The 144,179-nt window shown below is 38.7% G+C and overlaps 1 long non-coding RNA gene, 1 pseudogene and 1 gene segment (V, D, J or C); 1 reads left to right on the top strand and 2 right to left on the bottom strand.

The window, feature by feature from the left end:
* Positions 1-19,157: 19,157 nt before the first annotated feature.
* On the bottom strand, positions 19,158-20,473 carry LOC116150896 (immunoglobulin gamma-1 heavy chain-like). The segment is given in 4 exon segments: positions 19,158-19,486; positions 19,570-19,899; positions 20,029-20,099; positions 20,340-20,473. Coding segments are annotated over 4 exon segments (864 nt in total).
* A 46,329-nt stretch (positions 20,474-66,802) lies between these two features.
* LOC135319292 (uncharacterized) lies at positions 66,803-67,804 on the bottom strand. Its single transcript, XR_010377750.1, has 2 exons — positions 67,709-67,804; positions 66,803-67,261 (listed from the first exon to the last, which is right to left on the bottom strand). It is a non-coding gene; the product is annotated as an uncharacterized LOC135319292 (long non-coding RNA).
* A 256-nt stretch (positions 67,805-68,060) lies between these two features.
* On the top strand, positions 68,061-132,358 carry LOC135319332 (early endosome antigen 1-like; annotated as a pseudogene).
* Positions 132,359-144,179: the final 11,821 nt, after the last annotated feature.

The following is a 144,179-nucleotide window of genomic DNA, read 5'->3' as shown; positions in this document are numbered from 1 at the left end:
AACGACAAGATTTAGATGCTTCTTTCAGAATAAAAATGTTTTGTTAGGTCCTATGTCCCCATTATTGTGCTACACATTCTAGGTGCTTGAAGATACAGTAAATGGCAAGATAAAGCAAGAGGTGATGACTGCCAAGAACGAACAGGCATTGGCTAATGTGATAGGGAGGGACTGGGTGACATGGTGGAGAGGAGACACTAACTTTGATAGGAAAGGTCTTTCAGAGGAGATGATATTTGAATAGAGACCTGAAGGAAGTGCCAGGAGGAGGGTATGGCATGCTCATTGTGCAGCAAACACAAAGGCTCTGAGACGTGAGTGAACTTGGCAATTTTGAGGACAAGAAAGAAGGCCAGTATTGACATGAAGAGGGTAATTAAATTAAGTTGGAGCGTGGCGTGAGATGCAATTAGAAAGGAAAGAAGTAGGCAGGGACAGAACGATTTCATTCTGAGTGTAGTGGGAAGCCATTGGAGAATTCAAGTTAGGCAGTGACAAGGTTTGATTTAGGCTTTATTAATAAAAATTTGCTCCGGTGCCAGTGTGGAGAATGGATTGGAGGGGGTGATGGCGGAAGCAGGGAGGTTATTATGGCAGCTGTCCTGGTGAGAGTTGATTCTGGCTTGGATCAGAGTCAGGGAATTACAGATGGAGAGAAAAGAAGATATTTTGGAGATAAACAGATGGAACTTACTCAAGGGACTGAGTGAGCATGAGGAATCAACGATGACTTGAGTGTGGCTGTTGAGGCCATATAGTGAGTGGAGGAAGAAGGAGACAGGCAGTGTAGAGGCACAGTTAGGAGCTCCGACTTTGGAATGGAGCTGTACTGTTTTTGATCCTTGGGCAGTTACTTCGCTTTTCTCTGCCTCACTTTCCTCATTTGTAAAAGGTGGATAATAGTAGCTAGTTCATAGATTTTTCTTATTGTAGAATAGTCAGTATACAATGTCGTGTCAATTTCTGGTGTATGATGTTAATATTTTTGTCATACCTATAAATACATATATTCTTTTTCCTATACTTTTTCATTATAGGTTACTGCAAGATTTTGAATATAGTTCCCTGTGCTACACAGAAGAAACTTGTTGTTTACCTGTTTTATATATAGTAGATAATATTTGCAAATCTCAAACCATAGATTTTTTTAAACTGGAATCTGTAAGAACTAATGCTGGTAAGTGCTTGGCACAGTGCATTGTAAATAATAAATACATGGAGGATACTTTAGAACCAAGTGTGTAAGTTTTATTAAGTAAATGATGCCCACCCACCCACCATGTGAAACTTCTGACTGGACACATTAAAAAGTCAAGTCAGAAATTGCAGTTAGCTGACGGCAAATGTCAGTAGCATAGCTGGCTCTCTGAAGGTATTTTTCCCACAAACCATGAGAAATAACAAAATAAGAAAAGTAAATTCTACCCCAAACTGAATGCTCAGCATAACGTGAAGACAGAGAATGGCAAAAGTGTGGAATAACTGTGAGTAAAAAGGGAAAAATGACCAAATCACAGTGCATGATCTCATGCTTCTGCCCCGCCCCTGCTCTGATACAAGGATTTGCAGTGATCAAAGGGAGACTGAGGAAAACGTCAAAAAGAGCTGACGAGTGCAGAATTCCCTGGGTTCATGTATGTTGAGACTTATTTTTTCCCCTTATATGTAGCCTTGATATAACAGACTTGAATAACAGACTGGCTAGATACAAAACCTAGCAACTTCATTTCACTGGATTTTGTTTTCTTTTAAAGGCTGCTCCACTGTTGGCTTGCCTTTGTAAACTCTGACGCCAGTCTCATTCTCTTGCCTTTGTTAAGTCATGTGGTGGTTTTGTCTAGAGACCTTGAAAGTCTGCTGTCTTTCAAATCTGATAATTTTACTACCATATCTTTCTAGCTGATCATTCTGGGTAATTTTCCCAGGTATGCAGTGAGCTCATTCAATGAAATTGATTTAGGTCTTTTTCTACTTTAGAAACATTTTCTTGTGTTACAGTTTTAAACATTATCTGTTTTAGCATTTTATTTTTCTTTGCCAGAGGCTCCAGTAATATCAATATGATTTTTTTCTTTGCTTTCCTTCCATTTCGACTACTTTCTCTCTAACTCCTTTTACTTTCTTTTCTATGTCATTTTAATTCTCTTGGTTGTTTTCCTACCTTTCTTCAATATCTATTGTTACATTTTTATTTGAATCTATTCTTCCCTCTGCACCTTTATTTTTCGGTTAATTTTGTCTTTTCTATTTCTTTCCTGTATTTCATCAACTTACTTTTCATTCTTTTCTGTTTTTCTTGTACACTTAAAATTTTAGTTCCTGGAATCCTTATTCATGGTGGTTTTTCATATCTTCAGATGCCTTTTTGAGAATTTTCTTTTTGCATATATTTAATTCTTTTACAGCATTGGCTTACAGTTTTCTTGTGCTTTGTAACTGTTTCTTGGAAGGGAGGGCTTCCTCAATTGATAAGTATAAAATTTCACTTCCTATGCAATGATGCATTCACAAAAATTCATCATGTATTAGGTCACAAAGCAAACAACCATCATTTTCATAAAGTAGAAATAGTATAAATGATACTCTCCCATCACAATATAATAAAACTAGAAATCACTAACAAAATAAAAACTAGAATGTCACTTTTATCCAGAAAGTTTTAAAGCTCCAACTAAACTCCTGCATGGACAAGGAAATACAGACTGAGATTATAGATTTAAAAATTGCGATTAAAAAAACTACACATATAAATCTATGGGATGCACATAAAACAGTGATCAGAGGAAAATTTATTGCATTGAATACTTTTACCAATAAAAATGAAAGACTGGAAATAAGTGGGAAAATACCCATATCAAAAAAACTAGAAAAAGAACAATAAAATACATCCAAAGAAAGCACAGGAAGGGATTAATAAAGATTAAAATGGAACATAATGAGACAGAGAACAGAAAAAAAAGAGATCTAATCACTAAATCAAGATCCTGTATTTAAAAAAAATTATGCAAGTAGAGAAACCACTGCCTAGCTTATTAAAGAAGAAGCAAAACTACTAAATGAGAGATGAGAAAGAAGAAATATCCATTTGAGAAAATAATTTAAAAATTGCAAAAGACTACTACTTTTCTGACATCTACGCAAAATTGAAAACTTAGGTAAAATTGATAATTTCCTAGAAAAATATGGATCGCCAAAATTTAGATCATTTGATTTAGGAAGTCTAAACAGATCAATATCCATAAAAGGAATAGAGAAGTTTGTTAATGAACTACCTCACAAAAACGTGCCAGGCCCAGATACTTGCATAGTTCTGAAACTATGTGTGTATTAGGGTTGATCAAACATATGAATATATTGTAGCTGATGAGTATAGTTTTCTCACTGTTGGAAAAGGGAGTTCAAATAAGCAAAGAGAAAGCTAGAATGAAACTTGCAATTGGAGGTATCAATATGAACGCATATACTTCGATAGATAGAAATATAGATGATAGATAGATATGTGTGTGCATACATACACATATTTGCTAGTTTGATCTGCTGTGAGAGCCTAAGAGTAAGTGACATTCTTATTAGTGATGAGCACAGCTAGCAGCCAGATCTTGGTTTCTAAATACCGTGCTTTAATAAGCAAACCAGGAACACTTGGTAAAGTGATTGATTTCAGCTGGGCAAGAAAAGTATAAAGTAAGTCTGAAGATCTTACAGGGCTAGAAGTTACGAAGTCTAAAAAAGATTAAGGCATGTGAAAGTTCACAGGAGCCAGCATGAAAGAGTACATGAAGGCCAAATCTTCGACAATTTAAACAATAAATAGTATTATTAATGGGGTATAACTCATACAACAAAATAAATATCCATGAATTCATACTGCCATGAATTGAGTAAATGAATGAAATACAAAGTCACCATTTGAGAGGACCATGGTATAATCGTGGCAGGCAGTATCCACCAATGGATACTAAAACCCGTGGATGAATGTTTGAAGAGAAACAAGATGTTAACGTAGTCTCCAAGTATCTCCTCCAAATTTTGATCAGTTACGATGGAAAAAAAATAGTAACTTTAGCAACCTAGCAGACTCACCTTAGCTAAGTGATGAAGGCTCACATTACCAGTAATAAGATATATTGACATCACAAAGTCCCTGTGGTGATGCACTGAGTAGAGTTAAGATAACTTCAATGTCACTTCTGTGGTATTCTTTTCTAAAAGCATAACCTCCATGTAATCATGATAAAATACCTGACAGACCCAAATGGAGAGACCTTTTGCAAAATAATTGACCAGTATTCATCAAAAGTGTCAAGGTCATGAAAGACAAGGAAAACTGGGGGAATTGTCACAGATTGGAGGAGACCAAGGAGACACAAGTAGATGCAGTTAGGAATCCCGAATGGGATCCTGTAACAGGAAAATGGGCATTAGGGAAAAACCTGGTGAAATTTAGTTGTGTTGATTCCCCATTCTTTTGATAGTTGTATTGCAGTTCTGGAAGTTGTTAACATTATGGAAAGCTGGGCAGAGGATGTACATCAAGTCTCTGTACTATGCTTGCAACTTCTCTATAACGTCTAACATTCTTTCAAAATAATAAAAGAGATTAAGTCAGCTTTGCAGATAGATTTATTATGCTTTCTGAAGCCAGCCCACTTTCTAGCAGCCTTCATATTTTACATTGTATTCCCAAGCCTGGTAACTGCCATGGCATGTTGTCAGGAACAGAATGTTTATATCCCTCTAAAACTTGTGTATTGAAACCCTAATTCCCAATATGATGGTATTTTGAGGTGAAGCCTTTGGGAGATAGCTGGGATTAGACGAGGTCATGAGAGTGGAGCCTCATGAATGGGATTAGTGCCCTTATAAAAGTCAGGAGAGAGCTTGCCTCCCCTCTTTGCTCTCTTCCATGTAAGGTCACAGCAGGAAGGCGGTAGTCGGCAGCCCTGAAGAGGGCTCTCACCAGAACCCGACCATGCTGGCACCCTGACCTTGAACTTCCAGCCTCCAGAACTGTGAGAAATCAATGTCTGTTTTAAGCCACCCAGTCTATGGTGTATTTTTGGTTTAGCAGCCCAAGCTAGCTAAGACACATACGAAGGGTCTACAGAAGATTTTTCACAGTTTCTGATCCATGCAAAGATCACCAATTTTCCATCACTCAATGCTAAAACGAGACTGTATATAATTGAATCTTTGAAGATTCAGGTGACACTTCCAGATTTTGCAGTACCTTCAGGTCATGATTATGGGCACCAGCTGTCACTGTACAGCATGAGAGATACACACAGAAGTGCCAATTAACAGAGATTTCTGGTTGACACCATGCCACAGAAATGAGTTTTTTCCTGATTTAGGCTCAAGTTAATGAGAGTGAAATAAATAACTTGTTCCCCTTTTTTACGAAAGCATAACTCCTAGAGCATCTGATCTTGCTTCTGGGCCTTACACACCTCTGTTGTTCTAAGGCCATGACAAGAATTTGGCTTCATTTGCTAAAGACCTTTTAAGGGTCATTAGCATCAGGATGTGGAGAAGGACACTGAGGTCTTACTATGAGCTGAGTAATCCAAGAGGAGGAAACAGAATCTCAGAGAGAGTGACTGGCCCCCATCCACGCTCAGCTAGTAAATGGACCTTTCACCCAAATCTTCCAGATCCCCAAATCCAAGTTCTTTGCATTATCCCAAGTTGTCTCTAGAATGGGGCACAGAATCATTTGAGGACTTCTCCTGTCTAGACTAGAGGGTGACATTAAAGCAACAGACACCACTCTATACAAATCCTTGAGGAATGCTCTGTACATCGCAGATATGTGACCTACTGCAAACTGTTTCTTTTATCATCTGAAGATTCATATCAATGAGTTTATGACTTGGAAACTGTATTTTGAATTTCATTATAAAGGACCAAATCTCTTTGAAAGGGTTCTAAAATTCTGTGTGTTTTCCTTCCCCTTAGATAAGTTCTGTACTGGCAGTGTGCCCGTAGGCCTTCACTGTCTGATCAGATCTAGAAGATGGTTTGGGCTGAAACCGTCTGCCAAGTGCCCTTTTCCAGTAAGAATAAGATGACTTCTTGTAAGTAGTTGGTGATGCCTTGTCATCTTTAGAATTCCTGCTAAAAGGGAATATTTAATGCACCCTGTAAAGAGGCAGTTGTATCATGCCTGACACATACAGCTGTAGTCTAGCCTTGTTGCCTTTACGGAGGCCCAGTAGAGACTATGAGCCATGAGACCAGGGTCCTCTGTCAGCACTGACCTCTCTCTCTAGCTGGTATTTGATTAGAAAGGTTAACAGCAAAGCCGTAGTTAGTTATTGGATTATACAGTCTGGTGAGGCTTACTTTGGAATCATCAGCCCTGATTTTGACATGCCCCAATGTGTCAGTGGATTTGTCCAGATGGTGTGATAAAGCTATCAAAAGGTTCTCAGAGCAAAATTATTTTATTTTTTAATTGAATTATAGTTGGTTTACAGTATGTTCATCTCTGATGCACAGCATAGTGATTCACTTATACATATATATATATATATTCTTTTTCATTTTAGGTTATTAAAAGATATTGAATGTAGTTCCCTGTGCTATACGGTAAGACCTCGTTGTTTATCTATTTTATATATAGTACTTTGTATCTGCTAATCCTAAGCTCCTAATTTATTCCTCTCCCCTTCCCCCTCTGGTAACCACAAGTTTGTTTTCTATGTCTATGCATCTCTTTTTGTTTTGGAAATAAGTTCATTTCTATCATTTTTTCAGATTCCACATGTAAGTGATATCATATAATATTTGTCTTTGTCTGATGTACTTCACTTAGTATGATAATCTCTAGGTCCATCCATGTTGCTGCAAATGGCATTTTATTCTCTTTTATGGCTGAGTAGTATTCCATTCTGTGTATATAACACACCTTCTTTATCCAGTCATCTGTCAGTGGACATTTGGATTGCTTCCACACCTTGGCTATTGTAAATAGTGCTGTTATGAACACTGAGGTGCATGTATCTTTCCTAATTAGAGTTCCCTCCAGATATATGCCCAGGAGTGGGACTGCTGGATCATAGCAGTTTTTTTGGTTTTTAAAAAAATCTCCATACTGTTTTCCACAGTGGCTGCACCAAACTACATTCCCACAAACAGTGTAGGGTTCCCTTTTTCCCACATCCTCTCCAGCATTTATCATTTGTGGACTTTTGAATGATGGCCATTCTGACTGGTGTGAGATGATACCTCATTGTAGTTTTGATTTGCATTTCTCTGATAATTAGTGATATTGAGCATCTTTTTATGTGCCAGTTGGCCATCTGTATGTTTGGAGAAATGTCTATTAAGTTGTCTGCCCATTTTTTGATTGGGTTGTTTTGCTATGAAGCAAAATTAATTTTAATTAGTTTTTTAAACAAAATATAAACCATGAAGTATGACTCTAAAGGAATGGGAAGGATGCCTGTGGAATGTGAGAAACAGAGAATTGCATCTTCAGAATCACTGAGAAATTCTGGCTGCCTGGTGACTTTGGGGAAGTTGCCTAATTCTGGAGGAGGCGAAGGTTGTGTTTGTTTTCGGTGAAGGAGCTGGAGGAATATTTTAAATGGTTCGGCAGACATCTCCAAAGTCTACATTTTACATCTTGTCCTGAAATTCAGGCTTAGTTTGTAATGGCATATATGTTTGAAGGTGCTTTTAACAACAGGAATGTTGATGGAATGTAGAAAGTCTTTGAGCCAAATCCTGCCTTCAGCGTGCACTTAAGTTTCTATAAAAGGAGAGTGGCAACCGTATTTATAGAGCTGAGTGTAAAATTTGAAACCTGCCATAGGAAATCAGAGTATTAAAAGCTGGGATATTGAATTTCACTTTTCCGCATGCTGACGTTGACTTTCCTGTGAAGCATCACCAGCTAGTGAGATCTCATTCAGTTGCGTGATTTTTTATTTTTCTCAACTAACCCAAATCCAGAGATACAAATCTGGAGCTTAGGGGGGGTCTCATGTAGATTTGTAATATTCCTAAGGGTCTGTGGGATCTTAATCGCTTTCATATTTTATTTATAAAGCAAATGTTCCATGACATTGAAACATTAAATGGATTATACTCAGCCATGTGCAATGTATAATTTTCTAAAATCTCTGATTAATTTAATATGGGTGATTTTCATCCTTTGATATGTGACCTTGGTGTAATTTATAACAAGCTATAAATATTTGAAATACCGTGCAAATGTGGTTTGGGGAATAATATTAACACCTGCCTTATGTGCTAGTTAGGTTGTATTGAGCTCTGAGTGTACATGGGTATGTTTCTGGGATACTATTTGATCTGTGTTCCATCTGAATCGATGTATGTAACGATTGGCTGGATCTAAGGGGTTCTCACTATTTTCTTAGCTTTTCATTCAAAACCAAGTTGAAATTTGGGAATTTTATAGTGGCGTTCCTTCTTTTTTGTACTTTTTAAAAACTGAAGTATACTCAGTTACAATGTGTCAATTTCTGCTGTGCAGCACAATGTTCCAGTCATGCATATACATGCATATATTTGTTTTCATATTCTTTTTCATTAAAGGTCGTTACAAGATACTGAACATAGTTCCCTGTGCTATGTAGAAGAAAATTTTAAAATCTATTTTTATGTATAGCAGCTAACATTTGTAAATCTCAAACTCCCAAATTTATCCCTTCCCACTCCCTTTCTCTGGTAACCATAAGATTGTTTACTATGTGTGCAAGTCTATTTCTGTTTTGTAGATGAGTTCATAGTGTCCTTTTTTTTCCCTTTTTCTTTTTAGATTCTACATGTTAATGATATCTTGTGGTATTTTTCTTTCTCTTTCTGGCTTACTTCACTTAGAATGACATTCTCCAGGGACATCCATGTTGCTGCAAATGTCGTTATGTTGTCGGTTTTTATGGCTGAGTAGTATTCCATTGTATAAATATACCACCTCTTCTTTATCCAGTTATCCGTTGATGGGCATTTAGGCTGTTTCCATGTCTTGGCTATTGTAAATAGTGCTGCTTTGAACATTGGGGTGCAGGTGTCATCCTGAAGTAGGATTCCTTCTGGATATATGCCCAGGAGCGGGATTCCTGGGTCACATGGTAAGTCTATTCCTAGTCTTTTCAGGAATCTCCATACTGTTTTCCACAGCGGCTGCACCAAGCTGCACTCCCGCCAGCCGTGTGGGAGGCCCCCTTCTCTGTGCGTTTTAATTCTCGTCGAAGCAGTACCGCCAGTACTTCCCTTGCTGACTCTCCCCCCGTCTTCCCCGCGCTTTCCCAGCTCAACCTGTGCGTTTTAACCAAGACACAGATAACATAACCCCTGTCAAAGCCTGCACCTGGAGACACAGACATAGGATACGGCCCTGCCGACCCACCCTGGGAACAACCATGAGGATTGTTACCCGATCTGAGCCTTCCCAGCTTCTATGGAAAGGCGGCCTCCAGCCCAGGAGAGACTTTTCTCTGAGCTCAGGGGCCCCTCCCACGTGCAGCTCGTCCTTCCAAAGCCAAAGTCATGGAGGGAGTGTAAAGCAGAACACATGAGAGCTTTTGGCTTTTCCCTGAGCTCTTTGCTGGCTCAGGTGCTGAGTAACCTGAACCTCACTTCCCTCATCTGTAAGCTAGGATGGACTGGTCTAAGAATGAGAGTCTGTGCACGTGGGGCGTGAGTGCTTGGTACACAGTATGGGTGTGTTACTGTCATCACGGATGCTCGTTTCCTCATTGGAAATGCCTTGGTATTGAGTCACGGGTGGTAAAAATGGTCTGTGTTGTGCTGACTTGGTGACTCGTGTTAATGGCCAGTCCACTGAGAGGAACCAGGGTGCCGGACTCCTAGCTCAGGGTTTATTCTACCTGGTCGGGTGCCCTCTGCCCTGTCAGTATTCAGCGTCAGATGATGGCTATGTTTTTATGTATTTCCTCTCCAAACAATGAAGAAACAAAACAGAAAACAACAATCCTGGCAAATGATTCACATCTAGCTGTACTTCCCTTTTCTGTTTTTCCTCTTATTTTGAGGGAACCATAAAAGGTGTGCAGCTGCTGCGCTGGGAGTCTATAAGCGTAGTGATTTATGGAGTCAGCTGGGGGTCGACTTCGCCAAGGGAACGTCTGCCTCGTCAATGGCACATCTAGTGGGTCACGTGCCTGGAGAGGCTGGGGCGTCGATGCGGTCGATTCACCAGGTTTTCCTGCAACTTGGCAGTTGGAGAATGGCATGGGGTTATCTCCACCCCCAGGGAACTGGCCTCAACTGGTCAGATCAGCGTTTGCAAAGTCCTCTGTGTTAAGAGTTAGAATAAGATCTATTTTTATGTATTTTTAGTCTCCATATAGACAATACACTCCCCTTAAAAGGTAATTCAGGGAGCTTGTTAAATGGGAAATAAAGCTAAGGAGGCAACAACACTTTGAATAAACTGGATTAGTAACACCAAAAGCAGTAACTTATTAAAATAATGTTCTGTAATTCTCATGATTCAGACCCGTGTTTTTCAAATATTATTTTGTCTTCCTAGTGTTTCCAGTGGGAAATAGGAATCAGGCCCATTTATGGACTATATAGCATGACTTTGGTTAGACAGCTGAAGCTTGGACCTTCAGGGTCAAATGTACTGGCGGGTAGGGAAGGCCCTGGCTAAGTACTTGTGTGTTAGGCACCGGAGGATTCTCCATGGTGCATTCCTGAGATACAGCTTTCTAATTTATTAAAACTGACAGCAGCTGATGCTCTGAGAGTGTTGTGATTGTGAGAATGTTATTCCTTGGAAGGCGACACTTCCAGGAAAGTATTTGAATTTTGGAAGGTTGCTCTCTTGGGAGATGCTGGCTTGTTACCTGCTGCTTCTGGATCATTCTCCATGTCTTCCTGTCTCATCTGCAATTTGTCGAAATTAAAAAAAAAAACAAAACAGGTACTGTGGTCTCGTGGTTAGCATAATAAGTCTGTGAAAATGAGAACTCTTATTTATATATCCATTGGCAGCAGCATCAGTTTCCGATGGCTCCTGTGACATCACTGCACTGTTCATGGCTTAAAACAACACACATTTATTTTCTTACGGTTCTGGAGGTCAGAGGTCTAAAGTGGTTTGGCAGGGCCGTGTTCCTTCTGAGGCTCTAGGGGAGAATCCCTTTTCTCGCCTTTCTTTCCCAGTTCCTAGAGGCTGCCTGTGTCTCTTGGCTGTTGGCCCTGCATCACTCTGACCTCTGCTTCCCTTTTCCCCTTTCTCCTTCCTGACTCTGCCTCCCTCTTAGAAGTACCCCAGTGATAACACTGGGCCACCTGCCTAATCCAGGACCATTTCCCTACATCAGGATCCAACCTTCGTTACCTCTACGAAGTCCATTTTGCCACAGAAGGTGACATAATGACAGAGTCCAGGGATTAGGGTGTGGACATTTTTGGGGGGATGTTATCCAGCCAGCCACACAGTGGACTAACCTTTGTGTGCCTCAGATGCCCATCCATCCTCGCATTCCCTTGAGGTTGAGTGAAAGATTTTCCACAAAGTTCTAGAAGCACCCTGGGGGCTAGTTTCTATATGAATAAAAAGTGGTTAACACAATGATATGCTAGTTGAAATCTGAAACATGGGTAACCCGGAAGTCTCTTGTTTCGCCTTATTTTCTTACTTGCCCTTCCATTTGTTATCTGGTGTCTCCCACCACTGTCTCCCACTGACCAAACAATGCAGCAGTTTTGTCCTGTTTATGGTCTCTTCCCCTTTAAGCCATTTTACATCTGACTCCAAGTTCAGCTCAGAGCCCTCCTTGGCACAGATCACTTCTTCCCTAAGCCATCTGATAAAGTCTGAACTGTTCAGCCTGCGTCGCATACCTTCCACGATCCCCCCCTACCAAAAAAACCTCGGCTTTCCCGAGCTTGCCTTCCTCCTAAACTGGCTCTGTCTTCACACAGGCTCGGGCACTCACTGTGCCCTGAGTGGGCTGGGTGCCATCCTAGCCCTGGGTCTCACGTCGTCTCCATTCCCTGGGCCTCCTTCAGCATCCTTCCATCTTGCAAGGCTCCAGTTTCAACCCCTCCATGAAGCCTTGCTTGCCCACTCCAGCCTTCAAGGATTTTCCCTGCTCTGAGCCCTCCAGTGGTTATAATCTATAGCACTCATTTGACAGTTGTTGGGGGCGTCTAATTTGCTTAATCATCTTTATGTGTCAATCAATAGGTCTTATTTCTCCAGGTAACTATAACCTTGCGATCGGGGCCATCCCTTCCACATTGGCAAGCTCTGCACTCAGCATTTAGCACCCAGTAAGCCTTAAATACATATTCCTTGATAACAGTGTGTGTGAATAGGGATTAGTTTTGCAGGCCTTTTGTTCTGGGATTTATCTTCCTGTGCTATTAATCAGGCACTTTATGCCATTTAAATATGTTGACATTTAATTTCTTAGCTTGCGCGTGGAGGTCCCCTCTGTCTCCTATAGAAAACTATGCACTGGCTCATTTTTAGGACTGCAAAACTATACGAAAGTTCATGTGAGTTCTGTGGTCAGTTAGACAGACACCTCTTATAGTTCTGAGAATAGAGACTTCTAAGCTCCAGTCCGTGTATCCTAGCAGGCTTGTCTAAAGAGATTTCGGATCTTTGGAGATTTTTTCCCCTGCTGCAAGTGTCTGAAACCTCTATGAGCAAAACCCTCTCTTCTTGAGCACTGTTTCTGTAAGGCATAGTCTCTGTAATTTCCTCCAAGGATGCCCCCAGTATGAGGAGGTCAGCTCTCTACTAAAGGTATGGAAAACTCCACACCACTCTCCACCTGTTGCCGCTCTGTTGCTGCCAAACTGAAAAGTCTATGCAGCCGTATTAGCAAACGAGGTGACTTCTTTTTTAAAAAATATTTCTATTGCAGTGTAGTCAGTTTACAATGTGTCAGGTTCTGGTGTACAGCACAGTGAATACATACATGTATTCATTTTCATATTCTTTTTCACAAATTACTACAAGATATTGAATATAGTTCCCTGTGCTATATAGTATAAACTTGTTGTTTATCTATTTTATGTATATTAATTAGTATCTGAGACTTCTCAAGACAGACGCTGCCTGTGGAGGAAAGACATTTCTGGAGGCTTTCACAGTAAAAAAAACGGCGAGCTGGCCATCAGACCTGTCCCAGTTTTGTGGCCTCTTTAAGAGCTGGATTTGTGACTTGGTAATTCACCTTGTGGGAACAGGAAGAAGCTAGGACTGAACATTTAGTACAAGGCAGTTTTCTGTTTAGTAAGAAGACATAACTGTTGTGCACCTATTTAGGATCCTGTTGGTGAAAATTCCCGAGTCATTTGAGGCCCTGGAAAATGTGGCCCTCGTGATATGCTTTTTTTTTCCTCTAGAATTGGCCCTTGAGAAGGAGAGGGAGGGAAAGGGGACATGGTTGCTCTTCCACAAAAGTTACAAAATAATTGCTGTGCTTGTGTCGAAGCCGCCTTTTGAGGCTATAATAATGATCACATCAGCAGTTTTAAGACGGTCTTTCACACCAGTTTCTGAATTGCAGAGGCTCTTTGCCGGACACTCAATGGTGACCAGAAGGACCGTTTGTAGACTTCATTATGGCCTGCCTCCATTTTGCACCCCCTAATATGTGAGGCCATAGAAATCAGAAGCATGAATTCAGCCTTTCATTTATCTTTGCAATTCCCCACTTAACGTTAAATCCTTAATTTTGAAGGCTCAAGTGGCCCATTGTGCTGGCAATCAGCCAATTGCAGTTGCAAAATCTTGAAGGCATCCATAGGGAGGTCTTGGTGGAAATCATCTTAAGAAATGGATCGCTCGTTACGCACTGGGATGCAGGGCTTGGGCGGGGATGGGTGCAAAGAGAATTAAATGGATACAGATGCTGTCCCAGGCAAGAATTGCTGAAGTGATGAAAATGAACATGAAATGGCTTGTCTGAGGATTGACCTTATTCAACTAAGTAAAAGAGACCACTCACCCTAAGCTCTTTACAATAAAAACAGCCAGGGCGCAGTGGGAATGGGGATGTTTAGAGGTGTGCTGCAGCCTTGCCAGCTGTTTGTAAGAGGTCAGCAATGGGGTAGCCTTCCACCCCTCTCTGTCCCACTCAAAACCAAGGCCAGATGTTTGGGCTTGGGTTAAAACCCCAGCACAATTTGGCTCCCAGCTTTGTCTCCCATTACACACCCTCGGGAACCCTGTGCTCTAGTCTCCTGTCTTTACCCAGACTATTCCCTCTCTCTGAAGTGCCTTTCCCTGCATTATGCACGTTAACTCACCTGTCAAGATCTGCCTCACATCCTCATTTCTTCTGAGAAAGTTTTCCAGATCTTTGTAGCCTAAGGTAAAATCTTGGGCTGCCACGTTCCCGCAGCACTTTCTTGGTACTTTGGGCCTGAATTAGAGTGGTTTATGTCTCCTTCATTTGCATATTCTGTAAAACAAAGCCCAGTGCTTTGGTATCAATTCACTGAGTTAATAACAACAACCATATATCCAGTTTAGGGAAAAAATGGCAGAAGAAAATCTGAGCACATTTCTTTAAATAAGATATATAAAGCGTTGGCAGCTCATTAACAACTTAATGGCGAGGCTGGGGACCATCAGAGACAGGGAGCTGAATTGTCAGGATAAACTATCAGTTGGTGATCAATTGGAAATGAAGACAAACCATTCTTAAAACAATAGTCAATGAGAAAGTGGAAATTGACAGATGATAGTTTAATTTACAAACAACTTTGCAAGAGCCCAGTGTCCTACACACCTATGACACTGACAACTACGTTTTGTTTGTTTTTAGCCTGCTATGCTTTTCTGAAACCCTAGGCCTTGTAGAATCAAATGGAAAGCCGAATTGTCCTTTTGACGGAGAATAGAGTCTGTTAATGCCGTGTGTGGATCTGATGCTAGGGGCCAGATTAAACAAATGAGATACAGCAGTCCAGTTTGCAACCCCTCTGAGGACTGATCCTTGCTTGGTAGGGTGAATGGTTTCACCTCATCCTAGCCAGCAGGAGTTGTGGAAGCTGACCTTCGAGTCAGCAGAATCCAGATTTCTCTAGCAGCCCACTTCCTGCACGTTGTCCCTTTGAGTTTATTGAAGTTTCCTCTTATCCTTCCTTCTGGGCAAAGAACTAATCAGTTTTCTTGAATGAATGATTCTATGCAAGAGATCCTAGACATCATTTTCCCCTACTTGCTTTCTTTTTTTAAACAAATTTTTACTGAAGTGTAGTTGACTTACAATGTTAGTTTCAAGTGGACAGCAAAGAGATTCAGTTATACATATACATATGTATATGTATTTTCTTTTGGATCCTTTTCAATTGCATGTTATTACAAGAAATTGAATGTAGTTCTCTGTGCTATACAGTAGGTCCTTGTTATCTATTTTATATATAGTAATGTGTATCTGTTAATCCTCAACCTCTACACTCGCTTTTTTTTATTCCCCCAATGAACGTTCATTTCTGTTAACTAGAGTCATTTTTTTGCTCAGCTCTGAATATTTTGTTGTTAATTCCTGAGTGCCTGCAGCGAGTTTATATGGCCTTTGTCACCCAGCCCAATTCGTGCCTGCCTTTTCCTCCTGTCCTTTCCCTGCTGAGGGAATTCCAGCCCATTTTTGATTAAGGGAGTAAATCCACAGTCCACAGAATCGTGAAATACAAGACACTCTCAGAAGCCAAGGAGAGACCCTCACGAGCTCATACATTGTTGAGTCTCCTTGTCAATGGCTGCCTTGCACATAGGAGGTGTGTGATACATTGGGAAGTCACACTTGATGTCGACAGTGTCATTCTGGACATTTTAAAGTTCAGACAGTTGTCACCCCATTATTGTGGCTCTGCATCATAATCCCAGACAGAAAATTACTGTATGTGAAATTAAAATGGATCGTTTCCGATTTTCCCATCTCTTTTCTTTGTGTGCCTTTAGGGGGCCTTTAAGGACTAGAAGGCAGAATATTATGAAAGCAGATATATTTATTCTACTCATGAGAAGGCTGGATACTCTTGGCATCGCAGCCTGTGAATCATCATGTCGTTCCTCCCTTGAAGGATAAATATGGCATTCATTCCATCCCATTTAGCCCATTATTCTTTTGTATATAAAATAGGCCCAATTAAGATATTCTTGTGTTAATTTCTGCATGCTATGTATGGCTGGAAAGAGTTTAAAAATATCCATTGAAGCAAACATCTCAAAATGCTTCACGCATATTGAACATACCACCCTGGCCCCCCTCACCAAGCGAAGGCAATCACGGAGATTTGTGATTTTTCTCTTTTCCACTTACCTACATTAAGGCTCTGTCTATGCACAATCCAATATTTAGATGAAAACACGTATTTGTAAATATCTGGGGTTTCAACTAAAAATTCCAATTTTCATCCAGATGTCTTTCATTGGAGAGGCCTAGAGTAGGAGTCGAGTCTCTGCACGTGGTAACTCATTCGTGGTTACCCAAGTGCACAAACGGCAAGCGGCAGGCCTGCCTCCTTCGTCTCTTTACGAGGTGTCTAGCTGAAATTGCATGCTGTATCTCCCCCTGGTTGTGTGGCTTCTTTAGACAAAGCGCACTGGGCAAGTGTGGAAGCCGGGCCTCTAACCGTCCTCCCAGCGCTGACTAGCTGTGTGATCTTCGGAGACTCATTTAACTTCTCTAGGGGAACCAAAGGAGCCCAGGGAAGAGTTGAGAGTTGGGACCCCGTTGCATCCCAAAGTTCTGTGAATCCCCTTTGCTCTATGCTGTATATGAAAATGAAGTGTTAATGAGTACTGCTGTGCCAGTGTGCCTTTTGGTAGCCCTTAGCCCACTTTGAGGTTGTTTTGGCACCTTACAGGTAAGTTGGTAGAGGATACAATAACTAAGAACATGGTTTTCAACATTTGAGGATAAAAGGACGTTTTAAAAGACATTTCCATTTCTTTATGTTGATGCGATCCACAGTCGCCTTACATTTGCTCCTTGTAAAATCTTTCTTGTGTGTACCTTTTTGATAAACTCAGCATGCAAGAACCTCACACAAAATATCTATCCCCAAGATGCCATAATATTTGGTTACTAGAAAGATTAGCTGCCAGTAGAGATTCAATGAAGTTCCTCTGAATTATGATATAAAGCTTTGAATTGCAAAATGTTGCCTTCCATTGAAAGGTTTCTTATGTCGGGGAGAACACAATAAACCTTTAAAGAGAAGTGACATTTCGTGAGAGTATACTGAGTGTATGATACAATGAACACATCTCTCTCTCTCTCTACATATATATATCTATCTCTGTATCTTCAGGTTATAAATAACTCCCAGCTCCAAAAAATATGAAATATATATATATATACACACACACACACATATATATATATGTATATATTTGGGTTACAACTAATTCTTAGCTTCTAACATATTATATATAGTTTATAGTATTAGAAGAAGCTGAAAAATATTTATAACCTGAATTCTATTTCTCCCATAACTAACTCTTATAAAAAATTCTAAATATTAAACAAAGCTTATTTTCTTAAAGGGCAATTGTAGCTTATAACCTTTGAAATTGAATAAATCTAACTTTCAAAAACTTGTACCTTTTAACTTCTTTATGAACCTTTCCCCACATGACGGTATCAACAGAAATTGGTAAAAGGTAGATTTTAAAAGAGGGCCTCATTTTAGCTGGCAGGGTTTATTTCACATGCTTATAATTTTATTAATGAAGAAAACAAATGGACCAAACCAGTGGATTATGCTATTGGAAGACTGGGGCCAGTCATATACAGGAAGGGCAGGGTCAGTGGCGCCTGGGGGTGGGTCCCTCTGTGACAGGGCGGGTGGGGCACTAGGATCACCTTGGGGGGCTGGATCAATGGTTCCCGGAGGTCAATCCCTGGGCACCTACCTCGTGTCCCCCATTCCTCCAGCTTGGGCCTCAGTCGTGGCTGGACTCCTTGGGCCCAGATCTCGGCCTGGCCAGTGGATGTCCCTCGTCCTCTACTCTGCGGTGCCTTTCATGGGGTCCTCTGGGGAGAGGGTGCCCTGACCCCTGCCTTCCCTCCCACCGGAGGCCAGGCCTAGACGGCAGGGGTCTGCAGAGCAGGTCTGTGGTGGGCCCTACTGCAGGGAAGGGCGGAGGCAACCTTGGGGTGTCCCTGTGTGCCCGAGGGGTGGGGTGGGCGTGCTAGGGACCAGTGGGGTGTTGGGTCTCTGTCTGTTGAGCAGGGGGTGTGGGTGTCCTGGGGGGAGGAGGGGAGGGGGTCTGAGCTGGCCAGTGTGGTCAGAGTGTGGTCAGTGCTGCTGGGGCTTTGACGAGTGGGGACCAAGCTGGTGTCCACAGAGGGTTCATGAGACCCAGTTCCAGGCTCTGGTCTGGCCACGGGCGGGTACCCCGTTGAGGACCCAGTGAGCAAGGCTGGCTTGTGTGCACTTGTGTGGTTGTGCCCTTGTGTGCAGTTGCACAGGCACATGCGTGTGCGTGAATTTGCAGGTGGATGAGGGGTGTGCAGGCTGGTGTGCTCCATGAGAGGGCTTGTTTCCTGTGGGCCTGGGTGAGTGTCCCCTCGAGGTTACAGGTCTGGCCCCGAGCACCTCGCCTGCGGGAAGGTGGGGCCTGATCTCCGTGTGTCCTGGGAGCAGGAGGCCTGTGCCCCCATCGCCAGCCAGGCGTGGCTCCCATGTTGACAGGGTGTCAGCACGTGGACCCTCGAGGCCCCGGGGATGGGAACTGCGGGGACAAGGACCTGCCACTGTCCCACAGTTGGGCTTGGACAGAGGTGGGAAGAACCGTGCACTCATTTCCATGAGTGTCCCTGGGAGGCTCTACCAGTCCCCTCTACGCACTCCAGCCTGAGTAGGTGCTGGCCGGACCCTGGACCCTGGGGAGCGGCTGCCTCTAGCAGAGCCCCCTCTCTGGCCTTGGGCTGCTGCCTGCCTCTGTTGGCACCAAGTTTGTCCTCAGAGCCTGGCCTGCCCCCGCCTCCCGCAGGCCCGGCGGGCGCCGGAGCTCTGCATGGAAAGAACCATGACAGTGTTGCAGGGCCCCAGGGAGGTACTGGGTGTTTTATTTCATGCTGGCCTGGGAGGTATGTACACAGGGGTGGGGCTCAGGCGTCCACGTGGGACCCTGAGAGCCTCGGGGAGGGGGGATCGCTTGGGTGCCTGGGTGAGGCTCATTTACCCGGAGACTGGGAGATGGATTTCTGGGTGGAGTGATTGTGTAGAGCCTCGTGCATCGCCACACAGGTGAAGACTTCTCCCCGCTGCCACGTGTTCTTTCCCACCGAGAGCTTGCTGTGGAGGAAGCAGGTCCCGGCGTTGTCCGGCTGGGGCAGCGTGGTGGCGTAGGCGCCCTCTGCCTCCGGCCGCCCGTTCCTCTGCCACTCAGCGTTGATGTCAGGTGGGTAGAAGCCTTTGATCAGGCAGGTTACGCTCACAGTGTCCTTGGCCAGGTCTTCCTGGTGTGGGGCCAGGGTGTACACCTGCGGCTCCCGGGCCTGCCCTGTGGGGACAGGTGTGTCTGCGAGCATGACGGTCACTCTGAGCAGCCCCAAAGGACCCTCCCGTGCCCGTTGGCCATCCCACCTTTGGCCTTGGAGATGGTCCTCTCGATGGGGGCCGGGAGAGCTTTGTTGTTGACCTTGCACTTGAACTCCTTCCCCGTCAGCCAGTCCTGGTGCTGGATGGGCAGGACGCTGACCACGCGGTACGTGCTGTTGAACTGTTCCTCCTTTGGCTTTGTCTCAGCCGTGTGTACCTCTGTGTCATCCACGGACAAGCTGAACTCAATCTCAGGGTCTTCCTTACCCACGTCCACCACAAGGCACGTGACCTCAGGTGTTCGGGTGCTGGAGAGGACGTCCTTGGGTTTCGGGGGGAAGATGAAGACCGTGGGCCCTCCAAGGAGCTCAGGGGCTGGTGGGGGAAACAAGATGTGGGTCAGCACCTGGACGGGCCTCCTGTAGGGCACATGTTGCCCTCATCAGGCGGGGCCTGGTGTCTGGTCACTTCCTTGCGATGGAGGGTGTAGCCTGGCTCCCTTACCTGGGCATTTGGGACACTGGGAGCTGTGGTCTTCGCTGTGGAGCGCTGCAGAGAGAGCAGATGGGGGGTTACTGTGGGCGGGAGATGGCCCTGGGTGGAGTTTAGGTCAGGGACAGGTTGTGGAAGGTGCAGATCGGCACCAGTTCTGTGGGTTAGAGTTGTCCAGCCTGTGACCACCTTGAACCTGGTGGAAATACCCAGAGGACCCCTCACATAGCCTGGGAGGCCTTCAGGTGAGGAGACCGCATCTCTGATACCCTGGGCAGAGGTCGCCATCCTGGCATGTGGTTCGAGCCGGGAGGAGGGCTGACCTCGGTCCTGTCTGGGAGTGGACGCCCTCCCTGAGGCCTGTCCTCTTGCCCACACGCTTGTCCGCCTTGGTGCTGCTGGCCGGGTGGGCTACGTTGCAGATGAAGGTCTTGCCGGCCGAGCTGCTGGCGGGCATCGTCGCCAAGCTGCTGAGGGAGTAGAGCCCCGAGGACATGAGAATGGACCGGAAGTGTGGATGCCGCTGGACAGGGCGCCCGAGTTCCAGGTCACCGTCACCAGCTCAGGGATGTAGCCCCAGACCAGGCAGCCGAAGGGCACCGTGGAGCCAGGTGTGTCCCCACATCCAGCAGTCGGAGGATAAACCGAAGTGGCCTTGCTGGAGGCTGCAAGAAAGCAGGCCATGTGACCATCGGGGCTTCACCCCTGGGAGGGTCCGGGCAGGGTGTCACGTGCCCAGGTCTGGGCACCCCTGAGCCCAGCACCCACGTGCTTCCAGAATGTCTGCAAACCAGCTGGCCGGCAGGGCCCTCACCACCTGGGGCCTCGTGCCTCTGCAGCTGTGGGTCAGAGCTGGGTGATCACCTGGGTGAGAGCTCCCCAGGTCCCTAAACTCCTGCAAGTGCCTGGCCTGACAGAGCCCTGTGTCTGAGTCCTGACCAGTGCTGCCTGCTCCCGGCCAGCGTCCGCTGGTCCCCTGAGCTCACCGTCCTGCTGCCCCAGCCCGGCCCTGCCCTGGGTGAGCGGGTCTGTCCTTGGCGTGGTGGGCCTCCACCACCCAGAAGCCTGCTCGTGGCCCCTTGCCTGGCCTGCTGTTTGCCCTCCGGGCCCGTGTCTTCTGGGTCAGCTCTGCAGCCAGAGCACCTGGGCCCTGGCCCCCCCAGACTCTGTCCCTGCAGGCCTCCTCCTTGGCCCCTCCCCTTTCATCCCTGTGGCCTCAGCCCGGCTGCGAGTCTGTGCCTTGGGGAGCTCCGGTCCCTCTTCTGGACCTCCAGCTGCAGCCCCTCGGCTCACTTCCCCCTCCCACCAGGGCCTCTGACCCCACCCCAGCTCGTGGCTCTCAGGTCCCTGCTTTCCTTCTGCCCTTTTCCTTCCTCAGTCCAGCTCATCCCTCAGCACAGTTTGGGGCCCCACACTGCCCCCACCTTCCTCGCCTGTTCGGTGCCAGCAGCCCGGGCACATCGCTGGCTGGGCCTGTCTCCTCTCACCCTGACCCATCTGCTCTGCTCCGGCTGGCAGCCCAGCTCAGGCCCTGAACGAGCCCCACGCTTTCCTTCCCTCTGCGGGGTCCAGGGTCTGTTTCACCCCACCAGGCTATGGCACGTCCACCCCTCCTTTCCCAGCCTGCCACGGGCCCTTGAGCCCAAGGACTGGGGCCCATTGGGTCCCCTCAGGGGTGACCCCTCTCCTTCATTCCCACAGAAGTCCCTCTCTCCACCCCAGGACGCCATCCGGCCAGCCCCTCAGGGGCTCAAGGGTTCTGCTGTCCCAGGAGCCCTCAGCTGGGCCTGCTCAGCTACTCAGACCTTAGCTCAAACTCTCTGCCATGTCCCTGGGCTCCTGCGGCAGCCCCCTGCTCACCTCCACAAGGTCTACGTGCTTTCTCTGAGCCCCTGCGGCAGCCCCCTGCCCTCCTGGTGCAGCCCCCTGCTCACCTACACCCTCTCTGACCCTTGTCCCTGGAGCCACAGCCCCTCTGGCCAGCCCCAGACCCTCAGCCTAGTTCAGATCCAGTCCGGGAATTTCTTTCCCAGGACTGGCTTTGCTCTTTGGATTTCCTGGGTCAGCTGCTTGCCCTCCCAGCCCCTTGTCCACCTGCACAAGCCCTACCTGCTTCCTGGAGATGCTGGAGCGGCCGCCCTGCCCTCCCGGCCCCTGCTCACCCGCACATGCTCTACTTGCTTTCTCCATGTTCCTGAGAAGCCCCCTGCCTTCCTGGTCTTCAGTCGCCTGCTCACCTGTGGCCTCCCTGAGCCTTGTCCCTGGGGTGCTGGCCCTTAGCAGCCTGTGCCTTCTGACCTGCCGCAGGTCACCCCCCTCGTTCCGCTCTGCTCCTGGGCCCTTCTCCCTGGAGCTGCTAGGTGCCCCTCCCTTTCTGGGCAGCTGTCCCCTGGCAGAGTCTCTGTCCCACCCTGGTCCCCTCCCAGCAGAGCTCCTGGCCCTTGGGTACCTTAAGCCTCTTCTTTGCTCCCTGAGCCCCCAGAAGTCTCCCCTGTTCCTTAGTTCCCTCCAGGTGCTGGTCTGCATCTCTGCACCCACCTGCTCCCAGCTCCTAGTCCTGACCTGCGCCCTGGCTCCCATCGCCCCTTCTGTAGCCAGTGGAGCTGGTGTGCAGCCCCTGTACTGCCAGCTCCGAGCTCTCGGGAACCCAGGCCAGCCCTGTGTCTCTGGCACAACTAGCCCAGTGCAGCCCGGGGCAGGCTTCTGCCCACTGATCGGGACACACTCCCTGAAGGCCTGGCAGCCCAGCTCAGCTCAGTTGGCCTCTGATGCACCAGCTCTGTTGGAGAGGGCGAGCCCCTGCCAGGGCTCCCTCATCCTTGTGCTGGGTGGGCAGCACGACCCCTGGGCAGCTTGCCTTCCCCCGTGCTGGCTCAGGTGCTCCTGGACCCTCTGTGGGGTCCTGTCCCTGAGGTGGGGTCTCCCCTACATTTCCCCCCTGCACTATGTCTGTCCCTGTCCCTCCTAGACTCTCTGTGGTGTCCCTGAGGAGGGGTCTCCCCTTCATTGCCACCCTGCACTCTGTCCCTGTCCTCCAGGACCATCTGTGGGGTCCCGACCCTGAGGTGGTTCTCGACATCATTGCCCCCTGCACTCTGTCTGTCCCTGTCCTCCTGGAACCTCTGTGGGGTCCCGTCCCTTAGGTGGGGGTCTCCCTTTCATTTCCGCCCTGCAGTGTATGTCCCTGTCCATCCTGGACATTCTTTGGGGTCTCTGAGTCCTGGAACCTGGGTCAGAACACACCAGACCCCACCTCAGGAATGGGACCCGACAAAGGTTCCAGGAGGGACAGGGACAGACAGAGTGCAGGGGGGCAATGAAAGGGAGTCCCCAACTCAGGGACAGGACTCCACAGAGTGTACAGGAGGTGCAGGGACTTAGTGCAGGGGGTAATCAAAGGGAGACACCCACCTCAGGGATGGGACTCCAAGAGGGTCCAGGAGGGACAGGGACAGACAGAGTGCAGGGGGGTAATGAAGGGGAGACCCCCAACTCAGGGACAGGACCCCAGAGATGTTTGTACATCTTTAAGCAGAGGAAAGATAATGGCCACGTATGATTTCAGGCAAGACTACTGATTTGCAGTCTCTTCAGGAAATTGTAGTGTTTCCGAGGACAATATTCCTAGTCAAAATAGATTAAGCCTGAAGCCAAAGTGATGACCACAGTCAAAGCTAATGATACTGTATGTTTAGTTGGAAACAACTGGAGGAAAAATAAGTTATCATAGCAGACAGTTGACCCTATAATCCCTCTTTATTCTCTGGACCTTATCAGCAGTGGGATGGAAAAAAATAAAGTTTTCTGAGTCCATTGTATCTGTAGATAGGGCAGAAAAGCACTTCACTATGGTGAAATGGAGTTTAGGGTAGGAGGAGATGTGTTTTAGTGGAATACTTGCTCTTACCCACCCAGTTTCAGATTTTTAAAGACTGCAAGGCAATCCTACACCATTGTCCTAGATACAGAAAGAGGATGGTGTCTGCTCACTGGTAGCCACAGACATAGCAGCTGGACAGAGGAGCCAGGAGAGAAAGGCTTCTCTAATAAATATGAGGAACTGTTAAGATTATTAGACCACCAGCAGTTCCACTTCTGGGTATATACCCACAAGAACTGTAAGAAGAAACATAAAGAGGTATTTGAACACCCATGTTCATAGCATTTATTCTCCACAATGTCCCCATGAGTGTGAGCACTACGGGTATACTCTTTTGAGATTTAGCCAAATTAACCACTGGGTTTAGCCATGGAACCTGTGAGTGCCAAAAGAGCTAGAATTTGAACTCAGGATGTCTGATGAGCCCACTGGTTCTCAAACACTGGTGTACATGAGAATCACCTGGAGGGCTCATTAAGCCATAGATTGCTGGGTTCCACCTTCAGAGTTTCACTGGCTCTGGGGTGGGGCCCAAAGATTTGCATTTCTAACAAGTTCACAGATAATACTCATGTTGATGATCGGGTACCCACTTTGAGAATCAGTGTAGTAGCCTCCCTGTCTTCTTATGCACTACAAGATAACAGTAGAAGGAATTGCTCTGTCCAAAAGGAATCCAGGGGAATGACACAGGGTAAGTGATGTGTTGGAAGAAGCAGGTTGGGGAGGGGGATAAGGAGCAGAGTTCACTACCCTTTTTCAGCTGTATTGCCCTCTCTGCTATAATACAGGGGCAGCTGCTAATGTCCATGAGTAAGGTGTGAGTTTTGAGGTGTGTTTCCCTGGAAGGAAGGGACAAAGACTGAGAGTCATGTGTTCTCATGAGTCTCCTCCCTCCAGTCTATCTAAATATTCTATATCCTTCAAGCTTAAGATGAAATCCCATCTAAGGTTGATCTCTTGGTTTTCACAACCCGGATTGTTCTTAGACTCAGTGTTACACAGGTTAGAAATGACTAATCTCTAATTGATTTATGTGTTTTTTATTTCTTCTCTGGTTAGTTTAAAAGTTTTTTGAGGTCAACGATAGTGGCTTATGGTTTTAGCCACGAGGACTTCCAGTGTAGCTAAAACAGTCTTGGACTAGCTGTATAATCGATGATTATTGAAAAAATTGGTTCAGTTAGTTAGAGATTACCATTACATCAAAACTAATAAAAATTAGAATAAGTATATATGAATATAATGAAGATATTGCAGAATGCTAAATGTTGGTTAGATGCTGGCCATCCTGCTGTTAGTCCCAGTGATGACTTTGGAGGAAACAGAGGCACCCCTGTTCAAGACACCTAACTGGCATCCATCCAAATCTAAGAAGCATACATGGGAATGGTGAACCCTGGAGTTGTGCAGTATACACCTTTGCACAGTTCTAAGACATGGCCCTACGTATTGGGTGGATCATATAGGTTCACTGCTCCATTCCAAGGCAGGTGGTGGTCTTAATAAATGTTAGTCCTAACAGCTCTCCCATATGTGGTACATATATGTATACCTGGATACACAACTCTATAATTTTCTAATCCTTGGTCTTTATCCTCCATTGCATTTATTAATCAGTGCCCCAAGGGTAAAGACCATGTCTTATCTTTGTACCCCTCGTGTCTAGGGAAGTCTACTGCATGTCATAGGCCCTGACAATAACTGTTTGTTGAATAAAGTAATAAGTGAACAAACATAAATGGTCATTGTCAGGTGATTTGAAGTTCTAGATATGATTATATAGTAAAATGCTTTGAAATTGCTTGAAGATATAGAAAGGCAATAGGCAAGTTCGAGGGATAAAAGGTTAATGGTGCCATCTGAGTTTTGGTAGTCTTCCTTTGCAGAGTCCTACAGTTTTCTTAGCATTCTCATCAGTGATCCAGACAGCAGACGAATGGTGTTTCCTCCTCTTCCACTTGAGAAAATTGCCCTTATCCCAGTTACATAAATTTCACAATTTTGAGTTTTTTCCTTGATGATTTTCCCAGATTGGGACACCTGTTCTTCAAACAATTGTGATGTTCATGTTGAAGGTCTTTATGGGATTATTCCATCTGAGAAATTACTATGAAAATGTAATAACAAAGCTCCTAAGTGCCTTATTCTCTTGACCATACTCCTTCATTTGACTTCCTAAAAATTCCTACTTTCCCTTGGCCTTTGTGGTAGCCATCAGTGCTGGCACCAGGTTTTGTCAGTATCTATCCCCCCATACCAGCATATGGCCCTGGAAGTTAGGCGGGCCATGTGGCTTGCTCTGGCCAATGAAATGTGAGTAGGAGGGACCTGAGTCACTTCTAGGTGGAAGCTTTAAGAGCCAGTGTGTGTTTCCCTACTGTATCCTCCCCATTGTGCCGATGATGGGTCAGACTGAAGCCTCGATCTGCTCAAGATCTCCAAGTAATTTCTGTGAGTAATATATCCACATTTATTATTAATGAGAAGTCAAAATGATCAGAGGAAATGTTTCTTCAAAGTGCCTTGGCGAAATAACTGGCTTAGAGTGTATGTTTCAACTTCCCCCCTATTCTCTGAAGACGTTACTTCATAGTGCATTATGATCTGTGGGAGCAAGGGCAGCTTCAAAGGCCTGTGCAGGGTCAGCAGTCCTTCCCTAGAGTAAACATAAGTCTACTATGTCTTTGATTCGTGCCCTTCACAGCCATCAGTCCCTGTCATTGTTAGAGACCCTAGACTCACAGTCAGAATTACAAGCTTTGCTCAGATGAAAGGCTCTTATTCCTCAATCCAAACAGTTATCTGAGAGTTGTCTCTGTTCCCTAGTCCTTCTTAGCTAGGTTATCCTTTGTCTCTCTTTTATTCTTGATTTTTCCGCATTAGCTCCCTGCACAGAGGCCCATTGTTATCTTTTATTTACCCATATCCAGAGCTGGGCTGTGGTGGATACCCCAAAAGTACGGTGACTGGCTAACCATTGGACTTTGTGGCTACTGATCTTGCCTTGTCCCCTTGGCTTTGGAGCCAGGACTAAGCTTGGACAAAGTATAAGTTGGTTAACTTTGTTCTCAGATCCACACACCCCTCTTCATGCTTGGGTGACAACGCTGCATTAGGCTACTGGGGATTGAATCTTGCGTTATATTTACTAGCTGTATGACCTTGGGTAGATGGCCTAAAATCTCTGAACTTCAGTTTCCTGAAGCACGCTGGTCACAACAGAGCATGCACACCTCGGCATGGCTCTGTCTTCTCTACGTGCTGATGTGTGTAGAACAGCTCTTCTGAAATAATAAACACTTCATTTCTTTGTGAAAACAAAGTTTTTAAAAGGATATCAGCGGGTGCCGGTGATACGAATAAAGGAAAAGTAATGAGCTCTAAGATGGTGATGGTTCTTAGAAAATCGTCTGAAATTTGGAATAAGTGGAAAGTGGAACATTCACCTGGGCCATGCCCAATACCGATGAAGGAACTAGTCCACTACACACACTCTGTGGAGAAAGGAAAACGTGATTTGTGAAATTGTTTTAGTAAAGATTCCAGCTAGCACAAAAATTGCTTACCAAGTGAGACATCAAACTGTAGTGAAAGCTGGAAACGCAAAAGTGCTGTGAGACTGCGCAGGGAGTGTGAGTCTCGATGGAACGGGGATGTGGGAGAGAGCGAGGGGCCTGTCTGAACGTTTATATTCACAGACTGAGGGATTTGTGTAAGGTGTCAGGAATGCGCCTGTCCAAAGACAAGGGTCAGTTTTGCTCTGCTGGCTTGTGTTGGCCTCTGCATTTGTCGATGGCCTGCTTGAGGGAAGGATTCTGTATTCATTACTGCTCTCTCTCCAAACGAGCCCAGTGCCTGGCACGTGGTAGGTGTTGAGTGTTGAGTGAGTATTCAGGGAGTGAGTCACTGAGTGGATCCATCTCAGAAAACAGGTTCTGAGAACCAAACAGACAGCAGATAGGAAGTTTGTGGTCAATTATAACCACAGAGTTTCTTCCTAGGAACAGGGTGGGTGGGGGCATCTGGACTAAGGAAGCCCTCCCTGAGGCATTCCAGCTGGGAAGTTTGGAGTTCTGCAGGGACCCTGAATCCAGCATTGCAAAGGCTTACTTGTTCCATTGGTGAAGATGCGGGAGAAGGTAGATTAGAGACCCCTGGCTGAGCCAACCAGAAGGTTGGAGGACAGCCACAGCTTTGTGGGAAGCATGGAGGCAAACTGGTGCCCAACCCTCTGAGGCCTCAGAGGGGAACTCCCCCTGCCTTGGGGACTAAGTTCTCTGCATTTAGAACACATTGAAAAATCCTTGGGTCCGGTACACAAGCCTCTTACCTAGATATGACGGTGATGACTTATTGAGCACTTCCATTATGCTAAGTGTTTTATTTACCTCACCAATTTAATTCTCACAATAACCCCAAAGGTGGGTACCCTTATTCTCATATTAAAGATGAGAACTGAGGGTTAGTAAGATTAAGCAACCACTATACCATAGATCAGAGATTCAAATCCATGCTGTATGACTGCAAAGTCACATGCCATCAACCACTAAGAAAAATTCCTAACTTTATTTTTAGGTTAGGGTGTGTGAGTGTGTGTGTAAATACAAAACATCCTCCTTCATTTTATGGTTCTCCTACAAATATTTGCTTCTATAACTCCTTAGGCATAACTGTAAATTTTTAGGGCTAGGAAGTTAGTTCCCAGAGCAGAGAGGCTTTATCATGGCTCCCATGATTTCTGCCTCCTGCTGTTCATATAATCCCTCCCCCTTGAGTGTAGGTAGGACCTGAGACTTGCTTCTAACCAATGGACCATGGCAAAGAGGATGGAGTGTCACTCGTGACTGTGTTGGGTTATTAAGTCCATCTTCCCAGTAGACTCACACCAAGGTCTCTTACTCTCCCTCTTGCTGACTTTGAAGAAGCAAATTGCCATGAATCCTACAGTAGCAAGGAGATAAACTCAACAGCCTGAGGGAATTTGGAAGCAGATCTGTTTTCAGGCAAGCCTCTGATGAGAACTCAGCCTTGGCCAATATCTTGACTGCAGCCTCATGAGATCCTGAGCAGAGGACCCAGCTCAGCTGTGTCCAGACTCCTGACTCACAGGAACTATGAAATAATAAATGTGTGTTGTTTTAAGTCACTAAGTTTGTGTTAATTTGATACACAGCACAGAACACTAACACAGAGGTCCTTGCTTGGGGGGAAAAAAAAACCCTGCTATTGGATGAGTAGGCAGACATGTACATAGGGTTCAAAGGATGATGCAAGCCATTCTTGGGCTTTTTCCATTGAAGGAAATCAATCCATAAGAATCCTTTTCAGTGGGCAACAGGGACCTTTGTCTCTCTTCTGCCTCCTTTTGTTCTCTGCTGGCCCTCTCCTTCTCAGCAGGCCCTCTGGAGACCTACCTCTCAAACTCACAGTAGAGCTGGGCAGTGGAGGGAGGGTTCAAGTCTCTTCCATTCTGCCCACTGGAGGGTCATAAAAGAAAATGGCTTACCTGGTGCGGCCTCAGGTGGAGCAGCTACAGGAGGAACATCTTTCTCTCACAGATATTAATCACTTCTAACCATGCATTTCTCTGCATTTTTATACCAGGAGATTCTCTTTCCCTCTTCCCTGTTACCAAAGACCCCTTTCTATTATTTTAGTATAAACCAGAGTCCAAAAGAGTTGTGAGTTAATTCCCTCACCACCAGGGGAAAGAAGAAAATTCCATCAGGCCTCCCCTCTTATCTGAAAGGAAAAAAAAAAGGTTTATATTACTGAGAACAGGCAAATTGTAGGTTAAAGGCTAAATTCTTTTAGCTATAATGTAATAATAAAGCTTCTTTTTTTTTTTAAAGATCAAACAAAGCCTGTGCTTAAACCAGTTGCAGGTGCAAACACAATCACCATCCCTCTTGCTGTGGCATGTTTGTGCTGGCTGAAGTCTGAGGGATTCTAAGACTGAACCGTGCAGGGGTTTGGGTGGAGGGATGATCATGAGCAGAGAGGCCAGTTGACCTATTTGACCTATTGACTGCCTACAAATTCCCTCCCTGCAAGTGAAACAATGGTGCCACCGACATTCCTCCCTCTGCTCAGTGAAGGGGCGAGGGGAAGAGTATGTATTTTGCCTGCTTTGTTGCAAGGAGGAAAGGGAGGGTTACTCTGTCCTAGATAAGGAGGCAAAGGTGGCATTCCTATATTTTTGTTGGATCTCTTTGCATGGACAACCTCACCTGTCAAAACATGATGAAAAATGCAATTGGAACAAAGAAGAAAGAGGCAGGAACCAATGAGAAGATGGGTTGAACCAATCCAGGCCTTAAAACACCATCTGTAATTTTGTTTTATAGCTGCTGACCTTACCATGTTGGGCTAAATTGTGTTTGTGAGTGTGGGTGTGTGTTCATATATCTATTTTTATGGCTAACTAAGGAATCATTATATCTAGGCCAATAGATACTCTAACATACTGTCCTGTGTTCTAAATAAGTAACTTCTAGACAGTGAGGATCAGACATATTAACTTGCTTTCTGTAATATTTTTTGCCTCCTGACTATGTATCTAATATTTCTCAGCTTTTTTTTTTAAGCTGTTGTTTTGTAAACAAAGTGCTTTCACAGAGTTACCTCATTTGGTGATGTGAACATTTGCTCATCCTCGTCTTCTCTAAGGATCCCTCAGAACTACTTCTCTTAAATTCCAGGTTCAGTCCAACACCATTGGGTCCCTCAGAATTGCATGATGTCCAAGCCTGTCCATCCCTCGGGCTTTGCTCTCTGATTGGATTCCAAGTTCTCCCCACTCCCAGCACTTCTGGGATTCTGCAGCTGCCCTCCTGCCCATCACTCTGTGATCAGCTAATGCAACATTTTCTCCAAGTATTTCCTTACCCTGCTTGCCTTAACAGAGACCCAGAAGTCTCCTGAAGACATTTCTTCCCCTGCGGCCTCTTGGAGGGATAGCATAGTTTTCTGTGTCATTTATTTTCTTTTTTCTTTCTCATGTCCACTTGTACCTTAAGTTTGAGAAGTAGAAAAAGCATCCCCCTGGCTCCTTATTGGTGACTGCAAAGCATTTCTCTCCCTCCTTCCTGAAACTGCTCTCTCTTGCCCCTTCCTCCCACCTTGGACCTGTCATTTCCTTGACTTATTCTTATTACTGTTCATTGAAAGGAATTTACTTGAGCCCCTGACCTATGCACTTCCTCTCCACCCACTCCCACTGTCTTCCTGTGACCTCAGCTCTCACAGGTGACTTTCTCTATACCCAGGTCGTTAACTCCCTCATCCCCCTCCACTCAGCTCAGCTACCCACCCTCTTGGCATCCCCTGAACCTTTTATTCACATCACCGGGAACTGCTTCCTTTCTGTAATCTCCAACCACTACCTCCTTTTTAGTAATCAGCTGACTTGCTTTGTAGCTACACTTATTTTACCTTAGCAGTAAAATCTACCATTTAGAAAGAATTATCCATAAGCTTCCCCTCATCTCCATTTTCTTCCTCATCCATCACAGAGTTCATATTCATCGACATTCATCACATTCATCCCTTAAAAATAGTCTTGGCTCATTGGCCATTCATGGTCAAAAGTAAACCTTCACCTAAACCTCATACCTTATACAAAAATTAACTCAAAATGGACCATGGATTTAAATGTAAAATGTAAGCCTGTGAAACCTTTAGAAGATGACATAGAAGAGAGTCTTTGGGACATAGGACTTGATGAAGAGTTCTTCAATACATTACCAAAAGCACAATCCATAAAAGAAGAAATAGAAAAACCAGACTTCATCAGAATTTAAACGTTTTGCTCTGCAAAAGGCCATGTTGAGGATGAAAAGACAAATTAAAGCCTGGGAGAAATGCTTGCAAATCACATAATCTAACAAAGGACTAATATTTAGAATATATATGTAACTCTCAAGCTCAATATTAAAAAAATTCCAACTTGAAAATTCGCAAAAAAAAAAAAATGATTTTTTACCAGAGAGGATATATGGATGGTAAATACGCATTTGAAAATATGTTCAACATTGTAAGCCAGTAAGGGAAATGTAAATTAAGACCATCACTTATCTAATACACGTATTAAAACAGCTAAAATAAAAAATAGTGACAACTGGGGGAGCATATAGCTCAGGGGGAGGGTGCATGTCTAGCATGCACAAGGTCCTGGGTTCAATCCCCAGTACCTTAAAAATAAATAAGTAAATAAACCTAATTACCTCCTCTCCAAAAAAAATTAAAATTAAATTTAAAAAATAGTGACAACATACTGATATAAATAGTTGAATAAATAAATAAATGGAAGAGAATAAATGAATCTCCTATCCAGAAATCCAAATAATTTCTGTAGGTACTCCACCCTGTAGAAGGTGGTACACGTAAGTGTGGGCTGCACGTGGTGACTTCCTCCCAAACAGCACATTGTGGAAAGGAGGGGCTGTGGGACAATCATCTTGCAACAGGGAAAATAACAAACACAACCTCAGCCAGATGATTAAGGTTGATGTTTACAGGGATAAAGTTATGTTGATAGTATGTACCCTTGATAGGATGTGTGGTCTTTACCTGTATGGTCTTCTTGCCCAAATACTATAACACCAGTCTAAGCATGAGAAAATATCAAGAAATCAAGTAAATGTTTAACAGAGCGTTGAGGCTAGCATTTCTATCCCTAAAACCAGTGCTTTTTCTCCATTGCTTAGCTTACAAATGGAAAGGTGCTTTATGGTGGATGTGAACTCAACCTACAACCACACTTACCCTCAGGATGCTTTGGACCACGTGACATTCAGAGATTCAAAGACTAAATAACCCACAGCAGTGGTACCCAACACTGGTCAGGCACAGAGTTTTTACTTGCCTTTAGAACCCCAAGTGTAGAAATGTCTAGCTTCCCTCTGTAAGGTAGGGAGGGCTGTAACAGTTTTGTCTGAAGAGTAGGAGCAGCGACTGGGGAGTGCTCTTGGCTTACTTCCTATGGCCCAGGCACTCAACTAGTCTTCCTACCTGCCCATTGTGGGCAAGGTGAAAGAAAGGGCTTAGGAACGTGGGAGCTGTTGTTCCTTAGCATCTTGGTTTGCCTGGACTATTTCAAACTAATTGAAATAGTTTTAAGACTGTTGATTTCATTTTTGCTCATATCAAAGTGAAATGGAATTTTTGACAGTGGTAGTGATAAAAATGATACACCAAAACAAGTTGTACATTACAGCTCTTCCTCATGAGCAAAATCAAATACAAATGTATCAGATACATATAGTGCTACCATATTAAAAGAAAACTTATACCAAGGACACTTAACATACATTGTATTATAAAATAAATGTTAATGTTGTAAATATTTCTGTATTTATATAAAACTATAAATATATCCTTTAAAATAATCTCTGGTTAACAAACAGTGTTTCCTGGGAAGAGCTTTCTTTTGTTCTGAAATTACGAATTTCCTACATTTTTGGTGTTGAAATTTCCTTTCCTTTCTGAAATGATGGAAATGGTAGCTTTTTGTTACTGTTGTTGTTGGCAAAATGAGCAGTTTGGCAACTCTGTGTTAGCTCTCAACCGCTCTGGGAAGTTTGTCCTGAGATAGTTAAGTCTGGGAACCACTAACCTAAAAATGCTCTCATTGTAAAATACAGGAGAATTAAAAAGACAAAAATAAAAATAATTCTATGTAAATTAAGAATTTAGAAAATGTGGTTTCGTAAGTTTCTGTTTCACATGATCCATTGTGTAAAATTTCATTCTTCTAACATTTCTCTACTAGGTTGTATTATAGACACGAAGTCTTAAAAGGACTTAAATGGTAGAACTGGAATATAGTATAGCTACATAGTATATCACAATTTTTTAGGATATACATTTTTCACTGATTAATATGTTATAAAGTTTTTACTGTGGTTTTCATTTGTCGTTGGTGTGTGTGCTTGCTTTAATACCTCTGTTCTTGCTGTCACCCGAGTCCTATGCAATAGTGAAGGTTGCAAAATGTTCTCTATAACAGTTGGAGTGGTTTCTTATGTTTATATAAAAAAAAAAGCTCAGGTGATGAAAAATACGGAAATTTGCTTCTGAGGTTAGTCATTTTCCCCTTTACATTGTATAATATAAGCAATATGGCCATTTCACAAATGTTGAAAATATTTCCTTATGAATTTTGCATCCTACTTGGGACATTTTTTAAAGTATAGTTGATTTTACAATATTGTGTTAGGTTCAGGTGTACAACAAAGTGATTTGGTTACACATATATATGTACATGACTATATTCTTTTTTTCAATTCTTTTCCATTATAGTTTATTACAAGATATTAAATATAATTTCCTGTGCTACTTGGGACATTCTGAGTATGGGTGTACTTTTGCTCTGCTCAGCTGCTTAAAGACCTTGTAAGGATGTAAAAACAGGGCACTGATTGGATTTTCCCTTCATTTCAGTCCATGCTCCAGTTCAAATGAATCTCATTTTGCCTCATTAGAAAGCAGATTCCTTTCCTCCATTCTATCCCATCTCCATTTCAATGAGCTATACAGGGAAACGCAATTTCCATGACACCTATGGTTTCAGAATGAGACCGTTTGCAGAGGCTGAGTGTTTCACCCACAGCAGGTAGTTTTACATTAACCTGTGTTAATAGCAAAATTGGAAAAGGTAACTTGTGAGCAGTTCCCTGCTGAAGCTAGAGACTGAAATGTGCAGCACTGTGCCCTCTATTTTTTTTAAAATTCATTCCCCTTTGGATTACTTGGGTGTTCCAAAATTTACCTGGACTATAGTTTTTACTGTTAGTATTTAGAAACAATTTAATAGTGACTACTTAGATATAATATGTTGCAGTTATCACAACAAGTATAATTGGATTTTTGTTAGAAATAAGTAGATAAAAAATGGAAGGTCTTAATTTGGGTAGATCCTTATATTTAAGTAAACAGAGAGTAAATTCTTTATTGGTGTCAACCACTTTCAAATACTGAAATATCTGAGGGAACTTTCTTTGTAGAAAAAAAGTGATCTAGGACATATGGAAATATTGGTGAGGCTGAGCACAGTAAATGAAGGAGCCAAAGATCTCAATGATGATGAATACATGAAAATATAACGTCGAGAACATTTGGAGACGATCCAGTTGGGAGATGGAAAATAAATTCATAGAAAATCACTGTAAGACACAAAAATTCACAAACATTTTAATCTAACACCTATATATGTGTATTAAGTTCTTGCTAAAGAGTAGAAGAGGTTAATATTTTTATCAAGAAAGAACCCTTAGCAGATTCACAAGTAATAATTTCATTTATTCTTCCATTGTGAAGGATACACATTTTTTGGCTTAAGGAAGATCTCCTGCCTTACACAGTTTCACTGTGGAAAAAATAATATTGACCAAGCCTCTGATCCTGCCTGACATGAAATTGATACAAATGTAAAATCATGGAATTTTTCAGCTGGAAAGTACCTTTGGATGACATTTAAAGGCATTAAATAACTTGTGACCTTCTCCACAGTTATCATTTACAAGAAGTAACAATAAATGTCCTAAAGATAGAAAGTTTAAATAATTATAACGGACAATAGCAATATGGGGTCCTAGTTAATAAACTTGTGAGTTCTCTTTTCTAATACTGGGTAAAGCCCTTAAGGAATTCTAAACTTTTTGAAGGGAACAACACTTTGGAGACAACAGTCTGGCTGCAGTGTTATGCCTAGAGGAGGAAACCTAGAAAGGAGACTTGACAACACGAAATCCCAGAGCCACTTAGTGATACAGCCAAGTTCAACAGGAGGAAAGACCATAGACTTCCTGACAGTAGAGAGTGAGGGCCCCTATACAGGGAAGCAGCCTTGTGCCATAGCACAGGATAGTCTCTGAGGAGGGTGGGACACACTGAAGACCTCGAATAAACCAAGAGATGAGGAACCCAGCCCAGACTCAACCATCCTTTGAAAGGCTCTTTGTTTGTTGATCATCTTCTTGGTGAGAAAGACTGTTAACTTATATCGGAAACTGCTGGAGTACAATTTATAATTGCAGTATATAAAGGAACTTAAATAGCTGCTTGGAAACCTGGAGACTGTATACTAAAGTGTCCAGGACCTCCAGCCCTGGACGCCAGCTGTCTGAGTTTGTTTGTAAGGTGAGAGAGAGACAGGGCAGGGAATCACCATGCTAGTCTTTGTATGTCATGCCGAAGATACTTGGTTTTAATCATAACAGCACTGAGACATCAAACCAAGGGTTTGAAATGGAGAAGGGTGTGTTTGAATTTGTACTTGAAAAACCTGTGTGACTCCTACCACTGTCCATAACTAGTTGTGTGAACCAGGGAGAGTTATTGATCCTGTCTGTGCCTTGGACTCTCCATCTGTGAACCGGCACTCACCTTTGACTGTCGATATGAGGAGTCAACGCGATCATGCTTTAAAGTGCCCAAAGCAATGCCTGGGACACGGCAGACACTCAGTGGATGAAAATGGCATTCAGCTGTGCATTCTCCACATTAGGACCAAGCGGTCATCATAAGTGGGAAAAAGAAAAAGACTCAAGGTGAACTGAAAGGTTGATGATAGAGAAAAAGAGGAAGTGAAGAGTGTTCTCTGGACCTGTTTTGAGTTAGTGATAAGTGGGAGACACAGAGGAGGAGACACTCTGGGCTTTGAAATTAGACTCCAGAGAATGCCCACCTTTCATACACAGCCCTTTGAAATACTGTGTCATCCTGTTCTTTTAGGTGCTGATAAATTTTCAGCAGCTCTACTTTGAGTTGGGCTGTTTTCTTGGAATGTCTAGTGCCCAGTTTATTCTCTGAACTACAAGAATGGTGATCAGAGAAAACTCACATGGAGGAAAGACTCTCAGTTTGGCATATGAAGCTCGTTGAAAGCTGGGCCCAACCTAAATGGAATTCCTACAGCCCCTCAACCTGAAGGATGCTTGACATACTTCCTTCAGTGGTTGAACATCAAGTCCAGGCTCCCTAATGTGGCCACCTGGACCCTTCCAATTCAGCCTCCACCTGTGTCTTCGAGGTCATTCCACATGCTCTCACAGCAATAGTGAATGACCTGTAGGTTCTGTTCTTTCTCCCTACACTCCAAGTGCACCTTCTAACCTGTGCTTTTGCTCAGAAGGGTCCTGCCAATGCTGCTTGACCATTATGGCCCATGTGACCTACTTTCCTCCACCAGGAAGCCTTCTCTGATGCTGCTGACTAGGAAAAGTAGCCCCTCTTCATATCCTGCCCTCACAAATCACATTTCTGTTTCTTCCAGTTGCCTCTACACTCCTTGTATCAATTGTATTCACTGCCTGACTTACAGAGAACTATCATTACAACAAGTGAGCCCTTTGCTCCGTGCCTAATGGCTCACTCTCTGTCCCTGTGCTTATCTCTGTTGCTAGGATAAGTTCCTTTCATTTTCAGAATTACTGCAACTCTTGATCCATGTATTATGTGCCTCTTCGTATTGCTACTTATTTCACTATCTCTAAATTGGGCCTTTCCATAATCCAACTATTTGAGAGAAAGACAGTAGCTTATACATCTCTTTATCCCAATAACTTTAATTTAATATCCAACCCATGTGGTGCTTGCTAAATAATGGTCAGTGATGAAGACACTGATTTGTGTCTTCACTCTGATATCTGTCCTCCAGGCACCTAATTCCACTCAACCTTAAAGTTTTCCTCTTCCATGGATTCCTGTGGTGTTTACTGCTTTTGTTTTTCTTTAGAATATGTAATCATTCACTGTTGTTTACTTTTATTTAGTTACTTTGTATCTTGTACATCTGTATCTCATGCAAGTGGGTGTTTTTTTTTTAACCAAAATTGGGTCTATGCCTCATATTCTTGTTGTAATGCTTTCCTCCCCTAATATGTAAACTCTTCCTTGTTAGCTTCATTAAATTGAGATAAGCAGGAATGAAATGAATTTTTAAATGTAGATGAATGCCTTGTGTATATGATGTGTGGGTTTGGTTGATTTGGGAGTGATAATGTACAACTAAAAGGGCTTCCTGTAAAACTGTATCTAAGGGTTAGTTGCTTAACTAATTGTTGTATTCATTAATGAAAATGCTGAGAACACTTCAGAAAAGTAGGACAAAGTAGGTCAAAGGTAAGAATCACAAAACCACTTATCTGACCAGAGAAAGCAGTGACACGTAGAGTGAGTAGAGTGTGGGCTGTGGCATCGAACAGTCTGGGTTCCACTCCTTGCTCCCCCCATTCACTGTGGGACTCAGGCCAGTAATGCAGTTATTCCAAACCTTGGTTCCATCCCTGTACCTACCACACAGGATTATGGTAACAATTAAATGAGCTAATGCATACAGAACACTTAATTCAAGGCCTGGGGTAAACTGGCTATTGATAATGAAAATAAGGATGCAAGAGATTGAAGGGTAGAATTACTGATGGTCAGTAATTAAGGAGGCAGGAAGCTTTCCATGGGGGCTGAGAAAGGGTATGAATGAAACTGGAGGCTATAGGGAAAAAGATGAATGAAATAGTGAAGAGCTGCCCACTGAAGGAGCAGTGACTAATGGGAGAAAAATTAAGGGAAGGAATTTCAAGATGTGGAAAAGTTCAAGGTGGGGCTTATTAGAAAGGAGTATAAAAAGAAAGGGAAGGAGCACTGAACAGGGGTGGGAGAAACTACCTAAACTCCCCAGTGCCACATTGCTGCTCATTCAGAAAATACTGAGGGTGCTCTGCCCTTTGTCAGCAGCATGAAAACCAGCTGATCCACCAGGAGGTAATCCAACACCACCAGTGAGTCACGTTGCTATGGAGATGGTGGTCAGGGAGGCACAGAGACAGAAGAGATCTCAAGGGTTATCTGATGAATCATCTGGCTCTGCTCTCTTACCTTCAAATCTATGTTCAGTGTCTATATAAATAAATGTCTAGTCCAACGATTTACTTATCAATGCCCAACAAAATACCATGTGGACAACACCTCAAATTCTTCACATTCACAACGAAGCCCATTATCTCTCCCAAACTCTTTGGCAACACCTCCTTCTCTGTCTTGGTTAATGGTACCGATTCTCCTAAATTCTAGGTTAGAAAAGTTACCTCCATCTCTGTCTCTCCTTTTCTTGCATCTTTTGGCATCCAGTCAGTTGTCCCTGCAGTAACTCTTGTAGTCATCTTCTTTTCCTCTCCCCCTGCAACTGCTTTAGTCTAGGACTTTGTTTGCCTGGAATTTCAGAACGGAAGAGATTTCATTTACCAGAGGTTCAGAGTGGTTAAGTGACTTGCCCAAAGTCATACAGGGAGCTAGTGGGCCAGTCAAACCAGTAAGACGAGCCTATGGGTTAATCAGTTTTTCTTCCAATTTCTGATGTTTGAGGTGCCTAAAAATATCTGCACAGCAAAATTGACTTGGTAGACCTCAGAGTCTCCAGGGGCAAGCTCATGACTTTAACTTGTACCTCTCAGCAAATGACTGCCAAATCTATCCTCCAGCCTAATTTTTTCCCTAAACCTAGTTTCACATTTCCTGTAGCCTATTGAACATCTTCAATCAAATGCCCACTTATGCTTAAAAAATACTATGTCTAAATGGAAATGCCTCACTTTCCTTCTATCCACCCGGGAAGGCAGAGTGTAGTGATAAATTGAGAACTGGGATCTATTAGCAATCCCACTCCTGGTCATATATCCAGAGGGAACTCTAATTTGAAATGATACATGTACCCCAATGATCATAGCAGCACTATTTACAATAGCCAAGACATGGAAACAACCTAAATGTCCATTGACAGATGACTGGATAAAAAAGTTATGGTACACACACACACACACACACACACACACACACACACACACATTGGAATGCTACTCAGCCATTAAACAGAATAAAATAATGCCATTTGTAGCAACATGGCTGGACCTGGAGATTGTCATTCTAAGTGAAGTAAGCCAGAGAGAAAAATACTGTATGATACCACTTATATGTGGAATCTAAAATAAAATGAACTTATTTACAAAACAGAAACAAACTCACAGACATAGAAAACAAACTTATGGTTACCCAGGGGGGAAGGTGGTGGGAAGGGATAAATTAGGAGTTTGAGATTTCCAGATACTAATTACTATATATAAAATAGATAAATAACAAATTTCTACTGGATAGCACAGAGAACTTTATTCAATATCTTGTAGTAATCTATAATGAAAAAAGAATATGAAAGGGAATACATTTATGTATATGTATGACAGAAACATTACAGTGTATACCAGGAATTGATATAACATTGTAAACCAACTATACTTCAATTAAAAAATAGGACTAAGTTTAAAAAAAAAAAACAAACTCCCTCTATGTAGGAAAAAAAAAAGAATTGGGATCTAGATTTTAATCTCATATCTATCATTTACTAAGAGAATCCCTTGCAGCCTCAGTTCCTTTGGTTATAAAATGGAAATAGCAATAGTACTGACTTAACAGAGCTATGGGGAGAAGTGAGACACGTAAAAATTATGTTACCCACTTTAGCATAGTGTCCATCATGCAGTAATTTTTTCAACAACATTACTAAACCTCTCATTTGGAAAGCTCAACATTATCGTCAAGTCTTTCTTGCTCCCCAGATCCAATCATTGGCTGGGTCCAATGATGCTACTACCCCTGCAGTATCACTTACATTTAGCTACTTCTCTCTAGTCTTACTGCCAGAGAAGCAAGAACCTTGGCTGATAATTTATGGATCTGCAACTAATCATACCTTGACTGCCACAAAAATAGCCTTCTTCTTCATCCAGTTTTCCCCTTCATTCCTCTAGTTTTCTCTAGAAGGACTTGGGTTGCTGAGGTGGAAGTCACATGGAATGTATGTCATTTGAATAGCTCACCATGTAGCATGGTCATGTCTCTGCACATGATTAAATGAGTCAGGTCAACTTGCTGCAAGTTTTCTCTCATAGCACTCACATCCACATTTAATTTGTTGCCTTATAAAACACAATTTCCTGCTTTCAGCCCAAACTAAATAAAATGGAACATTGCCAGTGAAAAGCTACTTAGCCCAACTTGCTTTGCTTTGCCCAAACGCATATTCTATGTCAATTGTTTCATTACAGTTTGTCTGTTTACAGGGAAGCTGCCAGTGTCTAAGATATAAGGCATTCAGAAAATTGATCAGACAATGGATTCACAGTACCTAGAATCCCTGTGACTCAGTTTTCCACAAATGTGCTATTAGGGGAAATGTTCACAGATCAGCAACTGTGCACTTTTGCTGGCAGCACAGACATTGCTGATGTGCACAATTCCAAATTGCAAGCAGTTTCCCCAGTGGAAACAATGAGAACAGAATCACTGCATTAAACAGTTGGCAGAGAATTTTAGAGATAACTTAATCTACCCCTTTGTTTTGGACACAATCCTGCTTTCAACTATTTTGAACAGATAAAAATCCATGCTATTTTAATGGGTCTTCTTCAGTAACTGTCTTCAAATATCCTTGCCCTCCAAGTTAGGGAGTAATTCCTTTGTCTGGAATAGACAGTGTGGTTGCCTAGCCAAGAGCCTTTGCCTGCTTTCTCCTGTCTGATAAAAAGCCAAGTTGAAGGGGTGCCCATCCTTTCCCTGTGTGTCTCAGTATTAAACTCTGATCAGTCTGAGCTTGTCTGTGATTGGTTTGGAAGGGGCGGGTGACCCAGTTCTGCGCAATAAAACGTAATGAGAGGCCAGTGAGAGCAAGCCTTTGGGAGAGGTTTCCTTGCTCCTAAAAGAGCACTTCACAAGGAAAACAGTCCTTATTTTTGGCTGGGCATGATACTCAGAGCTGTGGGAGCTCCCTTGCATCCATGGAGGGAGCCAGGCAAGGGCAAGGCCAAATAGTGATAATGACAGAGCAGAGATATGGAAAGACTCTGGGCTGCTGAGAATATCATTAAGCTGCTAAATCAACCAACCTGGCACCGACCTACTCTAGGATTTTTTGTTATATGAGATAGTAAATTTTTCTTATTGTCTATACTTTGGTGATTATAAATTGATGGCTTTGTTGTCCAGAACTTTGTGGGAGATGGACATTCAAATCTCCTACCCAGATAAAAGTCATCCCAGAGAATGGAACACTATTTCATATGCAAGCATTTAGAGAAATGAATGGTAAACAGTAGAATCTACTCTGACCAAGTGTGCTAAGCTAAAATTATTTCTTTTTTGATAAAACTAGTGGATAGTAAATTACATATCAGAGAAAGTCACGGAAATATTTGATTTCAGCAAATGTCAGATAAAACTGCTTATAGTGTCTTGGTCCACAAAATGGGAAAATATTGGGGAAAGATGCAGATGTTGAATAAAGACAGGATGCTAGAGGAAAACAAGGCTGGTCGATTGGCAGGTCATGGCATTTTAACAGTACTGTGACAAATAGCAAATAGATGATGGTATAGGCAAGCAATCAGCATGGGGAGGGCTGACAAGTGTTTAATACAAACAGTGGGACATACTAAAAGATGGAAAGTGTGCTGGGAATAGGGTGCAAATGATCATTAGAAACCTAGGGAGGCAAGAGTTGGCACCACAGGAAAATTGACAGGTTGCAGGTTTCCAGTTCTTGTGCTGGATTTCAGGTGGAAAAAATTCTTGTGTGGAGACGTAGGGGAAGTAAATGAAAAGAACTCAAGTTTAACTATTTTTAAAAAATGGAAATGTGCTAATCATAGGATAATAGGGATTAAAAAGCAACTCATCAAAACAGTAACTTAAGAATAGGCCACATGGTAGAAGCCTAGTTGTTACACTTTGGATGAAAGCCAATACTATACTAAGAGGAAACATGATCCAACTTTGAGCTCTAGAGTTTTAGTTTAGAGACCTTCAAATTCCGAGGATTGTTCCTAGACACTAAAGGAGGCCAAGCCCATAGCTGGAATTCTCTATGGCTGAGGCTATAGAAAGAGTAGATATACAAAGGGAGGGAATCAGGAAGGGCCTTACCCAAACACTGTTGATTAGTTAATGGATCCATATCAGCTTTGTGGAAACTCTTAATTATTTGAGAACTTTGTCCATGGCCCTGGCCTATTCAAATATTTTTATTATGAACCTGAATGAAAACAAAGAAGATATGAAAATCATATTTGTGTACAATATAAAGTTGGAAAAAACTGCTAATATGTTGAACTCAATAATCAAAAAGTCGAGTGTAGTTGAACCTGCATCTGGCTAGTAGCTGTTAATGTGGCTCTTATCAATTTTACAATAAAATATGAAGATAAAAAATTCTTGAAAACTCACAATGCAATATATTGGGACCATGTCCAAGGACTGGCTCATTGTGAGAAACTTGGAGGAATTTCCATGAAGTACAAGACTCAGAGAAAATAACTGAAGGGGATAAGTGGTAGATCCCACGTGCTCATGTGGGGAAACATCCTGCTGGAAAGTAAGGTTAGTCTCTCCTCTGCTTCTGTCTTGGAATCAGAAGCCTAAGTCAGTTCCATCCAGAAACATAGTCCATTGCAGGTTTTTGCTCCCTGTGTGTGTGTGTACGTGTGTGCGTGTTAGAGTATAACTTTTAACCTGTCCCTATGGTGAGTCAGTTTTCTCCACACCATCTACCAAACAGTTTATCTTTTCTCTACTAATTTCTGATGCCACCTCTTTCATGAATGAAGATCTTGGGGTCTGTTTCTGGACTCTATGTTCTATTGTCCTATTGTTCTACTGTCTGTTCCTATTGCCACTACCAAATTGTGTTTTTTAATTACCTTAGTTTTGTAATATGTTTTAATATATGGTAGGGGAATATCCTTTCCCCCCACTTGGCTCTTTTTTTCTGGAAAAAAAGGAACTTTAATTTTTTTCATATAAATTAAGCAAACACCCCCAAACCCCCAAATTTTACTGAAATTTTGCTGTGAATGATATTAAAATTGTAGAATAGTTTGGAGAGAATTAGAATCATTATCATGGTTAGATTTCTCCACGTGAGCATGTCTTATATTTCCACTTATTCTTAACTGCTTCAGTGCTATGATATCAAAGTGTGGTCCATGGACCAGCTGCATGAGCCTCACCTGGGAGGTTTTGAAATGCCAACTCTTAGACACCCCCCCCCAAAAAAACTACTGGATCAGAATCTGCTAATTAAACAAGATCCCCAGGTGATTTGTATGTAATTAAAGTTAGAAAAATACTAGGTTAGTAAAATTTTAAAGATTTCTCCGAGAGATTTTGTGCATACCTGTTAGGTTGATTCCTAGGTTAATACATCGACAGTTCTAGTTTTTCTGTTGAATCTCTTCTGAGTTTTCTGCAAATATTTATATCATCTGAAAATAACCATAGCTGAGCCTCTTGGCTCTCTTTTCCTTCCCATCTTTATACTTATTTCCTTCTCTTGATTTATTTTAGTGGCCAAAGCTTCCAATATCACGTGGAAATTAAGGGTGAGAAAAGGCACCTGAGTTTTATTCTCAACCTTAAAAGAAATACTTCTAATATTTCTTCAGTAAATATTAAATTTGCTGCTGAGTTTTAGAAAATGCCCTTATCAAGTTATGGGACTTCTTCTCTACTCTTTGTTTTCTAAACATCTTTTTCAAAAGTTCAGAATAGATTTAAACTTTATTTTTGGCAGATATAGGAGAAAATCATATGATTTTTGTCCTTTGGTCCATTAATATGAATTACACTGCCATAATTTCTGTCTTTGAACCATCCTTACATTCCTGGGATAAATCATATACTGTTATAATTTACCCTCAACACTCTCTTGTATTAGATAATATAGAATAAAGCATGTAGCTCTTCATATTAATTAAATTAAAGGGGTTAAAGTGCAACTGTAGCTAATTTTGCTGAAAAAATAATTTGTTCTTATTCTCTGCCTCTTTAATCAAAAGAACTTGGGCCAAGGCAGACACATAAAACTTCCCAGGGAGATAAATTACGCTTGCTGTGACCTCAATAAAATTTGGAAGAAAAGAATGAATATAATTGTTCTCTTTTCCCCATGGTTTTTAGTTCAATAACCTAGATAAACTTGGAAATTGATTCATAGAGATGAATGTCCCCACATGTAGCTATTTTCACGGTATGACAGGGCAGTTGCCTTGTGGTCAAGCTCCTCCTTTGCTCTTGTATCAAAAGATGGTGCTCTTAACTTTAATTGCCATCTCTGTGTAGGTGTGCCACAGAAGACTCAAGACACAACCATTTCATGTACCATTCCTACCAGATCTCTCTATGGCTAAAGCTTCTCATTAATAAAGCCCAGTGTGGCTTACAGTTAAGCATAGAGTGAATTGAGGCCTCCACACCAAAAGCCACCCCATTGCTGATGTGTAAATACTAAGCCAGGATTGTCCATTCTCTTGATGCAAAACAGCTGAGCGAGGCCCTTGACAGTCCAGCATCGGTAGGGTCTTCGCTGTTGGCTGATTATAACAGTGCTGCTCCTCTCTTCCCAGTTGATAAGTGTCTGCTTTGAGCAGGGGTTCCTAATCTTTCAAGAATCTACTGAAAGCTCTTTCCAGAAAAATGAAAAAATAAATGAAGCACATTATTTCCAAAAGTTCATAACCATGGTTTCAAAGCCATAATCTGAGTAGAGGTCTGTGGGCTATAATTTAAAACCCTTCAGGTAGACTTAGGATAGAAAAAAAGCTGGAAGCACCAGAGTGGGGTTGACTTTTGGTTTCAGAAGAGCCACTCAAATGATATGCTCATTTTCTTAACAGTTTCAGTTTTATAGGTGAATAGTTCAGCTAAACTGAACAGCAGCTTGCCACAGCTTGTGTATTTGTGACTTGGTAGGGTGTGAGGACTGCAGAGTTGTACAGAATCTGACCAGGCATCAAAACAGCAAAATTTAAATAAAACATTCTTACTGATGGAAAAAAGAGTCTTACCAGTTCTTCAGGCACTTTGAAGAACAGTGCTAACAACCAAAAAAACCCATCACTTTTTGCAGATTTACTTTTGTACAAGCTTCTAGATAAGAGTCATCATGGATTACTTCTGGAAGATGGAACAAAGACTGTGGATGACACTCAGAGCCTTCCCAGAACTGATTCTAGCACCAGTTTTCTAGTCATTTGTCATATCCTGGGTTATGGCCATCTTCACTCATCTAGTGACTCACAGAGTCATTCATTTATTACATATTTAATTAGTATCACCAGAGAGCCAACCAAGCCATAGATCCAAGCTATTGATGGTGAATTTTTAACTTCTTCTTTGCCAGAGAGTATACAATGAAAAAAATACCCTTTGGGGTAAAAATAGGCTAAAGAGAAAGGAAGATTATTTTCATTGAACTGCCACAGCATGAGTCTTCATTCAGAAAAGTAGGCAAGTACTGCAGCAGAGCAGGGCATGGAAGAAAAGTAGGATGAAAGATCTGCAATTCATTTTTTATGTCTGGCATGTGTTGTGGTAGGAAGAACAAAATAACAGTATTGTAGTGATTTTACACCTAATCCTAATCTTAGATTTTAGATATTGAACACTTGTGTCAATCTTAAATAAAGCCAAAAAATATACCAAGGGAGAAACGCACATCCTTAAGTTCTTGGAGAAATATTAGAAGTGCTAAAACATATGCCCTCAATTAGATTTTTATAAATCAGATTGCACTTTAATCAAATCCATTTGTTCCAAAGATCTGAAATAATTAAAGCCACGGAATAAGATATCCTACTATTTATAACTGAATGATTTATACTTCTAATTAACTTCAGAACATGTAGCTGTTTTATTTGGGATCTGAAGAGTTTCCCCACCCTGGATCCAGAATAAAAGCACTGCTAGAAGCCACCATTGATTACATAATAGAAAATGCATCAAGGTACAAATCTGACTTTTACTTTGATTTAGTCTTGGTTTGTATGTCTTTTTTTAAATAAAAATCACATATAATTTTTGAATTCAGTGTTTTTTTTTTAATTTTGGAAAACTATTAGTAAAACCTTTTTCAAGACCAAAGTATGAAGGAATTTTGGAAAGGAATGACTTTTTCTCCTGCTCTGGAACCTTCAAGAATCTAAAATTGAGATACTATAGCCTCAATTAAGCTATTAATTCTACCAGTTGCTAAAATTTAATACTATTTTTGTTGAATTTCTGCAGTACCATGGAAAATACTGACAAAAATAGTTTTTATATAAGAAAGAAGGGGGGGAGATTAGAAATGAAGTTTACATTAGAACAATACCACGTGTCATTCTCTTAGACCTGCCCTGTTCAATACTGTAGCCACTAGCCATATGTGGCTATTGAGCACTTGAAAGGTAGTATCAGGAAGGAAAAACATTCTCTACCCTTTTAAATTCAGGACCTGGGGACCTGTAAAATAAACTGACAGAAGAGAGATTAACAGGAGAAAAGGCACACAAGTTTTATAGCTATTGATATGCATAGGAGTTCACAGAAAGGAAGTGAAGTTCAAAGAAGTGGTTAGATTTGGGGGCTTAAATACCATTTAAACAAAGGAAAGGGAGTTAGGATTTCAAGGAATTATAAATCATGGGGAAATGCCTAGGGAATATATTGGGGAACTAATGGAAGATAAGAGTTATCTAGTAAGGCTTGCAGATGCAAATTCATCTCCACGTCTCCAGCGATAAAATTTGCTCTTCCCTTCCTGGTGCAAGGAGTGGGGCACCTTCACAAAGGGAAGTGTATGCTCTGCTTTTAGGCAGATAATGGGAGGGCAGAGAATTCTTTCTGCATCAGTTGATACTCAGTTGCTTTCATCCTTACGCCAGAGTGGCATATTTGGGGTGGCATATCTCGACCCCCTTCAGTAAGATTAGGAAGTCAGTAGGAAGTCTGGATTGAGATGTGCCCAAAGAGTAAAATACATTCCAGATTTTGAAGACTTAGTATAAAGAAAAAAATGTAAAATAACTCATTAATAATTTTTATATTGATTACCAGCTTAAATGATAATATTTTTGATATACTGGGCTAAATTAAACATATTGTTAAATTAATTTCATCTGTTTCATTCTCTCTTTTTTAATGTGTCTACTGCAACATTTACAGTGGCATGTGGCTTGCATTATATTACTGTGAGACAGTGAGTGCTGTCCTGAACATTAAATGAATGACTCAAGTTGAGGGTGTATTTGGTTTTTAATAGAGTGGCCTTCATTGCCAGATGCACAGCAGATGTTAGCTAATTTACTAGAATGACAACAATTTAAACTCAAAAGTGACTTAAACAATGGGAAGACCTCCTGGGATGCTCAAAACAGTGGAAGCATTTGTGTTGTTCTGTTTGTTGTTTTAAACTTTCAATGATATGTGGGTAGTCTATTTGGGGTGACACATTTCATGTCCACTTCAAAAGCAGCCCTCAGTTCTTTAGACTGTAAGACAAAGGCAATAAATCTGAGTTGAATGGTGGGGATGAGATCAAGTTAAACAGAAAGGAGGATCTGATGAAATGAAACGTTAACTGAAGGGCATTCCCCGGTGGCCTGCATCCCTACAGAGAATGTGATCATCTATACAAATGTAATGTGGCAAGTATCACCTCCCAGGTTACATCACCCTGAGATACAGTGAGGGTCCAAGATAATAGTAATCAAAAGAAAAAATATTATTTCACACAAGCCGCCATCAACTGATTCCTGGAACTTTTCTGAGTCTTTTTCTTATGTTTTTTTCCTACTAATGTCCTTTTTTTTTTTTTTTTTTTTTTTTTTTTGAGTCTTTCCTGATGGCTCATGATGGCTGTGGGGATGGCTATGAGTAAAATCCAAGGGGTCTTCTGGTCCTGCATGTTCTATTGGCTCCCCAATCCTGAAATGGCTCCCAATTTTTTTTAAGGATATTTTGGGGCCCACATCTGTGACCTACCAGGTCTGCACCTGCTCCCTTGGTGTTGGTGGAACTGATGATACTCCTTCCAGTGGCTACCTTCAGCCAACCAGGCCGGCCTCTGTGTGCCCAGAGCCAGCAGGCCTGAGCCCCTATGACAGCTCGCCCTTCTCCACTGGAAACCAGGAACTTCCTAGCTTTTCTCTGTCCCTCCTTCCTGTGAGGAGAGTCGACCTTGGACTTAAGTAGCTTGGGCCTTGGCGACAGGCCTGATCTCATTCTCATCCTTTGTCCACCTTGTACTTGTGTTTGGACAATGTTGAATTTTACCTGAAGGTTGAGAAAGACCCTTGCCATTTCGTGTTCTGGAAAATGGCTTACTGCAGGAAACCACACCTCCCCGTATGACTTAGATAAGACTCAAAAGGCCCCCTTGCCTATGACAAGGCAAGATACAGACACCAAATTCCCAGTGTCTGCCACAGAAGTGATTAGTTGAACAGCCTGTCTGTATGTTAATCTTGTATCCTGCTATCTCTACCTATAAAAGTTTAATTACATTTTGATACAGTAGCTACAGTTAGAAAATGCAAAAACTGTATATAGGAATCATTTTAATCAAAATGTGTTAAGACCATTTTGTAGTAACGTGTAAAACATTACTGAATGGTATTAAAGAAGATCTAAATACATGGAGAGACAAAACATACTCATGGATTAGAGGACTCAATAATTGAAGATATAGTTCTTCCAAAATTGATGAAATTGATTCAAGTCAATTTCAATTAAAATCTCAAGAGAATTTATTTTGAGTGGCATTTGTCAACATGTTTCTAAAAATTATGTACAAAGCAAAGGGCCAAGACTAGAAAAGTTAAGTATAAAAGAACAAGCTGATATCAAGACTTAGCTACAACAAATTAAGGTAATGAAAAACTGGCAAGAGACAGACAAACAGATCAATAGAATGGAATAGAAAACTACCTACCCAAATTACATATCTGTTTATTGAAAAACCTGATATCTGACAGAGCTGGAAATGAATAGCAGTGAGAGATAGTGGGCACAGCTGGTTATTCATATGGGGAAAAAAATTGGATTTCTAGTTTATACCATGTATAAAATCAATTTCAGATGCACTAAAGAATTAAATGTGAAAGAGTATACTTTTTTCCCCCCTATACCTGCTGTTTCTTAATTGTCTTCAGCTCAAAATAATCCTTATGCTAAAGCAACATATTTTGATTCTCTCAGTAACAAGTGGCTTCTTGAGGTGGAATTTATTTTGTTGAATTTTACAATCTGGTTCTTGCTCCCTCCCCCTCCCCCACCCCAGCTCTCTTCAGAGAGCACACGATTGTTTCCTCTCTACTTTCACCTTGAGAATGAGAGGCTAACAGATTTTCTACAGGTGCTGCTTGATTTTCCATCTCATCATATGTCATCTCCATTAATCTCTCTCTCTGCAGAAAGTTGGGCTGGAAACTTCCTCTATTCAAGCACCAGTATGAGGTCTTGGCTATCCTTCGGGCAATTTGGTTTACTTTTTAATTTACTTTGGGCTTGGTTACTTTACATTTTTTGTCCTAAAATGGCTTATGTTTTTAAAGTCAAAGTGAACCGTGTCTTTCTTTGTTTTCACTAATTTGTTCATTCAGCACATATTTTGAGTACATACTATGGGACAGGGCACTATTTTAGGTATTGGGGATATCACAATGCACAAAGGGGGGGTTCTGCCTTTATATTCTAATGGAGGGAACAGACAATAAACAAGGTAAATACATAAAATGTAGTACGATGGTGATAAATGGTAAAAAATGACTTTGTAAGAGTAGATGTTAAATTGTAGAAAACCAGACCAGTAATTGATGCAGATAATCCTTATGTTTTAGCAATGCAATTATCTTTGTCTCATAGAGATGGAAATGATTTGTGTCTGGTAGAAAAGACTGGGTTGTAACCCAAAGGTTAGTTTTATTGCCCTATGGGGCATTAACCAATTTTTATGTAATTGAGTAATCTTATTCTAGCACTTTTTTCTTAATGACTATAAATAACTTTTGTCTTTCTATGCCCCATTTGAACCAGGTATATTATCCTGCTGGTTCTCTCATTAATGAGGTCAACAACTCTGAGAGTCATGTTTTTAACTTTTTGAAAATTACATATTAACATATAAAGTATGCTTTATATAATTCTGATTTGCTAAGCATCTTTAATGAGAAAACAAATAAAAACTAATACAAATATATAATACAATATTTTTTTTAAAAAACCTTCATGAGTTGATTTTTAACATTCTAATATTGATTAATACGAGGCATTAGAAGTGAAAATTATGAACACCATACAGTTAAGAGATGAAAGATTATGAAAATGTTTTTAAAATATACAGATGGTGTTAAAAGATAAACTGAGACATACTAACATTTTTAAGAGTTTATTTGAGCATAAATCTGTTCTAGTCAGGCAATACCAAACTAGAAGTGGTTAGGAGCACTCTAGCAAAAGGGGCAAAGCAAAAGACTTTTATAGGGAAGAAGTGGAAGCCAAGCAAATAAATTATTTGATTGGCTATAGCTTAAGCATTTGTCTTATTTGGAAAATGCTAGTTGGATGTTTGTGTTAGGTTGTCCTTAGATTTTGATTTCTTAACTTTGAGGCATTTCAGGCTTTGGTTTTGATTTGCTTAGATAGGCTGCTAAGGTATTAGAACCAACTCAGTCTAATGGATATCTTATATAACTAATTTTACAATAGATAAGTAAATTAAACAACTAAACTCCTAGAATGATATTGCCTATTTTACTGATGTTTTCCACCAGTCCACTAGCTATTCAAGTGTTTGAAATCATTAACAGAACAGGCTTTGGACTACCTGGCTTCATATCTTGACTCAACCACTTCTTGGTCTGGGCAAGTTATTTAATCTAAGCCTTAGCACTCTCTCTCTTTTTTGTTTTTAATTGAAGTATAGTTCATTTACAATGTTGTGTTAGTTTCTGGGGTACAGTGCAGTGATTCAGTTTTATATATATATATGTCATGTTTTTTTCATTATAGATTATTTCAAACTATTGAATATAGTTCCTTGTGCTAAACAGCAAGGAAGTCATTAGCAAAAGAAAATAGTCATTTTGGGCTGGGTTATCCTCTTTTGAGGGGCAGAGGAATATCAAGGGTTTTATTATGCAGATTGGTTCTTCTTCCTCTGGGGGCTGGGGAGGGGCCATGTCTCCAGATTACCTCATTGGTGCTGACCAGAACATTACAAACTAGTTGATTAAGGTTACATTTGAGAGCCCAGAAATAAACCCACACATATACAAGCAACTAATTTATGACAAAGGAGGCAAGAACATACAATGAAGAAAGGAATGTCTCTTTAATAAATAGTGTTGGTAAAACTAGGCAGCTATGTGCAAAAGATTGAAAGTTGACCCCTATCTTGTACCATATACAAAAAGTAACTCAAAATGGATTAAAGACTTTAATGTAAGACCTGAAACCATAAATTCCTAGAAGAAAACATAGGCAGTACACTTTCTGACATCAGTCTTAGCAATATTTTTTTTAGATAGGTCTCCCTAGGCAAGGGAAACAAAACCAAAAATAAACAAATAGGATTACATCAAACTAAAAAAGCCTTGCACAGCAAAGGAAAACATCAACAAAATGAAAAGAAAACTGCCGAATGGGAGAAAATATTTGCAAATCACACCTCTGATAAGGGGTTAATATCCAAAATATATGAAGAACTCATATTACACTGAAACTGAGTCCTTCTAAAAGAAAGTTCCTCTGCCAAGTTTATGATTAACCTCTCTATCCAAAACATTATTCCCTTTCTTGTCCTGTACTGGTTCCCCTCAGGATAGAGGAGTATCAAAGCAAAAGAGGGTATTGAAAATGAGCAGAACCCTGTGAGGCCCTCCTGGGTGCAAAAGCCTTTCCGGGTCCCCCATTTCTTGCTTGTAGAAAAGGGCTTTGGTCTCCTAGGCCTTCCCTGAGTTCTTCCAAAGAGCAGATTCAAGCAGTTACTAATTAACAAAGTGAGAAACTGCAGAAACAAAGGAAAATCAGTTGAGAGAAACAATAGTTTGCTGATAAAACAGAGTCTGAGCTCCTCCTGGAGGGATATACATAAGAATCTGATACATATCTTTGAGTTGTTCTGCAGGAGCTAAGGCCCCTCCATCCAGATGGAGGATGGTAACTATAGGCTGAGACCCCATACTGGTTAGGACCAGAAGTTTGATGATTGAGATTCCTAGAAGACTGCTGTACCTCACCACCAACCAATCAGAAGAAAGTCATGCTCCCTGCACCCCTCACCCCAAATATTTCCTTTAAAAACTCTTCCCTAAAAGCCATCAGGGAGTTTGGGTCTTTTGAGCATCTCCCACTCTCCTGGCTTGGCCCTGCAATAAACCTTTCTCTGCTTCAGACCCTGATGTTTTGGTTTGGTTGGCCTCACTGTGCACAGAGAACAGGAACTTGGGTTCAACAACAACACAACAATAACAAAAAAACAAACAACCTAATTTAAAATGAGGCAGAGGATCTGAATAAACATTTTTCCAAAGAAGACACAAAGATGGTCAGCAAACACTTGAAAAGATGTTCAACATCACTAATTACTGAGGAAATGCAAATCACATCCACAATGAGCTATCACCTCTGTTAGAATGGCTGTTATCAAAAAGACAAGAAATAACAAATTGTTGCTGAGAAGGTGGAGAAAAGGGAGCCCTCCTGTACTATTGGTGGGAATGTAAATTGTTGAAACCACTATGGAGGTCTCCCAAAAAATTAAGAATAGAACTATCAACTAAAATGAAATGTACAACATGAAAGCTGCGGGTCAAGTTTATTCAGTATCTTACTGAGGACTGTAGCCCCAGAGACATCCTCTCACATAGCTCTAAGAAACTGTTCAGAGAGGTAAGGGGCGAGGTCAGTAAATATGTTATATACTTGTCCCTTTGTATCCATGGAGGTTTGGTTCCAGGACCCCCCACAAATACACACATGCTCGAGTCCCTTATACAAAATAGAATAGTACAGTGAATACAGTCGGTCCTCCAATATCTGTGGGTTTTGCATCTTCAGATTCAACCAACAGTGGATGGAAATTTCAACTGGTGATTGGTTGAATCTGCAGGTGTGCAACACAAGATCAGGGAGGGTCAACTGTACATTTATTGGAAAAAAATCTGCAGATAAGTGGACCCTCACAGTTCAAACCCGTGTTCAAGGCTCAACTGTATAAAGTTTACACCAATACTATGCTACTTCAAAAAAAAAATTACATTCCTGAGGAAGATGGAAACTGCAGTTTGGTATTAAATCTGGGTTTGATATTTATCTTAAGCACAGCTGACATGGTTTGGGGCTGTAGTTTTTCTTGTTAACATATGATATCTCAGAATTTTTCTTCAGTATATAAAAGGATTTGAAATTGATTTTGGCATTTATTTCTCATCGTAAGACTAAATTATTTATTATTAGCTTTAAATTTCACCCCAAGATCTACTAATTAGTTTCTTGAGTGAACTGTAGGGAGGAAAAATCATTTTCCCTCTACCCTTCTGAGTTACTGACTGAGACACCCTGTAATAAAAGGCAGATTAACAAGAGAAAAACAAACGGAAGTGTATTAACATGCATACCTCATGTATAAATGGGATATACCGAGGGAAAAATGAGTAACTCCCTAACTAGCCTAAGCTATCAGTTTAAAGACCATCTTCAGCTAAAGATAAAAGAAAGGAAGGCATGTGTGTATTGTGTGTGTGTGTGTGTGTGTCTGTGTCTGTGTGTTGGTGGGAGGAAGCCAGTTACAGGAGGTTACCAGGAAAAACCTACTAATGAAGGATAGCATTTCTTATGCACATTTAGGTGGGTGCCCATTGATAAGATTCTCTTGTATTTTAGTTATTCAGTTTGTTAATATGGTGTATCACATTAATTGATTTGTGGATACTGAACCATCCTTGCATCCCTGGGATAAAGCCCACTTGATCGTGGTGTATGATCCTTTCAGTGTGTTGTTAAATTTGATTTGCTAGTATTTTGTTGATGATTTTTGCATCTATGTTCATATTGGTGATACTGGCCTGCAATTTTCTTTTTTGGTGATATCTTTGTCCGGTTTTGGTATCAGGGCAACGATACCAAACCCTCATAGGAGTTTGGTATGTTGCAAATTTAAGTTTTTTGGAACACTCTAGAATTTCTTTTTTTGAATGTTTTCAATCCATGGTTGGTTGGATCTGCAGGTGCGGAACCCATGAATACAGAGGGCCCATTGAATATTCATTCAGCCAAACCCCAAATGCCAAGCCATCTCTGGGCTTTTTCACCCAAACAAGTTTGACTATGCGGTCCTGGGCCATCAGATATTTTTTATTTGTCTCTTCCTTATTCTTTATTCTTATATTGTATAAAAACTTCTTGTCTTCCACCTCATTTTGCAGTTTTCTGAAAGGAGACCATGAATACCATGATATGTTTGTTTGTATCACCTAAATTGTCTTCTTTGATCATTTTTCGAAAATAGTAGTTTACCATCCTTCTTTCTGCTTAAAAGCAGGGCATATATTTCTCCCTTCTCCTGTACCAGGTAAAGGAGAGCTATCTTTATTATTTGTTAAAAGATAAACTAAAGTATATTAAAATTTTTTAAGGGTATATTTGAGCAAAAATTGATTTGAATTGTGCAGTGCCTGACTGGAAGTGTTTAGGAACAGTCTACCAACAGGAGCTAGGGGAAGGACTTTGACAGAGAACAGGTGGAAGCTAAGCAAGGAAATTATTTGCTTGGCTATAGTTTAAGCAATTGCATTAACTGGGAAAGCCTAGTTGGCCGTTTGTGATTGGTTGTCCTTAGGTTTTCAATTCTCAATTCTGAGGCATTTTGGACTTAGGTTTTGGTTTGTTTCTGTAGGCTGCTAAGGTGTTGCCTTCTATTTAATTAATTTATCAATGGCCTCCTTTTTGATTAATTTATGACACTGGAGATGGAGAGCTGGCACTGAGATGAGTCTGCATAAACAAACCGTACTAAAATAACCCTTATCCTCCTTTCCTTCTACCCATATATTTTCTTGTCACTTTCCCACAATTTATCTGCTCTAGAAGCCCAAACCCCTCTGTCTAGTCACTTCTGTACAGTGTATCACCGTTTGTTAGAAATGACATATAAGTCCCTGAGTCTAAACACTTCTTTGGATTTTCACTTCTTTTTGTGTGAAATTGTCCTACACATGCAAATATTAACATCAATTAAATTCATATGCTGTCTCTCCTGTTAATCTGTCTTTCGTTAGTTTAACTTGCATTTCCCCAGGTACTTGAGCTGAGAGGGTAGAGGAAGCCTTTCTTCCCCTACAAGGTAAATGGGAGAAGAAGGACACTGTGTTTTCCAAAAGTGGTTCTTTAATTTTCTTCGCAGATTAATTTGTCTTCTTGGTTTTTTGTCAGCCAAGTATCTGTTTTATATATTAACCAAAATCTGTCAAATAAATTGTATTTTTGGATCTCATTTTTAGCCAACTAATCCATAACAAGCATTATTCTTAAAACATTTTTAAAAAGGGTACTGTGTTATTTTTATATGTAATCTTGCAAAGCTGGCATCAAGTATACTATTGCAGTATCATTTAGAAATGATACCATGAATGAGCTGATTGCCCTGAGTTATCAGGTGGATTTTTTCTCCCTTAACAAAGAAAACACATTTCTTAATACAGACAGATATAGATAGAGGGGAGAGAGACAGAGACAGAGATACAGAGACAAAGAGAGTCTCTTCCATCCAGAATATTTTTTATATGATAATAATTGAACTACTACTAATAGTTATGTTAAGTAAAGTACTGTATCATCTCTCATTCCTCACTTATGCTACCTGTAGTAACAAGACATTTTCAGATTAATATTTTACAAAAGACCATTTGTTTGAGCCCTGACCACAATGCTGTAGATTTTCAGACCATTCTAAGCAGTCTATGGGCTTAAGCAACATACTGTTTGAATTATATGGCCTCTGAAATCTTCTGTCACTGAGTTTCTATCAAATCTTAAGGGGAGATGGAAGTGCAGTAAGTCTAAATTCTATACAACTCCTCAGTCTAATTATGCTGCCTGGGGAGGCCAGCTGGCTAGCTGTCAAGAGATCTCAGGAAATTCATTTACATTGGTAAACTCACTGTAGTACAAGGTCTGAATCTTGGCTTTGCAGGCTCAAAACTTGAATTTTTGTCAGCACATTGAAAGTAAAGTCTTCTCTTGGCAAACTCTTATTATTCAAGCTTACAGAGACTGGAATGTCATTTTATTAATTTACAATGGGCAATAAAATATTCATGTGGATTGTTCTGCTTGCATCAACAGGACAAGTGCATTTGCTCTTTAAAGACAAAACTACCTGGGAAGCCAATTATAATTGAAAATTGGGGGTGGTGTCTGTATTCAGAATAAGAGGAGATAGTTGAATGATGTACCTTAGGGGCAGGCTTGTAGCCTAGAGCATTTTGAATCTACAGTGTTTCCTTCTCACCCATAATAGGGTTCAGTACAAAGTGGAGGCACACATAGGCCATATAGCTTACTTTGGGGTGGGGTGAGAGTTGGGGATGAGTAGGAATTAGAGAGACAAAGGGAGGATGAATGTAGGAAACATTCCAGGCATATGGAATAGCATATGTCAAGGCCCAAAAGTCAAGGAGAGACTGCGATGAGCCAGGAAACTGCAATAGTTCAGCATGCCTGAAGCGTACAGTGCCAAGAAAATACTGTCAAGTGATAAGGGGGAGGGGTAGCTGCAGCAAGACTATGGAAGGCTTTGCAAGCCACAGTAAGGAGTTTGGGTTTTTGTCCTGAAAATCATAGGGACTACTGAGGAATTTTAAGTAGGGGAGTAATGACAATCAGGTTTGTGCTTTAGAGAGATCACTCTGGCTGCAGGGTAGAGAATGAGCTAGTTGGATGCAAGACCAAGACCAGAGATGAGTTCTAGGTCAGAAAGGAGTGACTTGAAAACTGGGACGATGTGAGAGAGAATTTACAGGATTGGGTGATTAGTTAAGCATGGGCAGAAGTAAAAAGGGAACAGACAAAGATGGCAGGTTTCTACCTTGGGCACGGCGGTCCAGCAACGATATAGGAAGCCAGGAGGTCATAGAGAAGTGAGTGCGGAGTGGGCGGAAGAGGCAGATGATGTTGCAGTTTAGAGCCCAGACGTTTTGAATTGAACCTGAGCATTCTGGGGGACATTGAAGTGAATTTGTTCAGTAGGCTGTTAAATACTTGGGTTTCATATGTAGGAGATAGAGCCAGACTGCAGATTTGGGAATCAACAGCAACTAAATAACATGTAATAGAAACCCTAAAAGTGTCTGGTCACCTTTTGAGAATGTATGGGAGGTGGATAGAAATGGCCCAGTAGCTGTAAACCTAGGTGTGGTCCACCTTGTTTAGCCAAATTCCTAAAATCAACATAATAATACCAGTCATTCTTCCATGTACATTTTGGCAGTGTCCTTCCAAAGTTGACTAGTTCTAGCACATGACTGGAAGCTTAAAGTTTAAGTTCATGATATGATTTTTCCAAACTAGGCAACTTCTTGGAAGGCATATTGAGCTAACTATCACATAATAAAATATTGTGTTTGTTAAACAGCTTTATGTTAGCCTCAGAAGTCACACAGCAACTATTCATTTGAAGCAAGTTACTAGGTCCAGCCTACCTTCAAGGGAAGGAGAATTAGACTCTACCTTTTGGTGGGAGGGTGTCAAAGAATTTGCAGATATGTTTTAAAATCACCAGAGTTGGGGGGGGAAAGAGGCTATACTTACATGTTTTGGAGGGTTTTCCCAGTAAGTTTATTACCAATAACTAGCCTGAAATTTAATTTTTCCTTTCTCCCTTCCCTCTCTCCCTTCCTTCCTTTTATCTTTCAGAACTCGTTTACAGATATGGACCATACACTGTGTCATAATCAATACACTCTGAATTCAATGCTATATTGCTCATTGAAAAGTCTGTTTGTTTGTTTTTCAAAAACAGTACAAATTTATTTCCTTACAGCTCTGGAGGCCAGAAGGCTGCAATCAGTTTCACTGAGCAGAAGTCAAGGTGTCCTCAGTGGCTGGTTCCCTCTGGAGACTCATGAGGAGAATGTTTCTAGCCTCTGGAGGCCACCTGCATGCCTTGGCTCTTGGCCCCTTCCTTGCCTCATTCCAACATCTTGCTTCTGTTGTCACATCTTGCACTCCCTGCCTTGTGTCCAATCTCTATCGCCTTTTAAAAATAGTGGTGAAATATACATAACATAAAATTTACCATTTTAATCACTTTTAAGTGTACCCTTCAGTGGCATTAAGTACATTCAAATCATTGTGGAACTATTCTCTGCCATCCATTTCCAGAACTTTTTAATTGAAAAGAGTTTTAAAATGCTGACCATTATTTTTGTATTTCCTTTTAATGTAGTAGATGGAAAGCATCACAGCTTTGTAGGCCTGGACAAATTCCAAACTTCTGATCCTCAGCAAACTTGTCTATGATATTTAACATAGAGCTGTAGACAGCAGATATGACACGTCTAGCACTGGGCAGGCTCCTTGCTCTTAATAGCTTAGACCTAATATATATGAACATACAGAAACTAGTTTATTTTCCAACATTTCACCGGAGGGAGGATAGCTTGACTCCTATTTAACATGAGGTCTTAACTGCTCTCCCTCTGGAGGCTGAACTTGATCCATTCACTGCGGCCACAGGCTCCCTTGCCCTTCGGCTCCTTGTTGAGTTGGGCCAGTGGAAAGCACCAGCAGGAAATTGAGAAGTTGAGAAGGGAATGAGGACAGAACATAGAGTCCTTGGTACCCTCCCTTTCATGTCTAAGTGTTTCCTAAACACCCCTCTCCTGAAGGTCACAGTTTCTGTCCTGCAGCTCTCTCTCCTAGTTCTCTCTGGATTCTGGTAACCACTCCTTCTCCCTGCCCCTTTGGGCACTAGTCCAACTAGATTTATGGTAATTCCTGCTCTTGCTAACCTAGGTGTGCCTCACCATTTTTAACTGGCTTTCTGAACCTTTGACCGTACCTATTTCAATAGTTTCCTCCTTTAAAATATTTTCAATTACATATTCCTTCTGGATCCCTGGCTGATACTTTACTTTTTATTGGAAGCAAATCTTACTCAGAACCCCATTATGTATAACAGGTAAAAGTGAAACTACACCAGCTGATGCAAGGGTGGTTAATGTAGGGTCTCAATTGCTTGCTTCTTCCCATCCACTGATGTGGCCTCTGAGGGACCACTTAGGGCTTAGAGAGACAAACTCAGAAGAACACTGTACTGAGCAAATCCAAGGGAATGCTAGCCCTGACCAACACTCAGGTGACATCTCTCTACCAAACTCATTAAATAACTTCATCTGACTTCATAAACACACTTTAGAAACATGTGAGAACACAGCTTCAGATATTAATTGCATTTCCACAATTAACTCACACCACCTTTTGTAGTAGTCCATGTATTTTATTCCATTTAGTTAGCTATTCAGGTAGGAGGTCCACAGGTTGGTCTCAGAAGACTGATAAAAATGATGACTTGGATTTGATTTAACATCAATTTCACTTTGCTTTACCGCTGATATTTTTAAAATAGGCAATGTAAGGAATAGTCACCAGATCAAAAAGATGAGTTAGCCCAGCTCCCCATTGTTTTCCCGGTTCCCAAAATGTGTAGTTTTAGAAAACCCCTGCAGAATGAGATGTCTACCAGGTTCAGAAGTCCCAACCATGAACTTTCTGTGTAAGACTGAAGGAGCTACACTGGCATCAAGATTCCACCCTGTTATCATAGATGGGAATTTCTGTTGTGTCACGTCTACATGATTCCATGGTCTATTTTGTATTCCACCAACTCAATTTGTGGTTTAAATGCAATAGGCTTGGCCATAGCCATATATATAATTTATAATTTTGAATAGATCTTAAAACATAGTTATCACTTTGGACCTTCCCTAAACCTGCCTTTGAAGAAACTTAATAGGGACCTGATACTTTTCTTGGGGTTAATCATGTCAACGAGAATATGAAGAAAATCAGTAGGGACTTCTGGAGAATTCCTATGTCTCCTCACTCCTTTGAAGTTCTTGCCTTTGTCTCCCTTTTCATCCTTCCCTCAAGGGCGGAAAGAAGCACAAATTGGTACTAGGCTTCAATTAGTTGGCTCAATGATACTAACATAATTTGTTAAAAGTGAACAATTCAACTACTCAGCCACAAAAAATAATAAAATAATGCCATTTGCAGCAACATGGATGGACCTGGAGAATGTTATCCTAAGTGAATTAAGCCAGGAAGAGAGAGAAAAATACCATATGATATTAATGATATGTGGAATCTAAAAAAAAAGACGAATGTATTTACGAAACAGAAACAGACTCACAGACATAGAAAACAAACTTAAGGTTACCAGTAGGGGGAAGAGGGTGGGAAGGGATAAATTGGGAGTTGGAGATTTGCAGATACTAACTACTATATATAAAATAGATAAACAACAAGTTTATATTGTATATAGCTTAGGAAACTATATTGAATATCTTGTAGTAACCTATAATGAAAAAGAATATGAAAACAAATATATATATATATGACTGAATTATTATGCTGTTCACCAGAAATTGACACAACATTGTAAACTAACCATACTTCAATTTTTTAAAAAGTGAACAATTCAGTTAAGTTGAGAAAATTAAAAATTGCTTGATGCTAAATAGCTCATTAGTAGTCCTATGTGTATTCCTTAGAATCTCTAAACTATCTTTCATGGATCTGCTTCTAGTTGCAAATGAAATTAATAAGAAGAAAAATGTTCTAATTTACAGAAGGTGGGGGATAGGCTATTTCCAATAAATATTGGGAAATTCTGAAGAGTCAGGAAGCATACATACATACATATATCTTTTGATATTATATCAAAAGTAGGATCAAAAGATGATGAATTGCTCTCAAGATTGTAGGATTTGGACCATTTCTTCACAAGCAGGAAGATATTAGTTTGAGGAACCCTGCAAGGCAACTGTTAAAGGAATAATTATGTGTCCTTCTATCTTATTTCAGGCTGCTATAGCAAAATTCCACAAACTGGGTAGCAGAAATTTATTGCTCACAGTTCTGTAGGCTGGAAGTCCAAGATCAAGGTGCCGGCATGGCCGAGTGAGGGCCCTCTTCTGGATCACAGACTCCTTGTACCCTCATATGGAGGAAGAGACTAGAGAACTCTTTGTGGTTTCTTTTATAAGAACACTGATCTCATTCTTGAAGTCTCCGCCCTCATGACCTAATCACCTCCCACAGATGTCACTATCACTGTCACCTTTAGGGGTTAGGATTTCAACATGTTAATTTGAGGGGGGTGGGCACAAACATTTAAACCATAGTACCTTCCTTCCTTTCTTCATTCATCAACAGATATTCATTTTTGCTAACTATGGGTTGAACACTATTTTAATTATTGGGAATGCAGCAGTGGACAAGAGACAAGGTCCTAAACTCATATTCTTGTTGGGGAGACACAAATAGAGAAACAAGAAAAGTCAGAAATGGTGTTTTCGCAGCTATGCAGAGAATTAAAATGGATGCTATGGTAGATTGAAGACTGCTCTAGTGCTTTTGATGAGGTGATCCTTGAAGATATCTCTGAGGAGATGAATTTTAAGGTACAATATGCATGCAAAGATATTAACCACAAGATTGCAGGGAAAAGCATTTCTTAAGTGCTTTTCTGGTTGGTGCAAAGGCAGGAATAAACTTTGTGCAACTGAGGAATAAAAGCTCAAGGAGGCTGGGGCATATAATTAGCTAAGTGTTATAAATAGAAGGCAGAGCAGGCAGGGCCAGCTTGACAGGGTGTGTGAGCCAGGATAAGGTATTTGGATTTTATTGTGATTATGATGAAAGGCTACAATCAAGGAGGACAGTGACACTATTTGATATGCATTTTAAAAAGTTGTCCCTAGCTGCTGTGTAGTGGCTGGATTATAGGGAGGCCAAAGTAAAAGCAGGGAGACCAACTAGCAAATAAAGTAGTCTGGACAGATGATGAAGGTGCTATGGACTGGGTGATGATGGAAAGAAGTGGCAGGTTTGGGATATGTTTTGGAGGGACACCTGTCAGTTTTTTCTGATGGATTGGTTGGAGGCAGAGATAGTGATGAGATAAAGAGAGAAATGAAAGATAACTCCAAGATTTTTGGTTTGATCCAACTAAGTAGCTGGTGGTAGTACAGACTAAGACAGATGAAGACTGGTGAAGAAGCAGTTTTGAAGATAAAAATGAAACAGTTTTGTTTGGGCCATGTTAAGTTTGAATTAGACATCCAAGACAAAATATTGGAAGTAGACTGTTTGTTATACAAGTCTGGAAACCTGAGAAGAGTCAGTCCTGGAGAAATAGACTTGGAAGTCCTGGGCAAACAGATGAAATTTAAAGCCAAGAGACATATACATATATGTGTATATTTTTTTTTCATATTCTTTTCCACTATGGTTTATTATAGGATTTTGAACATAGTTCCCTGTGCTAAACAGTAGGTCCTTGTTGTTTATCCATTTTATACATAGTAGTTTGTATCTGCTAATCTCAAACTCCTAGTTTATCTGTTCCCTACCCCTTTTCCCCTTTGGTAACCATAAGTTTGTTTTCTATGTCTGTGAGTCTGTTTCTGCTTTGTAAATAAGTTCATTTGTATCATATTTCAGATTCCACATGTAAGTATTATATGGTATTTGTTTTTCTCCTTCTGACTTACTTCACCTAGGATGATAATCTCTAAGTTAATCTATATTGCTGCAAATGGCATTATTTCATTCTTTTTTATGGCTTAGTAGTATTCCATTATCTATCTATCTATCTATCTATCTATCTATCTATCTATCTATCTATCTCACATCTTCTTTATCCATTCATCTGTTGATGGACATTTAGGTTGCTTTCATGTCTTGGCTATTGTATATAGTGCTGCTATGAACATTGGGGTGCATATATCTTGAATTAGAGTGTCCTCAGTTATATGCCCACGAGTGGGGATGCTGGATCACATGGTAACTGTATTTTTAGCTTTTTAAGGAAACTCCATATTGTTCTCCAGTGGCAACACCAGTTTACATTCCCACCAACAGTGTAAATGGGTTCCCTTTTCTCCACACCCTCTCCAGCATTTGTTATTTGTAGACTTTTTAATGATGGACATTCTGACAGGTGGGAGGTGATACCTCATGGTAGTTTTGATTTACATTTCTTTTTTTTTAACATTTTTTATTGATTTATAATCATTTTACAATGTTGTGTCAAATTCCAGTGTAGAGCACAATTTTTCAATTATATATGAACATATATATATTCATTGTCACATTTTTTTCTCTGTGAGCTACCATAAGATCTTGTATAGGAGACTGACTTAAGAAAACATTGCTATGATTTATGTCAGAGAATGTTTTGTCTCTATTCCCTTCTAGGAGTTTTATGGTGTCATGTCTTATATTTAAGCCTTTAAGCCATTTTGAATTTGTTTTTATGTAGGGTATGAGGGAGTGTTCTAACTTTATTGATTTACATGTGGCTGTCCAGCTTTACCAACACCACTTGTTATAGTGACTGTCTTTTCTTCATTGCATATTATTGCCTCCTTTGTCAAAGATTAATTGATCATAGGTGTGTGGGTTTATTTCTGGGGTCTCTATACTGTTCCATTGTTCCATTTTTGTCTGTTTTTGTGCTAATACCATGCTATTTTGATTACTGAAGCTTTGTAATACTGTCTGAAGTCTGGGAGGGTTAAGCTTCCAGCTTTGTCTTTTTTCCTCAGGATTGCTTTGGCAATTCTGGGTCTTTCATGGTTTCATATAAATTTTAGGGTTATTTGTTCTAGTTCTATGAAAAATGTCCTGGGTAATTTGATAGGGATTGCATTAAATCTGTAGATTGCTTTGGGAAGTATGGCCATTTTAACAATATTAATTCTTCTAATCCAAGACATGGGCTATCTTTCTATTTCTTTGAATTATCTTCAACTTCATTTAACAGATTTACAGTTCTCAGCATTTAAGTCTTTCACTTCCTTGGTCAGATTTATTTCTAAGGTTTGTTGTTGTTTTGTTTTGTTTTGTTTTGTTTTTTGAAGAAAATGCAAGGTAAGAGAGTGAAACAACTGTAGATGTAAAAGCCATTTTGGAGATCTAGAGAAAGATGACAGGAAGAAAGTATAACAGGACTGCTGGTGGAGAGTGTTGAGTGCCTGTCTGAGATCTGTAACTATTAATATAAAGTAAGCCCAATAGCCCCAGTTGCATATGTGTATCTCTAGTGATATTCAGCTACCCCTGTGCAGCACAGAGTAGGTGGGAAGTTGAGCTTGGGTTCTGCTAGATGAAAACAATGGAGGAAGAGAGAGCTGAAGAAGTTAAGCATATTTGTATAGTATGTGTGGGGGTGCTATAAAGTTGGATGATAGGTTTTAAGCTGGGTTTTGATGGAAATGAGGATGCCAGGGAAATGACTGATCATAAGAAAGAAGGGCCAATGGACTGGAGGTCTTGATGGAGTCAAATAATTGATGGAATATTAATGTAAGAGAGGTAAATGGTTAGGAATTAGTGGCCAGACAGGGTAAGCAGGACTGTTTTGTATGGGAAGCTGGTAGATTAGTGGAGGATATTCTTACATGATTATGTCTCACCCACTTGTTTTCTTTTGGGGTAATTAAGTTCTCCATTATATTATTTTAGTGATGGGATTATCATAAACTGCAGGGGAACACACAGATTTTGAATAACCCATCTAGCTAAGCAGTAGATGAGGGTCTATTATATTAGTCAAAAGATTCCACTGGAGAATTCCAGTAGAGAAGGCCTTAGCATGTGACATTAATAAGCAGATTTAAACTAAATTAATTTTTGAAAAACAAAAAAGTAGAAGCAAATGTCAGTTTAAATGGAAAAACTGTTTCATTTCTCTACTTAGAACACTCATGGCACCAAATGTGTGTAGTTTTTTTCTCCATACTAAGCAATTCTCCAATTCTCTGGACACCAAATGGGCATCCTACAATTTAATTCAATTCTGGCAATAACTTCACAGAGTTAGCACAGATCCCACCAAGAATGGCTCAGGTTAAGGACTTGGTCCCACCAAGAATGCCCTCTACTTCAGACACCAGTTGAAAGTCCCAGGTTGTTGCCTATACTTTGGACCTACTGGCTAATAAATTGGGGGTTCCAACAACATCCTCCCCGGGTTTGATAATTTGCTATAATGTCTCACAGAACTCACAGAAATACTTTACTTTCTATTACTGGTTTATTACAAAGGGTACAACTCAGGAACAGCCAAACGGAAGATGCGTAGGGCAAGGTATGGGAGAAGGGGTGCAGAGCTTCCCTCTTTTCTCTGGACATATTACTCTCCTAGCATCTTTACGTTCATCAATCTGGAAGCTCTCTAAATCTCATTATGTAGGGTTTTTATGGAGGTTCCATTACAGGCATGATTGATTATATCTTCAGCCATTGGTGATTAACTTTTTCAGCCTGTCTTCTCTCCTTGAGGTGGGGTGGTGGGGGGTGGGACTGAAAATTCCAACCTTCTAATCTTGCCTTAGTCTTTCTAGAGATCAGCCTAAAGCTAATGACTCTAACCACTCATCATTTCATTAGCATACAAAAAGACACGCAGTACTGTGGGATTCCAAGGGTCTTAGATGCTCTGGTGTCAGGAAACAGGGTCAAAGATTAAATACTAGAACAAAAGATGTTCTTAACATCCTGTCTGGATATCACTCAGGGGTAGAGACTAAATATATGTTTATTGTGTCATACAGTTTTATCACCCTGTGTTCTTAAAAATATTTCTCAGTGTCTGAAAATAAAGCACCTGTGTCTGGAAAGATCAAAGAGTATGTGATTTTCTATGTTTCTCTAGAAGTATTTAAGTGCACTATTATCAATAGTGATTAATAATGTATTAGTTACAGGCATGACTTTTGCTGCACTATAGACAGACACGGATACAGACACACATAGTAAAAAAAACATGTTTGGGATAGAAACAACATATTACATCATAAAATACACTTTACAAAATACTTTTACATGGACTCATTTGAAAATATTTGTTGCATCTTTTCAAAAGATCAAAATTATATCCTAATAAGCATTCCATTAGACATTCCAGTAGGCATTCCACTCATTGTTTGATAGACTTCAAATTCCCCCACCCCAGCAAGGTTAGTTACCTTATTTCCCCTGCCTCCTTCCCCGTTTAAACAATATTAAAGGCTTTTCTCCGCTCCCCAACCCTCACCGGGGGTAAAAGTCGAACTTCTTAGCTTGTGATTACTGGCAGAATGATACGATTCTGGAGCTGTGGTTTTTGAACTTAAATGATGACATCGTGCTTGGAAGTCAGTTCCAAGTCCACTTCCGAGTCCACGTCCTTGTTTTGGCACACTGTTTCTCTGTGACCTCATTTTTCTTAATCTACGAAACAGACGCATTAATGTCGATTCACTTCACACATCTATTATCAGAAGAGGATTTAAAATTCCTTGGACAAGCATGGGCTTTAGATAGTGCAACACGTTAGCGGTATCAGTGCATTAAACATTGTCGCTATAGTCCAAAAAGGACGACCCCAAACTTCTTTTACCAACTCAAATTCCAATATCTTCCTACCCTTTTTTCTGATTCTTTACTTTTCTTTTGGCTGAAATTAGAAGCAGGAAGGGAGTAGGAAAAGGAACGAGGGGTTGGACCAGGAGAGGGAAGCCCAACAGTCTGGTTAATAGTGTCTGCGATTCTCTCCTTTCCTTCCACCCAGGGGCTAAGCGCTTCCAGCAGAAATGACGGTGTAGTCCGAACAGTCAAGGCCAGGATCACATTGACAAATTTTACAGAGCAATGTGAGGTGCCGTCGCAGGTACCCACCCCGAGACCCTCTTTCCGTCGCGGTCAGGGTCCCCCAAGCCCCCCTTTCGGGTACGCGGTCTGCGCGCGGTCGCGTCCTCTGACGGAGCGCAGGCGTGCGCCCGGCGGCCGCGGCGTTCCCCAGCCCGCCGGAAGGAGCGGCGGGGCCAGCGTCCCGCCGCCTGTCCGTCACGCAACCGCCCACGCCGCCGCCGCTTCCGATTGGCTACAGGCGCGGGCCAGGCCACTTGCAGCCCCGCCCACCGAGGATGGACAGGCCTAGGGGGCGGGGCGGCGGAGGCGGGCGGGTCCGCCCAGCTGTCAGTTACAGGGGCGGCCCGGCGGGCGGGCGCTCGCTGGCTATCTCGTCGCTCGCTCGCGCGCTCTCCCTCTCGCCGCCTGTGGGGAAGTCTGGGCCGCCTGAGCGACCTCCTCCCCGGGCCCCTTCTGGCTCAGTCCCTCCCGCCCGCGCACCCGCAAGTAGTGGGTGGCCCCGCGGGGGGTCCGGAGAGTCACCGCGGCGGCACCGGGTGGTGTTTAAACCATGTTAAGGAGGATTTTACAGAGGGTAAGAGAGTGAAACCGTCTTTCCAGGAGCACGTGAGCGGGAGAGCCCGAGCCCAGAGGCCGAAGAAGCCGCCGCGCCGCCGCGCTGAGGAGCCGAGGTGGTGGCGCGGACGCCCCCTCCTCAGCGCATTTCCTTTCTCTAGGCCCCGCAGCCCAGGCGGCGATTAGGCCTCGGTCGTCTGCTCCGGGGCCGGCCGCGGGGGCGGGGGCAGGGGCGGGCGGGCCGGGGCCGGGGCCGGCGCCCGGTTCCCCGCCGCCCTGCGCGTCCAGGCCCGGGACCCGCTCCCTCGCGGGCTGTCAGTGAGAGCGGGCGGCGGGGCGGGAGGGTGGAGCCAGCGCGTTCCTTCTAGATCCTGGAACGGTGGTGAAAATGGAGTTAGTGCCCTGGGGACTGGCCGACCAGCCGCCCTCCGGTCTGGAGAACGCCCCGTGGGAGATCGCGGGAGGCTAGCTGGGCTCTTTCCCCAGCCTCCCCGCCCAGCTTGCCCCCCAACTTTACACGACACACACCTGCCACACACGGCTTGGTTTTTTCGTCTAGACAACCCTGCAGGGTAATGTGGTGAAACCCGGCCTAGCGTCGGTCCAATCGTGGTACGGACACTTACTGGCAAAGTTAGCTGCAAAGGAAGGTATTACTGTTGGAAACTTTTTTCCCCCGATTGAAAGTGCGTTTCCCCCTCCCAGCCCAGTATGTTTTTTGAGCCATCCAAGAATAAATCCGCTGTAAGCTTTGTCTAGCGGCATACACTTACTCCTTTACTTTCTGCCAGTGCTATCTGTTTGAAACCTGGAAAAACCTTAAGACGTAAAGATTAGAGCATTGGAAAGCTGTAGGTGTACTGTTTAGGAATCAGTTCCTAGAATAACAAAATCCTTGTAAGAGTTACTGTACGCAAGTTTTTGTTTTGGATCGCCCCCCCCAACTTATTTTTGATACTGATAGGGTGCAACAAAATAGAAATGATTGAAAAGTTGGCGGCCAACCTAATAATTGGTTACTGAGGGAGTAGGATAAGTAGTTCAAAGGACAGAAGGAATTAGTGATTTTGTAGTATTCAGTCAAAGAATGTACCAAAGAGAGTTGAGTGATCCACTATATAGAAAGGGAGTGTCCTTGCGCCTGCATAGCTTCATGAAATGTTCGTCATGTGAAACTTGGTCATCTATCAAGGGGAAAAATAGTTAACTTCTGAATCTGCTACCCTGTATTGACATTTGATGATTTATTTTTTTACAGTGTTTTGTCAGAGGTTTTTGAAACCTCGATAAATGGTGATTTTGGCAGCAGTAAAGTCATGCATACCCTTTACTGTGGCCATCAGTTCCTGTGTTCAACAGTAGACATCTGTGCATGATTTACTTGCAGTACTTAAGAGATTTTTCTTTTATCAGACCTAAAGGAACTGATTAATTACCTCATGCCTCAGATTGTGTTTCTTTCACACAGTTCACAGCTGAAAATTAGTTTGCTTGTGGTTTGCTTTAAAGTGTATACATAAAACAAAGTGTTTTCTGACTTAGGAGTAGCTTCCAGTAGTTATAGATTAGCCTTCAGAAAGATGCTTTCCAGTGCTCTTGGTTTAATGTTGTTAAGCATTACGATGATTAAAGATAACTTTTAGTGTTGGGGCATACACAGTAACAGCTACCGAAGTTTCAGTTGAAACTACAAAATTGGAATTCATGCTGGTCATTGCTGAGATGTGAAAAGGAATCATATATGAATAAGTGAGTTGACAACTGAGTTTTTTTTTAAGATTTTTTTATTTACCTACTTTTTGGGGGGGTGGTAATTAGGTTTATTTATTTATTTAATGAATGTATTGGGGATTGAACCCACAACCTCGTGCATGCTAAGCGCGCGCTCTACCACTGAGCTACACGTGCCCCGCCCCCACTTGACAACTGAGTTTCTTAATCAAGGCGCTATTGACATTTGTGACTGGATAGTTCTTTGTTGTAGGGGGCTGTCCTTTGCATTGTAAGTTGTTTAGCAGCATCCCTGTCTTCTATTCAGTAGATGCCAGTAGCACCCCCAAAATCTCCACCCTCCTATTGTGACAACCAAAAAAAAAAAATCTAAACACTTTACCAGCTGTCACCTAGTAGCAGAATTGCCCTGGTTGAGAACCAATGTGTTAAATTTATATACGCCTTTATGGGAAAGTTTCAGCTGTTTCTCATAGTTAATTACTTAACTTTCTTTTTTTAGTGTCCTTATATTAAGGATCAGTAAATGCAAGGCACCTGCTAGGAGTTGAGGTTAAATACTATCTGGGCTCTCCCTTTAGTATTCACAGCTGGTTGGTGAAGTGAACATTTAAAAGTAATGACAGTGCTTTGTAATACAGGAATGAATAGTGTCTGGGAGGGTTTTGGGGCAATCAGGAAAACTTCAGGGAGGAGGTTATATTTGCAACTCAAAAGAAGGGAGGGCCTGTCAGTCAGAGGAAACTGCAAATGCCAGGGCAATAAGTTAGAAAAGGGGGAGGTAATGTAAAGAGGAATGTGAACAATTAAGTATAGAAGGTGAAATGATGTGCAGAAATTAATGGGAAATGAGGCTGCAGAGGTAGCTCAGACCAGTTCCTGAGACAACCTAGAGTCCCTTGACAGGCGTTCCGCTTTTGCCTTACAGGTGGGTCAGTGTTAACTCTCAGCATTTGGATAAAGCCTTGAAGAAATCTTGTAAATGGAATTAACTAGTGTTAACTCCACAGGTGGTATTTACTAACAAAGATAACTTGAATCTTTGAATTATGTAACATGGCAACCATTTTATTTTACCCCACCCTGATAATCTTACTTCTCAGCAGAGATAATAAGATATAAGATTAAAACTAAAACTGCTGATTTACAGGTTTATCTGAAATGGTCTCCATGCTTTGAAATTAAGTCGCATACCTTTAATATTCTGTTTTTATGTGGCCTTTTCATTTTAACTGCTATAATTTTCTTCTCAATAGTGTCCTTTAAATAGCATTTTTGAAAGAAGAGACAGATGATGTGCTTAGAATCAATTATAACAGTCTTTGAACATCACCAATAAGGTCCCAGGGTACTGTATAGAAAATTTAGTTTCTGGTTTTTCTTTTTTTCCCATTAGCTACTAAAAGGTGTTTCTTTGAGGCTTGAGTGAAAAAAAAAAATTGAGGTATGTATTGACTATTTTGCTTAATAGGCCTTGAAGAGAAATGTGAATTTAAAGTGCTTCATGGTTGGAAAGACTATCAGCATTTAGTACTTTAGGCAGTTTATAAACTTTATTGCTGTTTCTTTCTTAAGGATCTTACTGTGATTTAACATTAGTGTATTAGATTGCCTTTTACTAGTGTATGTCAATAATGTTAAAGAAAAAGATGGATTTAATTTTAGAATTGTGAAAATAGAACATTTCTCTTTTGGTTAACAGGTCTCTCTGATTTTAAAAATGAGGAAGTAGGAACTGAGAGATTAAGTGATTTATCTAAGGCAACACAGTATATTGTAGTAGTAGTAGTCAAAACTGAGACTACTACTGTCAAACCATTTCCCTGTTTCTGGCACCTTGTTACCCTTTCTTTCACTACTCAACTGATTTGGTTAGCACTATGCCACTCACCCTGGAAAATATGGGACCTAAATTCTCCCTCAGGGAACTTACATAAGTTAGTGCCAAAGTAAATGATACAGACAGCGAAGGCTGTAGTAGTACAGAGGAGGAATGATCAGAATGAACTTGTGTGAGTGGGGAGTCTCCTTGATGAAAATGGGCATGAGATTTGAAGAATGTGATTAGAAGAGGAAGAGAATTACTTTGATTCTAGGAAAGAGTTACAGTATAAACAAAAACTCAGAGATGGGAATTAGTTCATTCTTCCTGCTCTCCTTCCTTCCTTTGCATATTGCTTTTCAATAAACAGATGTTTATAACACTGGATATGTGCTCCATGGATACTGGAGATACCACAGTGAATAAAATACAGTATCTGTAAGTAGCTTAAAACCAAGTGACTTAGAGATAGAGGTCTGTTTAGAGCAGAAAGAAATTGAGAGAAACTTTCAAAGATAGTCTTGACACCTTATTGTGGAGATTCTTGATTGTCTAGCTCAGCCCTGTCCAATGCAAACGAGTCACATATGTAATTTAAAGCTTCTAGTAGCCACATTTAAAAAAATAAAAAGTGAAATTAATTTTTGAAATGTATTTCATTTGACCCAATATATCTAAAATATTTCAACATACAATCAATATAAAAGTGATATAGTGAGTTGTCTTAAAAATTATTAATGAGTTTTTTTTTTTTAATCGTATTACGTCTTTGAAATCTGGTTTGTATTTTGTACTAACAGCACACCTGACTTTGGACTAACTGTATTTGAACTGTTCAATAACCTCTTGTAGGTAGTGGCTACTGTATTGGACAGTGCAGGTCTGCTTGAATACATGTATTATATAATTTTTAGCTTTTTATTTGGAACTAATTTCAAACTTACAATAAGTTACAAGAATAATACAAGAAACAGCTGTATACTCTATCTAGATTTACTTATTGTTACTATTTTATCCTATTTACTTTATTATTTGCCCACTTTCTTCTCTTCTATCCTTTTCTCTCCTATTTTCTCTCTCTCTGTGTGTAATTTTCTTTTTCCCCTGAATCAGTTAAGGATCAGTTATGGTTCTTTACCTCTGAATGCTTCAATGAAGAGTAGGGATATTCTGTTACATAGACACAGTATAGTTGTCAACTTCATGAAGTTATGTTGATTCAGTTTACTATTCATAATTGCATTTTTTTTCAATTGATCTGATGTCTTTGTAGCATTTCCCCCTCACCAGTATAGGGTCCAATTTGGGTTAATGTAGTTGTTCTGTTGCTTTAGCTTCTTTTAGTCTGGAAAATTTCCACAGTATTTCTTGGTAATTTATGACATTTTTGAAGAATACAGATACTGTCCTGCTTTTTTTTTTTTCCTGCAGTGTTCCTCATGTTGTGTTTGTCTGACATTTTCTTCTGATTAGGTTGAGATTATGCATTCTTGATCAGAAGTTGGCCAAGAAGTTGTGTCCTTCTCTGGTTATGACACCTGGAGGTCCATGAAGTCTTTTGGTCCTTCATAGGTGATGTTAATATTGATTACCTTGTCAAAGATCAAGGTGTAGCCCAATTTTTTGACAGTATGATAATGATTATTTTTCTTCCTTTGCAGTTAATAGGCAGATACTTATGAGAACATGCAAATATCTTGCTCTTTATCAAGAATTTTCCCTATATTTACCATTCATTGTTGATTCTTGCTAGATCTAATTTTTATTATAGTGACTGCAAACTGATGATTTTCCCACTCCAGCACTCCTTATGTATTTACCAATTGGTCCTTGGCCTCCCCTGCCTCCTCTGTCTCCCTCCCTCCCTCCCTCCCTTCCTACACCTACCTACCTACCTTCCTTTCCTCTTTCCTTCCTGTTGGTATGGACTCATAATTTCATTTTTAAAAAGTGGTTCATAACTCATCACTGTACTTAATTATTTTGGTGCTCAAATTGTCCCAAATGTGAACAGTGGGAGCCCCTTCAGGTGGCTCCTGTGTTCTTTGATGTGCCCCTGACAGTTTTTTGAATTGTTCCTTACTTTCTGGTGTAAATTTCTAGGTATTCCAAGCTTATCCATTATCTACCCTTTCCCAGCCCTGAAATTAGCTGTTTCTCTGAGGAACCCTGTTCCTTTTAATGGGGAATAGCATTAAAGACTAAGGTCTGGGGTGGCTTTCTTATTTATTTTTTTCAGGAGACAAGTCTGACATTTTGAACTTCATCCTATAGGCATTAGGAAATTAAAAGGATTTATTTATTAAGCAGTGAAATTGGTATGTAGGAGAGGAACAATTCTCCTCTACCCTTTTTGGGTCTCTGGCTGGGCCTAATAATCAGACTCATCTAAGGCAGATTAACAGGAGAAAAAGCATACACATTTCATTAAATTTTTACATGTACATGGGAGCCTTCACATGAGAATGAAGACCTGAAGACGTGACCAGAGCAGGAAACACTTACACCTTTTAGACAAAGAAACAAGATTTGTGAAGAACTGACAAGACAAAGGGTTTTGGGTTGAGAAACTAAATGGTGAAGAATTAACTAGGAAGATAAGTGTTAGTTTAACAAGGTTTGTTTGTACAGATTTCTCAGCCCCCACATCCTCTGCCCCTAGTGATGAGAACGTCTTTCCTCCTGGTACAGTTAGAGTGACTTTCACATGGGAGTTTTATCTCCTGCCTTCAGGAAGAAATGAGGGTCAGAGTGTTCTTGCACCTGCTCTTTCTTAAATGCCTTTAATTAAAAATAATCAGTATGCCAAAGTGGCATATTTTGGGGTGACATATTCTGGTTTCCTTCAGGCACACAATAGGAGGTAATATTTATTGAATGAGTATTGAAGGTTTTAGGAAGATTAATTTATTGGTGTTGCATGTGATATATTAAAACCATAGGAGGGTATAAGCAGAGATCAGATGAAATTGATTTTAATATTTTAGGCACTAAGTAATTATGACTTGCATAAGGTTGATGTCAATGTGAGCAGGAAAAAAAGTGATGAATAGGGAAGACCGTTTGAAAAATATCTACTTCTCATACATCTATTTTGGGCCTACTCTGTGCTGTGGATGCACTGATGAGTAAAACAGACCTGAACCCCATGGAGCTTCATATCCAGGGGAGGACAGAGGAACTTTTAAAAGAATCACATTAAGTATATGGTCACATCCTCGGGTGAGTGTTAGGAAGGAAAAGCACAGGGAGCCCCAAAAGCTTACAGCAAGAGGGCCTTGATCTAAAGTAAGATATTAGGGAAGGTGTCCCAGATTAGTTACATAATTATTTGATGAAATTATTACTTATTTATTTTTGCAGATACTAACTACTACACATACATAAAATAGATTAACAGCAAGGTTCTATTGTATGGCACAGGGAACTATATCCAATACCTTGTAACAGCCTATGATGAAAAAGAATAAGATAGGAAAGAAAAGATATATATAACTGAATCACCGTGCTGTACACCAGAAATTAACACAGCATTGCAACCCGACTATACTTCAATTAAAAAAAATACTAAACTATAAAAAGTGGAATTTTTTTTCTCACTGTGTAGAATTTATCTTTAGTGTGTTAAGAGTGAAAAAGAGATTAAGATATAAAAGAACTAGGGCTAGAACTGTTTTCATATACTGATGGTCTTTCACTTGAGCTAAAGGGATAGTATAATTAGTGGTTAAGAACCTGAACTCTGGAGCCAGACTGCTTGGGGTGGCATCTGTACTCACTTACTAGCAGGGTAGCTCTGGGCAAGTTACTTCTCAGTTTCTCTTAAAATGGTAATAACAATAGTATCCTTCTCATAGAGTTGTGAGAATTAAATGAATTAATACATGTGAAGATCTTCAAATAGTAACTGGCACATAGTAAGTTTTCTATAAATGTTAGCTGTCACTAATGTTGATTTTTTGTTATTACATATTCCAGATTTCTTCAGGGAACAGCTTTCTTATCACTCCCTTGTTATTATCATTTATTTTTTAAAAATTCATGTTTATGTGTGTATGTGAAGTTAGTCATTCATTATACTGTTGAACATTTATTCTGTGCTAATTACTATGCTGGGCTGGGAGATTAAAAAGAACTTTTGAGTTTTAATGGGGAAGACATAAATAATTACAAAGCAATGTGATAAGTGTTAATAGATACACAGAGGAAGAGTGTGAACACAAAGAAAAAGCAACTAATTCCGTGGTGAAAGGTGGGGAGACAGGGAATGGAGATTGTTGAAGGTTTGCAGAAGCCAGAGGGACTCAGGCAAGGTGGAGCAAGGGAGAGAAGGCATTTTTAGAGATAAGGACCAGGCAGATGCCAAAGCACAAAACAGCCTAGCACAGCATATGGGAATTTGTGGGTATTTCTGCATGTGGATGGGGACAGTTGTGAGATGAGATTGGACAGAATTTTGGACTTTATACAATAGATAATATGGAGCCATGGAAAGTTTCCAAATGATCTAATTTGTAATAAGGAAAACCCTTTAAAATATTTTTCCTAGGTAATCCTTATAAAAAGCAAATCAGATGAATCAGTTTTCTGTCTAAAATCTATTGGTGACTACTCCGTGCCCACAGAAGATGTCCAGACTCTTTACCGATGACCCATGCAAGTCCCATACTGCTCTGGTTCCTTTACACTTTACAGGCTCGTCTCCAACTACCTCTCTACGTGCACTGACCTTGCCGTCTTCACTAATTGTGTGTCACACAACTTTCCTGTTCTCTCATCCCCTCATCTCTATAGAACTCTTTATTCTGCTCAGAGTACCCTACCATCACTTGTCTACGTTGCTCAGTTTAGGTGATACTAGGAGTTATTTGCTTGCTTTTTTTCCCTTCTCCCAAAGCACCCCAGACTAATTAAGAGAATGGGCTTTTGAAATTAGACCGTCATTTAAGCCGTGGGCTCTTCCACTCATGAAGGTGAGATCTTGTGCAAAATTTCAAGCTCTCTGAGACGCAGTTGCTTTATCTGTAAATTGAGTGTAATATGTACCTTACAGTATTGGGGAAGGATTGAATGAAATAATGTTCACAGATCACTCACCACAGTTCCAGCATTCAGTAAACACTTAGTATGCAGTAGCTGTTACATTACAGAGTTCTGCAAAATTTATTACATTGTTTTTGTGATTTGTTTACCTGACTTCTTCCTTACTAGTTTGAGCTCCTTTAGGGTGGGAATTTTTGTTTTCTTTCTTGGTTTCTTTGTTTTCTTTCTTTCTTTCTCCATTAGTGTATTGTATTTTCAGTACTATATGTTGACTGCTTGGTGGCTGTGTAAAGAGGATGGCTCCATAAAGGGAGAGACCAACAACAGAAAGCAATAGTTATGTATTAGAATCCTTTGGAATCCCCCCAAAAAATGTTCTCAGGTACCTTCATTGAATCAGAATTTCTGGATCTCTGGTTGTCAGTCCAAGGGATGATGAAGACTTGAATTCAGGCAGCGGCTTTGGGGATAGGGAAAGAACAGATTGATTTTCAAGAAATTAAGAGAGAGAATTAATAGGACTTGTTGACTTGTGAATAGTTTTGGTGGAATGGACCAAGGTAAAGAATAGAAGAGGAGGAAGAACAGGTTTGGGGAGGAAAATGAGCGTGAACTAGAGGTGTGGACATCCCTATGGAGTGTTCACCAGGCAGGTGGAAATATAGGTCCAGCACTCAGGAGACAGGTGGAGTCAAGTATTAGATATGTGTGAATGTTGAAAGGTCAAGTCAAATAAGGACTAAGAAGTCCACTGAATGGAACAGTTTGGGCATGTCTAGTTTGGTTTCAGGAGAGTCATAGGGAAAAATGGTTGGCTGGGAAGTAAGGAAATAGAAACAGGGAGCACACACTATTATTCTTCCAAGATATATGGAGAAGAGAAAACTAAAATATTTAATATATAAATGTAATCTGTCATCCTTGGACAGCATCTAACAAATGCTTTTTATTTTTAAGGATTATAAACTTCATTTAATCAGTTTAAGTTGAAAGGATTTATTGTAAGGTTTCAAAGTGATCTAAGAACAAGAACTGCTGTACAGTTGAGTCTCTGGACAGTAGGACCTAGAATGGTGTCAGGGACAGAGGCGGCACTCTTTGTCTCTACAGTCTCATAGACCACTGGCCTTTTGTCTTTGCATCTCCGTGTCCATCCTCCTCACTGCTGCTTACTCAGTGTGCCCAAGACCCCAAATGGCCATCTGACCACATGATTCTACTTGCTTTTCACCTTAGCTTTGCATAGTCTGCTGGCCCAGTGTCTCAATTCCCAAATCCCAAGAGAAGAATCTGAAATGCCCTCCTCATCTTTTCTTTTTAGATCATGTGTAGGTCTCCGGTTGGCCAATAAAAAGTTGTTTTCTCTGGGTCATATGTCCACTGCTGGTTTGATCAACTGAGATTGGGAGTGGAGTGGGGTCATTTGATACTTAGGATTCCTTCTTTTAGGAATTGTGATACATGAAAGACATCTTTTACAGATCATTCTTCTAGAAATAAGCTTTACGGTGGCTCTGAAATAGTGATAATAGCTCTGATTAGGTTCATTTGATTCTAGCTAATTTTCTTACACTGTAGTGTTTTCTTCATACCTTCTGCATGCTCAGAGTCTATAGTCTTTTGAAAGTTCTGCTGGGTTGTAATTTTGATTTGCTCAAGCCCCTCCTGTACTCTTACTTTACCTCATGACTGCACTGTGTTTCTATTTAGTACCAGTTTGTGTGGCTAGTTAGTCACTTCTTTTCATAGTTTGCAATTCAGAGGCCTAAGCATGGAGCTCAGCAGTAGTTCATTCTTCACATTGGGGTTTGTTTTGCTACTGAACCATTTTATTGGTTGCTAGCTAGCTTGTAAATGGCTACTTTTGGGTCCAGGTGATCACATATGGTCAGTTGTCGATAGACATAGGGTCATACAACCTGGCTGTTTTGGATGAGGGGTCTCAACATGGGCTATGGTAGGGTATCTTACTTTAGGATGGATCCATGGCCATTGCATGCACTATGATTGATTGACATATTTCATACAATAACATGAATAACTTAGTTACATAGATATCTGGTTAAGTGTTCCATGGGCCATAGCGGTAGCTGAAATTGAATAAAAACCACATTTTCTTCATCTCAATTTTTAATATCATGCTATGGCTAAGTTTTACGTAAGTAAAAAAGTTTTTCCAAAGTCTCAGTGATACTTTATTTGGACTTTATTAGCTAATTATCTAAATAATACTTGGAAAATGTTTTAAGAATTCCTGTCTTTATATAGTTCTATGCCAAAATAGACTGTAGTGAGGAATGGATTAAGAGGTAAATCATATAAGTTAGATCTCTGATAAGGAAGTATGGATTTATTTTGTTTGGCAAGACATTTTTCTGATATAACTTTATTGTATCTGTTTTCAACTTCTAAATATTTTAAGCAATGATAAATATTTAAAAATAATAAAAGAATATATTTCTGGTTATGAAAATAAATCATGTACATCATGGAAATCTGAAAAGTTCAGAACAGGAAAATTGAGAAGAAACATAGGGCTTGTAGCATAGGGGGTAGTTTAACACTTTGGAATCAAGTAGAATCCCAGCTCTGTGCATTATTATATCTGTAATCTTAGCTAACAGTTTATGTTAATCTTAGCTTAACAACTTTAACCTTAGTTTTCCCCCTTGGCTAAATGGAAACAATCCCTTTGACTTTATTCAAAGAATTGTTTAATTCTTTGATTAAATAATATAATGTATATAAAGATCTTGATGTTGTACCTGTCATAGAGTTTGTATGTTAGCTATTATTATTGTTGACAGAAAGACATATTTCATTTAGCAGACTACACATAGACATTTCTTTAGTATAAAACTAAGGTTTTTTTTTTAATTCTTTTTTTTTTATTGAAGTGTAGTTGATTTACAATGTTAGTTTCAGATGTATAGCAAAGTGATTCAGTTATACATGTACATACATATATTTTTTTCTAGATTCTTTTCCACTACAGCTCATTATAAGAAATTGAATATAGTTCTCTGTGCTATACAGTAGGTTCTTGTTTATTTTATGTATTGTAATGTATATTTATTAATTCCAAACTCCTCATCTATCCCCGCTCCTTCCCCCACTGGTAACCACAGTTTGTTTTCTAGGTCTGTGAGTCTAAAACTCAGGTTTCTAGTGTGCATGATTTTCAAAGTACAAATGATCTAGGAGAAGATATTCTGAGCTTTACAGTAAGATTCATGCCTAGGGTTATTCTGGTTTTGTTAAATTTTTGAGTATAAAGGCACCAGAGCAAGTAGAGAAATCACTGAATTTGGAATCAAAAAACTTGAGTTCAAGTTCTGAATTCTGCTATCAATGTCATCTTAGGCAAATCATGAACTTCTTTTGGCTTTACTTTCCTTGTCTGTCCAATGAGGGTACCATCTAGGTGATTTCTAAAGTGCTTTTCAGAGTGGAAAATATTAGTTGAAAATTATAAGTACCAGGATTTTGAGTCTGCAGATCATTTGCAACCCCAGAGTAGCATTTTAGGTGTTACTTAACAAATCCTGATCTCTTTTATCCTGTTTCCTAGCATCTTTGCTGAGAAGAAAGCAAGGATTCAGTGGTAAAATTTGATAGCTCATGCAAAGTGACTGTCACAGCACCTGCTACATAGTAGGCTCTAGAAGATAGTAGATCTCTTCTACTGAGTTCCCTCCCCCACCCCCTTTCCCCAATATAAAGCACTTTATGGTTATCTCAAATGCAAGTAAGTTACGTTTGTTGTAGTGGATAGATTTCCCCTCTTCAGGATGGAAACATGTTCTCTTAGTTGCTTGGAATCATGGCTGCCTCACCAAAGTTTATGTCACCTTCCTGGAAGCAGCCTATACTTCATTACTAGTTAATGTAGGGCATACAAAGATTCATCTTCTTGCCTCGATTAGAGACTAATATGAAGGGTCATTCTAGCTTCATGACTCTTAGTCGGACTAACTGAGGCTGCCGTTCCAACTGTGTTATTTGATCAATACTGTTCAGTTTCTCCCTTGGCCCAGTCATGCTCCCCATGTGCCTGCACATGTTTTCTTGAGAGCACTCCCCAATAAACGTTCTGCTTGCAGATTTTAGTCTCAGAATCTGTTTCCTTGGGAGCCTGAATTACGAGTCATCGGCTATTTGGATTGTCTTTCTCAGGGATTATTGTATCATAAAAGATGGTAATATTCAGGATGGATTTTAATTTTATGAATTTTGTTTGAAACTGATGTTTTACATATCTTTTATAAGAAGAATCCATAGCCAGTAGATTAGAATTTTTGTTAAAGATACTGGAGTATTACATGGTAGGTCTTCAAGCACATTCTGGGATTTTGAACATGGCCCACAGATAGTCTGTTCAGGAAATTTTATCATTAGCACCTTTCCCAGTTCCTTCAAGTGATTTTTAGACTTGAAGAATGAAAAGTGGCATCTTCTTAGAACTAGACTGTGAATTCTTATTTTGATGTATTTCTGCATCTGTCTATCCATATTTATTGAATCAAAACACCCTATACTCTAAACTTGCTTAAGATATGTAGATCAATTCTAACTGTGTTAGATATTTTATTATATGTTTGATATTTAAAAATTGTTAGATATTAACAACTTTTATTCTTTTACTTAATATCAAGTTCATTGTATGATGTCTATAAACCCAATTTAGTTACTAGTAGCTTGTCTATAATTAGTTTTGTGTAGTCTCAGTGACTTGGCTGCCTTTTTTTTTCTGATTTAACTGCTTTGAGAGGTAAATTACTTCATGTAACTATTAGTAACCAATAACTAAGTTTGAGTTTTGAAAGTATCCATAAAAAAGCTAAGCATATATAGAGACTGGGAATATATTTGACTTTATATCTGTGTGCATGCTTTTAAGTTAGCCAGGTTAGGGCCCACATGAATCATGGAATATGAATTTTGGAGGCAGAAGGAACCATGATCTTGTTCTGTCCCTGTAATGTGTCATTGAAGAAGCTGAGATTAGAAAGATAAAGTGTCTTGATGGATATCAGAGAGATGGCCAAGAAACATTTGAGATATCAGAGAGAATATTGAATTAGGACTTGGGAAACCTAAGTTTTAATTGCAACTCTCTCATTAATTAGATAGCATAGTGATGTCAGGTAAGCCAGTTATACCTTCTAGGGCTTCATTTCTTCATCTATGAAGTCTTACATTTAGAACATGATTTCTGAGATGTTTTCCAGGTTTTGAATTTTGAATCTAGGTCTTTTCTGAGAGAGGTGCACTTAATAATAATACATTTATCTACTATTTATAGTATATCGACCAAATGCCAGGCGCTGACTAAAACAGTTTACACATACTGTTTCATTTAATCCTCACAACAATTCTGTGAGGCTGACATTAACAGTTTCATTTTACAAATGGGAATTTGGGTCTTAGGTTAAATAAATTTATAAAGCTTCTAAGTGGGTAAACTGGAAGTTGATTTCAGGTCTGTGTGACTCCAACCACTATATTCTGAATCACTATTCCTAGATTTAGATGTACTTTTGTTTTTGGAACACTTGACAGGCCCTGCTGAAAATGAGAGCCAATTGCATTTAGATAAGTATATGCTTCTCGCCCTGTTCTCTGGCATAGTGTAGTGTGTCAGTAGGTTAGGCAGGAAAGACTTAGGATGCAGAAGTACATTGTGTGGTGGTGCTTGAGAAATTTTGGAGTGGGCTAGAATCAGGTACAACAGGGGGGATATAGCCTTTTAGAAGCCACTTAAAAGACAAATTGAATAGGGATGGTACTTAATTCAGCATTAATACTTTAATAACATAGATGGCTATTTGCATACTCACTGAAGTTGTAGATGGCTCTAAGTTAGGTAGAATTGCTCACATTTCAAAAAAATAGGAATTGTTTTCAGTTGAAAGCTGATATAAGTGAGTTAGGGTTGCATGTGGTATATTTTTAGGGAAGCTTACTATTGTATACGATTTTATGATGGATAGGAAAGCATCTGTAGAGTTATAATGGTAGGTCAAGGTCATCTTATGGAAAAGTCTGAGTAAGCCTTCTACATCAGGATTTGATATAGATTGGGATATACTGAGTTTTAAGAAGAAAGTGGAGAAATGAGAAGGAACTCAGGACAAAAAATAATTAGCAAAAATGAATTATGAGACAAGTTTAAAGGTGTTAGAGTTATAATGGAGATTAGAATGAAGAATATTAGTGGCTATTTTCAAGATTGAAGAGAGAGCAAGCAGGAAAGGACAAGAGACAAATTTTATATGAAGTTTGAAGCTGACAGGAGTTAGGGATTAGGAGTACAGAAGCTATAATATGAAAAGTAGAAGGTCCTTCCCCAGTAATCGTTGCTGATGGTTTCTTGTGTATTTTTCCACAATTTTTATGCATATGTCCATTAACATTATACAGTATAATAATACTCTTCGTATGAGTTGAGTTCTTTTTTCCACTTAATACAATTTGGAGCTCTTTCAGTATTAGCATTTTCAGAATTGTGTCTTATATTATTTGTTTATTTTTAATAACTACATTATACTTCGTTATATGGATTATCAAAATTTAATTATTTCCCTATTGAAGGACATTTCATTTGTTTCTAATCTTGCTATTATAAACAACACTGCAGTGAACATGCCTGTACACATAGATAGGTCTCCCTTTAATGAATTTGTCCGCTGCATAATTTCCTAGCAGTGAGCCAGAGAGTATGTACATTTTTTGTATATAGTTACACTCCCACAAATAATGTATGAGAGTGATGGTTTTCCAATACCCTTTCTACCAATGAGTATTGTCAAAGATTAAAAAAAAAAAACTTGGTTTTACTCAAATACCCTGAAAACCACATTGACAGTTGTCATTTAGTCTTCTAATCTCTGGTTTAATTTAAAAAGTTAAAAAAGAAACAATGGAAGTAGAATAATGTAAATCTTGGAGTAGTTATATTAATTATTTTTAATGTTTGAAAACTATTGTGTGTAAATTAAACTCAGGTGGACACTTTTATTGTATCCTTACTAGGAATTGTGATGAATACTCACTCTGTATCGGGCTCCTGCCCTCAAAAAGGTTCCTTTTCTCTTTTGAGGAGAAGGTATGGCATTATATCTACTGTATCTAATTGTATCTGTTGCTGCATGATAAACCATCCCCAAACTTTGGCTTTGGTTTAAAATCACTACCATTTTGTTTGCTTTAGATTCTGTAGATCAGCATTTTGGGCTAGGCTAAGCTGAGTGATTCTTCTGCTGGTCTCTCTTGGAGTTACTCATACAGCTGGAGATATCTGTGGTTTTGATTGGGATCATAGTCTACTGTGGCTTCACTCAGATTGCTGATTATATTCATTGAGCCACATATGTCCAAGGGTAGTATGGGCTTATATGGTGGCAGAAGAGTTTCCAGCAAGGAGTGAGCAAATCCCATTGTGCAAGCACTTCTCAGATCTTTGCTTTTATCTCATTTGCTACTCTGTCAATAGCCAAGGCAAGTCTGGCCAGCCCAGAGCCCATGTGGGAGAGGATTACACATAAAAATTACAAGGGCATTAAAACATAGGCACAGTTCATTGAGGGTCATTACTATAACAATCTACCAGCACTTTCTTCCTCCTTGTATTATGAGTAAGGGTTACAGGAGAAGTATAAATAAAAGATATAATAGTTTTAAGAACAGAAATATTTCTTATCTAAGGAAAGGTTGTATGATGTTACCAAAGTTGGAAAGACTGATTTCATCGACAGTTGCAAACTGTTGATTTTCTAGATTTTTAACTGACATTTTTCTGTATTAACTGACATTTTTCTGTAAAGAAGTTTTCAGTATCTTTCGGGGCTATTTGGTTGCTGTGAACTTCAGTGTATACTGGATGGGCAGGATAAACGCTTAATTCTTTTCCTTTAATTATGAATTTTCAGAGTAAGAGTTGATACACTACTCTAATAGTGATCAGTGAGGCTTGCTTATTTGTCTTTTGACTTTTTCTTTCTTCGAGAAAAGAGAACTCATGGATTTTTAACATATTTCACGAATTCATGGATTTATATATATTTAGTGGGTTTCAGTCATTTGAAGTCAGTGTGATTTTTTTTGATGTGCAGATTGTCCCAGCTGTGGCTAGTGGAAGTACCTTGAAGGTGACTTGTTATTTTGACTGGACCCTAACAGTGTTTGATAGTCTCTTTGCTTTGTGGCATAACAACATGTCCCAGGTTTATCTTATAAAATTTCTCCTCCAGGCTGGAATAATCCATTTCTCCAAAGAGTCCTGGCTCTTTTAAATGGAGAATGCTGTTTAGATAGCGCTGTCTGGACATTTAGAGTGCTCATTGCTTCTCTGTTTTCATTGCTTTTAAGCTTTCAAGATTAGAACTAGGTTATATATACACATATACATATTGATAGATTTGAAAAGCAAAACAAGAGTTCAAATTTAAGATTATAAAATGCTTTTTCCTTATTTGAGTTTATATTTTTAAATTTTATACTGAATATCTTGGTTCTTAACATTAACACAATTTTCATAAATATATACATAAAATAGCTTTAAAATAACAATGTTAATATTGTTAATAAGATTACTGAATATGAATTTTACTTTTTTTTTTTAAAGCAATTCTGTTTATCTTTATACTATTGCTCACTAAGGCTATATAGTCAAAACACTGTTCTTAAAACACTTGAAATAATTATTTTCTTTGTGTGGCTATACCACTAGCTTGAGATTCAGTTAGGTTTAAAATTTTTAAAAAAATTTAAAAATTGTGGCAACATAAAATTCAGCGTTTTTATTTTAAAGCATACAATTTAGTGGCATTATGTACATTCATATTGTTGTGCAACCATCACAGCTATTTCCAGAATTTTTTAAAATCATTACCAAACTGAAACTCTGTATTATTAAACAATAACTCCTATTCCCCTTACCCCTGGCCTCTGACAACCACTATTTTATTTTTTGTCTTTATGAATTTGATTATTCTAGGACCTCATATTAGTGGAGTCACATATATTGGTCGTTTTGTGTCTGGCTTATATCATTTAGCTTAATACTTCCTAGGTATGTCCATGTTGTAGCATGATTAGAATTTCCTTCCTTTGAAAGGCTGAATAATAATCTATTGTATGTATATATCACATTTTGTTTATCCACATATCTATCAGTGGACATTTGGGTTGTTTCCACCTTTTTAGCTATTGTCAATAATGCTTCTATGAACAGTGATGTACAGATACCAATTTGTGTTTAGTTAGACTTTAGCTGAGGTTTTCAATAAATGAGGGTTATTAACTCAGCTAGAGAACATAGGAGGAAATGAACTTTTTCCCTAGGATGGTAGAACATTGAGATAAGTGGGTTTGATTTTGGATATGATTCATTTGAGGTGCTTTGGGAAATAAATTAGAAAGTAACTGGAATTGTGGTGTAGAGATAGAGTGCTAAATTAAGTCTTTTTTATAGTCTAGGTGAGAGATGATGACACCTTGAACTGAGTTAACGGCAAAGGAGATGGAGAAGGATAGATTCAAAATTAATGTAGATGATTGTCTATTCTACATTTTGAAATCCCAGTCTATCCCTTCCCACCACCCACCCCCTTGGCAACCACAAGTTTGTATTCTATGTCTATGAGTCTGTTTCTGTTTTGTATTTATGATTTATTTGTTTGTTTGTTTTTAGGTTCCACATATAAGCGATCTCATATGGTATTTTTCTTTCTCTTTCTGGCTTACTTCACTTAGAATGAAATTCTCCAGGAGCATCCATGTTGCTGCAAATGGCGTTATGTTGTCGGTTTTTATGGCTGAATAGTATTCCATTGTATAAATATACCACCTCTTCTTTATCCAGTCATCTGTTGATGGACATTTAGGCTCTTTCCATGTCTTGGCTATTGTAAATGGTGCTACTATGAACATTGGGGTGCAGGTGTCATTTTGAAATAGGGTTCCTTCTGGATATATGCCCAGGAGCGGGATTCTTGGGTCATATGGTAAGTCTATTCCTAGTCTTTTGAGGAATCTCCATACTGTTTTCCACAGTGGCTGTACCAAACTGCATTCCCACCAGCCTCTCCAGCATTTGTCATTTGTGGATTTTTGAATGATGGCCATTCTGACTGGTGTGAGGTGATACCTCATTGTAGTTTTGATTTGCATTTCTCTGATAATTAGTTATATTGAGCATTTTTTCATGTACCTATTGATCATTTGTATTTATTCCTTGGAGAATTGCTTGTTTAGGTCTTCTGCCCATTTTTGGATTGGGTTGTTTGTTTTTTTCTTATTAACTCGTATGAGCTGCTTATATGTTCTGGAGATCAAGCCTTTGTCGGTTTCATTTGCAAAAATTTTCTCCCATTCCATAGGTTGTCTTTTTGTTTTACTTATGATTTCCTTTGCTGTGCAGAAGCTTGTAAGTTTAATTAGGTCCCATTTGTTTATTCTTCTATTTCTATTGCTTGGGTAGACTGTTCTAGGAGAACATTTTTGAGATGCATGTCAGATAATGTAGATGATTGAATTAACTTGGGATTGGATGTGACGTTTAAGGAAGAGAATAGTTAAGGGTAATGCTTTGGATTTAGGCAAGATGAGTATGTGATGTTTTTGTAATTTGAGATAGAGAATGCAGACAGGTAAAAGGTTTGTGGAAAAAGATAATGGATTTGGTTTTGAACAAAATGACTTAGGGGTGCTTCCAAGGCACTCTGGTAGAAATATTTAGCAGGACAGGAAAATATGAATTTGAAGTTCAGCAGAGATCTGGATTAGATTTAGCATTTTGTTTTTGTCTGCATTGGGGGTTATTAAAATTAAAGGAGTAAATGAGATCACTGAATAGTGTACAGTAAGCTAAGAGATTGAGCATGAAAACTCCCTGGGAAGCCCTGGAATGCTTTCCATGACATAAAAACAGTATCATTTGCAAATATACTTCTCAGTTCATCTGAATGTGGTAAGGTCTTAGCTCTTAATAGTAGTAAAGAGGTAGTGAGGGCCCTAAGAAATCTTCGATTATTGTTTTTAGTGCAAGGATCAGGTAATGTATTTAAAGCACCCTTCTTAGGGTCTGCATATAGTAGGTGGCTTTTCACATTTTTTGAATTTGTGAAAATTTTCCTAATTGGTTTCTATGGTGGGCTGAGGGTGAAATAGTGTGACAAAATCAGTGCTGAAAGTTACATTTTATAAGAAATCCTAATAGATGTCTTTTAAGTCCCCAAGGTTTTGAGGTTATATGTAATTTAATTTCTAATACTTGTATCCTTTCCATTTTCAGAAATAATTTTGCTAAGCATAAGGTGTGTTTAGTAGCCTATAACAATTTTTTTCAAATATTTTTTTAAAAGTAATAATTCATTTTTTAGTCAAGTCACCTTTGTGTGTGTGTGTGTGTGTGTGGCAATTAATCTATTATTAACTCAGCTTTTGCCTGTTTGTCTTATTTCCAGTCTAGTTTCAGAGTGTTATGGGTTGTTTATTTGCTTAGTAAGCGTTTACTATGTCTCTTTTGTGTACAAAGATTAGTTATCCTTTTAGTTAGTTTTAGTGCTTTGAAGCTAGGTAGAATTTAAAGATGAGGTTCTTTATTTCAGTAGCAATTAGGTTGTGAAACTGAGTTATTTTTCCAGTGAAATTCTTGTTCTCTTCCTGCTTGATCTTCTCTGGAGTAGAGTCATAAATAGTGGTAGGGGTGGGGAGATTATGTTGAGTTTGAAAGCTCTGACTCAGTATATCACCAGATATTAGAAAAACTTCTGTTCTTCATCTATAAAATAGTTGTTTTTTTATATGCTACTAGGCGTTTGTTTTGATTCTGGTCTTCTTTGCTATCAGATTTTCAGTCACAATTAGAAGACTTAGTTATTGGTTGCTTTGGATTAGAGCAGTGCAGTTATCATTTTCACAAGTTGATTGTTTAGATCAACTGAAATAGATCAAATATGCATTTCAAAGAAATTTCATGTTGTTAAAACTTGTATGATAGTGATACTTCCTTTCAAGGTATTGCATACAGTAAACAATGATAACTTCCCCCCCTGTGAAGTACTGTTTTTTCTTCAAAAACTTGCATGTGATTCTTTGAAAGCAGTTTTTGCAGATATTAATACTACTTTATGTTGATCTTATAGTTGTTGGTAGTAGGAATGTATTTTTATATTATCAACAACCTAGGGTAGCCAAATATATAGCAGGCACCTGTTCTTATTTGGTTGAAGTAAATACTTTGAATACCATATACATTTTTTTCCTCATACGATATAAACTTTTTTCCTTATATTTTCAAATTTTGATCTGTTTGGTGGAGGCCGCTAAGGAATAATGATAGGTGTTGGGTAAATATAATCATCTAGATCTTTTTGCAAGCCCCAATTTTTTTACATTTAAAAAAGTCTGAAAATTAGAATAATATGACCATGCTAATAAAAAATTTTTGGGAGGAGGTAGGTGGGTGATTAACAAAATCATTAACACAAATCTCATCCTTTCAATAACATAGGGAAAAAATAGTAACAACAACAAAAATAACCCTAGCGTAAAATGCCTCAATCTCCTATGACCTTTCGAACTCTGTTTATGTCTTTACATAATTGAAGTCATAATATATGCAAATTTTGTACTTTTTACCTCTTGTACAAATTCAACATCATATCACATGTGTTGTAAATTTTCTCCACAACCTTCACTCTTGGCACTTTTAATTGTCAGGTTTGTTGAGTGTGTTTGTTACAATTTTGTTAACCTATTCTTTGTTTTGAAGATAGTCCACTTAAGATTTTATTATATAAGAATGGGTGTGCAGCTTTATAATTTGACATATGTGTTTATTACAAAGTGGTCACCACCCCAGGTCTAGTTGCTGTCAATCACCATACAGTTGACCCTCTTTACCTATTTTCCCAACCTTCTTTACCTCTTGTAACTACTCATCTGTTCTCTGTATCTGAGTTTGTTTGTTTTTTTTAGGTTTCACATATGAGTGAAATCATGTAGTGTTTGTCTTTCTCCATCTGACTTATTTCATTTAGCATAGTCCATCATGCGCCAAGGTCCATCCATGTTATTGCAAATACTGCAGAATTTCATTTTTTATGGCTGACTAGTAGTCTAGTGTGTGTGTGTGTGTGTGTGTGTGTGTGTGTGTGTGTGTGTGTGTTTATTGCATCTTCTGTATCCATTCATCCATTGTTGGACACTTAGGTTGTTTTCATATCATGGCCATTGTAAGTAATGCTGTAATGAACATAGGGGTGCATATATCTTTATGAATTAGTGTTTCTGTATTTTTCAGATAAATACCCAGAAATGGAATAGCTGGGTCATATGGTAGTTCCATTCTTAATTTTTTGAGGACTCTCCATACTTTTTTTTTCATAGTGGCTACACCAGTTTATAGTCAAATCACCAGTTTTCAGGGTTCCTTTTTCTCCACACCCTTTCCAACATTTGTTGTTTCTTGTCTTTTCTGACAGGTGTGAGGTGATATCTCATTATGGTTTTGATTTCCATTCGTCTAATAATTAGTGATATTGAACATCTTTTCTTGTGCCTGTTGGCACATGTCTTTGGAAACATGTCTGTTCAGATCCTCTGCTCATTTTTTTAATTGAGTTGTTTTTTGGTTGTTGAGTTGTGAGTTCTTTGTATATTTGGATAATAACCCCTTATCGAGTATATAATTTGTAGATACATTCTTCCATTCAGTAGATTGCCTTTTTGTTTTGATGATAGTTTCCTTTGCTGTACAGAAGATTTTTAGTTTGATACAGTCCCATTTGTGTATTTTTGCTTTTATTTCCCTTACCTTTGGAGTCAGATCCACAGAAACTGATGTCAGTGAAGTTACTGCCCATGTTTTCTTCTAAAAATTTCATGGTTTCAGGTTTTACATTCAAATCTTTAATCCATTTTGAGTTGTTTCATTCTTTTGCACGTGGCTGTCCACATATGTGTGGGTTTACATTGCTGGGCTCTCAATTCTGTTTCATTGACCTGTGTGTCTGTTTTTGTGCCAGTGCCACACTGTTTTGATTACTGTAGCTTCATAGTATTGTTTGAAATCAGGGAGCATGACACCTCCATTGTTTTCTTCTTAATATTATTTTGACTATTTGGGGTCTTTCATGGTTCCATACAAATTTTAGAATTATTCTAGTTCTGTGAAATATGCCGTTAGAACTTCAATAGGGATTGCATTGAATCTGTAGATTGCTGTGGGAAGTATGGACAATTTAAGAATATTAATTCTTCCAATCAGTGACTGTGGAATATCTTTCCATTTGTATCTTCCTCAGTTTCATTCATCATTGTCTTTTGGTTTTTCACTGTACAGGTCTTTTACCTCTTTGGTTAAATTTATTCTTAGTTATTTTATTCTTTTTGATGTAATTGTAACTGTGGTTGTTTTGTTAGTTTCTCTCTGTGATATTTGTTATTGGTGTAGAAATGCTACAGATTTCTGTATGTTGAGTTTATATCCTGTGACTTCACTGAATTCATTTATTAGTGCTAACTGTGTGTATGTGTGTGTAGTCTTTCTGGTCTTCTATATATAGTATCATGTCATCTGCAAAAATAGTGATGGTTTTACTTCTATTTTTCAGATTTGGATGCTTTTTTCTTTCCTTATTTTATTTTTTATTAAATTAAATTAAATTTTATTTTATTTTACTTTGCCTACATGCTTTGGCTAGGATTTCCAATGGTATGTTAAATAAAAGTGTCTATAGTGGGTATCCTTGTCTTATTTCCTGATCTTAGAGGAAATGCTTTCAGCTTTTCACTGTTGAGTGTGATATTAGCTGTGGATCTGTCCTATATGGCCTTTATTTTGTTGAGGTACATTTCCTCTATACCTACTTTGTTGAGAGTTTTTGTCATAGATGGATGTTGAATTTTGTCAAATGCTTTTTCTGCATCTATTGAGATAACAGTATAATTTTTATCCTTCATTTTGTTAATATGTATCATGTTGATTGCTTTGTGGATGTTGAATGATCTTTGCATCTTGGAATAAATCCTACTTGATTATAGTGCATGCTCCTTTTAATGTATTGTTAGATTCAGTTTGCTAATATTTTGTTGAAGATTTTTGCATCTATGTTCATCAAAGAAATTGGCCTGTAATTTTCTTTTTTGGTCTGATTTAGGTATCAGGTTAATGCTAGCTTCAGTGGGGGTGTGACCATTGGCGCTAACAGGTTGGATGGAGAATTCCAAAATGGTGCCAGCCAGCACTGGTATTAGCAAGGTAGCCTGAGATCACATAAATGGCTCCTGCCAGTGACTCAGTCCCTGGGGGTGTGCCAACTGGTTCCTGCCCCTCCAGCAGATGCTTCAAGGCTAGTAGGTGAGTCCCCTTTACCCATTGTTCATGCACTTTACAGCTTGGTGTTTTTGCACTGGTTTTCAGGTCAAATGAGTCTTTGTGCAAGTCCTTTAAGAGCAGATTTTCTATTCCCTATAGTTTTCTAGTTTTCCCAGGCATATTCCCCATTGGTTTTCAAACCCAGATGTTTTGGTTCTCATCTCTCGTGCAGGGTGTAGGCGTTGGGGTGCTTAATGTGATGCTTAAATCCCTTGCTTCTCAGGGGAAAGATCTATTCCTTTGTGATCCCTCCCAATTGTGGCTTGCTGTAGTTTTGGTTTTGTGACTGCCTCTCCTATCCATCTCATTGCTGTCCTTTTACCCTTTGCTGTGGAGGTTCTGTTCATTCAGTTTCCAGGTCCCTTTCTGGGAGAACTATTCCATAGGTAAGTGTATATTTGTTGTGTCTGTGGGTGGAGGTTCATTCAGGATCTTTTTACACCATCATCTTGAACCCTCCAAACTGTCTCTGACAATGGAATATTAAGTATTGGAGATAGATTGGTAATGTTTAGTATCGTGGTAGATGGATGGGTGACTAGATAATGTGTGTTGTGTTGATCTTTTTAGCTCCCCTCAAATAATTGTAGTTTAGTTGGTGTAGTAGAGAGAAATGCAAGAGGAATTAAAATTTTAGCATTTTGGTTCTGCTTCCTTTTTTTTTTTAACAGTACAATTTTGAGAAATCTTTTAGCTGCTTTGTGATGTCTATTTTCTCTCTTTTCTTATCTATAGAGATAACATTATCCCTGCCTCTCTCAGAGATGTCATTGTGATTAAATAAGATATTCTGTGAAAGTGAGATGAGGATGATAAAGCACTATATACAAAAATAAACTTTATTAGTTTCAAAAAAACTAAAACTGAGAGAATCCAGGTAGAGATCTTGATAAAATATTAGGTACAGTTGGTCTCCAGTAAAGGATAGCTTCTACTACTGTTTGTTATTATTGAGAGAATGTCTACTTTTATGTATAAGGCTAGCCTTGATTACTGTTTAGGTTATTAAATAGTTTATGAATATATTGTTAATATTTAATTTGATTTTCCCCCTTCTGCTTGTGTTTCAGACTCCTGGGAGAGTTGGCTCTCAAGGTTCTGATTTAGATTCATCAGCAGCTCCTGTAAACACTGTGGATGTCACTAATGAAAGCTCTTCAGAGGTATGAAAATAAAATTTTACAATAAAATTCAATATTTAAGGAAAAATAGCAAATATTTCAAGTAACAACTGGTAATTTAAACTTTTGTAGAAAAAGTTCTCAGAAATCTTTCTTACAAATTGAAAAGCACCTTTTGAATCATGTTTATGGATAGCTATTTGTGCTTAGTTGAGACTGAGAAAGTGTATATTAAGACCAAAAAATAGTAGTACCAATTTGTCTTTAATGTTAATGTCATCTCAACTTAATGAAGATTTTTAAATCTGTGAAGAATTACAGTTGATTAGTATCTAATTATGTTTGTACTGTCATGAACTACTAAGCTAATGAAAGATTAGATTAGCTATAAAGTTTATACATTATTTGTTGTCTTCATTTATGACTTTGTAAGAACTTTTATCTTTGATAACTTATTGAAAATTAATGGATAAAGTAAATAAGTCTAAAAAAACCCTCATTTTTCCAAAAGTCAGCCTTAGTAGTTGCTTTATTGTTATTATTAGTTTTAACAAACAATATATGATCATCACAGAAAAAGGAGGTAAGATGAGAGAAGAACATAAAAACCACCCATAATACTGCCCCTAAGAGATTGATACACTTGTGTTTCTGCTCTGACAGTTTTTGTCAGTTGTCCCTTTCTGAATCTAACTGTACTATCTACCCAGTCCCCTTTTCTCTACTCTTCCCCACCTCTTGGTTGGTGAGTCTATTTTTGTGTTTGTTTCTGGGTATGTCTCTATCCATTCATCTGTTTTGTCTCTTTCTGGCCATCTGTCTTCATGTATATGTGTATTAACTGTAATAAGATCTAACAAGACTGTGAAAGTGAGAAGGAAAGTATCAGTTGAACTTTATATTATGAGCAAGTTTAAGGAAATACATTCAAGGAAAACATTCCAAACTGTGTTCATGATGTGATGAGCTCAGAGTGCTCAGTTGTAACCCTGGAAAGGAGTTTAGTAGTAATTGCTGACCTCATTCAGACCAAAAACAACAAAGAATCTCCAAAAGGTAGTGAGCAGTGGCTGGTAATCCTGCTGTGCTTTCTTATCAGGGTCCCTTTTCTGTTGTCTGTGATAGCTGTACTCTCTCTGTTATCCTTAAATCTTCCGTGTGTCTTACCTTATTCTCACCTTCCTTTGGTCACTCTCTACATCATTGAGAAAATAGGAACCATTAGATGAATGTGCTCATTTTGTCACTAAAAGCTATACTTGCACCTCTGTTCTTTTTCTTACTTTTGTATGTGAAAGACAGGTCTCTTTTGCTATCAGACTTCAGTCATTTTGCTTTTGCTCTGGATTCCATTCTCTCTCATATTCTCAGCTTATCATCTTTCCCTCCTACGATTTTGATTTTTACCCATGCCACAAATTATTCCCATCAGCGTATAAATACTGCTTTAGAGGTGCCATTAACCTGAGACTCCCTTAAATTAAGTTTGGTGCTTGAAATTCTTCAGATTACTCACTAGCGTAAAATCCAACTACCCACCCAAGGGTTATTGGTGATTATGAATTCTCAGGAGATGTTGTTTTTTCCGTTAGCCCATGCTAAGGTACAGACTTGTTTAAGATGTTGGTCGATGTCTCTCCCCCTCCCTCAGTCTCTTTTTTTCTTAATCTTTCTCTCAGGTTATTTCCCTTTTACTCTGAAGTTGGCTTCCCACTTTGAACAAACTCTAGGTTTTAACATTGTTCCTTTAGCAGCCATCTAAATGAAATTTGAAATATGGCTTCCAGGATTTTAAAGAAATAGAAATAAAGCAATACCTTGCTTTAGTGCTCATTTTTCTCACATTTTATATATTATTACGTATAATAATATATATAACAGTATCTTAGTATAGGCTATTATAACAAAAGCACTGAGTAGCTTAAACAATAAACATTTATTTCTCACAGTTCTAGAGACTGGGATGTTCAAGATCAAAGATCGGCAGATTCTTTGTCTGATGGAGGCTTGCTTCTTGGTTCATAGATGGCTGTCCTCACATGGTAGAAGGGGTTTGAGAGCTCTCTGGGGTCTCTTTTATAAGGGTACTAATCTTACTCATGATGGCTCTACTCTAATGACTGAATTATCTCCCAAAGATCCCATCTCCTAGTACCATCGCATTGGGGATTAAGATTTCAACAAATGAATTTTGAGGGTAGATAAACATTGTCTATAACAAATATATAATACATATAATATATAATGTGATAAGTGATTTTTTATGTCAGTTGTTCTTGTCAGGGTAGTTGTTCAGACTATTTACTATATCACATTGCAGAAGCAAATGTCTTTATTTACTCTTTAACCCTTTCCAGTCTGGTTTCCATCCTTAGTATTCACTGAAAGCACTCACTAATGACCACCATATTACCAAATCCAATCTTCGTTTTTCTGCTCCTTTGGCTAGGGAGAGCAGCCTTTTCTTGTGGTGCTGTCCACTGGTAAGTGGTAAGGGTCCACTGAAGTTTCCAGGTTGCCGGCTTCTCTAGCACCTAGTTTAGAATACATGATGCAAAAAGAAAATGCAGAGTACTCACCACTGTCTCAGTCCTTGGCTTCTGAGCTCCTTAGCTGGTCTGCGTTTCTCTCTTTATCTGTCAAAATTGTCTTATGTTTGTTTTATATATAATGCCTAGGGATTTTAGCTGTGTTTAGCTGGAAGAATAAAGAAGGGTATCTATTCCATTTTATCTGGAACTGGAAATCTGACCACTTAAAAAACTGAATTATCTTTTTATTAATGAATTGTAAGATGACTTTATCTATTCTGAGTACAAGTCCTTTGTCAGTGTTTTGATTGCCTCCTATTCACCCCATTGCTAAGGGAAGCCCCTCCCTAGACTTATGGGGATGGCTCAACACATAATTAACCTGACACTCGATAAGTGAGATCAACAGCAGTTTATTATTCACATATACTCACAGCCCAGGTGAGGAGGACACTGTGTGCCAAGTAGGGCCACACAAGGATTGCACTTGGGGAAGAAACGAACACTCAGGGGCTGTGAGAAGCAGTCATTATAGTATCAGGAAGGTGAGGTGTCTGCTTCCTACAGGAGATGTGATTGGCTTGTTTGAATAATTCCAGGGACTGGTAGGAAACTGAAACCTGCTGCTCAGGCTTAAGCAGGCCCTGTGCCTGCTCCCAGTGAAGAGGAGGGTTTTTGGGCTAGAGGACCTTATCTGCTGGAGCAGAGTAAGGAGGGGAGCTTGTAGTTAGATCATTGAAGCTCTTCCAGTTTCACCAGTTGTCAAGGCAGCATATAATATTGGGCCTTAATTTTAGGCCTTATACCACAATCAGAAATATGTGTTGTGTATATTTTTTTACAATCTGGCTTGTTTTTCATTTTGTTAATGATGTCTTTCAAAGGGAAGAAGATTTAAATTTTGGTGAAGTGCAGTTTGTCACCCTTTTCTTTTATGGTTAGTGCTTTTTGGGTTCTGCAAAATTTTTTGCCTACCCCAACACTGCAAAACTTTCTCCTGATTAAAAAAATAAAACCCAAGCTACAAGGATACAGTGTACAACACAGGGAATGTAGCCAATATTTTATAGTAACTATAAATGGAGTATAACCTTTAAAAATTGTGAATCATACTGTACACCTGTAACATATAATATTGTACATCAACTATATTTCAGAAAAAAAGACTGAAGGATGAAAAAATCATTTTAGCATTTACATTTAAGTCTGTGGTTTCTTTTAAATTATTATGTATGGTATGAGGTACTGGTTGAGTTTCATTTTTTCCATGTGAATATGGAAATCACATTTCCCCCCATATGCCTGTCAGGACCATTTGTTGAAAATGTTACCTTTCCCCATGGCATTAAATTTTTACTTTTGTGGGAAATCAGTCAACCTTATATATGTGGTTTTTTTTTTTTCTTTAATGTTCTTTGATCCAGGCATAATGAACTCCTAATTTTAAGGTGTTCCAAGTTTTTTCTTATCTTTGGACTTTTGAATATGCTGATCTCTATGCCTTACTTGTTCTTGGCTTTTCATTTTTCTTGGTTAACATCTGGTTATCCTTCAAGTCTCATCGCAGATAATTACTTTTTTTCAGTAAACTTTCCTTGGCTCACATGTAGGATGGAGACTTCTTCCATGTTCTTCTATGGAAAAGTATTCCTTATCCTTTTGGTAATGACTATTATTATGAGATTCATTTCTTGGCCGAATATTTATTATTGCCAGACACTGTTCTGAATGCTGAAGATATGGCAGTGAGTGAAATAGTAAAAAGTTTTTATCTTGGTGAAACCTATATTCTAGTGGGTAGAAACAGGCAAAAAACCCAAATCACACTAAAATTGTACAGAAGGAGGCAGTGTTATTTTGAAAAATAAAAGCAGGGAAGGGGGCACAGAAAGTATTTTGGGTGGGTGCGATTTCAAATAGGATTGTCAGGGAAGATGTTTCTAAGAAAGCGGATAGCTCAGAAAGAACTAAAGGAAGTGAGGAAACGAGTCATGTGAACTTCTGGAACAAGCATGTTGCAGTCATGTGGAACAAGTAGACAGTCTCCGAGGTGGGAGCATGCCTGGCGTGATGAAAAAGCCAGGAAGCTTGTGTGGCTCCAGCACAGTGAGTGTGAGGGGAGGCTGGGATAGTGAGGTAATGAGGCCCACCTCATAGGGCCATTTGGCTTTTGTAACGACTTAGGTGTTTTACTCTTGGTGAGATGGGAAGTCACTTGGGAGTTTTGCGCAGTGAAACGACAAAATTTATTTACGTTTTTGTAGGATACACTCTAGATGCTCTGTGGAAAATAAAATTGTTAGTGGGGTAAGGGTAGAAGCAGAGAGACTGTTGGAAGTCTATTGCAGTGATCCATGTACACTGTGAGGGTGGTTTGGATCAAGCGATAACAGTAAAGGTCCTGAGATTCTGAATATATTTTGAAGGTAGTTTTAATAGGATTTTCTGATTAGTGGAGTGTAAAATGTGATTATTTTCTTTAGTAAATTTTTCAAGAAACCTGCAAGCTTATTGAGAGTAGGGACTTCATTTTATTTTACCATTGTGTTCTCAGCACGGTAGCATAATGACCTAGTAATCACACTCAGTAAATACTTTTAGAATGAATGATTGAATGATATGCGGATGCTTACAGTGAAGAAATGAGTAAAATGGTAGGCAGCATAAATATATTGTGGTAAAAAATGCAACAGTGCATTCTTTTGAAAAATTATTGTGTAGTTTTAGTACTCGGGACTGTGGTTGCCTGGAAGACAGCACTTTCATCAGTAAAAAGAAAAAAAGTGAATTCATGTTCCTTACTTTCATCCCCTAGCTAGTCCCATTTAAGGGTTGTTAACAAAAGGAACAATGATATTAATGATAGCTAACATTTATTGAATGTTTTCTTTATATCAGATGCTGTGATAAGCACTTAGCATTTATTATTTCATTTAATTCTCATGCGACTCCCCCATATGAAGTAGGTGTTATTTTTACCTCCTTTAAGATGAAGAAATTGAAGGTCATACGTGCTACTAAGAGTGGTATGAATCCAGGTTTCAAGCCCAGGACTGGCTTTTAACTGCTACCCTGCCTTGCTTCTCACTTTGGAACATTTGTTTGCAGTCTTCTTGCTTGCTATGGTCCTAAGTGATGTTAGAGACTCAAGGAACATCTTAGCCTCCCAGTTCTTAATGTTATCAGTGCCAATGATCTTTATTACCTCTTTTCTAGTTACTCAAGCCCATGGTAGTACCTTCCATCTTCTTATCAGGTAGAATAGTTTCATCTGAAATGTTAAATAAAATCGTATCTCTGCATTCTTTACCTTAACCGCTTGTCCTCGCAAAAACTTTTTCTCTCCTCACTACTTAACTTCTTTGGCCTTACTGAGTATTTCAGGTTTTTAATTTCTATTTTTTCTTCTAGTCTCTCAGCCTTTCTTAGCTTCATTTCCTTTACTCTCTAACTGTACATCCAATGACTGTTAATATTTGTTTAGCACTTATAATGTCTCAGGCACTGGACTAAGCATTTTATATACTATACAATAACTCTAGAAGAACAGATACTAATATCAGCCCCATTTTATAGATGAGGAAATGATATTTAGCAAAATAAAGTGACTTTTAAAATTCATATAGTCAATATTGGTTGTGACTCAAAACCACATCTATTTTTGACACCAAACCCATAACATTATAAACTTTATAACCTATTGTCCTTCACCACTGTCTTCATTTAATTTACTTTCTCCTTGATCCTCTCAATTCCTCTATCCTCTTATCCTTTTACTGTTCCTGTCTGACAAAACCCCAAACCAAAGATAAGTGTAACATCTCACATTTAAAATATAGATATTGTTAGGTATAGGGATTTTGGGAAATTGTTTTTAAATGATTTTATTTGGCTCATAAAGTTAGAATAAAAGGTTACCTACTAGAAACCTACCTACTGGAACACATGGGTGTGGACAAGAATAGTATCTTAGGCTAGTGGAATATGGTGAAGACTAAAAATTGCTTTCATCATAAGAATTTTTTTTTGTTGAGAATGTTATCTTACATAAAGGTATTTGTTAAAACTGCCAGTCATTTCTTGATCTAAAATAAAAACTAGTTTGCCAATAATGGCTCTCAGATAAGCAAGAACGAAGTATTATAAACAAAAAGAGTAGTTATATTCCAACTGAAGCAGCTGGTTACTATAATACTGAACCAGAGGAAACTTGCAGCATGAGGATGGAAACTAATTTTCAAAGTCCTACTTTGGATAGGTCTTTCACCTTTCGTGCAGTTACTGCTTAAAAATTTCCTTTCTATATACTAAAAAGAGATATACTAATTATTTTCCTGTTATGTCTGTTTTTACTGTCTATATTTTGTTTCATAAATAACTTTATGTATATCCTCCTAAAAGTTGTTATTTCACAGGGTTTCATCTGTCCATTATGTATGAAAAGATGTATAACTGCTATTGATTTGTCGGAGCATTACCAGAAAGTGCATGCTGAAAATGAGACAAGAGGACAGGAACTTCTTAATGACTCCAGTGTTACTGTGGGTCCTATATATTTTGTTTTAGCAGCTTGGTTATGGGTTGCTCAAAATAGCTTTGTTTTTCCTGGCCTTGGTGTTGCTTAATTTTTTATGCTACAAGGGAATATGGATTGCTTTAATTATGCATGCTTTAAAGAAGCTTCAATAAGGAAAAGAGGCTCTTGGGAAGTTGGCTTGGCTATTCTTTGTGAATCTGTAAACAAATATAAACATTTAAGTTAATATTTTTGCATAAATTTTGCCATGAAATTTGAAATATAAAGTGAGTTTTTTATTCAATAATTATATCTTTATTAGTTAATGTTTTATCAGTGAATATATTACAATGTTTTAGATTAATGCTTTACTCTTAAAGACGACTTTGCATGTGAACTGTCACTGTCTTTATTCGGGAAAATACACTGCATTAGAACCTGGGTCTACCACTGTTTCAACCTCTGTTTTGACTACCCAGACCTGATGGAAAGAATGAGGCATACTTACCATGAACAGTGGGTCACCCAAATGTTTCTCTGTAGTGTGTGGGGCTGATGCATGTCTAAGGCTAGGGGTGGGAACCTGTGAGAGGAATTGTTGCCAATTTTTAGGCTGGAAACAGTTTCTCAGATGATCCTGCTATGTCTCTTCCTTTGAAAATGACTACAGTATTCTATAACCAAATAGAGGCATAGATTTTAAAAAATTCTTCTATAAGTTTTATAAAAGAATGAAACTTTTTTTTAACCATGAAAGACAAAAAAATCACACTTACTTTTTCCTATGAGATAATGACATATAAGGAAAACAATCTCACCAAACCTCCACTTATTTAACACATTAATAGAGTACCTCTTATGTTCCAGGTATTTTGGTAGATAAAAGGGATAAAAAAAAAAGGTAAATAAGATATGATCTCTATGCCAGGAAGTTTCTATGATACATATTTGCAAAAGAGTGCAATGTCTAATTCAACTTAAGGGAAACTGCAGAAAAACTTTGGTGGGGAACACTTAAACCAGACATTCTCTAGGGTGATGGGGGAACGGGTGCCTGTGGGAGGATACCAGTTAAACTAGCTGAAGCAGTGTGAACAAAGATAGAGGCATAAAAGTCTTGGAACTCTGCTTAGCATTTTACCAGTTGTCTTTCTTCCAGAACATATGGGTCAGCTTTTCTTTATGGGCTAGCCAGAATCAAAAGTGACAACCTGTTCTCCCTGTCACTTAATAAGAACTTTCCTTTTACCTGAAAGGATACTTGGTACAACAGGGTATCATCAGTATCAAGTTAAGATAAGCTCTTAGCTACAGTGGATCTGAGAAAGGGTTGCAGATAACTGAAAGCTAAGAGTAAGGTATTTAATTGCTTTTAACCTGTGTGTGTGTGTGTGTGTGTAAGTTGGTGAGAAATTTGGAATGATTAAGGGAAATAAATGTAGCTAGCTATTTTGAGTATTTTATTATTTGGTGTTTTATGCTATCTAGCAACTTCAGTCCCCTTGACAATATTTTAGAAAAAATAGAGGAATCTCTTAATATCCAGAATTAGTATCACAAAGTCCCATTCATGGGACATCTCTCAGATATTCATTCTGAGCTTATTTTACTTTTATTTTAAATGAGTGATATAGTTTTAATAGACTCCCCCCCAGTATACCCTTCCCATTCATATGAGGCCAGCATTGCTAGAAATAGCACGTGAATAATTTTTAGAAATGATTGTTGAAAGACAAAACAGGGTTTAGAAAAAACTGAAATGTGGTTACAGGAATTAAAGATGCTTGCCAGAATTCACAGAGTGGAAGATACTCATTCAGTGATTAATATTTATGCTGCTTAGACATTAAGCAAAGGTTTAATATCATCTATTTAAGAAGGTGAGAAAGTGCATATATGTACTTTAGGAAGATTTATTTTTATCAGAAATGTCCCCAAACTGAAGTTTTATTTAAACATCCATGAAAGCTCTAATCACATGGAAAATTTACTTAGGTGGAATATTTCTATAACTAAATATTTATTACTGAATTTCTAAAATTTCTCTTTAGGGATGAATCAGTTCATTCTGGAATATTAATCTGGTAATACTTAGAAGCTTTAAGAGGGTATGACATACCTTAATGTGATCACTAGCTTTTTGGCATACTTAGGTATCTAAAGCCAAAACCTGGAAGTAGAGACAATAGTCAAGAAGCCAAAGTTGTGAAGATTAAATAATGTAACGGGGTGTGGATTCCCTGAGGAACACTGTAATTTGCCTTCTAGTTACTAGAAGAAGCTGAGACGCAAAAGAGAGATGACAAGCTAAATATTATAGGGGTTTATGTGCTGTTGCACCAAAAGCATGTTAACTTGTGTGATACAGTAGTTACTGGGCAGAAGTTTACAAGAATGCCAAATAAAGCATAATATAGAGCGGTTATGAAACATGATGGTAGATAATAGGTGGCTTTAAAAAAAGAGCATAACATCAGCTAGATTAACTCATAGATTGGGAGCATTCATTCATTCAGAAGACATCAAATTCAGCAGAGCATCAAATATCTGTGGATCCTGATGCGTTATTCTGATGTCCAAATGCACAGCCTCAGTACTACTGTCTTTGCTTATTTTAGGAGTTTCTTGGAGATCATTGCATTCATTCACCTATAGTGCCCCTGCCCTTCACTCTTGCTCTGTAATCAGAACAGACCTCTGCTTCCTAAATGCAGCACGACTGTATTTCATACCATTTCCTTCATCTTTGTTCATGCTCCTCCATTTGCTTAGAATGCCTTTATTTCTGACAAGTAAACTTCTATTTAGTCTCTTTCCTCCTACTTATTCTTTAGTACCTAATTCTAATGTCTCATATATACATATCTCTACATATATGTATATATACACATATACACAATATGTATGTGTATCTGTATTTTTTGTAAAGCATTAACTGCTACCACAGGCAAAGTTGGATACCTCTCCTCCTGTGTTCCTATAATCCTTTATATATACTTGTTACACCATTGTCTGGTAATGTTATGCTCAGTGAGCCTTGGTTTTGCCATATAATATGCACAAATGATAAGTAAGGGTATATTACTTGTGTAACAGCCAACAAAAGAGCACAAATTATTTATTTATTTTTAGTTTTTATGTATCCAGAGTTTTTATTAGTTAGCTCAATCTGTCCCTTGGAAGCTTTGTGATCTGCAAACTATTGAAGCTCTTCTGTCCCCGCCCCCCAAATTCTTCCCTACTGGGTTTATTCATATTTCACTAAATAAATACACAGTATAGAAATACATGGTATGTTCAAAATACTACACTAGCCATTAGGGAAACATAGATTAAAATCTTTTTTGTGTTGTGTGTCGCAGTGAATGTAGAAACTTGACACACTAATAATAATGCTGGAGGAAAATAGCAATATACATACAAAAGGATAAAAATGTGAGATACCATGGTGTGTTCAGAGAAGCATAGGTACTTCAGTATAGTTGAGCCATGTTGTATAGAGTAAGGAAGGGTGTCCAGACATCAGACTGGTTAGGTCATTCGGGTAATACACATGAAGGACCTTGTATGCCATAACCATATAGTCATTCTGGGATTATTTGTAAGTTTTTATTATTTTACAGGACTATATATATATAGACTATATATATATATTTTTTAAGGTAATTCAAGAAACTTAATTTTTGAAGAGACAAATTACAGAAGTATAAATGGGGTATGGAGGAACCACAAGTTCTTAGAAGAGAAGTACAGGACTATATGTTAATTTAAAATTTTTATGTTAGTCTTCGGTTAGCATTACTGACTAGAATACTTCTCAACCATTGTAGATAACTCTGTGGTAATTATGAGTTATTTACATTACCTTTTTTCTCAATGATCAGAGTACTTCATGTTCTTAATTTTTTGGTTATCATTCCTTTGAAGTAGATTGGAGCAGGTATTATATACGAAGAGGATTGTCTAGAGAGATGGAGGATATGAAGACAAATCTTCTCAACTAGACTTCGAGATTAGAATTGACTTTTCAGGATAAAAGTCTCTTACCATTAATTTACTCAACCTAAAAGAAGGTTGTAAGGGTTTTCTTTGTATCTTGTAAACTGCATCCAGGATAAGCAGTGACGTACCTTTGCGCAATACCAGAATTTGGACTTAACACCATAAATTAGAGTTTACTTAATGGTACCATTGGTGTGAATAATACATGTGACTGTATTTCATAACATACAAACGGTTATTCTGCAATACTAAAATACTATTTTGAAACATTTTTCTATCTCTTTCTTAGGGTTTCATATGTCCCCAGTGTATGAAATCTCTTGGATCTGCTGATGAACTTTTCAAACACTATGAGGCAGTTCATGATGCTGGCAATGATTCAGGTCATGGAGGAGAAGCTCTTGCTCTGAAGCGGTGCAGTATAATAGTTTTGAAGTGTAATGTAGTGAATGTGTGTGATACCATTGTTTCATTGTGAATACTTAGTTTTTGAAAATAGTGTTTTTATATTATTTAATTTAAATCTGTCTTCATTTATTGTGGCTTCCTCGTTTATTGTTTTTTTTTCTTCCTCCTTTATTGTTATAACTTATTCTATCCTTGACCAATAACTATATCAGCATCTACAACATGGTTCAGAGGATATGTTTTGAAAGAAGGTTGTGATTTATCAAAAGGTTAAATTATATTTAGCATACTCTGCTTAATAAAAAATGATATACTTTATTTAGAAGATTTTATAGTAAGTTATTAAAATAATTAATTTAGCCAAGAGTTAAATTTAATAATTATTTTTAAAAATTTCTTTTGTAATCACCAATATAATAACAAGCACACATACACATTCTGCTTCTTGGCAATTTTGCCTGACCATTTTAAAATTAAATCAAGCTAAAATATAATTACTTAGAAAGGCATTCAACAATATAACTTTCCTTTTCTTCTGCTATTGGTGAAAACTCTTTATCTTATATTCCCACTAAGGGAGAAATCTTGATTTTATTCTACTTGTAAAAAATTTGTTTCATGTTTTTCTTTAAAAAATGGCTCATAGTTGGTTATGACCACATTATGGTTGATAATAAAGAACTATAAAATATGGTTGTTTTAATTTGTTAAAATATGTGGGAAAACCAGTGCTGTTGGGATGTGTGAATCTTTCCTTTTCATGTGACTATTAATGCTCTTTAAGATTTTTGTGTATGAGTTAATAATTTTGGTACCATTCTTTTGTCATTTGTTAGGAAATAGATATAAAATATATATTTATATTAAATCATGTATAAGTGCCTTTATATTTAGTGTCAATTTAACAGAGCTGCTTTTTCATCTACGAATTAGTGCCTAGTACGTGAATTTTCATTCAGTCTACCCTTAACTTTTCATCCAATGTTTAGCTCACTGAAACCTGGTTTCTGCCCTACCATGCTCTGAAACTATTCCCTCAAAGCCCAACAGTTAAAAAAAAAAAAAAAAAGGATTATTTTCAGTTTTTATCTTAGTAGACCTTTGTTTTGGTTACGTATTACTGTGTAACAATCCACTCAAAACCTAATGGTTTAAAACATTAACAGTGTATTACTTCTCATGATTCTTTGATTTGACTGGGTGGTTCTGCCTTAAGTTATGTAGACTTGGGTTTTGAAAAGGCCAGAAGGGCCAAAATGGCCTCACATTCATGGCTGGGGGATATAACTGGATACTGCTGGCAGCTCAGCTGGGGCTATATGTCAGGGGGCTCAGTTCTCCTTTATATGGACCTGTGTATGTGGCTGCTTTGACTTGCCCACAGGATAGCAGTTAGGTCCTAATAAAGAGCATTCCAAGAGGAAAGGAGCAGAAGCTGTCAGTCTTCTTAAGGTTTGGTTCAGAAGTGTCAGAATGTCACTTCTGCCCTATTCTATTGGTTAAAGTAGCCACAAGACTGCTCAACGCCAGTTATGATTCAAGAGGCCAAGAAGTAAACTGTCTTTCAGTGAAGGGGTGGCTTTTACATATGAGAAGGGAAGAACTTGATGGCAGCCATCTTTGTAGACCATATGTCACAGTCTCTGCAAATTTGGTTTACTGGCTGTCTTTTGTTCTGCTCTTTTGAGACAACATACCATTGTTATCATTCTTTTTTGATCTGTTTAATGTATTCCTCTTCCTCTATATGTGTGATGATATCTACATCTATGACTTCCTCCTAAACTACATTCCCAACCTAGAATTATCTCCCAAGTTGCCTACTAGGTATCTTTTGATGTTCCAAAGGAACATCTCACTGTTGATATTTTGAAAACAGAGTTCATTATATTTCCTTCTAAACACTGATAGGCAAATTACTCTCACAAATTTGTTGAAGTGGCACTTTTTAAAAGATTAATTGGAATAACTAAGTTCACCCAATTAGAAACTGAATTGGATTATCTTCTTTGCAATTTGATTCAATTTAGTATGAGCCATTCAAGTATATTGTTATTAATTCCTCTCTTCATCATTTTAGTTTATACATGGATTTGGAAGATTAATAAAGAGTAGGGAAAACTTAAAACACACCCACAATTGTCCGTATGCATGTAAAGACTAAGTCTTCTCCAGTTGGCTTGTGGTCTCTACAAATAGATATGTTCCTAGGGCCACTTGGGAGAGAGGGAGGGATGGGGATGCACGCACACACACACACACACAACAGAGAAATGAAAATTAGTGAAAGTGTCAGATAAAGATAAATTTTAAGAGTCAACAAAAGACACAGGAATCTATTATCTAATTTTACTTCTGTATTCAGAGATTAAAGACTTTACCTCAGAGTTTATCTCCATCATGAAGTGCTTTTAGGTAGAAGTGATCACTGTCTTTATGCCTCTGCTTTTATTTCTGTCATAGAACTGATGATCGTCTATTGCTTTTACTTGTTTACATGTTACTTCCCCCATTAAACTGAACAGCTTGAGAGTCTGGAGTAGACAAATTCTGTGGAACAATGAGTTAATTCTTTACTTATGAATGAGTACAAAAAATAGAGGACTCAATTCTCCATCTTTTACATTTTTCTTTGTTAGCAATTTCCTTCCTTTCCTATCATTAACCATGTTTCACAGATGAAGCTGATTCTGTCCCTTTACTCTCTACCCCCACCCCCATCCTAGAGAATAATTCTTCCACCAGTATTGTCCCGTTATCTTTTACCTTTCTCATATGCTTGTGCTGTAGTGGACTTGGTCTTCCCCATCATTAGAACTGATCCTGTTCTCCTATTCCTTTTGTACTAGAATGAATTCATTTGAGTATTTTCAGTCTACTCATTTCAGTTATTGTGTCTTCTACCATGGCAGCATTGCAGTGGCATGGAGTAAGGAGGGTCCCTTTATCTGCTGTTTACAATCCAACAGGGGAAGATACATGTTTCTTATACCCCGAATAATAATCCCAAATGTGTTTTCTCATGGAATCTCTCCTGCATTAGGACTTCGGGTGGTCTCTCACTATTCTGTATCAGACTGACTCTTAGATGAAGGGAACAAAATGTGAAGTTTTGCCAGGAAATAGCATTTCAGACTCAAAGAACAGAAAGAAGCCAGTAATGCTGGAGCTAGATGAGTGAGGGGGAGAGTGGTAAGGCAGGGACTAGACTGTACAGATTTTATAGTCCTTATTAGTGAGTTTAGATTTTATACTAACTGCAATAGGAAGCCATGGATACTTCTTGCTGGTAAATTAATGGTATTTTGTTTCTGGCTCAGGCATTTGACAGTTCTATCATTTCCGTGATAAAATGTTCTTCCATTTATAAGTAACATACTCTAGGAATACAATTATTCTCCTAAGGGATTTATATGTATATTCCACTATGCATAAAATGTACAGTAGTTTTTTTAAGAATTGAGAAAACTAGAATACTAATATACAGTCACTAGCCATGACTTGTTAAAGAACATTAACTATTAATTCCTGTTTTTCCCAATGTATGTTTAGAGATGACATAACACTACTTAGACAAGAGGTCCAAGACCTACAAGCTTCACTTAAGGTAAGAATAAAAATGATTTTACGTGTTTATTTTCAATGTTTCAGATAAAAAAGTCTTAAAATTTACTAATTAAAAGGCATTTTTTTCCTTTAGGAAGAAAAATGGTACTCAGAAGAATGAAAGAAAGAATTAGAAAAGTTTCAAGGGCTACAGCAGCAAGTAATTGCTTTTAAATACTTGAAGTGTGTTTTTAGTTGTTTATTTTCATTGCTGAAAATTAAGCATAATATTTTTTTGTAAGCAGGTGGCCTGATATGAATAACTTCCTAATTTGTTTCTATGTGTTTAATATCCTGCATGTATACCCATTTTAATATTAATGAATGCAAATGAATATAACCAAAATATGGGAATCTAAGATATAACTCTTTAAAGGTGTTCCACTAAGCATCATTTACCTATGTGTTGGTTTTTTTTTATATCAGGCTACATTATTCTTATTTTCTGACAATATATCTAAATGTTTAAAAAGTATAAATAAGTTCAGACAACAGTGAAACTCTTCAAAGAATTGGTGACAAATTGGAAATCACTAAAATGTCTGTTAGGAGGGAAAGAACTATTAACTGCGGATAGTTTATATTAGTGGAGATCGTTTGAAAGCATGGGAAAACTCTTGTATTAATGTTAGATTTTAAAAAACTCAATAAAAATTTTTATGTGTCCTTGTACACACACAGATACATATGCTATACAACTTTACAAAAAAAAATACATGAGGAAAAGAAAAGTCACTGTGGTAACAGAAGTGGTTATTTTTAGTGATTTCGTTTGATATCCTAGATTCTATATATATAAATATATACATATATTTCATAATCTTTATAGTTTAATATATTTTCTAAGGAAATGTCTTAATCCAATTACGAGTTTTACACTAAAATTATCTTGAGTTTTATACGAAAATTACATAAAGAATCCTAGAATAATTTTACCTAATGCATATATAGTTTTCATTTATAAGAATAAAGTGGATACCCTTTAACAGTAGCTTTAATATTTTTATAAAGGAATTAATAATCCTTTTGCACATTATCTTAGCACATTTTGACTCTTAGTCTTTTTGCCTTTTTTATCTTTTCATCAAAAAACGTCATTCGGACTAGAGAAGAAAAACAAATGGATAAAAAGATATGAGTCTTATTACTATTCAGCTTCTGTAATTGAGGATACATTAAAGAGGTTTTTAGTAATCTAAAATACTTATAGTTTACTTACTCATGTTTTATGTAGATGTTATTAACAATCAGAAATGGGCTATATTGTTTTCTGTACCTGAAAACACAGAGGAAATTGTTTCCTCATTTGAGACAACTGTTTTACATTTAATACATTAAATACATCTTCCACAGTGCAATTGCCTTAATAAGAAATTTACCATTGGGGAAAGTGTATTTTAAATATTGATGATTATTAATAGTCAATATGCTTAAATCAATGTGTAGGAAAATAAAAAGTCAGATACACTGTGAGAAGCCTTATTAAACTCTTCTAGATATATATAATTTTTAGAATATGGAAGTAATGACCAGGTGGTATATTATTTTATTCCTAATGCATGTGGTAAATTAAATCTTATGGAATATATTCTTTATTTCTGCTTCTTTTAAAGACAGTTTATGATCCTGAATTAAAAATTTATGTTTTAAAAGCCATTTTTTAGTAGTGATTGCTTCATGGCCTATTTTAGCTTATGAAAATTTTCAAATATTATAGGACTGAATCTTACCTGCTAACTTGAGTATTTGCTTTAGAATCTATATTTATAATTGTAATAATTTATCTTATTTATCTGTTATTGGATTTATGGGATTTAAGATGCCATCTATTGCAAGACCTAAAAATCTAATAATATGTTAACATACAAAAAGTCTTAGAGGAACTGAGCTGTATTTAGATCTTTATGCCAGTCTGCTTAGTGTTACCTTAGTGATCTTGAAGAATGTAAGCAGGCCAAAATTTAATTTTCGTCAAAATCTTGCTACTTACCTGACAGATTGTGGCTTTCAGAGATTTTTATTTTTCACATTGGCAATTGTAACAGCATTGTCTTTTCCTTTTAATGCATTTGTCTTTTGTTTTCATTGAGGAGTCTAAACCTGATGGATTAGTAGCTGATTCACCAGCAGGTAACTTTACTTGAAGCTATTGTTTTTTCCATTTTTATTTTTCATCTTTCTCATTCTTTCTTATTTCTTTTTCTCTGATGCCTGCTACGTGAATTTTGTTTTGTGGATACTTCATGGCTCTAAAACAGTGAAGATTAACAGTCATATTCTAGGCTGAGCAGCATGTTTGTTGCCTGTGAACTTCATAATTTAATCAGTTAATGAAAATCTTAGTGTCTCCTTAGATCATTATATTCTGAAGTTATAAACTAAATTCTGGAATATTACATTAATATGGTTGTTTAGTGAAAATTTAAATCTATATTAAAGAGATGCACTCTTTTTCTCTTGAAATGAAGGAAAGATGAAACTAGCATCTTTGTAATGGACTTTAACTGGAGAAATGCTCAATGAATTAATCAGAATTATATTTTGAGGTTAGCTGTTGTATTTAATGTCCCTCTGATATCTCTTTTCTTTGTTAGAATGAAATAGTAGAAGTTTACTGCATATTTTAGTTGATTATTTTACATAAGGCCTTGCTTGTTCTTAAAACATTTCTAATTACATTTCATATTATAGTACATTTTATCAGAGGAGAGAATGTATTCCTTTTTGGTCAGTTGACAGATTTAGGACAATAACTGAAATATGAAATCAAAATAATCTTTAAACAAACATTTATGTCATTTGGGTGTGATGCTGAGTATTCCTTTCATTTGTTTTATATGTTTGTAAATTATGACTTTGACCTTAAATGAAACATATGCTTAATTCTTGAAATGTGAAGATACTCTGCTTGTAATTGGATAGTAGACTCATGTTGATTGTCTTTAATTACTACAATGATTAAAATATAAGTAATAACAATTAGGAAATGTAATTAATATTGTGTTTCAATAGCTACTGTACTTTTTTTGTAGAACTACAGTCTTTGGAATGACAATTAGAAGAAGCTCAAACAGAAAATTTTAATATTAAGCAAATGAAAGACTTATTTGAACAGAAAGCAGCCCAACTTGCCACTGAAATTGCAGGTAAAATGAATCAGAATTTTTTTTAGCCAATAAATCAGTCTCATTACCTTTTTACCATTGTATGTTTGAGAGATAAACATCGTATTTTAGTGTGATAAAGCATTTGTTAGACTTAATATGGTGATGATTAATGGAATTTAATGGTAAGAGAGTTGCTATAATGATAATGGAGTGCTCTATAAATTGTTTCATTTGTCCTCTCATCTCTGCCTTTCAAAAGACTCACTTTACAGAAGATGAATTTTCTTTTGGGGTATGCTTAAAGATTAACAAGTAACATTTTGAAGAAGTTAAATAATATAGAGTTAGTATTTGTTTATGCTATCAATTACATGTAATTTTTTCAACTACATGCTTTTGGGTAAAATATTATGTATGATTAAGTATACATTAAAATGCTAATTAGTAATTTAGTGTGGAATTTACGTAGACAAAGACATTTGATCATTTTAAATTTATCATTTAATGTAATTAGAAGCACAATTTTATTGTATATATTTATAGTTATCTAAGGAATGTGAATTTGAATTAGAGTGATATATATATAGATAGATACAGATATAGCTATGTGCTGGAATATAATTTATAAAACTGTTCTTCTCTAAAGTTAATGTCATGAAACTAATATTTATATAACTATCCTTAGTTAGATATAAAGTCAAAATATGATGAAGAAAAGAGTCTTTGAGAAGCTGCTGAACAAAAAGTGACACATCTGACAGACCAATTAAATAAAGAGGAGACTGTAATTCAAGATCTGAAGACTGAACTGGTAATTTAGAAACCATTATTAGACTATAAACCTTATTTGAAATTGAAAAATAAAATATGTACTCTGATGAAACTTTTTAGAAATACAGCTTGAGTAAAATGGAGGAAATAAATTCTCCATAGTTTTACCCCCTACATATATGAATTTTAAAGTAAAAATTGAAGTTTACAATACATAATTTATGATGTTAACATTCTTATTGTTTCTGTCTTAATATTATCTGTCTTACTTAGTAGTTTTCATATCTGCATTTCTGATCTTACCATCCTTTGAACTTTGTTTTGTAAATCCACCTACTTTTAGGATACTTTTCTAGCTTCGATTTCAGATTGGACAAGTGTAACATCAAGTCATCATATTTCCTCCATAACTATATTTCTGTCACTGGTACTACCCATTTTCAGCACTCTCCCCAGGCTTAACAACCTGGGATCTGTTCTTGCCTCCTTCCTGTCCTTTATTTAGTACTTAATAGATATATGAATAAATGAATCAACTATATTGAACCTGCAGCAGACTCTAATTATGCTTATATTTGCTCCTCCTTCATTTTATTACCAGTTTCCTAAGATAGAAAATGAAAGAATTTAGCATTTATCAAGTGATTGTTATTACCAGTGAGTGTACTTTGGGAAGGAAGGGAAAGCAATTAAAGCACTGAGGACAACCGTGAATTTGCTAGTTTGCACGTTGAGTGGTAATACTATTAAATATGAGGCAGAGCAGGAAAAGGAGAGGACTGTTGAAGGGAAGACATTAGTGTTTGATGTTCGGAATCTAATAATTGACATTAAAGATTATTTTTATTTTGATTTCTTTGCAGTAAAATTATTTTAAAAATATGTTATTTTAGTTTCACTGTAATTTTTAATTGAAATGGAAATGTGTTGCTTCATAGCTTCAGAGACCTGGTATAGAAGATGTTGCTGTGCTAAAGAAAGAACTGGTCCAAGTTCAAACGCTAATGGATAACATGACCTTGGAACGTGAGAAAGAATCTGAAAAACTCAAAGATGAATGCAAAAAGTTACAAACAGAGTATGCTAACTCAGAGGTAAGGAAGTTCACTGCACTTAAATGAGATTATTGTTAACTTGTTTAGTGTATACTGTTGAGTAAAGCCAGGATTTGAGATTTTTTTCTGAAGACCTATCAAACAGTATTTGCCTTTCTTTCATTTGGTCTGAGTAATATTTGTATATAGTCAGTATGGTTTGATAGTATTTTTTATTTTTGTTTTATGAAGCTAGAAACTTAGAGACGAATGTTTGCATTAAAGAGTATTATTCTATTTAACAAATGGTATATTGTGGAGAAATGATATTTAAAGTTAAATTTGCTCCAGGCTAGTTAATAAGTTTTAATTGAATTTACCTAAATTCAGTTTGGGTAAAGGAAGTGTGATTTAATTTTCTTCAATTGTATTACCAATATTTAGAAAAAAATATTCAAGAAAGGCTTATTTTCTAGTAGACTTGTTTTTTGTTTATCAATTATTGAATTATGTGGTTGAAAGGAGTCTTAAAAATCATCCAGTCTAACACTGCATCCAAGAATTCCCTTTATAGCATCTCTGGTAAGTGATCTACAACTCTTGCTGGGTGATACATTTCTTCATAAGTCAACCATTCCATTGAGTTGACATTTGTTTCCCTGTAATTTGCATGCACAGGTTCAGTTTTCAGCAATTACACAGAATAAATTGTTCTTTTTTTCCACATGAAATATTTGAAGACTATTCATATTTACTCTGAGTTTTCTGTCTTCCAAGATAAACATTCTCAGTTTCTTCTATTGCTCACGTGACTTTGGCCTGTAAATCCCTTATGTAATTATGTCAGTGTATGACAAGCTCTGGGATATGTAGTAAATATTTCTCTTAAAAATCCTAGCCTTTGTTCTTTTTTTACTGTATTATAGGAGATATTTTATTATAACTACTACTATGTGCAGTTCTTAAGCTCCCTTATGTGATGTGGATGTTTGTTTTTCATGTTTTCAGTTTAAAAAGTTAAGTTGTAGTGATATTTTAATTTGCATCTCTTAGAGTTTTTCAGCTTGTGATCTAAAAGCCACTCTATTCATAATTGGTAACATATTAATAAGCCAATGAAGTATAAATATTATAGATAACGTATGTCACTCTTTAGTTTACTTCCTCCTATATCTTATCAATGGGGGAATGGTAAAAGTTTATGGTATAACACATATAGGCATGTGAGAATTTATGATGCTTAACACTTCAGACTTCATGAACCTCAGGTGTAGATTTCCCAAAAGTGATCTTTGTAGCCCAGTGACATTTAATCTCACAACTTTTCAAACAATTTCAGGGAGTTCATGAATTTATCAAAGCCAGATGAAAGCTCCCAATGTATAATTAAGGAGAGTCTGAATCAAAGAATCTCATGAGGAAAAAAGCCTGATTCAAACAATGCTAAAGTAGAAATACTTGAACCTAGGTGAATCTAGTCATTTATTTCTGTGGTTCAATAAGAATTACTTTTAATTAAATCTGCCTGATTACTAGTATTTCTCAAATACTAGTAAAAAAAAGTTACACTCTTTTGATTAAAAAATTCCTTTAATGTTATTTGAAATTTCAACATAAGTGTAATAGGGTGACTAAAATTGAATCACAGTAATGGTAGTTTTAGAATACATCTATTTTAATGTGCAATCCTCTTTGACCTTTTCCAACTGAGAATTATGGAGTTATACATACACATCTTATATAAGTAGAGTTTGACCAAAGAGAATAAACTTACATATTTTGGGAAAAATATATGTGGGAAAATATATCTAAGTAATATTTTACTTAAGGATTACTCTATATGGGACGGTGTAGTTCAGTGGTAGAGTGCATGTTTAGCATGCCTAAGATCCTGGGTTCAATCCTTAGGCCCTCCATTTAAATAAAAAAATAAACGTAATTACCCCCCCCGCAAAAGAATTACTCTAAGTTTAATATGGAGGATTTTTATAAATTTGTTTTTATTCATGTAGATTAAAATATGTTTATATATAATGAGAATAGGTCATTAGAGATGAGAAAGTTTTAACTAGACATAAAAGATTTGAGGTGAAAGGGTTTAGTATCTTCCCACATTGTCCACCTGTCAACATGGGTGATGAAACAATGATTTGTTTTAATTTAATTTTTTTTTTTTAAGTATAGTCAGTTTACAGTGTGGTGTCAAAGTCTGGCATGATGTTCAGTCGTACACATACATACATATGTTCCTTTTCAAATTTTTCATTATAGGTTACTATAAGATACTGAATATAGTTCCCTGTGTTACACAGTATATATTTGTTTATCTATTTTATACGTAGTAGTTAGTATCTGCAAATCTCAAAATCTCAATTTATACCCCTTGGTAATCATAAGTTTGTTTTCTATGTCTCTGGATCTGTGTCTGTTTGGAAACAATGATTTATTTTTTTCTCTAGAAAAGATATTTTTGAGAAAGAAGAAAAGTGGCTTAGAAATCCATTCTTCACATTTTAATTTCTTTTAAGTTTTCCTAAAATGTATCTTTCCAAGTGTTTTGAAATAAATTTTAAAATACAGGGATTTGTTCTTTCAGAGTAATTGTTGATTTAATATTTCATCATATTTTTAATAAAACAAGGATACTATTTACTCGCTGTTCAGTTAATAAATATGTAGTGATCAAGACCTCAGATTATGCTGAAATATTTTGAATAGCTTTAGGAAATAGTAGCTTGAGAGTCAGAGCAGTATATTGTTATTAGAAACAAACTCTTTTTGAGCACTTAGGTTTTGGACACTATGCTAGGCACTTTAAATATGTGGTTTCATTTGTTTCTTTTATCCCTGTAAGTTAAGTATTAAGTTTGTTTTAACCATGTAAGTTAAGTACTAAGTTTGTTTTATGTGTAGGGAATTTGGGCTCATTGAAGTTAAATAACTCATTCAAGGCCATGTACCTAATATAAAGAAGGTAGCATTAGATCCCAGGTTGTATACAAAGCCCGTGTTCTTTTTGTATCATGTTATCTCCCATTTTAGGTGATCTGATGATTGCCTTGTAAGTAAATTTGTGCTATTAATCTTTACTTAATACTTATTATTATTACTTTTTAAATTTTGACATATTGTATTGAATATAGCTTAAAATACCTTTGAGTTGTGTCTCATACCATTTCCATATGAAAAAAATTATCGTCTTAATCTTCCATCTCATTTATTTGTTTATAACTCTTTTAGCTTCTGCTTACTCTTTAAATATATGACATGTATTTTATTAATTTATTAAAATTCCATTCTATTTATTCTCAAACATGCTAATAAATTATAGCACTGAAGGAACTTAATAGAAAAAAATTTTATTTTTTATATTACTGCTTTAACTGAACCTAAATATTGACATCAGAAACAAAACACATTAAAAGAATTAAAGAAGTGAAAAATGCAGTGGTTTATTTGATATTTCTAGTTTAGGCTGAAGATATATAATCTGGTGTACATTGTTAAATATGTTCCATTACTGTCATTGAAAATATACCTTATGCATTTGTAGACAGTTCATTTTTTTGGTCCAGATATTTTAAAAGGCATATAGAAAAATAACTCATTTTAAAGCATTTAAAAGGGCTTTATAAATAATTAGCTATTCTTTAGATCAGAAATTAAGGCTTTAAAGGTTAATAAAAGTATTATTTCCAAAAATCTGCATTTTTGAAAATATCAAAATGGTAATCAGCTTATTTGGTGTGGTCTTTAATGAAATGATTCTTTAAAAATTTTATTTCTATTCCAAATATACTCATTTGAGTCCTAATTTTTAAAGCTAAAAAGTTTAAAAAGATACGAAATAAGTAATATTACACTCATGCATAGTTATGAAAGAGCATTTGAATATCTTTTAAAAGTATGCTAGTGTAAGAGATCAGAGATTAGTAGTGTGTTTGGACTTTTTATCGTGTGTTCAGTGTGTACTTTTGTCAGTCTTGTCTTCCACCTTTCATCCATCATTTTTTTTTTTCTGCTTTCTAATGGAGATGCTTAAACTTGAGGTAATGTGTTTTTGGAAGGCTTTGAATAATAGTAATACTTCTAATATAGCACCTTCTTTCATCGTATGGCAAATTTTGTGTTTCAAGGCAATATAAGAACTTCAAAGATATACTCATTTTTGTTTTATTAACCAAGCAAACTTTTAACCATCTTTAAAATAATTATTTGCTAAGAGTAGTAGAATTTGAGGACAATAATTATAATCCTAAAGCACTAGCAGGATGTTTGCTTGAAATATCATTCTTTAATTCTTTTGTAATTTATAGTTTTCTAGTAAAATTTGATGTTAAATTCAATAACATGGCTTCAAGGGAATGCAGGCTATTTTATAGGATCTTATATACTGTTTTCATGGGAACAAATATTTGTTAACTTCTAGGATATAGAGTCACTCATCCCTTTAGTGAGTATTTTTTGAATGCCTGAGTGCCAGCAACTATTTTAGGTGTGGGGAGTACAAGAGTGAATTAAACAGAGTGCCTGCTCTCATAAAGCGTATCTTCCTTTAGCCAAATAATATGTAAGTAAACCAAATCATGATAGAAAGTCGGTTCATGCAAAGTGCTATAAAGAAAAACAAAGCAAGATACAGGCAGTAGTGGGGCTGGAAGTAATATGGGACAGTTTTAGAATGATCAAGGAAGATATCCTCAACGAGGTTACATGGGAAAGAATGAAGTAAGCAAATAGTATGGTGAGTAACTGGGAGCAGCATTCTCAGGAAGAGGGAATGCAAGTGTTACAGCCTCCGGGCACAGATGAGCTTCGCCTGTTAACTAGTAAGGAGTGTCAGTGTGGCTTGAATCTTCTTTGTTTGAATTTCACCATAGTGATAACTAAATAGTGAATGTATTTATTTTCTTTGAAAATTTTGTCTTTCTTCAATCTGTATTTTTTCTTAACTAGAAACATGATACATGATCATTGTAAAAAATTAAAATGACTCATATTGTGCAGTGGAGAAAGTGAAAGTTTCCTGTAATTCACTTCCGTTTCTCCTCTTCCCCACAACTAAAATGTACCTTTAGGTATATACTCTTCCCACATCTTTCTTTTTTCCCTCTTTGAGTAAATTAAATTTAAAAAAATTCTTGCTTTTATATTTTTAAAAATATGAATTATAATTTTAAAAAATACATATTTAGTGTACAAAGGATACATTATAAAATTATGTATAAGAACATATCTAAAAGCTATAAAAATAACAAAATTGGGATATGTTTTCTTTGTTTAGTTTCTTCTGCATGTTGGAATTTATCAGCAAGATAGACATGTTACATCTTACAGACTTTAAAGTGGAATCGGTATTTTAATGAAATATACTCAAAATTTGCACTTTAGTACATACTGTTTATTATTTCTGTTTATTATGTGCGAGATACTCTAGTCATTCCTTTGATAGGATATTTACAAGTAGGGATTTAAATATAATTTCTTTTCTTGTGTGATAAGTAGGCATTTGTGTTACATGATTAAAACATAGTAATTTGAAATAGCCAGGTTGTTTTAATGTTTTTATTAATATCCATAGTGTTGCTAATAGAAAATGATTCTGAGATTCAGAGTTGTTAGATACAGCAATTTGAAGTAAACTCTTAATACCTATAACCATGTGAAGGATGCATGACCGTTTTAAGACAGAAGGTGTTAGGATATACTTTAAATTGAACACAGTTAAAAAGACATGAATATTTAAACATTCCCTTTTTTGAAATATATGATATATATATATATATATATTTTTTATACATATATTTTCCATAAAAGGTAAGGCCATGAACATATCTCAGACATGCTGCCATTCCCCAAAACATTTTCAGACCTCTTTTAGTTGACTTTAAACCAGTTGGGAAAACACTCAGAAAACTAGTTTCATTAATTTATGGTTATTAAATAAGATAAACCCAAGTGTTTGATCATTCAGTTCACCTACCTTGTTTACTAGTTTGTTTCTAAAACTTATATATTCATCCATTTATAGTGGATTTGGTTTTGTCACTAGTGAGAATCTTTAAAAAGAAAAAAGGTGCCATGCATTCTGGAAGGGTTTCCAAAAGAAATAGCAAAAGATCTTTTGGCATTATTTTTATAATAAATTAGTAGCCTTCTAAGGTTTCCCCCTTGATGATGAAAGTACTCATTTGTAATATATAATATAGTAACTGCTGATGTATTTGTTAAAATTTTTAAAAAAGTTTACCATATTCATATTATAAAGTTTATTTACTAACAATGTAAACAATGAATTAGAAATACAAAGTTCTTTTCAGTTGTAGGAAACCATACTTTAAAAACAGTACTTAGTCTCTGTAGTGGTTAAAACTTTCATGTATAGAAAGTTTGTATTTCCAAGATCTTTGCTTATCTTCCTCTTATATTATTTACTAAATGATCAAATCATTGTTTCAATAATAGACATTAATTTTATTTAAAAATGTTAAAATGTATTAAAGCAAATTCATGTCCAGCTATTATCCATGATCATAGTGTGATCCAGGTTAGTGAAACTACATATAATTTCTGTTTGATAACTTCTATAGACAGGTACTTTCAATTACAGTGAAAAAGATGATTCACCACCTTTAAAGGTGTTTCTGTGTTGGTTGTTTGCATTTAACATGATTTTGAAGTAAAAAGAAAAGGCTATGCTATAGAAGTTGGGAGAAAATACAGGCATGACTTGCATATCCTTTTTAAATTCAGGATTAAAGTATAGAATTTAAAGCCAGTAAATTCAAGTTTGCAGTTTGATGCTTACTTCAGACACATAAAATAGGATGTCAACTTTTCACTTACTGTATTATTAAATAAAGTTGTTCATTTTGGATAAATTTTAAAAATTAATTTTCAGTCAAAGAAGTTGTGGGGTGGCAGTAGAGGGTGGTAAGATAAAGAACCAAGTTGAAATTTCTAAGGATTATTTCAATTTAACAACAACAATGACAAAAATCTATGGAATCTTAAAACCTCTGGATGCTTTCATTTCCTTTTTCATTTTAGTTTGCTCTAATTTTTTCTTTTCTTTTTTTTCTTTTTAGGCCACAGTAAGCCAGCTGAGAAGTGAACTTGCCAAACGCCCCCAGGAAGTTGCTGTATATGTGCAGGAACTACAGAAACTTAAAAGTTCAGTTAATGAATTAACACAAAAAAATCAGGTGAGAATTTAAAAACTATATATAATGGGGAATTGATTTTGTATATCTTAAATTTTAATCTTGTGTATGTTATTTATATATTGGCACAGTACAGTGTGAGTTAAGTTTTTTTTTTTTTAATGTTACGTACATTCACACTGTTACGCAACCTGTCTCCAGAACTCTTTTCATCTTGGAAAACTAAAACTATATTCATTAAACAGTATTAAACAATTCCCCATTCACTGTCTCCCCTGACCCAAACCTTTTTTACTTTCTATATCTATGAATTTATTATTCTAAGTAACTCATATGAGTGGAATCACAGTATTTGTCTTTTTGTGCCTGGTTTAGTTCACATGGGATAATGTCCTCAAGGTTCATCCATGTTGTAGCCTGTGTCAGATTCTCCTGCCTTTTTAAGGATAAATAATATTACATTGTACGTGTGTTATCATATTATCTATTCATCTGTTGATGGATACTTGGATTGCTTCCTTCTTTGGGCTATTGTGAATAGCGCTGCTTTGAACATGGGTATACAAATATCTGTTTGAGACCCTGCATTCAGTTCTTTTGGGTATATACCCAGAAGTGGAATTGCTGGATCAGATGGTAATTGTTTTCAATTTTTTGAGGATTTCACCGTACTGTTTTCTATAGTGGCTGTATCCTTTTAAATTCCTATCAGCAGTGTACAAGGATTCAACAGTTTCTCCATATCCTTGCCAAAATTTGTTATTTTCTGTGTTTGTTTTTGTTTTTGTTTTTTTTATAGTAGCCATCTTAATGAGTGTTAAGGTGGTATCTCATCATGGTTGATTTGCATTTCCCTAGTGATTAGGTTGATGAGCATCTTTTCATATGCTTGTTGGCCATATAATTTTAGTTGGGTTGTTTGTGTTTTTGTTGAGTTGTAGGAGTCCTTTATATGCTTTCGATATTAATCCCTTATTGGATACATGATTTTGCAAATATTTTCTCTCATTCTTTAGGTTGCCTTTTCACTCTGTTCATTGTGTCTTTTTGTAAAGGAAAAACACTCCTGTGTGTCTCCTCTACTCTCAGTACTGTACTGCAACTTCACATCTGACATCAGATGTGTGGGTGTTCTGTATATCAACAATTCTGCGACACCAGCTGGGTGTCCGACAGTTTAACTCAATTCTTACACTATTTACCTGGAGCTGGCATCAGATTAAGGGTGCAGTCCCACCAGACTGTGCCTGAACACCCGTACCTTCCCCACACCCCAATTCAGACACCAGTTCAAAGTCCATCTTGTTACTTGTACTTCTGAGCAACTGGCTATAAATGGGAGGTTCCCAGGCCTCTGCCTCTGGTTCAATTAATTTGCTAGAGTGACTCACAGAACTTGGGAAAACATTTTACTTATTACATGACTGGTTTGTTATAAATGACTGTAACTCAAGAACAGCCAGATGGAAGAGATGCATAGGGCAAGATACGTGGGAAAGTATATGAAGCTTCCATGCTTTCTCTGGGAGCTCTCCACACGTTCATCAACCTGAAATCTCTCAAATTTCTTTCCTTCTTTATATAGGCACAGATGATCAAATCACTGGCCATTGGTGATTAAATCAACCTTTAGCCCCCTCTTCTCTCCCTGGGGAGCAGGTAGGGCTAAAAGTTCAACCCTTCCTTCAAGTTTGGTGCCGCTAGCACCCGCCCCCATCCTTAGAGCTTTCTAAAGAATCACCTCATTATTAAAAACTCATAGGTGGCTGAAGGGGGCTTGTTATGAATAGCAAAGGATATCTTTATTGCTCTTATCACATAGGAAATTCCTAGGGTTTTAGGAGCCCAGTTCCAGAAATGGGGACCAGGACCAAATGTATATTTTACAGTATCGCACCTTGGATGCACAGAAGTTTTAGATCTAATCCAATTTGTCTGTTTTTACTTTTCTTGCCATGTTTTTGGTGTCATATCCAAGAAATCATTGCCAAATTTTGTCATGAAGCTTTTCACCTGTTTTCTTCTAATAGTTTTGTAGTTTTAGATCTTTGATCCATTTTGGAAAAATTTTTTACAGCATAAGGTAAGGGTTCAGTTTCTTTCTTTTGTATTTGGATATCCAGTGTTCCTAGCACCAGTTGTTGAAAGGACTGTCCTTTTTTCTATTGAATGGTCTTGGCACCCTTTGTTGAAAATCATTTGACCATGTGTGAGTATTTATTTCTGGGTTCTCTATTCTTATTCTGTTGGTTTAGATGTCTTTTTAAATGTCAGTACCACATTGTTTTGACTACTGTAGCTTTCAATAAGTTTTGAAATCAGGAAGTGTGAGACCTCCAACTTTGTTCTTATTCTGTATTTTTTTGTAATGTTAATATTTTCCACTTTGTTTCTTTAAAGATGAGCAACAGATAATATTTAGTTTGGAGGCAGGGCAGGCATGGTATTAATACTTTTTCCCCCCATGTCTTTACTTTTTTGTTGGTGGAATAATAGGGAGTTATTAAATCTTTTTACTCAAAGGTATGGTGAATTTGTTTGCTTTGCTTTAAATAACTTGAACCTAGTATTCTGATGAAATATAACAAGGAAAAATCAAGACAGAAAGTAACATGGTAGAAGGGAAAAAGAGATGAGAATAATTGGTTGTAAATAGTAAGCTTCTTGTCACAGCCAGGTGAATGAACTTGGGAGCACATCCTCCAAGTCTTGTCAAGTTTTCAGAGACTGTAGTTCTGGCCCATGGCTTACTATAGTCTAAGAGAGACCTTGAGGTTGAACCATCCAGCTAAGCTGTTTCTGAATTCCCTGACCCTCAGAAAATGTGTGAGATAATAGATAAAATTTTCAGCTCCTAAGTTTTGGGGTGTTTGTTGCTTGTGCCCTTGCACAGTATTTCTCAAACTTCTTGATCTCAAGACTGCTTTATATTCTCAAAAGTGTCATGAACCCCGAAGAGCTTTTATTTATTTATTTTTTTGGTTGCATCTATGGACAGTTATGTCAGAAATTAAAATAAACTAAAAATATATGTTCATTATTTTATTTAGAAAACAGTAACCATTAGATATTAACATAAATAACAAAAATCTTATTAAAAATGTCTATTTTCCAATATAAAAAATAGTGGTGGTAGTTTACATTTTTTCAGTCCTCTTTAATGTCTAGCTAATACAGGACAGATGGATTCTTCTATCTGCTTTTACCTTTAATCTGTTGTGATATGGTTGAAGTGTGCATAGAAAACTTAGTTTTACACAGATGTAGTTGGAAAAGGGAGGACTAAATAGCCTTTTCAGATAATTGTAGCTATTTTTATTTGATATTGTACTGAAATTAGATAAGGTATAGTTTCTCAAAAGTTAGTTGCAGTGTAGATTCTGAAACCATATCAATGCAGTTTTTGTACTTTGTAACACTGAAATTCATTCCTCTGTCTTGCCTTTTGAATAGACCTTTCCTATGCATGATTTTTATAACATAATGCATTAGTCATGTGAAAAATACTGGTTCACTGAGTTATGCAGATTTCCCAGATATTGAACAGTTCACTGTACAGTATAAAACAAGTCACATTTGTCAACATCACCATCAATCTCAGTACAGGCTTTAAGCATAAGGAAGTGTCAAGCTCGTGGTGGTAGATACAAGTTTTCCAAAATTCTAAGCTTCATCTTGAAGCTTCAGTTTTATCATTGGCAACCAACGGGATCACTTCTATTCTTTGACATGACAGATTCTCTTCCTACCCAAGTCTGAATAATGATAGTTCGTCCGTGATTCTTTCCAGTTGAAATAGCGTTTCAAGGAAAAAAGCAACTAGCTCAATTGCATAAATGCTTTTCTATGTGACAATTACATTATTCTTTGGTATGCAGCCAAAGTGATCCATATATACTTCCTATTTTTTCACACAGTTTTTCTTTTTTCTTGTTACAAATACTGCAGCTATGAACTTTCACCATAAATCTCATGCATTTGTGCAGGAATTAAATTGTTATGTACTCTCATGTGAAATTGCTGGGCTACTGGCTACATACATACTCATATTTACTAGGTGATCCCAAACTGTTTTCCAAAGTAATTATACTAGTTTCCCATTTTCTATTTCTCCATCAACACTTGGTGCTGACTGATTTTTAAAATTTAATCTTTTTATGGCTGGTAAAAACCTCCCTGCCTCCCTGTCCCTCCTTTTTTCTCCTGTCAAACTCTATGTAGAAAACATCTACATACACTTTAGTTTTATCCTTGTCCCTCAATTTGATTTTTAATTTCTTTTGAGATTAGAGTTGACCTTCTGCCTCTTGGAAGTTGGCCAGATGTGTACATGCAGCAGATGTTTATGATCAGTGTAGTTTGTTACGTATTTCTGAAACATCAAACCGTTAATATTTATGAAACAAACATCATATATATATTATATATATATATATTCACACATGCCTATATACGTGCACACACACTGTTAAAGGAAGTACTCTGTCTATTTTATGAGCACTACAGGGAATCAAGATGGTTTAGTGTGGTAAAAATGGAATTTTTTATTAGGGGATAAGAGGATTTTCTACTAATCTTAATAATCTTTACAGAAGTGTAATACTTGACAATTTTTTTTCAAAGTGTTTTCTTGCTTAGGATTTTTTTCACCAGTTAGAGCAGGAGCAAGCAGAGAGGTGCATCTATCTATCGCTCGCTCTCTTTTTTTTTTTTTTTTTTTTTGAATTTTTGCCTTCTGCCTCCCTCGCCACTCCTCACCCTTTGTCCTTGATAAATCATAATTGTTGACAGTGGTGATATCCAAGTGTTGTAAATTTGGAAATCTCTATGCTTGGTCTTTTGAAGGCTATTACATGAAATGCCTTGGCAGCTTTTGTGGGTCATAGGCAGCATCAGGGTGGATAGATTACATTTTAAAATATAATGAATGGGAAAAATAGTTGCTTTTATGTTAATGTCAAGTTCTCAGCATTAAGCCAGTGTTTTTTTAATTACTGACTTGGAAAACTTAAAAACAAGAGGAATATTGAGGGAGCCTCCTTCTTAGTTTCTAATAAGAATCATATTCTGACATTTAAACAATTCTGCAGCTTAGTTTAACTATTTCTGTATGATTCTGAACAAAATCATATGTTTATTTAAAGCTACTAATGTGATTAACATGGGTCACTGTAAGAGACTGACTGTTTTCTGGGTTACACCTCTTATCCATTTTCCATTCTTCATTGCTCTCCACTTTCCAACGGTCCCAGTATTAAGGTGCTCATAGGCCAGAGCGAGAGCCAGATGTGGCAAGTAGTTGTATCGCTGTGTATTACCACTGTGTTGCCAAGTGGTATACTGACATGAACAGAATAGTACAGTGGTCAAAAGCCCGTTTAAATCTCAGCTTTGCCACTAACTGTGACACACAATCTCTTAAAGTGTGTTTCCTCTTCTGCTAAGAAGTACTGTTATATCCATTTGCCTCTTAGGATTGATGTGAGTATTGAATACATTAATAGATGTTAAAGTGCTTAGACTAGTGTCTGGCTTTTAGAAAGCACCTCAATGAATATTTGTTGTCACTGTTTTTATTTGGAAGTGTTGTGATGCCGAGTTGGATCAAGACCACGGTGGATGTTTTCCTATCTTACTGACTAGTAAATCAGGAAAGGCGTTTGTAGAAGACAACTTTATTTAGCTTAGTCTTTAGGGATGCTAAGGAGTGTATCATGTGGCAGAGGGGTTAATGGCATTTCATTTTAGAGATAGATATATCTATAGAAGGCATGGGAACATGTAAGAGCACAAAATACAAGATGTTGGAGAGCTACAAATAGTTAATTTGTTCTTTCTCACAAAGCTGTTTTGAGGAACAAATGAGATCCCTGAAACTACTCTGTAAGCTCTCAAGCTATAAAAAATACCATTCTTTTTGCATTTCTTCTCATTACCTGGCTAGTAACAAGTGGATAATAGAGCCTAATACAGGGAAATTGTCTCTGTAAGAAAATACGTTGAAAGAACAATTGGTGAGGAAATCAAAAGAGGACTGGACATTCAGAAGGAAAGACTTTTGCCTACTCAAATGATAATTGTTATAAACCAATCTTAACATTCATTTTATATTTTAAATTTGAATAGTATAAGTTTGGAGGAGCATGAATTGACTCACTGAGTGTCTGAATTGTGTTGTGGAAAGTTTATTGGACTTAGAATCATAATACATGACTCTGCCACCTGGCCAAGTCATATCAAGCTTTTGACTTTAGCTTCTTCATCCATACAATGGGGATGATAATGTCTATCTCATTTTTTGTTGTAAGGATTGATATAGAGAAGAGAATGTGCAATTATTGATTTCCTTAATGGATTCTACTGCATTAAAAAATCAATCTTCAAAAACCATGTTTTCACTATACTTTTTGCTTCAGATTCTATGGGAAGATGATAATGAGAATGAAAAGTTTGTCATACTAAATTCAGTTAGCCTTTTGCATGTAAAAATTACATCATGTGAGTGTATTAGTTTCTTTTAAAAAGAAAGTAAGTGATTTAGGTTCTTTTAAAATTTAATTAGCTCTCATCTGTGCAGTAAAGCAGGAAGATTTTGATTAATTTTTTAGGCAAGTGAATTTTAAACAGTCAATGGTTGTTATGTATTTTTTGCTTCTTAAAGAGCGGAGCTGTCTGAGGGATTATGTGTAGAACTAGTGGGATTACTTGGTTACTTTAAGCCTATGGGGAAGAAGACTTACTACCTCATTACTAGCCTAAATTTTAGTAGCATTAAAAAAAATTATATCCCACCCAAGTTCTCAGTATTAGTGTGGTTGCATTCATAAAATTTAGTAACTTGGACTTTTCTTCAAAAAGATACAAGATATCTATAATGATCAACGAATAGATTTAGCTTACGAATTCTAAAATAAATGTTATCTTCTTAAAAGTAGAAAATTATGTCAAGAAAGATGTGGAGTTACTAACAAGACACAAATGTTTATATAAAAAAAGAATTTTCCTAATATACAGATTGACTCAAAATTACTATTTTTTTCTCTAGTCTTTTGGCTCTGTCTCTTTTTTTCTGTTTCTGTTGGTTGGTCAAGACACATCTCTGCTAATTTTGCCCAGAATTTATGGTTGTTCTTTTTACTTTGTCTCCCATCTTCTCTTTGTTATATATATACTTATATCATCTTTCTGACATTGCTTTTTCTATAGTATATTCCTACTTGGTAATTTATATTAACGAACTTCTCAGACGGGTGTTCAAGAATCATTACTGCTGCCTGCCTTTCCCACTTTGGTACCTAGACTTATTACTCCCCTCGAGGTAATAAATAGCATTTGTTATTTTCCCTCATGCAGCTTGTTTGTTCCTTTGTGACTTTATCTATTTATGTCTTCTTGTATAGAGCAGATAGCATGAGTCATGTCTACCTATTGCTTAACTCCTCTCACCACTTTACCAAGTTAAAAGTTTATTTTCATGTGATTTTTAACTTACTAGTTAGTCCCACTCAACTTTACTCATTTTACTTAAGACTATATACTCAAGAAATTTAACACAGCTTTTCTATTAATCCATTTTTGCCTATGCATTATGTTTCAACTTTGTTAGAAAAGTTTTTTTTTTGATATGTGTGTTTCATTTAGATTAGTCTGTTTAAAGGTCAGAGGCTTTGCTAGTCCTCCACTACATCTGTAGTATCCCCTTCTAGCACACTGCATATAAAAAGTGAGCATTATAAATGTCCATGATTGACTCATCAGGTGCTCACCATGGCTTCTTATCCTGGCTATCTTTGTTACAGAATTGAGTTAAAATTCTAATCCATACCTTATGTGTACATATGATGACTTAAAAATGTTCAATATTAATTGTAACAACCCCACTAAGACCAGACTTTGACATTTGATTAGGCTGACTGATCCAGATCTTTGATTGGAGGTGTCAGTTTTTATACTTTATACTTGATAGTACTGAGTAAAATAACAAAACATGAGATAGGTTAGTGAAATTTTTAGATCACTGTTTTTACATACCTAGAAAGAACTCTGAATTACTCCTAAAAATAGTGTTTGTTAAGAAGAGCAAAAACTAGGAATCAGTAGAATCAGGCATACTACAGCAGTGAATGGTATTGTTATGCTAAAACTCTTACCAACTATGAAATTGTAAAGCCAGAAATCAGAATTGCTGAGGTATATTGTTATGTAAAACAATTTTTGATGATAGAGGAGTAGTTTTAATTTTTAACTCAAATGAGAGAATGTAAATATTTTGCATACCTTAAAGAGTCTAGTTAGTAGATTTTAGTGTTTTCATTTTATGTCAAAATTTTGTTAGTAGTTCTTATTACACTAGTACTAAGAGCTTAGTCAAGTGGACCAATAATAAAATCATAAGTTAGTATGTAATGATTTAATTCTTGGTTGGATATTTTCACTGTTTTTATATTGTAATAATGACTAAAACATTTAGTACGAAATGATACTGCTCTAAAGATTGTTTGAATAATTAGAATAATTGAAAGTATTAGGAAAAGAAATACATTGTTAAATTGATATTTCAGGACTTGACTGAAAAGTTGCAGAAGAAAGAACTGGACTATACTCAGAGGAGAAACACAATGAAGAATGTGTGAGTAAAAAGAATATACAAGCAAGCCTTCCTCAGAAAGACTTAGGTTATCAACAGCTTCAGTCAAGGTTATCTGCATCTGAAACGTCTCTGCAGAGAATACAGGCAGAACTAGGTGAAAAGGGAGAAGCTACTCAAAAGCTCAAGGAAGAACTGTCAGAAGTGGAGACCAAGTACCAGCATCTTAAGGCAGAATTTAAACAAACTTTTAATGAACGTTCGTTCATCTAGCACAAAGGGAATGGGTTGCGTCCCGTCCCAAAGGTGGAGACCCCTTTCTTTGCGCTCCTGCACTCTGTCTGTCCCTGTCCCTCCTGGACACTCTGTGGAGTCCCATCCCTGAGGTGGGTGTCTCCATTTGTTTACCCGCTGCAATAAGTCCCTGTCCCTCCTGGACTGTCTGTGGTTTCCCATGCCTGAGGTGTGGTCTCCCCTTCATTGACCCCCTGAAGTCTGTCTGTCCCTGTTCTCTTTGACCCTCTGTGGAGTCCCGTCCCTGAGGTGGGGTCTCCCCTTCATTGCCCCCCTGCATTCTGTCTATCCCTGTCCCTCCTGGACCCTGTGTGGCGTCCCATCCCTGAGGGGGAGTCTCCCTTTCACTGCCCCCCTGCTCTCTGTCTGTCCCTGTCCCTACTGGACCCTCTGTGGGGTCACTGAGGTTGGGGTCTCCTCTTCATTGCCCCCCTGCACACCATCAGTCCCTGTCCCTCCAGGACTGTCTCTGGTTTCCCATCCCTGAGGTGGGGTCTCCCCTTCATTGCGCCCCTGAACTCTGTCCCTGTCCCTCGTGGATCCTTTGTGGGGTCCCATACCTGAGGTGGGGTCTCCCCTTCATTGCCCCCCTGCACTCTGTCTGTCCCTGTCACTCCTCGACCCTTTGTAGGGTCTCTGAGTTGGGGTCTCCCCTTCATTGTCTCTGTGCACTCCATCTATCCCTGCACCTCCTGTACACTCTGTGGAGTCCTGTCCCTGAGGTGAGGGTCTCCCTTTCATTGCCCCAATGCACTCTGTCTGTCCCTGTCCCTACTGGACCCTCTGTGGAGTCGAATCCCAATGGTGGGTTCTCTTCATTATCCCATTGCACTCTGTCTGTCCCTGACCTCCTGGACCCTCTGTGGGGACCCAGAGTTGGTATCTCCCCTTCATTGCCCCCCTGCACTCTGTATGTCCCTGTCCCTCCTGGACCCTCTGTGGGGTCCCATCCCTGAGTTTGGGGTCTCCCTTTCATTGCCCCCCTGCACTCTCTGTGTCCCTGTCCTCCTGGAACACTCAGGGGTCCCTTCCATGAGGTGGGGTCTCCCCTTCATTGCCCCCCTGTTTCTGTCTGTCCGTGTCCCTCCTGGACCCTCTGTGGGGACCCATCCCTGAGGTGGGATCTCCCCTTCATTGCACCCCTGCACTCTGTCTGTCCCTGTCCCTCCTGGTCCCTCTGTGGGGTCCCAGAGGTGGGGTCTCCCCTTCTTTGCCCCACTGCACTCTGTCCATGTCCTCCTCAACCTTCTGTGGGGTTCCCATCCCTGAGATGCGGTCTCCCCTCATTGCCCCCCTGCACTCTGACTGTCCCTGTCCCTTCTGCACCCTCTTGGGGTCCCTGAGGTGGGCTCTCCCCTTCCTTGTCCCCCTGCACTCTGTTTGTCCCTGTCCTCCTAGACACTCTGTGGGGTCCCGTCCCTGAGGTGGGGTCTCCCCTTCATTGCCTGCCTGCACTGTGTGTCCCTGTCCTCCTGAACCCTCTGTGGGGTCCCGTTCCTGAGGTGGGTGTCTCCCTTTCATTGCCCCCTTAAACTCTGTCTGTCCATGTCCTCCTTGACCCTCTGTAGGTTCCCATCCCTGAGGTGGGGTCTCCCCTTCGTTGCCCCGCTGCACTCTGTGTTTCCCTGTCCCTCCTCGACCCTCTGTGGCCTCCTCCGCTTCCTCAAATAGGTAGATAGTTAGATAGACAAAGTAACCCCCTCCTTCAACAGACAGAAAAATTAAAAGAAACACTAGCCTACTCCTATGCCTCATCTAGATAGATAGACAGATATATAGATAGAGAGAGTGAGAGATACATAGATAGGCAGGCAAGGAGAGTGACATGCTAGGCGCCTCCTCCTCCGTTAGATAAACAGACACACACATAGACTAGCCTCTCCCTTCCTCCAATAGATAGGCAGTCAGGCAGGCAGTCAGACAGACACACTGACACACTAGAGGCGGGGTGCGGTCTGGGGACGGGGTCGGCGTCACCGACAGGGGACACGGGTGCCCCTGACGAGCCAGAGGATTTTCTCCCATGTCCCTAGCGGCCTGGCCTGGGGGCGATCTCCGCTCCCCCAGGTTCGCCGGACTGAAGCCTTTGAAGTCAGCCTGCTCCTGGGAGCGGGCGTGGTGCTGTCGGGGGGAAGAGGTCGGCCTCAGAGGCGGAGGCAGCCCAGCAGCAAAGGGGGATCCCTCGGCGAGTTGCTCTTTTTCTTCCCATCTACCCATCTCCTGGCCTCGGGGCGGCCTCTGCTACCCCAGATTTAATTCTCCTTGTCAGCCAGGTACTGGGAGGCAGTCGAGGTGAGCTCAGGGGAGAGGGACCTCACCGGGAGCAGACTGCCTCGAGGGAGCCGATCAGTTTGCTCCCATCTCCACAAGGGCCTGGCCTAGGGGCGGCCTCTCCTGCCCCAGGTTCCCGGTATGCATGTTTGCAGGTCAGCCTGCGCCCGGGAGGGCTCGCGCTTATGGGCTGCCCCACCGAGCCAGTGTACTTCCTCCCATGGTAGTCAGTCACTACTTCTCCCTATGCTTTATTTCTATTTTAAAATAACTTACTGAGATATAAGTGATATTTAACAATGCACATATTTAAAGGGTACAGTTGGACAGCTTTTGACATAGGAATAGACTCGGAAAACCGTCACCACAATCAAGGTAATGAACACACGAATCGTCCCTAGCAGTCTCCTCATGCTCTCTTCCAGCCCACCCCTCCTGTCCCCACCACCTCATCCCCTGGCAATCACTGAGCTGTTTCTTGTTGCTATGCACTGGTTTACGTTTCCTAAAAGTAAACAGAATTACACACCGTATCTCTTTTTGTTTGGTTTCTTTCTCTTGATGAAATGTTTTCTGAAAGCAATTCTTGTTGTAGCCTATAATGTATTCCTTTTAAATTGCTGAATAATATTCTGTCTCAGAGTTTGTGCACTTACCTGTCGATGGACATTTGGATTGCTTCCAATTTGGGGTTATTACAAATAAAGCCACTATGCTTATTTGTGTAAAAGTTTTTCTATGGACATGTGTTTTCTATTGCCTTAGATAAATGCCAAAGAGTGGAATGACTGGGTGACAGAGTTTATATGTTCATACGGGTTCTAAGTTTAATTTTTAAGAAACTACCTGAGGTTCAAAACAAATGCTGTCATTGTACATCTGCACCAGCAATGTAAGAGGGTTCCAGCTGCTCCACATCCTTAACAGCACCTGATAGGGTCTTTTAAATTTTATCGTCTCTACTAGTGGTGTCTCATTGTAGTTTTAATTTTCATTTTCTAACTGACTGCTGATGTTGAGCTTTTCGTGTGCTCATTTGCCATCCATATGTCTTCTTTAGTGAAGTATCTGTTCACATCTTCTGTCCATTTTTATGGTTGGTTGTTTTCGCAGTAGTTTTTGTGAGCTCTTTATGTATTATGTACACTAGTCTGCTTTCTTTCTAAAACTAAGGACTATTTCAAATCTGGGGGAAATTACAGATAATACTATAAAAATCCTATACACTTGTCACACATATTGAATGCATGATAACATGTTCTTATATTTGCTTTGGGTTTTATTTTTTAAAATAAAATCTCACCGATAAGGGACATTGGAAGCCCTTTTCTTATCCCTCTCTAATTCTCTTCTCTTCCTCCTCAAAAGTAAACATTAATCTGAACTTGGTGTGTATCTATGGCTTTGTTCTTTTACTACACACACGCACACGCACACGCACACACTCATGCAGACACTCACATACATACACCTAGAGTTAACAATGCGTTAATCATCCTTAAGCTTTCTTGCTTTTGGACTTTCTACTGGTGCAATCCTACTGTATATATTCTATGTGATTCCTGTTGTTTATATCATGTTGTTGAAATTTATCCACTTTGATTCAGGTAGCTATGGATCACTTGATTGCAGATTTCCATAATGATAACCAACATTTATTTTTCTTAGTAGTAACGATGGACATTTTGGTTATTTTCACATTTCTTGTGTTATCAACAGCACTGCTAGAACCTTCTGTGTATGCTTTCTGGAGCATGTTTGTCAGCGCTGCCCTAGAAACAGGGTGGATGGGTCAGGGAGTGTGCTCACGCTCCACTTTACCGGACTAGGTAACACCTAACTGCTTGAACAGATTTGCAATTTCACCAGCAGCGATGACAGTTTCTATTGATTCACATTCTCTCCAGTACTTGGTGTGGTCAGGCTTTATGTTTTTGCCGATCCGGGAGGTGTTGAGGTGGTATCTCAAGATCTCTTATTGACAATGTGTCCAACCTAGGTAAATCCTCTCCACTGTCTTCTGGATCCTGTTGCTACTATCAGTTCTTTTGTAGATGATCTGTTTCATTCCTTGAGATCCTATACAATCTTCTCTCTCCTTTTGCTGTTCTGCAGTGCCACTACGATATATCTATACGTGGAGAGGATTTTCTAAAGTTTATACTGAAAGTTCATTCAGCTTCCTGGATCTGAACATTGGTGTCCCTCAGTAATTCTGGAAAATTCTCAGCAACCAACTCTTGAAAAACATTCCTCCTCATCCTCCATTATTTCCTTTCAAACTCCAGTTAGACATATAATTGACCTGCTCACTTGAGAATCTGCATCTCATATATATATTTAATTTATTTAAATATGCTCAATTATAAAGTGCCAATTTCTGGTGTACAGCATAAAGTTTCAGTCATACATATATTCATTTTCCTATTCTTTCACATTATAGGTGATATAAGATATTGAATATGGTTTCCTGTGCTCTACAGAAGAAATTTCCTTTTTTTAGATAGTTAATTGTACACTGTACTTGTTTTTAACTTTTTTTAATTGCGTAATAGTCATTTTATGTTGTGTCAGATTCCAGTGTAGAGCACAATTTTTCAGTTATACATGAACATACATAGATTCATTGTCACATGTTTTTCACTGCGAGCTACCCCAAGGTCTTGTGTATATTTTCCTGTGCTATTCAGTATAATCTCGTTTATCTATTCTACATTTTGAAATCCCAGTCTGTCCCTTCCCACCCCCTGCCCCCTTGGCAACCACAAGTTTGTATTCTATGTCTATGAGTCTGTTTCTGGTTTGTATTTATGGTTTTTGGTTTTGTTTTTTTAGATTCCACACACGAGCAATCTCACGTGGTATTTTTCTTTCTCTTTCTGGCTTACTTCACTTAGAATGACATTCTCCAGAAACATCCATGTTGCTGCAAACGGTGTTATGTTGTCATTTTTTGTGGCTGAATAGTATTCTACTGTATAAATATACCACCTCTTCTTTATCCAGTCATCTGCTGATGGACATTTAGGCTGTTTCTATGTCTTGGCTGTTGTAAATATTGCTGCTATGAACATTGGGGTGCAGGTGTCATTGTGAAGTAGGGTTCCTTCTGGATATATGCCCAGAAGCAGGATTCCTGGGTCATATGGTAAGTCTATTCCTACTCTTTTGAGGAATCTCCATAGTGTTTTCCATAGTGGCTGCACCAAACTGCATTCCCAGAGATAGGTCATTTTTAAATTTGCAGTCTGAAAAATAATGGTGATTATACAGCAAATGAAGCTTCCTTTGAAACACTCTGAAGCATTCTCATGGAAACTTTTTATCTTTACTGTATCATTGTAAAGTAGGAAAGGGATGAGTAATTGGTGGTATCAAATGACCATTTCCTTATGCTCAGTGAACTTGGCTGTTCTCACACATTTCAGCTGTACAATTTTAGTTTTATGGTTTTCTGTGGTTCTGGTCACTGTGATGGTCTATGTGAATCCTTTACAAGTTACAATTTTCATCATCTCAAAAGAGTGTCTTTATGTGTCAATGAAGCCATTTAGTAATAAATTTCTCATGAAGAATAATATTGATTTGACAATATAACTTGGGCATAAAATATTATTTGATTTTTTGAGGAGTTGGAATGCTTTTCCTAAATTTACGTTTTCTTTAAATGTTAAAATTAATGGGCCTCATAAGTCAATGTTATTTCTCTGACTTCAAAGAAGCTATTTATTCAGGCAAGAGAACACTTTTGTGGTACTCTGTGTAATAGGAAGCACATCACTTCATTTGGTAGAGAGTGGTGATGCTAGATGACACGTCTCAATTAATAGAATGTAGTTTTTTATTATTCAATATGGCAGATTATGGAAAATGAAGAAAATTTTTCATTTGTTTTATATTTCATTCATTATAATTTTAATACCAAAATCTGACTTTAAAGAGAATAAAATAAGAGGGAAAACTATGGTTCAATTCCGTTTGTAAATGTAGACGCAAAACCCAAAATACTCTGAAATATTAACAAATCGAAATCAGCAGTGAATTAAAAAAAAATCTTGCTTGACAAAGTGGAATTTACTCCAAAAAAATGTAAAAATGATTCAACATGCTTTGCAAACTCATTACATAAGCACATTAAAGAACTATACAATTTTATCAACAGATTTAAAATAACATTAAAGTTTTAGTCATTTGTTTCATAAGCTCTAAGTAAAAAGACTAGGAATAAACTAATGTAACATAATGAAGGGTATTTATCAAAAATCTAGATGTCCAATTGTGAATTATTAAGCAACCAAAATGTGGAACAGGACTTCAGTGCCCTCTATCATCATGATTAAATGACATGATTTTGGAAGGTCTAGCTAATGTAAAAAATAAGAAAGAGGAAATAAGTTATACTAATGTTAGAACAGAAGGATTAAATTATCTATATTTTTAGGTGGTAGGGTTGCAGGCTTGGAAAATACCATAGACCAAATTTTAAAATAAATATTGAATAAAAAAGAATTTTTCACACAAAATAAATAAAAATCAATAGCTTTAAAAATATCAATCAATAGAAATTAAATGGAAACTCACCCCACTTATAATAAAAATAAAAGCTAGAAAATAAGTAGAAATAAATTTAATAACAAAAATAAAAATAAATGAAAGCTAGAAAATAAATGGAATTGAATTTAATAATGAATTTAATAGAACACAAAGGAAGACCGCTAAACAGTCTTGTGGGAGGATGCAGAATGAGATGAGCTTAGAGATGTACAGCCTTTAGAACTTCCGGGTGAGTCTCTTGGCTATACCCTCTTGTGTCACCTGCCTCCCTACAGGTGGTCAGATGCTGTACGGTGCCCTGGCCTCTTCCCACTCAGGACCACTTCCAGAGGAAGAAGAGAGCCCGTAACTTCTGGATGCTAACCTGATGAGCAAGACAGAACTTACCCCAAAGATGGCATGACTTTCCTCACATCCTTTTGGCCAGAATTGGGCCACGTGCCTACTTTTGAACCAACCTTTGGAAAAAGATTAGACAAGTTAGCATGAGTCTGGAGTAGAGTGGAGTCAGCTTTCCATGAAGAACATGGCAGAACTTGTTTCTTGAAAAAGTCTGGAATTATGCTGGTAAGCACGAAGTGAAAAGGGACTAACGGTTGGGTGAATAACAGTTACTCAACTGGAAGAACAAAAAAAGACAGACCCCTACCTTGTTCCATGTAAATAAACCCCAGAAGGTTTAAATAGCTAACTGTAAAACACACCTGTAACAATATTAGTGGAAGACTGAAAAGAATACTCATCTAATCTTAGGACCAGGAAGGCCTTCGCAAGCAATTTAAAAAAACCACCGTCAAAGATCATAAAGGCAAATGGTGACAGATTCACTGTAGATGTTAAACATTTCTATATGGCAAAGAATATTAGAAACCATCAAATAAATGGTTGACACGGTAAAACATTTCCAATATACATGGACAAAAGTTTAAGATTGCTCCTACACGAAGAACTTCCTCAGAAAGGGAGAAAACAAAGATCTAGTTGAAAAAAATGTCAAAAGGTATGACTAGGCAAGATAAAACACAAAAAGTGGCAAAAGATTAAAATCATCAATCTCACTAGTGTCAGGAAATTTTTAATTAAAGCAAAAAAAATCAAGTTTCTTAGCAAATTTTAACAATTAAAAAAATTGATAGGGTCCAAGATGTAAAAAAGATTAGAGAAGCTGGCACTCTGTAATTTTACTGACGGGCATGTCTATTGCTACACCTTTTAGGGGAAGCAATCTGGCAGTATCTGTTAAATTCTGTGATGTTAAAATCTCATTTTTAACAATACATTTTATAAAAATTAAAAGCAATACACCAAAATATATGTCTAAAGATATTCTTGTACAGTTTTATAATAGCAAACCATAGGAAACCATTTGAATGTCCATCTATGGTGGAATTGCTGATGACACTATGGTACACACATGCTGTGGACAAGCATGTTGCTGCTAAAGGTGAAGGAGGTCTCACATGATGGTGATAATGAAAGATGAATAAAGTAGAAGAAAGAGAAGCAACTGCAAGAAAGTGCTGACTGCAGCTTAATGGAGGGACAAAGCAGGGTGCTTATTACCTAAGGGATCTTCAGGCCGGCTGAACGCAAAACACTGTCTAGAACAGTCCATCAGAGGAAGGAAGATAGAACTTATTTGCTGGCACTCTTATGCCTTGTCTCCCTTTATCAAAGTTCCCCTTGAAGGTCTGGCACACCCGTACTTCTGAGTATGTCACCCTGGAGAAGCCAGACCCCAAGCATCAGCTGAGTGGATAAATGGTGATGGAGCAGGAGCCTCAGAGCCTGGTCAGGCCATGCCTGTGCACCGGAGATGCTGCAGATCCCACCATCACAGCTGCCGAAACAGAACTTGGAGGGGCTGGGCCTTACCTCATGGAGGAGTGAGGCAAAGACAGCCTGGCCTTTGGATGTGACATGGTGGCAGCTGTAGCTGAAGCAGTGGTGGCAGCAGCTGGGGATGTCCATGACCAAGGGACCAAGGGACCAAGGTACTTGGAGTCAGGAATGAACGAATGTGTTCAATAAAATGTCTCTCATCAATTTGAGTAAACCACCATCCTGTAGCTGTTCAGACTGCCTCTGCTCCAGTCTGTCTGTTACCTCTGGACAGGAGACTGCATTCTCTGGTCTTCTACCTTCTCTTTTGCGTTTCCATCTGTTGGTGTCTTTGTGTTTTATTCAGAATCTTTTCTTTTAATCTGTATTCCTAGTCACATGGTTTCTCCTTGATTGTGTCTAAACTTCTGCCAAGTCCATTAATTGAGCTTTAATGTTAATAACTTTATTTCTATTTTAGAATGTTCATTGTTTTTCTTTAAAATTTTCCAATATTCGGCTGGAAATTTCTACTTTTGTTCTTAATCTGCTGGAACATATTAAGAGTAGTTATTTTAAAATCTGTGACTCTAACTGGGTTTTAGACTGAGAAATTATTATTAATTTTATTAAATGTAATAATGGTCTGATAATTGGGTTGTTAGAATTATATACTAAAGTCTTTAGAGATGAAATGATTTTATGTTTAGAATTTGTTTGAAAATGCTCCCCAAAATATGTGTGTGTGTTTAATTGTTAAAGATGAATAATTTATACACAGGGGTTCATTATACTATTCTTTCTTTGATGTATGCTTAAAAATTTTCAAAATAAAAAAAAGTTTTTAAAAAGTTTGATTCTGATGACTCCATTTTTGGGGGGAGTTCTTAAGAGATTGTTCTCTTTTCTCTTGCCTTTCTTGGCTTACATTCCTTTACTTTGGTCTCATGGGTATTTGGAATTTGCATTTGCGGATCAAATGCTGTGTATGACAAGTAGTAGGAGTAATCTGAGGTCTAGTCTGCTGTTATCTTCCCCGAGGAAGGATTTGTGCTTTTTCTTGGCTGTCAGCTGGAACATTCACCACAATCCAGTTTTACACATGACTTGAAGCTGGGATTCAGTCCCTCTGAGAGATGAATAACATCTCTGTCACCCTTATTCCTAGGATGTAGCCCTTCGTGGCCCCCACCTGGAGTGTAGGTGGCCTGTGACTCTCTCCTGCCCTTTGGCTGGTACTGGGCTCCAGGTTTTAGCTCCTCCACTGAAAGGCTGCCAGGGGCTCTTGCCCCCTCTTGTTCTCTCTTAACTGCCTTTTTTTTTTTTTTTTGCAATTGGTAAACATCTCTGGGAAGACTGGGTTCACCACCCTTGTCCTTCCTTTAGCTCCCAAATCCTTCCTTGTTAATTCCTTGTTGGCTGGTTTTATCTTCCGTGCCTCCAGGCAAATTCTTTCTTTCTTTTTTAATATTTTCTCACTGTTCTAGCTGCTCTCTTAGAAGACTGGGCTAACTTCTCCAGTTCACCGCTGCCATAGGCCATGTGTTTTCTCTCTTTGCTCCTCCTCCTTTGATGGGTCTCATTCTCATTTTTCTAATCTCTCCTGCTTAAGGTTCTTGAAGGCTGCCCGGAGGGGGCTCCTGGTTCCGTTTATGAATGGAACACTGCTCTAGTCATCCTCAGAGCTGTCGATGCCAACAAAGCTATTTGTGGCCCAACCACATGAATCCAGAGTGTTTGCGCTTCTTTTGCACAAAGACCATGTATCCCCTGCTAGGCATGGGTAGCTGAATTGACTGCACTTGAAGACCGAGGATGTGGCTGCCTGTGCTGGGGTTCCTTGAGTTGAGGGGCTTGACTGAGAACCCTGAACTCAACCCAGAACACTGAGGGAGTGGACTGCTCTTCACGGGTAACTCTCTCCGGCACAAATCACATTTCTTTCAGGAGCAAGCTTTTTGGATGCCTTGAAGGGATGTTGCATGAATTAAGAGTATTTCAAACTTCCTCGCAGATGTAGAACTTCTGGGATTCAAAGAAAAAGAAAGGGCAGGGAAGAGGGAGGCCAGGGGAAGGGGCTATTTGCCCACTTACTGTCCTCGGAAGCATCAGCAGATCCAGGGCTGAGACATCCAGTGGCTCCCTGAAGGGTGACCACAGCTCCTGCTACCTGGGCCTGGAAGGGTTTATCAGGCAGGAACACCTGGGAAGGAGGGTGGGCTGCAGAGTTTTCCGGTTGTGCTTTTGGCCTGAAGCATGGCTGGTCTTGAACTAAACATGATTTTTTTTTTTAACCCTTCATTGAGAGAGAAGCTCATTTACAAAAAAATAAATTAAAATTAAAATTAAAATTGGAAAAAGTTAGCATAACCCCATCCAGGCACCACACAGGGGTATGTGAAGCCCAGTTAAATAACGGAAGCCCTGTAGCATTCTGTCTTCATCCCTAATCCCCACCACTGCACCCACCTCACCCCCAACATTGATGATGTGTGTGCTGTGCTGAGCTTCAGTGTGCAGGCACTGCTCACAGTGTTTTACATGAATTAATTAATTTAATCTCAAAACAATCTCTCTCATCTCTATTTTATAGATGGGGAAACTAAGACAAAAACTAATAACTTCTCCAGCAAGTGATGGAAGTGGGATTCAAACCCAGGCCACTTGGTTCCAGAGTCTGTGCATTTTTGCTAAGCTCTCCTGGGCCTGAGCTCAGAGCCACCCTGCAGCTGTGCCCCATCCTCACTGCTGGCAGTCCTGTGCCTTGAGGCAGAGGAATCAGGGCCGTGCCCCAGACTGATGCCTCCTTTAGAAGCAGTTGTCCACTTGGGGTGCCCCTCACCTGTCTCTGCTTCTGAGTTGAGTCTCATGTAATCTGGCTGCCACAGACAAGTCACCTCAAATCTCAGAGACCTAGAGTTTTTCCAGGTTTGCAACCACAATGGTTATGGGGTAGGATTTCTTAAAAAGCTTCAGCTAAGTAGATTTCTGATTCATACAGATTACTTTATTGCTCTGCTCTGGTTCTGGCTGATAACAGGAAATGCCTCTGTAAGGTCTGTTTCCACCGGCTTTATCCTTACTCTCAGTAGAGGCAGAACTCCAAATGGTGCCAACTCAAACAATTCCAAATTTGTGTTTGCTTTGAGCACTGAAACACAGCACACAGATTTTCATCACTCGCAGTGATACATAAGTAGGTAAAGAAATCACGCAAGAAGTCTGTGTTAAATACATCACAGTTCTTTCACTGAACAAATGAAAAGGGCATGATCCTTTCATGATCAGGTGAGTGGTGAATTTCCTGCAGGTGGTCTGGGTAGAAATGTCAGGAGGCCTTATCAACCCCTACCTCAGAGACAAGATGAGAATGACCACAGTGACCAGTGGCAGAGCCAAGCTGTGACCAAGGTGTCTGGGCCACAGGTCTCCGGGAGATCATATTGGCCATGGTGTCCATGAAGTACATGGACACCATGGTGAGCAGCCCTTGAGTCAACCCTCTGGAGCCTGGGGTGAGGATGCCTGAGGAAGGGTCTTGAATGAGGAGCTGACTGAGTCCCTTGACCTCAGACCCTGAGAAGCTACTCCAAGAACACACTGTGGCTTTTCCCCTCTCCCTTCCTGCACATGACCAGAAGCCATTAACCAGGGTGGCTGTGCCCAGGAGAAAGGGAGGCCCAGCTTGTCAGGGAGCAACTGATGTGGTCTCCGAGCTGATGAGTCTACTCCAGGACTGGGACTTAATGGAAGGTGGGAAGGTCAGGGGATAAATGGAATTTCAACCCATGTCCATTTCCCAGGAGATCCAGTGGCTCTGGAAACCCATCCTGTGTTCACTTTCCTAGCTCCTGAATGTACAGTTAGGGTAAAGTTTTCATCATGATAAGTGAAGTATAACCTTTAAAAACTGTGAATCACTATGGTACACACCTGAAACTTACAGAATGTTATGTCTACTGTGCCTCAATAATTTAGAAAAAAGAGACATACTCAATGATTGGCTGCATCCTCCACCTTGGTTCCCTCACTGAGGGACAGAGGGCCTCTCTGCCAGAAATAATCAAGTGGAGCAACCTGGAACCACCCTCTGGGTAAAACCAAAGTCAGCACAGCACCTCTGGGAGAACCACAGTGCTGCAAGGTGCAGCGGGGGGGGGCTCCACATCCTCTCTTGTTTATTGACCCATCAGAGGACAGAGACTTCTTGGAGAATAACAGTAAAGTTATTATAAATCAATTCTAACTGGCGTTATTCATCATGATGTGGTCTCTTTACTGGAGAAAAAGCACCATAGCCCTTGGTGCCTGGTACATACCTTCCATTCTGGCTAATGCTTCTCCTTTATTCAAATACATAAAAGCAGCAGAAATAACATGCTTTCATTAGGCAGGAAAGCAACTCTCCCTCACTGTCTCAGGGCCATTTCACTGGAAAACTAAAAACTACACTTTCAATACTCCCTTGCAATGAGGATTCTGGGGGTAAGTTAAGTTCTATTGAGATTCATTAGAGCAAGGTTTGGCCTAGTATGGCCCACGGACCAAATCTGGTGGGCCCTCTGTTTTTGTGGACAGGACCATAGAATATTAATTCATTTGCAAATTATCCATGCTGCTTTGGCACTATAATGTCCTGGTTGGGTAGCTGTGAGAGAGACTCTACTGTCCAGAGAGCCAAAAATATTTCCTAATTCTTTCCAGGAAAGGTTAGCAGACCCTTAGTCTAGAGAAGGATTGGCAAGGCAAGGTTGAGGCTGGGTGCCCTTCCTGTGGGTTCTGTCTCTGTTGCTTTCTCCTCCAAGTGTGTCCCCAGTGTCCATCCTCTGATTTCCTGAGCATGAGGAAAGTCCCACCTCGATGTTTTTGGGCACAGCCCCAATGGCTCTGAACTTTGCCTAGTGTGGCTCCAGCAATGAACTCAGAGACAGTAATTCCCCAACTGGGCTGGTCCTTATTGTTCCAAAAGTCATTCCAAGAACCCCAGCCTAAAACCTGTTCCTTCAATAGTTTTTAAAACACTGAATTCTGAGTATTAAACCTTCTCTTGATCAAGTACCTAGAACTTTTTTGGTTTCCTAAGCTGAACACTGATGGCTACATACTTGCATCAGTTATGGGCAATTAAACCAACACATGGTTCTTCATTTGTATCAGCCAGTTATGATATATAACGTAAGTGTGTGTGTGTATAGATTTAGAGACAAAGACATCACAGGTTTTTGATTTAATAAATTAAAAGGCAAAGACTAACCGTATCTCACATTCCAAACAAGTTAGGTGGAAACCCTCCCCCCGGCAGTAGATTGGAAATTTCAAGAGGCCCAGCTGTGCTGGTCTCCGCAGGGCTGGCCACAGACGGTTTGGTTCTGCCATGGCCTGAGCTCCCCATTTCCCAGGTATGGAAAGGTCCCTGAAGAGACACCTTCCTGCCTTTTTGCTGTGTGCTCCATCTAATCGCCACGGCCTGTTGCACAAGAGTGGAGGTGGGTGAATAGGGACAATGCTCTGTTATGCAACTCAGCTTCTTCATTAGCTCCTCTCTGATGAGATGAAGGCTTGGTGTGCTTAATTAGGAGATTTCAGGCCTGAAGGAACGTTGGCTCCACACAGAAAAGAGCTGGTGGTGACAAGCTGGAAGTGAGTCAGGGCCAGATAACATCATGGCTTCCAGCATAGGTAGACCATCAGTTATACCCTTTGTGAAGATGACCTCAGTTTGTTTTCACATTACCCTGGTGCATGGCTAGGGTTGGGCTGCACCCCAGAACCAAGGCACAGTCTCCTGGTGCTCTGCAGAATCTCCAGTGCAGCCAAGCTGTGCTCTCCAATTTGAGTCAGAGGACAGATGCCCTGTTCCCCAAGCCCTACCTTGCTCAATCATTTGGTGATGGATGGAGAGACTTCAGAATCTTGGGGACACATTTATTCAATAATTGTGCAAAAAACATAAAGCTCAAGAGTTTAAGTTTCTTTGTTTTTCTTCCCTTTCTTTCTCTTTCATCCTATATTCCCATTCAATCTCCAACTTTCCTTCACAGCTTTAGGGGAGAAATGAACAAATTCCTCAAAGGTCATCACTAGAATAAGAAAAAAAAAAAGACTAGTTCCTGGAAATAGGAATGGCAGGTTGACCCTAGTTCATCAGCACAGAATCTCTAAACCAAATTCCAGTG

The sequence above is a fragment of the Camelus dromedarius genome, chromosome 25 (assembly GCF_036321535.1).
Source record: "Camelus dromedarius isolate mCamDro1 chromosome 25, mCamDro1.pat, whole genome shotgun sequence".
NCBI lineage: Eukaryota > Metazoa > Chordata > Mammalia > Artiodactyla > Camelidae > Camelus > Camelus dromedarius.
This window is presented reverse-complemented; position numbering and strand designations above follow the sequence as displayed.